At 34.8% G+C, this 144,179-nt stretch overlaps 1 protein-coding gene across 2 annotated transcripts; it reads left to right on the top strand.

Annotated features, from left to right (window-relative positions):
• Nucleotides 1-41,296: 41,296 nt before the first annotated feature.
• Nucleotides 41,297-101,679, top strand: PCDH10 (protocadherin 10). 2 transcript variants are annotated; one of them, XM_032857665.1, is made up of 5 exons: nt 41,297-43,963; nt 45,506-45,564; nt 46,120-46,226; nt 53,901-54,206; nt 101,208-101,679. In XM_032857665.1, the coding sequence occupies exons 1-5, from the start codon at nt 41,333-41,335 to the stop codon at nt 101,273-101,275; spliced, it is 3,171 nt and encodes a 1,056-aa protein (XP_032713556.1). In that variant the 5' UTR covers nt 41,297-41,332; the 3' UTR covers nt 101,276-101,679. The 2 variants fall into 2 exon arrangements, with proteins under 2 accessions (XP_032713556.1, XP_032713566.1); XM_032857675.1 differs by lacking the exon at nt 101,208-101,679 and adding an exon at nt 81,343-82,823.
• Nucleotides 101,680-144,179: the final 42,500 nt, after the last annotated feature.

The raw sequence follows: 144,179 nt of genomic DNA, 5'->3' as shown, positions 1-144,179 counted from the left end.
TCTTATACTTATTGAGGTCTGCTAAGTGACATAGTATGTGATCCTTTCTGGAGAATGTCCCAGGTGCACTTGAAAAGAATGTGCATTCTGCTATTTTAGGATGAAATGTTCTGAAAATATCTGTTAAGTCCATCTGTTCCAGTGTGTAAAATTTCCTTGTTGATTTTTGCTTAGATGATCTGCCATTGATATAAGTGGGTGTTAAAGTCCCCTACTATTATTGTATTATTATCAATGAGTTTCTTTATTTTTTATATATTTGGGAGCTCCCAAGTTGGAGGTATAAATATTTATAATTGTTAGATCTTCTTGTTGGATAAAATCTTTTATTATGACATAGTGCCTTTCTTTACCTTGTTACAGTCTTTGGTTTAAAACTAGTTTGTCTTATATCAGTATTGCTACTTCAGCTTTCTTTTGACATCCACTTGCATGGTAAATGTTTCTACATCACCTCATTTTCAATCTGCAGGTGTCTTTAGGTCTAAAATGAGTCCTCTATAGGCAGCATATGGATGGGTCTTGTTTCTTTAGCCATTCCAACACTCTTATCTTTTGATTGGAGCATATATTCTTTTACAATCAGAGTGATTATTGGTAGATATGAATTTAGTGCCATCTTATTACTTTTTTCATCATTTCTGGAGATTTTCTCTATCCCTTTCTAGGATTTGTAGTTTTTGATCTTTCTTTCCAATTCAAAGAGTCCCCTTTAATGTTTCTTGCAGGGCCAGTTTAGTAGACATGAACTCATTTAGTTTTTGTTTCTCTGGGAAAATCTTTATCTCTCCTTCTATTCTGAATGATAGACTTGCTGGAGAGAGTATTCTTGGCTGCATACTTTTCCCAGTCAGCATGTTGAATATATTACTCTAATCTCCTCTGGCCTGCCAAGTTTCTGTGGAGAGATCTGCTGCTAATCTTATTTGTCTTCCTTTTAAGTTAGGGACTTCTTTTATCTTGCTGCTTTAAACATTTTTTCTCTATATATTTTGCAAATTTAACAATGATATGTCTTGTTCTCGGCCTGCTTCTGTTCATTTTCATGGAAGTTTTCTGTGCTTCCTGGATTAGGAAATCTGTTTCCTACCCCAGATCAAGAAAGTTTTCAGATATAATTTCCTCAAATAAAACTTCTGCTTTCTTTTCTGTCTCTTCTTTTTTTGGATTCTCATAATATGAATTTTATTATGTTTGATGGACTTACTGAGTTCCCTAAGTCTACTTTCATGATCCAATTTTTCTTTGCCTCTTCTGACCAACTCCATTATTTTCTAAAATTCTATCTTCTATATCACTTAATCCATCCTTCTACTTCTTCTATCCTTGTGGTCATTATATCCAGTAAGTTTCAAATCTCAGTTATTGCATATTTCATTTCAGTCTCGTTGGTTTTAAGCTCTTTTATCTCTGTGGTAATGGTATCTGTGATGTCTTCTATGTTTTTCTCAAGCTCAGCTAATATCCTTATGATTGCTGCTTTAAATTCTGGATCAGGCATATTACTTGTATTTGTTTCAATTAGATCCCGGGCTGTAACCTTTTCTTGTTCTTTCTTTTAGGATGAATCCTCCATCTTGGCATTTTGTCTAGGTCTCTTTTTGTCTGTTGCATTGTATGCATGGAGATGTCTATGATTTGTCATGCATAACTGACCACCCTGACCTGCATGTACTCAGGCAGGCTAAAGAATGCTGTTTGTGGGCACCTGGGTGGCTCAGTGGGTTAAGCCTCTGCCTTCGGCTCAGGTCATGTTCTCAGGGTCCTGGGATCGAGCCCCACATTGGGCTCTCTGCCTGCTTGTGATCTCTGTCAAATAAATAAATAAAATTAAAAAAAAAAAAAAGAAAAGAATGCTGTTTGTGAGACTTATGCTGCTTGAGTGACCTTGGGATCCTGGTTAATTGACATTAGCTGGTCTCCAGGTCAGAATTGACTCTTCTGGTCTAGACACCAAGGGCTATAAATTTTGCCTCTGGCTCTGGGCTGAGCTGGGCTGGCCCCCCAGAATGGAATCCAGGGTGGAAACAAGCATACTTTACCCCGGCTCCTTAAAGATGTAAAGACAAGATAGAAATGCAGCCTGCTTCAAACTGCACATAGGCAAAAACAAAACAAAACAAACAAAACAAAACCCCTGCACATAGGCAAACAAATGTCTAACTTCAGACCCCATCATTTACCTCATATATAGGGCCCATATAGGGATGGTCAGTTGGAAGTCTCACCTGAGGGGAAGATGCTCCACCTACACCTCTCAATCGGGACTTCAGCCTGACTATCTCCATGGGGCTTTCCCAGCTAATGAGGTTGCATGTTGTTAAGTAACTGATTTGATGTAACTCTGTCTTATTCTCCTTTTACTGCTTACTATTGCCCTCATCTTTGCTCAGATTTCCCTTTTCTTGTTCCTAGATTTTTTGCAATTATCAATAATGTGTTTTTTCCCTTTCAAAACTGAGACTACAGCTGCCGTGAATCTTTCTTAGAACATCTGTGTATTAGTAAAGTCTATTAGGCTTCCTGCTCCTGAGAGTAATGGTTTTGTGAAGAAGTTATATACTCTCCAGAGCCTAGTGCTTCAGGAAGTGTCTCCTGTGTATTCTGTGTGTACTCTACTGCTGTGTTATGGCTGCTCTATCCCTCAAGTCACTCCTCAGCAGAGTATCTCCTCGCCTGCAGTGGAGAGTGTTTGGACTTTGGCCAGAGTGTGGCAAGTTTTAACTAGGAGTGCTCTGGTCTGCTTGTTGAAAGCTACCTTTCAACATGCTATTTCCACTAGAGCTGAAGTTCTGCAGAACTCTGTGGTCAGCAGATGTGGTGCATGCAGGGATTTATGCCTGTCTTCTGTGGGAGGAGCCTTGCTGCACTGGTTCTCAGGCACACCTGCCTGAGAAAAGCAGTATCAGCAGAGCATGCGGGGTGGGAGGAGGCAGACAGGGCTTGGTGTAAGCAAGTTAGGTCCCATTGTTGGCACTGCACTGTTTACTGAAGGTAGTTTATGCTGAGGGGTGGAGTAGGGAAATGGCACCAGCCAGCTCCTTTGTCCCTGAAGAGAGGAGTTTGTGCTTACTGGTGTCAGGGAAGCCCTCCCAGAAGAGTGAATAAATGTCCCTTGTGTATCCTACATGTTTTTCACATCACTGTTTTTACAATGTTGCTTGCCTGAATAACACAGAGCACTTTAGGCTCTATCCCCGCCAGGCTGGCTGAGTCTTTAAAACTTCAAACTTTAGGGACCTGGTGTGAAAGGGACCTGTGCTGGTCTTCTGGGGGAATTGATGCACGTTTGACCCAGAAGGCCAATCACACCAGAGGGCAGGAGGATGGGGTTTGGAGCAAAGCACATGATGGAGTCATTGTCCAGATTAGTCACCCTCAACAGATGTCTCTGTGCCTAGGCTGAGGGGTGGGGGAGGGAAATGGGTCCCACAGACTCCTTTTTCCCTAGAGAGGCAATGCCACCTCTCTCAGATGCACTCCAAGAAGGGGGAAACTTCTCTTCTAGTGCTTCTCTGGGTGATCTTCAGATCATGCGGTCTGCCCACCCCGCCCCCCGCACCCCCAATGACCTGCCTGCCTTCTATACAGGAGCACTGCAGTGCCCTCAGGGCTCTACACCAGCCACACAGCAGACCACTAAAACTCCAGTCTTTGAGCTCCACTGGTTGTAAAAACTCAGGAAAATCAGCCCCTCTCATTTCCCCAGTCAATGGCTTCAGAGAAGTGTTTTCCTTATGGGATTCACCCCTCTGCACTCTCTCTCAATATCGCCTCTTTCTGAGACCAGGGCTCCCTCCCCTCTGCAGCACCTATGATCCTTTTCTCCCCCAAAACACATCTCCATACACCCTACTTTCTACAGTGTGGCCTCCTCTCTCCCTCTAGTTGTGCAGTTTATTCTGTGAGTCCTCTGATCAATTTCTTGGGTATTCAGGATGATTTCATATTTATCTAGCTGTGTTTGAGGGAAGAGGCAAGCTTCAGGTTCCCCTACTACTCTAACACCTTAGCTGCTCTTTGCCTCTTAATGTAGGCATCTATTACTACAAGTTTTGCGGTATCCCATAAGCTCTTGTTTGAGGTGCTTCCACTTTCATTTGTCTCAAGAAACTATTTCTCCTTTATTATTCAATCCATCAGTTTTTCAGAAGAGTGTTAATTTCCATGTGTTCCTGAATTCTCCAGTTTTTCTCTTGTTATTGATTTCTAGTTTTATGCCACTGTGGTCAGAGAACATATTTGAAAAATTTAAATATTAATGAATTTTCAAGAATTGTTTTGTGACCTGTTGGTCACGAAATATGGTCTGTTCTAGAAAATGCTTCATGTGCCCTTGAGAAGAATATGCATACTGCTGTTGTTAAACAAAACATTCTGTACATATCTGTGAGGTCCATTTTGTCTATAGTGTTCAAGTCTGCTGTCTCCTTATGGATTCTCTGTTTGAATGATCTTGCCATTGTTGAGAATGGGTATTAAAGTCCCTGTTATTGTATCGCTCTTTATTTCTCCTTTTACTTCTGTCAGTTTTTGCTTTACATATTTAAGTGCTCTAATTTTGGCTCTAAATTTGTAAAAGTACAACTAAATTTGTGAAAGTACTCTTACAACTTCCTGATGTACTGACACTTTATCATTTATAGAATGACCTTTGTCTCTTTCTTACTGCTTTTATTTTAAAATATGTTTTGTCTGTTATTAGTATAGCTTCCATCTGTATTTCTCTTACATAAGTACACTTATATATAACTATATTGCCTTTTTGGTTACCATTTGTTTGAAATGTCTTTTTCCATCCCTTTATTCTCAGTCTGTGTGTGCCTTTAAGGCTAAATTTAGTCTCTTGCAGCAGCCTATTGCTGGACACTGACTTTTTTTTTGTAAATCTATTTAGCCATTCTATATCTTCTGATTGAAAAATTTAATCCATTTATGTTTAAAGTGATTATTCATAAGTAAGGAATTATTATTGCCTTTGTTAATTGTTTTCTGGTTGTTATGTAGATCTATTTTTCTGTTTCTTATCTTGATTTCTCTTTTGTGTTTTATGTTTTTTTAATATCAGTATACTTTGTTTCATTGTGTTCTTTTCTGTAACTACTACCAAAATTTCCCTTATAGTTACCATGAAGCTTAAATAAAACATCTTAAAGTTATAAAACTGTTTTAAACTGCTAACTTCAATAGAATTTATAGACATTACACTTTTTTTTTTCCTTCTCCCCCTCACATTCTAGGTTATTTCTGTTACAATTTACATGTTTTTCATATTCTGTAACAATAATAGATTATTGTACTTATGATTACTTTTGTTACATTCAGTCCCATTAACCTACTGCTTGGAGTTAACGCACCACCATTACCTGCAAAATCTAACTATGACCGTATATTTACCATTACCAATGAAACGTGTGCTACCTTTTTGTGTTTTTATGATGTTAATTAGCATTATTTTATTTCCACTCAAATAACTTCCTTTGACATTTCTTATAAAAGAGGTCTGGTGCTAATAAATTCTCCCAGCTTTTGTTTGGGAAGTCTTTATCCTTCCTTCATTTCTGAGGAACAGCTTCAGTGCATATAGAATTATTGATTATTTTCTTTCAGTATTTTGAATGTCACTCATTCTCTCCTGACATGAGAAGTTTATGTTGAGGAATCCACCTATATTCCCTTGTATGTAACTTCTCTCTATTCTCTTGCTACTCTTGAAGTTCTTTGTCTCTGACTTTTGACAAAGTAATTACACTGTGTCTCAGGGCAGCCTATTCAGATTCAATCTATCTGGGGTCCTTTGGGCCTCACATTTCTGGATGTCTATCTCTCTCCTTGGATTTGGGAAGTTTTAGTCATTATTGCTTTAAATATACTTTCCATCCCTACTTTCTCTTCTTCTGGAATTCCCATAATGTAAATATTTATTTTCATTACATCCTACAAGTCCAGGAGGCTTTCTTCCCTATTTTTCATTCTTTTATCTTTGTGCTTCTTGGACTAGTTAATTTCCAATATTTCTAGGTGGCTGATTCTTTCTTCTATATCATAGAAGTCCACTTCTAAAAATCACTATTGAATACTGTAGTTCACTTGTATTTTTCAACTCTAGGATTTCTTTTTGTTGTTGTTGTTTTTAATGGCTTATATTTCCTTGTCAAACTTCTTATTTTACTCATGCATTGTTTTTTTTTTTTTTTAAGATTTATTTATTTGACAGAGATCACAAGTAGGCAGAAAGGCAGGCACAGAGAGAGGAGGAAGCAGTCTCCCTGCTGAGCAGAGAGCCTGTGGGGCTCGATCCCAGGACCCTGGGATCATGACCTCAGCTGAAGGCAGAGGCTTTAACCCACTGAGCCACCCAGGCACCCCTCTTGCATTGTTTTCTTAATTTCACTTAGTTATCTAGGTTTTCTTACAATTCATTAAACTACTTTAGAGGATTATTCCCTATTCTCTGATGGTTCACAGATCTCCATTTCTTTAGGTTTAATTATTGAAGCTTTATTTATTTCATTTAGAGGTATCATATTTACCTGATTTTTGTGATCCCTGATGCCCTACATTTGTATCTGTTCGTTTGAGTAATGGGGCTCCTTTTCCAGATTTTACAGGTTTGTTTTGGCAGAGACTGTTTCTCACCAGTCAGTTCAATTAGAATTTCTGGGTATGTCTGCTGATAATGTCCTTGGGCAGCTGGGGCCTGCTATCATGATCTATTTTGAGGCTAGGCAACTGTTTGAACTCTGAGGTCAGGGATAGCAGGTGTCTCATTGACAGAATAGTTGGATAAGACTGCTGGCTTGGCTCCTTACCCAGGTGAGGCTTAGGATGGTCTCTGTATTTGTGAATATTCTGGTCAGACTTACAAGAGGGCTGGGACTGGGTCTATAGTAGTAGACAGGGCTATGAATTAGCTTCCCTGCCCTAGAAAGAAAGCAAGCCAGGGCTATAACCTATACAGCTTGTTGTTGGGGATGGGGGGGGGGAGGTTGCTGAATCAGGGCTGAATGTGCACTTAGTTCTTGGGTCAGATAAGGCCACCAGTTTTGCTCCGCAGACTGGAGAAGCCACAGGCTACACTCTGGTCAAGGACCACTGTACATAGTCCCACTGTTGAATCAGCTATGTAGCTTCCTGTTTGCTCTTATTAAGTTCTCTGGTTAAACAGACTAGAGGCTGAATTTAACAATGAGCAGGGCTATGAACTAGATTCCTTGCCTGGGTGCAGCTGAAGTAGCTCTGTAACTGGTGAAGCTCTTTGTTGTCTTAATTTAGGATGACTTGCACCCCAGGGTCCCTGGCTGAACAAGGCCACTGGATTTTCTCTATAAACTGCTGTCTTTGTCTGTCATTTCTTTTGGCTTGAGCACTAAACTGCACACCTTTCAGGTGTTCCTGCCAGATCTTCTGGTTACAAGGGACTGAAGACACTCTCCACAGCAAGTGGGGCTATATCTCAGTCTCTTCGCAAGGACAGGATGGGGAGGAGCCACTCCACACTATTCTCAATTTCCCAAACAGGCTCTCTGTTTCAATGGAGACTGAGGCCACTCGCAGCCTTCTATGAATTAATTCTCCCACCTGTGCATAGCACAGGAAGCCTCAACATGAGGTACTACTTTTGCTCTGGGGGCAATCAACTCTGCTTGTCTGCCTCTCAGCCCTATGAGTCACATGAGAGTCTCCATAGTGGGTGGGGTTATGGCTCATGACTCAGCCTCTATGTAGACATACTGGGCTCTAGGCTAGCAAACTCTTCCTTTGAGGATCTGAATCAGGCAGATCTGCACCCTTCCAAGTTCCCTGGTCAGAATGCACCCCTGATTAGGTTCTGCAGATGAGCAGATGTGCTCTTTGGGATCACTACTTGGGCACTTCTGGTATCAATTCAGTCTGCCAAGATACAAGTGCTGGTTGTTAGAAATCCCTCCCACTCTTCTCTATGGCAGTCAGATTCTCAGTGATTGAGCCCCACAGATTCTCTTGCAATCTTCATGATGCAAGATCAAAGTGAGGGCTCCCACAAAGACCCACAAGTTCTATTTTCCTACTGGGAAAAAAAAGAGGCTCAAGGAAGACCACTCTGTATGGTGCTATGCTATCCTGGGAAGGTGCAATGCAGTCAACATATAGCTCTTTCCGTTATCCTTCTAATGCAGTTTGTCTTGGTCTCTGAGGTATAGGGGTATGCTTCAGCCTCACCCCATGTTCTAGAATTCTCTCAGTGATATCTTGTTCTTGAACAGATATCAGCTATTATTCTTGTGAGGGGAGCAAAACCAGGATTGACCCATGTTGGCATACTGGTGATGTTATTCTCCAAAACACATAATTTGAAATACATTCTCAGTATCCTTAGTTTCACTGTTGAAATTCACTGTTTCCAAAATCATTAAATAAAGATTTACTTATGAACTTATTATTCATTGATAATATAGTAAGCTTAATAAAAATTATACTACTAAGATATTAATTTTGAATAATGTGCCATGAACTTGCATTCCACAAGGAGAGAAGATGTAGCCCTTACCTACCAAAGATGAGTTTAATCTCTTAAAAAATGTTCTAGAAAATTAATTAAATTACTAGCCCACCATCTATGAGAATTCTTGAAGCAATTCCTCAGGATTTCATTTGGGGAATAAGGCCATAATAAGTCAACTAAAATCCATGAATTTACGCTAGTTGGGAATACACAAAATACATTTTCGGTTTTTGAAAATACACTGTGTGAACACAAAAGCAGCGTGTATCTATCATGCTTATAATGCTAAAAGTATTCTACAATACTGGTAAGCTAAAATTTAAAAGACAACTAAATGCGGAAATAATTACAAATATGTCTCTAAACAATCAAATAGACTTTGCAGTGTAAAAAGAAAAACAATGGTTCTTTTGAAACATAAATATCAACAAAATTCTGAGAAAGCTAAACTAAATATTTAAAGAAAAAAATATTTAAAGGTTCAAGAGGTCTTCCTCATTTTAATCCCATTACTTAGGAAACTCAACCCTAAGCAAGACAACAGTGGAAGCCAGGAGACCAGGTTCTAATTGACATTTTACCACTATTTCACTTTGCCACTTAAATCAGTTAAATCTGTCTACACCTTGGCTATCTCCTCCTTAAAATTAGGAAATAGATTAGATGATTTCTATAGTTGCCTCTAGTTTTAAAAGTCTAGAATTCTGATTACATTCTGGCTTGAGACCAAAAATCTTTAGAGCAAGATAAAGGCTACCACTTAATGATGATGTGACCTTTATAGATTATATTCTCACAAACATTATAAGAGGGGCAAAAGCTTGAAGATAATTGAATGAAAGACTTATACTCCCTCAGAGAGGTACATGACTCATTTCCTCACTTCATTCAGGTCTTGGCCAATAATGCTCAACAAAAAGTCTTTCCTGAACACCCCATGTAACAACCCACCCATTGTTCACTGTACACTATCATTTTTATTTTTCTTCCTAGTACCCCTTACCACTGCGTATTTTACATGTTTAATATTTTGGATGTTTATTTTCTCCACTAATATAAACTTGATGAGAACAGTTTTGTTCTTTCTTAATTCAGAGTAGTGCTGCCAATAGAATGATACTTAGTATACTCAATGAATGTTTGTTGACTGAATGGCTGATGCTTTCAACAATAAGTATACCCGCATGACTGAATCCATAATGCTGGAAAAGTAAGCTGGAACATGTTGTGGAAGGGCTTGCACAACGTTCTAAGGCAGAATTATCCAATAAAACTTTGTGATGATAGAAATATTTTAAATTGGTGCTATCCAATTCAGTAGTCACTGGCCACAGTAGCTTTTGAATACATGAAATGAAGCTGTGATTGAGGAACTTAATTATTTTATTTACTTTTAATTAAGTTTACATTTAAATGTAAAGACCTGAATATGGCTGTGGCTACTCTCTTAATCTGTGCATTTTCTAAGGAATTTGGAACTTCAAAACCAAAGAGCCATGGAAGATTTATAGGAGGAAAAATAATGGGATGAGAATTGTATTTCCGAAAAATAATACTGAAAGTAACATTTAGAATGAATTGGAGTATAGAGAAACTGGAAAACTAAACAGCCAGACAGAAACTGCAAAAATCTGGATGTTAGGGACTGAAGACCTGAATTAGGGCAGTGACAGGATGAATGGAAGGGGAATAAATGACTGGGAAACACTGAAGAGGCAAAATAAACAGGATTTTAATTTTTTTTTTTTAAATATCTGCATGATCAAAGGTTAAGAGAGAGAGACTACCCACCATGAGTCATGTTCAGATTTCCAGAAAGCCCCCTACAGTTCACTCTTGCAATTCATGCACAATAGGGATGTTAAGAATTCCTAAGTATTCTCCTGCCTTCCAAAGTAAGTGTGTAAAACAATCCACATCTTTCAACCTCTCTTACCCAAGTTTTGGGGTCCCTTCTTTATCGGTGGAAAGATACCCACCCCCTTCCTTTTAGGTTGGGTTTTGAGACTTTAGAGGGCTTTCTAGTACAAGTACCATAACTCCTAGAGCATAGAACAAGGATGAAATAATAGCAACAACTGGCCTCAGGAAGAAAAAAGGGAGAGGGGTTTATGGAGAAGAAGAAGACCAGTTTTTTACCAAACTATGCTGAAGCATGTGCATTTCAGCTCATCCGGAGTCTGCTTCTTTAACTGTTCAGGGATCAGAGTTCTCATGATTCTCCCCAGGATCTGGCTTGCATACTTTCAAGCAAATGATAGATGTCTTCCCTATCATTCTTCCACACCTCACTCATGAGCCATCTTCTGGCACTGTAGCACCATTCAAGCACCATTGGGACTTCTCTTTCCTGTCATGCCTGAGAAATCTTGGCTCCTTCAACTCCCAGGCCCTTGGCCAGAGGAGCTCTGAGCCAGGTTTTGATGTTTTTGTTGTGTTTTTTTTTTTTTTAACTCTGAATCCATCTTTGCTGCTACGGGTGATTAGAAAGAAAACACCACCACTAACAAAAGAACCCAGGTAGCAGAGGAAAACCATACTAGTGTCAAGAAACACTCACTGATAAAAATTAAGATCATTTTGGATACTCTTTAAATCCAAATGCCGAAGTATCAGCCATGGTTCAAAAAACAAATGCATACATTTCAAAAAAAAAGAAAAAAAAGTCTTTGCTTGCTTGCCTAGTTGGTCAAAAACAAGTCCAACTAAATTCTGTGTCCAATTTAAAGCTGACAGTAAATCAAGACTTTTTCTCTCTCTCACACACACATATATATAAAATATATGTAAGCACATACACATATAAATTGAAAAATAATTTAAGATTTAAGATGTTATCAAATAAATCCACTTTGTTCCTCATTCCTGTAGAAAGCCATCTGGGACAAGCAGGCACACGCTTTTTTTTTTTTTTAAATGGAGGAATACATTTTTATTTTAAGTTCACATCTAAACAGTGAAACCCTTTCTATCACAACACAAGGAAGACTTCTCCCACACTGGCAACTGTTTTTATATGGTTGGCAGGTTTCAATGGATCTGAACTCATATGAATAAATTCCAACTACTCCACTGGATGAAAGCTCACACACTTCCGCTTTTACAGATGAAGTAGAAAATAACTGTCAGATGTAAGAAGACTAAAGAGTGATTTAATATTTCATCAACAAAGAAGCCTTGACCCTTATTTGCACCATTAAAATCTTAATATAACAAAGTCATATAATGAGACAGTCAGAATTTAGAAGCAAATAAAATTCCTTGGCAGATCAAGAATTTTTGCCACCTGTATCTCAAAGCTCAAGGAAGCATACTCTGCGTTCAGGCTCTGTAATAAGCACATTAAAGTCAAAGGTGTATCTATATATCCCAAGCTAAGTAAAAATGAAAAGAAATGCCTGAGGGCTCATGTTCTGAATAAAACTGTCTACATTTTGAGAAATTCCAGTCTCTATGGACTTCTAATAATTACAACAGCAGGAGATCGAGCCAAAGAGACTCAAAGGAAATTGAAAAGCATGATTTTCAGGGAAAACCCCAACACCCAGAAGAATGACAATATAGATTACTCAGATTTCAATCTATATCAACTAGTAAGACAGTGTATTTGTGTTTGGACTACAATAGCATGATAGAATATAATCCATCTGAGAGACTAGCATATAATAGCCACCTTTTTGTATTGTTCTTCTGAAAGACAAGTGATTATAATTATAAAGTACAAGAAACTTATTAAAGAATTAGATTTAAAACCTAGGAACTACTAAAACTTTTCAAAATAAGAAATCATACTAAAAAGCAACCATAGGTAAGAGCATGTGCAGAATACGGCTTACCACTTAGTGGCTAATGCTAGTCAAGGTTCAGTCTTATTTTAAATAACTAAATTTTCATTAGAATTTAGTATTATATGGATAATATAGTAATTTCTAAGAATTAAACAGACAATAAATTATTCATAGCCTTATGCTAGAAGACAAATGAGGATCAGAAAATCTCACAACTGTGAGCATATATATCTGAAGGTACTATATTGCACTAGACACTGTATTTTAGTTTTTTCTTAAAATTTATCAATTACTGTATTTTAATCACTTTGTTAAATAGGGTCAAAAGATAGATATTCCCATTTTTTTTTTAAGACTTCCATTGCCTATCCCATAACCTCAGAGGTATAGCCTTCATCATTGATTTGGATCTAGTAGAAGAATCTGGAATTACTGTCTGTTTTTAAAGAATAATTCCTGAGATATAAGGTAGGAACTTATCCCATTACAAATATCTAAGTGTGATTTTCAAGGTTTTAAAGCAAATAAAACTGTATTAGCTTAATGGGAAATAAGTATCCTCTTAGGAATAAACTTTCAAAATGGCAACCATAGTCAAATCTATTGCCGACAAATGGTAAGTGAACTTCTCTAATTGGATCTTTTTTCTTGTCTTGTCTATCTTGCCCTTATTTTACTTATCTAAAATAGTTGCTAAAAAGCAAACAAGGAAGAAAATCTATTTGCTAAGCAAGTTGTCCTCGAAAGACTCCCTATGACTCACCCCAAAATTCCTCAAAGAAAAAGAAAATACATTAACTAACATGTAAAACAACAGGAATAACTTTTAAAAAGATTATAAATGTAAATAATTTTACTTGAATATGGATAAGGGAAGAATGCTCATAGGGAGAAATTTGGAAGTAGTTTAAATTAGAGCAAGGCTCTTTCACTTATTTTTAAATTGGCAATGTCATATAAAATATGTGAATTTGTAACTTTAAAGTTTGAAAATGCATTTAAGGAGAGACATCAAAGGAGTCTAAAAATATGAGAGTTGAGCACATATTTTAACTCATAATTTCCTAATGTGTCCTTGAGTATATTAATGCCATTCAATCTCATAATTTTCATCAGTAATATGATTATAATTATATATAAATATATATTTGTAGTTTTCATGAGATAATTGAAATGTCATATATAAAATATCTGGTAAAGAGGCAACTTTCCATGTAGTCAGATACCTAACCAACATGAAGTAGGACCAACAATGAAATCAGTTGAAGAGATTCTTTATCCAAAAAACACTATCAGAGTAAAACCAGTTTCAAACCCAGCCCATTTTTATCCATACTTACTAGATAACGAAGGCCCACTGTAAACAAATCTCCCAAGAAGATGAAAATGAGCAAATTAAGATCTGCCTCCAAGTTAACCTAGAAAAATCAATATACAAGAAATGTACAACACACCTGAAAGTGACAGAATTGCTCCCAATAAGCAAGACTTGATTATAACCTAAAAATACCACCATCTCTAAAAAAGGAAGTGTCAATCAGAAAAGGTTTGGTTGGTCAAAGAAACACAGACAAAAGGAATTACAAACAGTAGCACTTTTAGGAAAGAACAGGAATTTTTTTTTTTAAAGCACTAATCTTTTTTTTTTTTTTAAAGATTTTATTTATTTATTTGACAGACAGAGATCACAAGCAGGCAGAGAGGCAGGCAGAGAGAGAAGAAGGGATGCAGGCTCCCCAACGAGCAGAGAGCCCAACACAGGGCTTGATTCCAGGACCCTGGGATCATGACCTGAGCCGAAGGCAGAGGCTTTAACCCACTGAGCCACCCAGGCGCCCCTAAAAGCACTAATCTTAAAGAAAAAGATGGACTGAACTGATGTTAAAAGAACTCTTGCTCGAGGTGCCTGGGTGGCTCAGGGGGTTAAAGCCTCTGCCTTTGGCTCAAGTCATGATCCCAGGGTCCTGGAATCGAGCCCCGCGTCGGGCTCTCTGCTCAGCGGGGAGCCTGCTTCCCTTCCTCTCTCTGCCTGCCTCTCTGCCTACTTGTGATCTATCTGTCAAACAAATAAATAAAATCTTTAAAAAAAAAAAAAAAGAATTCTTGCTCATCAAAACATACACAAAAGGAGAACAAGACAACCATTATATGAAAGGAAATATTTACATTACATAAAATAAAAATTGTATTTAAATATTCTGGGCTCCTACCCAGAATAATAAGAAAAAAGAAATAACAAGAAAAGATAAATTGGAAAATGGGAAAAAGAATTGAACTGGCAGTTCATAAAAGTACAAATCCAATGAATTTATGATACTCATTGGTAATTAGAGATACTTAAGTGAAAATTGTCATGGAATTGGCTGCACACCTATGAAATTATCAGATAATTAAAATTTCGGCCGATGTCATGGGTTATTAAATATGTGAGAGCAACGGAACTCAAATAAACTGCTGATGAGAGGTATATTGCTACAGTGCTTTGAAAATATGTTATCATCTAGTAAGCATATATCTCACGTAAAACTGTGCAGTTACATGAGGATAAATATACAAAAATGTTCATAACAATAGTGTTTTTTGATAGACACAAAAATATAACAAACATATGCAATAAAAATACAATTTACAAGTTGTAAAGAAAACAAATTAACCACAGCCACCCTCTTTGATATCTATGATTCCTATACAGTATTAATAGAAAGTAGCATACACAAAATAAAATATGTGATAATGTTTCATTTATATAAATTAAAAATATATAAAACCATTATTTCACTATACGAAAAGCAAAATTTTAAAGAAGAGTAAGGAAGTGATTCACTTTAATCAGAACAATTAATGAACACGGAGAAAATCATTAAAGGAAACAGTGTATTTTCAGATTGCTGGGAGTGTTCTATGTCTTGATATGGGTGGTGGTTACCTAGGTGGTCACTTTATAATTACTAATTATATTGTACATTATGTATTATATATTTTTCTGTACTTTTGTTATATTTCAAATTTTTTTAGCATTTTAAAAAATTTGGCCATGCCCATTGTAATGGGTTGAAAAGTGATGTTCCAAAAGTCTTTCCACCCAGAACCTCAGAATGCAATCTTATTTGGAATAAGGATTTTACAAATGTAGTTAAGAATCTCTAGAGACCATGCTGGATTAAGGTGGGTCCTACATCCAATAACAACTTTCCTTATAAGCCACAGAAAAAAAAGAGACACTGACATACAAGAAAGAAGGACTGCAAAGACAGAGGAAGCAACTGGAGTTACGCTGTCATATGCCAAGGAAAACTGTTAGCCACCAGAAGCTAGAAAAGGCAAAGAATTCTTCCTTAGCAGCTTTGGCAGAAGCCAACACTTGATTTTGGATTTCTGACCTCCACACCTTTGAGAGAACAAACATACGTCGTTTTAAGCCAGTAAGTGTCTGGTCACTTGTTACAGCAGGCTGAAGCATTAATACATGCATCCTACAGACAATATTGTACACTGAATCCTTTACATTTTGGGCTGTGGAAATGGCCTTGGTTACAATTCTGACTGAATCACTTACAACCCTTGGACAATTCATAATATTTTGTAACCTCAGTTTTCTCATTTGTAAAATGAGAATAATACTATTAACCTTAAAATGCTGCATTAAAGGGTGAACAAAAGCATTCAAAGATCTCAGTACATTAATACATGTTAAGGGCCTGGACAATTACACACATTTATGTAACAGTGTGACACAAAGAATAGCCTGTTCTTCAGAGAAGACCACCATGAGATGAGAGATGAATTAAACAATTTTAGTAATACTGTAAGATTAAATTAAATCAAGTTGTCTTAAGTCTCATTTCAGGAACACCTACCAGCTGGTCCCAGAGGAGGCTTAACTACGTGAAATAAAGATTTTTCTAGTCATACAGGTTTTTACAACTCTGGTCTCTGTGAAGTTACTCACTGTTGTGGTTAAATACATTCTGCTCGTATGCATCAGTCTTATACTGTTGGTCAAAATGAAATGATACTAGAGAAACAGAAATAATTTCAATACATTCAGAGAATCAGGTTATTCAGCAACCTAGAAAAATCCACTTAAATGAAGACTTTTTAGGAAATAAACTATTGGTCCCTCCTTAAGAAGTAATCATACCCTTTTTCTATTCTATACACTTATTTGAACCTCTACTGCAAAGCACGGTTCTAAAGGACAAAATCATCTAAAAATGTAGTCACCGGGGTGCCTGGGTGGCTCAGTGCATTAAGCCTCTGCCTTTGGCTCAGGTCAGGATCTCAGGGTCCTGGGATTAAGCCCCACATCAGGCTCTCTGCTCAGCGGGGAACCTGCTTCCTCCTCTCTTTCTGCCTGCCTCTCCATCTACTGGTGATCTCTCTCTGTCAAATAAATAAATAAAATCTTTAAAAAATAAATAAATGAATAAAAATAAAAGTGTAGTCACCAACTCAACGGACATTTATGGTATCATTTTCATATAAACAAAATTAATTCTAATTATAACATTATCACAGTTATTATAATTGTTCTTTATTTAAATTTTTAAACAAGAGACCAAATGAAACTAAAAATAATGAAATGTAAAGCACAACCACTAATTCCCTTAAGGCAATATTTATAGTTCAAAGAGGATTAGTAGTATTAATTTTATTAAAATATGATCATCAGCTTCTGCTTTGGAAACATAATTAGAACATGTATCTTTGGCACCTAATCTAGTTTCCTGGTAAAACTGTTTTGAAATTTCTCATCTTTAAGAAGTTTTTTTTCCACTAAAAGCTTACTCATTCATTCTCCATTCTGACTAAACCTATCCATTCACCTTCACTGAGCTTCTTACCTTCCTAACTAAAAATGCAAGTATTAAGTTGAATGGTGGTTCAGAGTAGAGATCCTGACTATTTATTTTTAAAGACTTGTTTATTTATTTTTAGAAAGACAGAGAGCAGAGGCAGCAGAGGAGGAAAGAGAGAGAGGGAAAGAACCTCAAGCAGACTCTGCGCTGAGCACAGAGACCAAAGAGGGGCTCAATCTCTTGATTCTGAGATCAGGATCCTGAGATCATGATCTGGGCTGAAACCAAGAGGTGGTCACTTAACCAACTGAGCCACCCAGATGCCCCTAGGGAGATCCTGCCTAATTAAGAAGAAATAGGTAAACTGTGATTATGAGTTGACAAAGGGTCTCTTATGTATAAAATTCTTAGGTCTAGTATTTAGCAACTCTGGGTCTCACTTTAAGTCATTTAATCTTTCAGACCTAAGTTTATTCATTTATAAAATGGAGATTATTATACCTACAGAAAAGGGTTAGTGCACATAAAAGCATTCAATACATTAATAGATAGCATCACTTAATAAATATTAATTGGTCCTCAGCCTCAACACATCCTCCATTTCTGAGTCACCTTTTTCTGAGTTAGCTTCATTCTTCACAAACCCTGTATTTTTGGACTACTGTCCTATCTTCTTTCTTATCTCTCATCCAAGCTTTTTGAAGGATTTTTCTGTTTCTCTTTAGTTCCTCATCTGCCATTTATTGCCCAACACACAAAAATCTGACTTCAAAATAAGGTTTTTTTAATATACATGCTGTGATTTACACATATCCACATTTCAAAATGCAATCTATATGCTAGTGACTTAATATAGGCCTGTGAGATGCATACTCCATCTTCCATTCCCTTATTTCTATTTAAATATAAAAAGTCATTTTTTTGTTTTGTTTTTAGCTTTCCATGTTACCATACAGAGTAAAAGATAATATTTCCAAGGCATCCTGGTAACTTGATGAGATACAATTAAATTCTTGTGAAAGAGATATAAACAGAATGGGGTGAAAATTTGGCTAAGTCTCCTTAAAAGCGAGGAGTTATGCCTTCTTCCATTTTGCTACTGGATACACCATTGTGATGGAACATTTACACTAGAAATTTTGAATCCTATGGAAGGGGTGCCACACCTTGGAATGGCAGAATGAATATCTGAAATAAGTCTGGATGAATGACTTTTTAGTGTTCAATTCAGCCTAAGTTGACTTCCACTATGCTTCTTTCACAAGTGAAAAAAGTTAAGTACCTGTGATATGGAAGTCTTCCTGTTCTGTAAAGCTTAACTAATTCAATCAATTCTATATACTTGAACCAAACCTTTCTGATGAGGTCCACTCATCAGATTGCTGATTGCTATTTAATATTTCAAAAGATTACAGATTACAGGTTGCTATTTAACATTTCCAAAGATCCTCAAGGTTAGTGCATCTGAAACCAAAACAGTTGTCTCTCCCAAACTTCTTTCCCATATATCTCATAAACCTACATTCCCATAAACCTACATTCCTTTGGATGTTTCCGCTCTCATTTGTAATATGAAATAGTCAACAATATTACCTTGAATTGACTTGAATTCATCTCCTTCCAGAGTTTACCCCCATTTCAATAGTATACTCTTATCTCTAGCTCATTTATAGAAATTTAATGCTACATATGAATATGCTCACTGAATTTTATACATTTGAGCAGGACATTTTATATTGGCCAATGATATCGATATTTTTATAAGCATTAGTGATGTCTGAAACATGGACAACAACAGTGGCACTTTTTCTAGAAACAACAGATTCCAATATTACTCATAGGACGTCTCATCCATACACTTTTAACATTTGGAACTGAGTACTTTAGAAAATGAATTGAACACTCTGGTAGGACTGGTGATACATTTTTACTGATGAAGGAATTCAATCAGTATATAAACATACGTATTTTTTAAATCATCTTTATTCCAGTAGAAGATCTGATTTGAATTCTGTTATTAGCAAGTAATAATTTCTCACAAGAACATTTCACCATCTCAGCTAACATAAAGTTATTAATGTGAATTCACTAAAATAATAAAAATTTTGAATTACCGAATTGTTTTACAAATTAAAATTATTCTATGTGACTTCTGGTTGAACATGGTTTCCCTCTGATGCCTCTCAAAACTGTATTAAAATGACATGTAAAAAAATAAATAAAATGACGAGTAAATTAATTTCTAAGAAGTTACATATACAGAAGAGAAAGAGAAGAAAACGCAGCGGATGAGAGATATCAGGAAATTTTTTGGTAAAAGAAAAGTAATGGATACATGATAACTGACAGCATTGCAAACAAAGCCAATGCTAAAGTGTCTTCACAGGAAGAAAGTCATGTCCCTCCTTAGACACCAATGAATTGTTCAGGAATTGGAGTTACCAGTAGAGCAACATGGAGAGCACATGGGATAAGACTAAAAATAAAGAGATTTGTTAAAAGATGGAATAGATCACTTCTCAGATCTTTCTAATCATTTCCCCAATCCTAAAAGTACCCCTTCTTTCCCTCAACACACATTAACTTTATGCAATTGGGAAGTACAAGAGGCTGTTATTTCTGGGTCACCAGACAAAGGTGACAGAGGTAGAAGTAAGGTACCCAAATAAAAACAAATGTTTTAACACGAAAATCTGGAGTCAAAAGTGGCATTTCCGGCCCATTTTACATCTTTCTGCAAGAGATTAGAAGATCCTGCTTTGTGCAAATTAGTCCCAGATAAATGACCCCAAACATTCATTTTTAAGAATCCCTGATTAGATTCTTCCTACTGTGAGGGACACATATTATTCTCACACTGACCCTTGTACACTGAGCATCCAGTAAACTCTTTTATTCTGATCATTAAAGCAACATTTTAGTTCTGCTTTAAAACTGAATTGATGGTCAACAAGCACCACACATAAAACAATCCTATAAATTAAAAATATTGAACAAAATCAACCAACAGAAAATAGGATCTGAGAAAAAGAGTATACAGGAAAAGAATAATAATTCAGAAAAAAATTTTTTTTTCCTCAGAGAGGTATTAAAAAGGTACATTAAGAATAAAAAACCTCTTGTGAGTTAAATATATGATAGCAGACATAAAAATATCCAATAGAAAACCTGGAAGATTAAATTGAGAAAAAAATTAGATAGCAGGAAAAAGATCACAAAGTCATAGAAAATAAACAGGAAAATATAATAAAGTTAAGACACTGATTTAATTAAGTTTTAGAACAACAAAATAGAGAAAGTTTAAGAAATAGTATCAAAATATGTCCAAAAACTGAAAGATACATGTAAGGGCCTGCTTGGCCAGAGGGAGCCATTTTGTTGCGGTGAACTTGTATTGACCCTGCCCCTCCCAGAGGAATTTGCTTGCAAAGCCTAGATACAAGGGCGGGGCAGGCTGGATGAAGACATCCAATCAGTGGGGCGAGCATATATCCACTAGGGTGAATTGAAAATCAATTGGCTACCTGTGTGTGGGTGGGGCAGGCCGGATAAAGACATCCAATCAGTGAGGCGCGTGTATATCCCCTAGGGTGAATTGAAATTCAATTGGCCACCTGTGTGTTACCTAGCAGTTTTTTCTGTGTGTGGCAGACTTAGCATGACTGTGCAGTTTTCTCTGTATATTGCAATCTCATTGGCCAACTGTGTATAGCCTGGCTAAACTACCTCTATAAAAGTTAGTCTGTGAGGCTGGGAGGGGTCACCTCTTTGCAAGAGACAGCCCTGACTGGTCAGTTTAATTCTCAATGCTTGGCGCAAAATAAAGCTTTGCTTGACCTTTGCTTTGTATCAGTCTCGCTCCTTTGATTATGGACCCTAACAATACACATATATATGTATATTTAAACAGATGTATTTTTAAAAACACACACATTTTAAAATTCAAAATGGTCCAGTGAGTACTCAGCTCAGTGAAATGTGTTTTTGTTTTGTATTGTGTGGAGCAGCACACAGATTGTATCATCCTGAAATTTCAGAATACCAAAGATAAAGAGAAAAATCCTAAAATCTTCTGGAAAGATAAATAAATACAACAGGTCACATTACACAGAACTAGATTTAGAATCAGAATGTCAGATTTTTCAAGAGCAACCTTCGGAGCTAGAAGAAATGAAATCTTCAACTTTTGGAAAAATAAATATTTCTGAACTAGAATTAGATCTTCAGTCAAAATACAATGTTCAACAATGTTTTTCAGAATTCTATGACCTCAAAAATGTGACTCCCAAGACAAACTCCTTTTTCATTTGTTTCTGGACAACACATTCACCTAAAATTAAGGAAAAACCTAGAAAGAGGATAAATATAAACTGAACAAAAGAGAACACACAGGAAATTTCCAGATGATGGTGAAAGGAAATACTGGGATTGATAACTGTTTCTCTGACCTGCAACTCAGCTGCCGCAGAACAGAGTAAGATGCTGGCAGTGAAAAGGGAAAACAAAACAAAACAAAACAAAAGAATCTAAAAGATTATCTGATATGTATGTACTGAGGGAATTTTATAGCATTTCTGGAGAATTTAGAGAGATAGGTATATACAAATTAAAGACATACTTTATCATCCACTCCATATAAAATCCATTGCACAAGAAAGCAATTATATTCATAGCATATGGCATTTAACTCAGATATAAACAAATTTCATACTTATAATAATGTAATCACCAAATAATATTTTAACCAAAATTATAGTAAAATTCCAGTGGGATAATGGAAGGTATAGAAGCATGTTTTAATATGTATGAGTGCATTGTTAAAAGAGCTTCTACTCTGGGACATTAATAGCTATAAGCAGCCTAAAATTGAGAGGTCAAGAAATAAAAATATCAATGAAGTATTTAGATACATAGCTAGAAATATCCAAATAAAAAGCTTATAAAGTTCAAAATACTTGTCCTTGGTGACTGGGTATCTTGGATGGGGAGGGTGGGAGCAGAAAATTCCCGTTTTTTGCACACTGAACTATTTAGTTAAAATGTATGCAAATGTATTACATTTAAAAATTAAATTAAAATTAGTTACTTTTAAGCAACTGTAACCTGAAACATGCTAAAAACTAAAATATTTCTTAGGAACATAAATGCTATGATTAATAAATAAGTTGAAACTGTCATGTCAAAGTGATTGAAAAGGAATGCTTTCAACAACAAAAAAGAATGTTTTCAACATTTTCAACTATTTTTTAAGACTTTGAAAACTGCTTGATCTCTAAGTATGTATACTTCTCATATATGATTTTTTACACTATTATTTGTTTCATATACTCTTTTCCACTGGGCCAAAAAAGTTCAATACTACACCAAAATTTTCAAAAATTCCAAATTAATTAAGTGTGAATTGATAGATGCTAGACAGCAAAATCCCAAATGCTGGCATAAATTTTGCCTTTGAATCAATCTCAACTTAAAAGTAGCAAAACTGAAAATAATCTCTCCATAAAAATCCAATATTTTACAACACAAAAAAATCACTGGTAAGGAAAAAAAAAAGCAGTCTTCAACATCTATTCGAGTTGAGGTAGGAAACACAAACAAAATGTTGCTCATTCTATTACTTGTGCATTCAATTCTGCAATTTATGTTCTCCCTGTCTTGTGTTCATTTTAAGAAAAGTTACCCTGCTTTTTTACTAAAGTGAGAGGTAAAGGAAAACATTAAAGGGATTGGCCTAGTATAATGCATTTACAAAGGTGGAACCTTAAAGTGAAATCAAATGGGGCACAGGAAATCAAATGAGCTTAAGGATTTAACTATAACCAGGGAATAAAAGGTTATTCACTTTTGCAAAATCAAAGCAGTCTCTGACGAGTCTAATTAATGAATAAAATTATTGTTTCTTTTACAACAGACCTTTAAACTATTTCTACTCAGTAGTCTCAAAATGATTTCACTAGGAGCTACCGGAGTTATTGAGCTGAAATGGCAGCTGCTGTTTTTCTTAGTTTCCTTTATTCCATAAAAGGATTATTAACTTACATTGGGCTTCAAAACACTTCACTAGCAACTCCCTTCAGCTTTGTTTCTCCCCAAAAAGTTTAATCTAATTTAGAGTGTTCAAAGGGGGAAAGAATCGGGTTATTTTTATAAAGTAATTAAAAGCATGATGTTTTTTATTCAATCACTTCTAAATTAGGACTGCCCTTTCAGAAGAACTATTAAGCTGAAACAGGTAAAGTTCACCTTCATAAACACTACAATTAACTGGGGACAGAAGGATCTATATGTAAGCCAAGTTCTCCACACCTGTGGTTTACCAATATCCACAAGAAAGATTAAGCAGCTCTCGAACTACATTTTAAACTATTCAGTAGATGTCAAAATATTAAATCCCTTACTCTTAAAGATCAATGAAATCTATTTTCATATTTGAATACGTCTTTATCAAAAAAACATATTCATGCCTTTCTGGTAACAAAATAAGTTAGATATTGGCCCTAGATTTGACCATAGAGAGACTTCAACAAAATATTACTTAGACAAAAGTATACAGTCTGGAATTTTTTAGTGAGTCATTTAGAGTGACTAAACCTAAATCAAATGAGTAGAGAGAAAAGTAAAAAGGTGAAAAATTCTCTGATTCAATTAACTAAAGGCAAGCTCCCTCTGACTTTTTACAACTAAAGATTCTTCTGTGGATACAAGTAGGCTAATTAAATATGTAGCTTTGTGCTGCTTAATTACTCACATTTCTCCCAGAAAGATATTATATGAAATTTAACAATTATTCTATAGAAACTAAAACACATATTTCCAATATGTGATAAAATTATTAGAAACAAGACATCCACAAGCATATATAAGATAATTACATATATGGCGTACTGTACTGAGCTCAGTGTATGTAAATGCAAGAATGATTTAAATATGATTCTTTTAACATTTAGAATTAAAAATATATTCATTAACTGCATTATAAATCTGTAAAATAGGAAAATCTTTATACAAAAATAGGTTTGCAGCAAATCAGGTACAGCATATCAGTAAGCTAAATATATATGAAGCATCTTTTAAAAAACGTAGATTAAATACAATCTATAATGGTATAATTTATTTACCAAATTCTAAAAATATAATCCATACAAAATAATTTTCTTTATGAAAGAACTTTAAAAAATAACTAATCAAGGACTTCACAAACTTCTTAACTACATAAATGTAAAGGATTATTACCATTAATGTAATTTATTATTAACTTTGTATAAATGTGGACCACTGTGTTGAAATAATTCTGAAATATATTAAAAATGTCTCTTTCTTATTCAAAGGACTACAAGCAAAAACATTTAACTTTTTCTCTTTGTCTTCATTATGTACATCATCACATGTGTAGCACTTAACTGAATTCATACAGATACCTCTCTCTGCTTTCTGGTGTATCAGAAGTATCTAGTGATACTTCTACCCATATCCTGCCTGTCATCCATCTCTTCTTATCTCTATACAGCTATAAGCCAGAAAGAACTAAACCATGGCTCTCAAATCAGGTACTCAGACTAGTGGTATCACCTTACCACTTTTCATATGAAATTTTTTTACTAGAAAGTTTTTGTAAGCACTGAGCACAATGTCCCAAACATATAGGACTTCATTTCACATTTTTAAATAAGTGAGTAAATAAGTATATGAAATTAGTAACAAATAAATATGTAAGCTTGGAAGATAGGCATTTTGCTAAAATAAAACTAGGAAATTTAGGCAGAAGAAAATCCTTCAGAGCATTAATGCAAGAGTGAGCATTTTGTAATTACAGAGTACGCATTCACAGAGGACAGGACTTGTTCGAAGACTTCTGCTTGCATAAGAATGGTATTTTTGCAAAGAGCAATGGAGGCAGGCTCTTGGAGCAATCAAGTTTGATAAAGTTCTTTGTTGTCAGTTTCCATGTGAAACTTACTTGTTCAAATGGCAATAACTACATTTTCTTTTTTGCTTTTAATTTATTTTTATTATTGTTTAGCCATTGCTCATGGAAGATAAGGGTTTTGATAATGTAACTAACAAATTCTCCTAAGGTCTTCTGGGAACTCAAGATCTTAAACCAGAGTTTTACCTCCAGTGACACATTCTTAAATACTACCTTCCGTTACTGCCAAGGGAAAAAAAAAGGAAACCTTCTCTCTATCCAAACAGCCCTTTACACCTTTTCTTTAAAAGCCTTCTTGCCATTAGAATGACAAAGTTATCTTAGTGGTTCTCCCACTAATTTAGTGTTTGGGGCAAAGCGCCTAGTGGGAAAACATTCAATTTAATGGCTAATGAGAAATCTACTTTAAAGCAACTCCTGAAGGAAATCTTAAAAAAGAACAGCTAAGGTTGTGTTTGTTTTCTCTTCCTATGGCAAAACAACCATAGTCACTAAATAATAACACACTCTATGTCATCTCTGAATTCTATAACCCTCACTAATTTCGGAGGTACTTAATTTTAAATTAAAGATCCTCTTAACCTGTTCAGTTTTTCCTTTTCTCCATAGCACTTTTCACCTTCTGACATACTAGATGATTTATTTATTTAATACATTGATTCGTTGTTGTCTGTACACACACACACACACACTAAAATGAAGGCAAGAACATTTGTCTGTTTTATTCACTAATATATCCCAAACCCCTTGACACATGGTAGATGCTGAATATGCATTTCTTTAAGGAATAAATGAATGAACCAAAACTTCCTGCCATTTTTTATTTCATTTTATTTCATATTGAAGCATAAAGATGTATTAACTTCTGGGGAAGGCCCTATATTAAATAAATTTGAGTTCATAAACTTGAAATCTAGATTATCATACAGATCTATGCAAGCACAACCGAAATAAATGATTTTTTCCTAGGCTCTACACAAACACGCAAAATAAGTCCGCTGTACTCACACTGCAATATCTATCGGCATCTTGAACATGTTTATTCATTTATTTATTTTTATTAAACCTAGGCATCTGTAGTGGGAAAGATTAAGATCTCAACTAATATAATAATAAAACATTCTCAGAAAGACATAATCTGTGGAAATATGATAGCTCCAAGCATAATATGTCTTTCAGGTGAAAAGATACTCATTCTTAACATAACTATTTGACTCAAAAGCTATCTGAAAGAGTAAATTATTCAAAAACAGGGAGGCTAATTCCTGGGGTCCACTGTATTTCTCCAATCCAAATGGGAGGAGATTTGGGGTTTATTTTCATGATTTCCATTTGTTTTTCAAATGAATTTAGCTCAATACATTTAACTAAAGTTTTCTTATATTTCTGCAAGCCTATGCCTACCTCAGGACTCCAAATGCTTAAGGGTATTCAGACTTCCAAATGCTAGAGGACTGCATCTTATCAAAAAACAATAAAGCCTGTTGGAAAGTACTTCAGAAACACTCAAGTTTTGAGAACTTATCTTTTTGATCTTGAAAAAAATCTGAAGAAACAGTTTCTGAATTCCTCTACATCTACTTATTTCTTATTAGAATTAATAATGTTTCAGTATCAGCTTGAGAGATCCAAATGATCCTAAAACAACTGCCCAGCATTAATGTGAGCATTTGCAAGCAAGCAAATTTATTTGAAAATTATAAGTTACATATAGGCCAAAAATTGCAAAACAACTGACTGCATTAAAATAAATAAATTATGGTACGGAAAGGGACAAAGCAAACAAGCAAACAAACATAAAAAATCCCCACAACAGAGAAAACACATATACAAAGTAAATACCACTTATTGGTTAGTAGTATAGTAGCAATATAGTAGCAATAGTAGCAACAAAATCAGATAAAAAGAAGTCAGCCCTACACTGCTAATTATTGACTTGACCCTCAGCAAGTATCTCAGTCTATTCAGTCTACTCCATTGTCAATTTTCTCCTTTATTTGTAAGGATTTGGGATTAGATAAAATGGTTTTAGGTTAAAAGGGAAAAATTGTTTTACAAAGTTCAACATGTAAAACAAAGCAACAGGAAAATTGCAGGGCACCAGAGTTTGACCTGCTTGCCTCTTTGGCTCTCACCTCCACTCTGCCACATCTTCCAACCCTGCATGTCTCTGAGTAACCTTCATAAATCCTTTGAACACACTTTGTGAAAATTTCTGGAAGGGATGGTGTCAATGGACCACTTTAATGCCTAATGTTCTTATTCTCCATAAGATGGGTATGGGTATTGATCATCAATTTAAAGTTTTTCTGTTTCTCTACAACATGTATAATTTTATAATCATAGTCATGAATATAATGCTTTCAGAGTGGATATGAGGCATAAAGAATAGCAATTTTCTACTTCTTCTCAAAGATAGATATCACACCTCAAGAAAGTAAATCAAGAAAGTATTGAATTTTTACAATTAGCAGTCAAAACACATTTGCTTGTAACTTTTAAAACAAGATGTAAAGACATTAAAAAAATCTCCTCTCACTGGTTTGATATATAATTCTAAGAGGATTTTCAGTTTTAAAATTCTGATGTTAATATTAAATCAACTGGTCAGTGAATATTATGTTTCTAATGTACCTTTAATAACATTACAAAAAAAAAAAAATCTTTGTATCTTTCAGAATAAACTTAAGCTTTAAAATACTTCCCAAGAGCATATTCTTATTTGAGGAAGTTTATCTGATATTTTTATATCAAAAACAAAAAGAAGAGGGGAGTTTAGAATGGAAGTTAGAATTACAAAAAGCTTAAATATGAAATTGTTAACCAACTGAGATATCTCCTATCTATCTGCAATAAAACATAGAATTTAGCTATGTATACTGCCACCTATAATTCACTGAAATAAAACACATTCTTCTCAGATAAAAAAAGAAAATTTGCAAATGTTGCTGAACACAATACAAATTGAGCAGGGATTCTGTGATCATCAGCAATTTAAGAGAACAGCACCCTATTAAAAATATGTTCTTAAATTCCATAACGTTTAATTTTAATCTATTTTGTTCATAATTATTCAAGTTAGAATAAACTATAACATCAACAGCATTTCTATCCTTATATCTAAAATTCTTCTTCATATGTAAAATTTCAGAGCACAGAAATAGAGGCGTTCCTGTTATAGTCTTCAATCTATAAATCAGATCTCACGCTCCCATGAGTGTCCTTATTTTAAACATAAAAATGCTACATAAGTCATAAGAAAGTCAGCTAAGTCTAAGCCACCAACTTTAAGAGTAAGAAAAAAAGGAGCATTTGTTTAAATGAGCATTTATTTTAAATTTATAAATGAATTTTCCCATCCTAGATTAATTCAGTGTGCCATTAAAAAGAATCATGACTAAGATCAATAGATTTTTTTTTGGAGATTTTATTTGTTTACTTGACTGATCACAAGCAGGCAGAGAGGCAGGCAGAGACAGAGAGAGGGAGAAGCAGGCTCCCTGCTGAGCAGAGGGGCCAAGGTGGGGCTTGATCCCAGGACCCTGAGATCATGACCTGAGCCCACGACAGAGGCTTAACCCAATGAGCCAGCCAGGCACCCCAAAGATGAATAGATTTTTAAAATAAAACCTGTGTTCTAGGTTGATATTTACCCTTTTTTTTCTTTTGCTTTTCAGAGATAAATCTTATATATTTGATTGTAGAAAAACAGTTAAATAAGAAATGGTATACTAAAACATGAAAGAAAAAACAAAAACATTTTAGACAAATTTTAATTTGAATTTCAGTAAGAAATAACCATAAAACAACCAATAACTTAGTTTTCTGATCAGAAGACATCGTCCAAGCTATCTATGCATGTTAGAAATACTCTCCACTTGGAGGGTAGGGAGCCTGGGTGGCTCAGTCGATTAAGCGGTTAAGCATCTGCTTTCAGCTCAGGTCATGATTCCGGGGTCCTCAGATGAAGCTCTCTGCTCATCAGAGTCTCGCTTCGCCCTCTGCCTCTGCCTACCACTCGCCCAGCTTGGACTTACGTGCCTTGCTCTCACTTCGCGCACGCGCTCTCTCGCTTACTCGTGAATGAATAAAGAAAAAACAAAAACAGAAACAACAACAACAAAAAAACTTTCCACTCAGAATCTGAAAAACAGGTTATTAGTTCAGGATTCCCTAACTGAGTAACCTCTTACAAGTTTCTGGAATCTCAACACCAAAAAATGGGTATTTTTCTAATCCTGGTAATGAAGAAAGGCTAACAATATTAATTCCCCTCCTCCTAATTCCCCTCCTCCCACATCAATGTCAAAAGGGAACTAACATTGCAGTAAAGAGAGGTCCAAAAAGTTCAAGCCTCGATTTCCCCTTCCAGAATCTCCATCTGTTGCCACCATTAGCAGTTTTGGTTAATTGGGGTGGGCATGCCAGGAGTGCCTCGGAGGAGAAGGCTACTGTTCTCCATTGGAGGGCCTCACGTAGTGGAAGAGCACAGTTTCTGCTATCTCTCACGTATTTGTTCGGGAAGTTTTTTTACTTGCCTTCGGGAGTAAACCGGAAGAGCACAACGTTAAGCCCTGTTGGAAGAAAGGTATCTGAGCGACGTAAACCTGCCGCGTTTGAAAGGATTTCAGTCTAAAACCGAAACCAAGCCTCAGAGGTTCGGAGATGGAGAATCTCACGCATGCGCTCTTAGGGAAACCTGGGATACTGATTTGCTGTAAAAGCCCCATTTAAAAAAGAGGGAAACTTATCTCTGGGCCAATGGACATCTGCGAAGAATCTCTCCCTCTTCTCAAGCCAATAAATTTACTGCTTAGATTCTGGCTGGACTCCCCACTCTTTGCACTCCTTGTCCATTGCAGCGCCCTGCAGCCCTCAGGGTCACAAAAGCTCGGTAAGTTTTGCCTTCCGATCTGTAGTTCTTTTGCTATTCCTGAATAAACTCAATTTCTGGTAACTCGAGTTTACCTCTTTTTTCAGTTGACAGATGCTATCATAAATCTAATTATCCCATGGTTTTATATCTTTTAATTAACGCTCAAATCCTGCAGGGAATTCATTTTCATTTATCATGAAATATGAAAAAATAAACCTTTCTTTTCACAACAGACAGGAAGCTTCTCCATTTTAAACCAAGCAAACTTCTACATTACCTGATGTGTCATATATCCTTTTCCATTGGTACTTTTTTAAAATTTTCCGATACCAAAAACATAGTTTTAACTACTATGCCTTCCCCCCCCCCCCCTAAAGTGTGTACTTCACCTTTACACTGAAATCTTTCATTCTGGTCAACTAATCCTGACTTTATTAGTCTGTGAAAAACCTCACAGGATTATTCTGAATCTTGCATATGTAAAATAGTTGTCAGACTAATTACAGAATTGTTTCCAAACTCCATAACATCTAAACTACAATATGGGTCTGGCAATTATGGAATAAGGAAGCTGGGGAATATGAAAGAAAGATATATATATATCTGTACACACTAAGACAACTGATAGCCTTTTCTTGAAGTGACCTAATTCCATTTAGGGACATTAAAGAATAGAGAAGCTTAGAAGCAAGACAGTGTCCCCTCTGGCTTGAAATTCAGTATATCACTTAGAGTCTACAAAATTAATCAACATTTTTTTTAACTTAATCCTGAAATACTCTTCTAAATTATAGTATCTTCTGATTCTGTCGAGGCAGCAAATGTCCTCCCATCTCATCTATGTTTACCCTTAACATCTAACATTCTAGTCACAGAGGACTCCTTAGTTTGTCATGACCTTATAAAAGGAATAAAACAATTCAGAATATTGGCCATTTTACTTGCTCTATTCATATTTGTATATAAGGTCAACATAGTATATATGAAATAGGGTGAAAATTAGAAAACAAAATCATAATGATACATCACTTTTGAGTAGTAATTGGAGAGAGAAGAAATGCATTTCATTAGTTGTAAGCACTTACATGGTGAACTTTCCATCTTGGGTTTCTTTGCAATACCCAACTTAAAAAGACCTTTCTCAAATACAGATTATTAAAAACATAGATTGTGGAATTGAGCAAAATATCTTAGAAATACCTTTTAAGATGAATAATAGTAGAAAGTTAAAAGGTCAATCATTCATTTATTTAATCAGCACATTTTTATGAAGTACTTGTTATGCTGCCAACAAATCCATCAAAAATGTGACCAGTTAGCTGAATGTCTGTTAGGTTCCTTAGACTTAAGTAATACTTCTCTCTCTTATCTGTCCAGCAGAATGAAAATATGTTCTTGTTAAATTAGATACTTAGGTATTCTGAGTAGGAAAGGTTAAAAAATGGTTTAAGAAAATCAGCAATCAGCATTTCATCATTAGATTAACAACAGCACCAAGATCCTCAAATATATATGCTAATGAACAAGCAATAATATTACGTTTTATCATAATTCTAAGGCTGAACTTTGGCTATTAGCCCAAACCATACCAAAAGCATTACTCAGGTATGTATGCCGAATGAGGATATCACCCTTGCCTGCTGACCTTAAATTTGGCCAAGTTCTTGCAGGTGGTGATGGAGAGGAAAAAAAATCTAATGAAACAAAATTAAGGCCTTCTGACATGGTAGACTTAAGGAACTGAGTCCAGGGTCAGGATATTGCCCCATAGTTGAAAAGATTATTTTGCTCTTTTTATGATCTTTACAGAAAGCTTTCTGCTCTCACTGCCTTCACTTCTCCACTGTGCAAACCCCTCTACCCTGCTTCAGATAGTTTTAAATCATAACAAGAGGCACTTGGGTGGCTCAGAGTGACTGACTCTTGATTTTAGCTCAGGTCATGATCTCAGGGTCCTGTAATCAGGCCCGGGGTCAGGCTCTGTGCTCAGCATAGAGTATGCTTGAGATTCTCTCTCTCCCTCTCCCACACCCTCTGCCCACCCCCACTCGTGTGTGCTCTCTCTCTCTCTCAAAATTCAATCGATCATAACCAAAAATGCCCTTTAATGAAAATCTTTGCTGAACTAATTGGTTTTATTGTAGTCTTTTCTTTATTCGTTATGCACTTGGTGGTCATAGTCACTATATGTTTTAACAGGTTTTTTTCATTCCGTTCAATGAAGTTATTCAAACCTTTTAATGTATGTTCTTTATATTTCAAATTGAGTATGAATCCTTAAAAAAATATATCCATGATTTACATTTTTTCTATTCTTTCAGTATTCCTATGATTGTGCTCCTATCACACTAGCACCCATGCATGTTTTTGCTTCTAAAATTCTAAGAAGCTGCTGAAAAGAATACAATACTAATAACAGCAATATTAGGCAGAAAAATTGCAAGGAGAAGGATGCTGAGGAGAAAGCCAAATACAACTGAGGCTTGAGACTCAGAATTGAGTCTAATTCTAACAAACTCATTCTATCTTAAGTTACTGATATTCACTAATTTGTTTTTAATTTTGAGAATTTTAGTACTCATCAGCATGAATAGAATAGTAGGTATGAAGGCTTTACATCAAAAAACTGGAAGAAAAATAAGTGAACCTATCAAATTAGTGTACTTTAATCCTAAAATTTCGATAAAAACAGAAGTAAGAAAAACAAATTTTCACAATGAAAGAGCATGTTCTTAACAAAATGATTTTTAAAACTTGTCTACATGTCAGTATTATATAAATTAAAAACATAGAAAATTTAAACTTATCTGGAAGAAAACAAATAAAAGTTTTAAAATAAAACACGACTATCAGAAAAGGTCATTATTGATTTTTATGTCTTGGTACCTAATTAAAATGTTGGTTTAGTCTTTTTCATATATTATTTGCATCCAATTTTCAAAATTATAATTTCCTGTAAAATAGAAACAATGTGAAATTGTTTTTGCATCTCAAAGTAAATAGTTTGTGTTTCATGAAGGAGATAAAAGCGTTAGGAATCAGTGCCAATTATTCTCAATAAGCATCCTATTTAAGGACACTTTATTCCAAACATCTTGCTATAATAATATTTAACATTTATTGAGAGTCTACTATGGGCCAAGAGTTTTACATAGAACATTTTAGTTAAGCCTCACAATGATTCAACAAGGTCAATATATATTATCATATTTTAACAGATGTTCAGCATGTTAAATACACTTGCACAGAATTTCAAAGGAATTAAGTAGAGTGTTCAAGTTCAAATATTTTGAGAAGCAGGGATTTGAGCCTAGTTTGACTTGATTCTCAAGTTTATGTTCTTCATAATTGACTGTACCATTGCCTTCCACAGTTGGGTACTTTTAAAAATGAGTAAGATATAGAATCTACCCTGTAGAGTCTATATTGCACATTCTCTGAGTGACTGGATACACTTCTAAAAGAAATATGATATTTTCCTCTGTCAATACTTATTATCAAAATAATAATACATATTTTACTTACAGTAGGTAAATAAGAGTCCATAATCATCTTCCTTTGATTATTTCTTTCTGTATTAAAATTATTTTAAAGTTGTTTCCTTTCATTTTCTGCTGGCACAAAATTGTCAAATAAATTCCTTTAACTTTAAAATAGAAAGTTAAAACAATCTTTTCTGAGCAACACTGAAGAAATTAGTATAAAATGATAGTAGAAATTTTGCTCAAAGAAAGTTTTCCTTTTAAATTAAAGACAAGTTCAGAAACCTATACAAAATAAACACTAATATTAGAATTGTAAAAAACTGATATACTTCTTGGTTTTTTTCTAGCTTTTAACAAACTCTAGTAAACTAAGACAGTACTTCTGGTACCATTGATTAACATTGTATTTTTCAGGACTGGATGAAGCAGAGCTGCCTTCCTTTTGGACATATTTGTTTTATCAATTTCCATTTTCAGTTATTAAAACCTACAATTTACATATCAGACACTTCTGCATGAGAAAGAGGTGGGTGCTAGAAACCATTCAATCTTGTAAGAAAACATATTCAAGCTTGGGTTTCCTGAAAATACTCCCTCATACATACATGCATACACACACACACACACACACACACACACACAAAACAGCTCCTTAAATTCATTTATGAATTTCTCCATGGCTCAACTCAATTTACTAGCCATTTTGACTAGGATAAAACCAGCACTATTGCCATACAAAATCTGGATGAACCCCACCTCTAAATTAGCTCATTGTTTGTTTGTTTCACCTCTTAAATAAATCTAACTCAAACTAGAAAAACATCATGGTGTAGGAAAGTGAGCCTCAACATGAGCATCAAAAGGCCTGAATGTGAATTTTGTATTCATTCGAAGAGCTACTTAAACTCTGAACATCCCTAGTATCTTTACCTACGATGTTCAAATGATAAACTCATTCTAAATTCTAAATTCATTCTAAATTCTCATTTTGTATACTTATAGATATGGGGAGGGATATGATAACTCATGTAAGAATGCTTGGAAAACATTGGCTGTTGTTAAAAGTCATTAGTCAAGGGGCACCTGGGTGGCTCAGTGGTTAAGCGTCTGCCTTTGGCTCAGGTCAGGGTCCCCCAGTTCTTGGTTCTTGGATTGAGCCCTGCATCAGGCTCCCTGCTCTGTGGAAGGACTGCTTCTCTCTCTCCCATTCTCCTGTTTGTGTTCCCCTCTCTCTCTATGTCTCTTTTCGTCAAATAAATAAAATCTTAAAAAAAAAAAGTCATTAGTCAATTTCATCTAAAAAGCCTCCAAAAATTGTAATAAAATAAAGCACTTTACAGTGTAGCATCCTAGGCCCATTGAAATAAGACATCATGAAAATCAAGTTTCTGATTTATAAAAAGTTATACTAAGTAGGGTGGCAATCAAACCGAAATAGATAAATTTTTATTGAAGTATCTATTTACTGTTTACTATTGTAATTCCAATTATTAATTACTAATGTGATTCTCAAGTTATGTTTGATATTCTTTGCCTGGTGTCTGTCTCCAATAACATTTTCAAACTCTTCAGAAAATAATGCTATGGCTTATAACCCTAATCACAATTTGGGTAATCTCATTTTGTATTTATAAACTCAAGGGGCTTTCCCTTAAGAACACAATTTATACTTACCAGACAAATGCTAGCATTATGCTGACTGTATCATTGTCAAATAAGAAGCAAACACACTGGGGAAGAAAAAAACACAGAATTCTAAACATCTTTTTTTTCTTACTTATATAAACTTAATCAGGCCTTGCAATTACTTTTTGAAATTGTTCTGAATTGATCTTAATGTTTCAACCTTCATTTCTACCATTGGGCTCCATCAGTAAAACCCACACATCACTTATATTAGCAAAGCAGCTTGCTTTTTAAATGTGATATCTTGTAGTTCTTATTTACAATCTTAATCACTTCATTGATTTCAGTAAACTTGCAGTAAGAGTGATTATTAATGCTGTCAAAAGCAGAAGCTGTGATTCAATTTTTTTCTTTTTCTTTTTTTATAAACCTGGATAATTAAGATTAAGCCTAATAATGTGGCTCTGGAGGCCTCTGGGTAATTAGAAGTTTCCTGTGGTTGAGTACATAATACAGCAAAGACAGTCTTCACTTAAAATTCTACCCATGCCCTAAAATACTTTTATAAGCCAAAAATGGTTAAATAAAAGTGCTAGGAGTAGACACTCATCATAACACAGAGGTAACTAAACTTTTGTTTTTTTTCCAGACTCAAAAAACAAGCACCACATAAAATTTAATCTGATTTTTTCCCTGTAATTTATGACAGCCATAAAATCTATTCTGTCTACTAAGACCAAAATAAAACCAAGGTATATGACCTTTTTACTAACTCAGGTGTGTCTTTAACACACTAAGGAATTAAACAATGTTCTGGAAAAATAGGATAAAACAAATATGAAGAAGGTAAGACACATTTTGGAGAAACCAGATTTTTCAATATCAAAAGCAATGAAAGGAAAAGGTAAGATGAGATTATGCATTTTGATTTTCAGAGAATGAGGTCATGATATAATAAAGCTTGTGATTCTAAATTAGATCTATTTATTTGCATTCTGAAAGGTGTGGAACAAAACATGTTTCCAAAGGACTATTTATCACCCAAAGACACAATATGTGAAGGAGCTGCTAGAATATTAGTATGTTCAATGTTCACCCCCTGCCCCATACTCAGAAAAAATATATATATTTGGAACCCATATCAGACACCATTGCCTAATTTAAAAATATTCCTGGACCTCTTATTGATCAATATCTCTTATAGAAAGGATGAGAGTGTGGCATCTGAACTGAAACAGTATTATTAGAAAATGATATCGTGAGCATTAGGATGTATAATTCATGTTGCTTTCATTTGCTCAGACCATTGTAAAAATCCATAAATCATTTTCTTCTTCATGTATTGCTTAAGTGCAATTTGTCATTTTGCATTAGAGGGCTGCTTCAGCTCATCAGTGCTTTTAATTCACTGTTTAGAGTTTAACAAAACGCTGGCCCTGTCTGATAACTGAAAAGACATTGAAATGTGAAGCCGCACCAATATTAACTAGGTTAAACAAAATGGAGAAGAACATTTCTACTTTGAACATAAGTAATATTTTAATGGAATAGCTAGTATTACCAATCCTCAAAACATGGATTGGTTTGTTCTCTGTTGACCAGAACATTATAACACAGTATCTAAAGAGTCACCTAAATGCTTATAATAGCATAAGTTATAAATCTTTTCTAGAAACTCTAGTCAACATTCTCTTTCTAAAGTAGATGAACAAAACTAACACAGTGTCTTGCCCTCAAAGCCTTGCCTTCCTACCTCTTAAGGTAAGTTACACTACTACAAATAAACCTGTCTCATGGATACCCATAAGAAATGCAGTAAGGTCCAGGTCCTCTGAGTTTGCTCTCTGCACTCTCCTTGCTGGGAAGACAAATGCCAGGAACCACCTAGCTCAATCCTGGCTGGGTCTGGTGTTTGAAAGACTTCTCATTGACAATTTAAATTTTTCTCTTCCATTTCTTAAAAAAAAAAAAAAAAAAAAAAAAACCTCTCAAAGCTCTGGGCACACTGCAATAATAAGAGGATTTAGAAACAAATTGCTTTCAAGTCAAGTTAAATCACTGCAAACACTCATTTATCCAAACGCTGGTTAACAAACTTGTTTCTCTCCCACCTTTTCCAGAAAAGGGTAGGGAAGAAAGCAACCCTGTTACCTAGTTTTGAAGTTTGTAACTATGTATATAAAACGCATTTGTGGGATCCTTAGCGCCCCCCAGTTTCTGCTGTACTTAGAGGCCAATGAAATACATGAGTGTGCATTATCATTCTCATACACCAACCAGGACTTTTATGACAATTGATTTTGATACATCCCTCGAAATAATAACTACTTTCCCCTTCTGGTTTAAGATGCAATTTGTTTTAGTCCATATGGTTGGCTCCCCTGGAGGGGGTGTTGCGGGTGGGGGATAAGGTTGCGTTCGCTAGGTGTTACTGCTCCCTTCGCGGTCCATTATGGGGAGGAGGGAGGAGAGTGGGACGCAGTATCACAGGATATTCTGCACTTCAAAGAGGTCGTGAACCCCTCTACTGAGGTTCTTATTTTTGTAATCATGGCCTCACTAAATTCCGGGGTTCACCGAAGGAAATGTAAAAGGAAAAGGAATTAAGAGGCCTTTTTCAAAGGCTTTTGTTTTGTGGGTGGCGGGGTGGGGCTGTGTAATGGTTCCAGGGTAAAGAGGCAGGGAAGGCTATTAACGCCAGTATCTGAATCTTGCCTTGAACAAAATACTGTCTCAATTGCCCTTGGATGGAGCTACCTAGAGGGAGGAGGACGGCTGGGCTCGGGTATGTTCCCTCTGGCAGAAGACCCTGTCGTCACCCCGAAAGTCCCGGGCAGCCTCAGAGACCAGAAGTCAGAGAGGCGAGACCTCTAGAGGACCCGGGCCGGCGTCGCCGGCGCGGACACAGGCCTTCGCGACCCAAGAAATCCTGCAGAGCCCCCAACAGGCGAACCCAGCCAAACGAGAAAGCGCCAAAGAAAAATTCTCTGGCTTGCCCTATGCTGCTTTCGCCGCTAGGAGACGCCTGTAACCCACGTTTGCAGAGATAATTCCCGGCTCAAACACAACAGCTACCAAAAAAAAAAAAAAAAAAAAAAAAAAAAAAAAAAATGCAGCTCAAGTGTTACAGCGGATGTAGTGATTATTTACAGGCAAATCTGGCCATCTCTCCACGTTCTCATCTTCACCTCTGGAAGCTCTGTGGCTCTCAGCGAACGCCCCAAGTCGGCTCAAACTTCATCTACATTTTGAAAACACAACCCTCTTCCTCAAACAATTTCTGGATCTGCATTGTCATTCAGCCACATGTCTCTCACATGCAAACACGCGTGCACTCGCGCGCACACACAAGTGTTTCCAAACGTATAAATGAAAACATTAGAAAATTACCGTCATTTTAAAAATGCTCCAGAATTCTGATGAGTCAGTTGGAAGAGCTCAAAATATTTCATTTCAATCCTGCAGATCTAAAAAAGGGGGGGGGGGTAGAAAATACAGAGGCAATGCCGTTATTAATATTCAGATACACTATAATCTCCTTTTCATTGATCCACAGGTCCTTTTTATAAACTGCCACTCCATTCTCAGCAGTAGACACGATGCTAAAATCATTTTAACTGCAGCGGTTTTCTCTTGGCTATGGCCAGTAGTCAATTTACTGCAGCTGAAAAAGGATTAGCCATTTTTGCTGGCATCTTTTCCTTCTAACCGCTCAAAGGCAGGACCCATCTCCATGAAAGAGCCAAGGGTGGGGGTGTCAGGGCACTAGACACGAACTCACGGGACTCACAGAGCCATGCCTCAGTCTGTAATCACGCCTGTGGGCACTCGCTCTCCTTAATTCCCTGCCACGAAGAAATGTCGACGTACCTCGGGATTGGGTAAAGGGCTCTCCTTTTCTGGCAGGTTGTGGCGGTGTTACTTTCGGGTCATTCATTACCAGGAAGCCGCAGGGGACCATTCTATATTGTGGCATAGGAAGAAGACTGAACAGGGACAGCTTTAGTGAATAACAACCCTCTACAGCCCGTTAGTTAATATAAAAAATACTCTTTAAAAAATCTTTTTCTTGGAGAATTGACATTCATTCCACTCTCTACCATTGAAGAGTTCGCGCTGTATTTTAACTTCACAAGAACTGGATGCATGGATGCGCTGCTCTGCCCCCGCGTCACGGCAGTGGGCACTCAGAGCTCCTCAAGCGCATCCTTCGAGATCGGGGTGTGTGGTTTGGCGCTCCGTTGGGGCTTTGCACAGTCTTGTGCACCGGGCCAAGGAAGATGTATGCGAGCACCGTTAAGTATACAAGCGCATTTTCCGATACCCGGAGCCCCACAGACTAGGGCACTGCATGCGCTCGGCCCCTGCCCACCTACCCATCCTCACCCCGGCCCGCGTTCTCAGCCGCTCCGCTGTTCCCATCCAGCGGTCTTGTCTCAAACTGGGCAAAAATCGGTGCCACGGTTTAGCATGGGGGTGAGGAGGAGGATCTCCAAATGTCAGAAAAAGCAGAAAATAGCCTGAGCGCGCCGCCGCAGCGTAGCACTTGGCGGGGTGAGGCGCAGGGATATCCGAGGCGCCTCGCAGCGCCCAGCGATGCTAAGATGCCAGCGAGTCGAGCGTTAGGCTGGCGTGCTTGAAAGCAGTGCTCAAACGAAACTCCTCAGTCATTGATCAAGGCGCTCTCAGTTTGAACTCGGTCCCCAAGGGAATTAATCTATTTGGTAAGAATGTCGTGGATATACACCGAGGAAGGGAAGAGGCAAGTCTGAGGGGTATGCACATCTATAGTACCTGTCCTCCCACATCCCTTGGCGTGAATCCCTGGGCGTTTCAGGACCCACCTCCGCCCCACACTCCAACCGCTTCACTCCTTTCCACACAGCCCCTTCAGACCCTCACGCTTAGTTTTTACACAATCCATATCTAAAAAAAAAAAAAAAAAAAAAAAAAAAGCCAAACTCTGCCAGAGTCCCTTAATTAGGTAACCCCTGTAGTTAGTGGCCCCTCTGCAACTTTTTCACTTCCCGGTGATTTATTTCCACGATCAGTAGTAAAGGAAAATACCTTAAAGGAAAAAGAATGTTAGCGTCATTGGAAACCCCGCTCCGGAGAGAGGACACCGCTGCTGTTGCTATTCTGTTTTCGCATTTGCTGATGCAAACAGGGAACCTCTCTATTCCCTCTCCATTACCTGCGTCTGGGGACTGGGAACTTTCCGCGGCAGAGTCCCCAGCCAGCGCCTCGGGACCTGCGGGGATGTTCTCACTCTCACACTCACACTCACCCCGGCCGCCAGCCGGGACGCGGGTTCCATCCCGCCCCTCCTGGCTACCGAATGACGCACCTGCTTGACAGCCAAGTTGGCCAATTAACGGCGACTCGGTGGGTGGTGCTCCTCAGCGATTGGTTGGCAGAATGAGGGCGCTGCGCAAAAACAGAAAAGCGGAGCGTTCGGAGCTCAGAAACTGCCAGCCGAGATCACAGGCTCTAGGGCTGAAGCAGGAGGAGGGAAAGACTGGAAGGAAGAGAGACAGGTTAGAGGGAAAGAGGCTTGGGAAGAAAACAGCAGGAAAGAAACTGGTCATCACACTTAACAGAGAGGCAGATGATGGTGGAGATGAGGACAGAGGGAGACAGAACTATGAAAGCCAAAAAATACAGATAGAGCGAAAAGAGGAGAAAATGCCAAGAAGAACATCCATCCGGAGAAATGAAGAGAATGAAAGTTTTATGCTGCAGAGCCGTTCTGTGTTTTTCCGGCACAAAATTCTCTTGCTGTTTTTAAGCCCTTTTGCATTTGCCAGCCGTTGACATTGAGGCATGTTCAGCGGTGCCAGCAGCATCTCCTCTTCCTTCTCCTCTTCCTCTTCATCTTCCTCCTCCTCCTCCTCCTCTTCCACCTCCTCCTCCTTCTCCTCCTCCTCTTTTTCCTCCTCCTCCTTCTCCTCCCATCAGCAAGAAGACAAACCGAGGACAGTCTTGAAATATCGAAATTTCCTCCTTGGGATTTGCCAGCGCCGCGTTGCGCCAAGACTGTCGGGATAAAGGACGCTGACTATTGTATTATTATTTTATTAATTGGTCAGTGGGAAGATTACAGATGAGGAAAGGGGACGCCTGTCACCTTTCCTGCGCTAAGATTGAAAAATGAGGCTGATTTGGGGGAAGCCCTAAAATGAAGCAAAAGGAATAAGATTTTTAAGGACAGAAAGCCACAGGAGCCCCCCACATAGCGCACTTTTATTTGTATTTTTTTCAGATTTTTTTTTTTTTTTTCGTGGTGGTGGGGGAGGTGATTGGGTGGCTGGCTGGCTGCGGGAAGCTGCTTCCTTTCCCTTTGGAGATGATTGTGCTATTATTCTTTGCCTTGCTCTGGATGGTGGAAGGAGTCTTTTCCCAGCTTCACTACACAGTGCAGGAGGAGCAGGAACATGGCACTTTCGTGGGGAATATCGCTGAAGATCTGGGCTTGGACATTACAAAACTTTCAGCTCGCAGGTTTCAAACGGTGCCTAACTCGCGGACCCCTTATTTGGACCTCAATCTGGAGACCGGGGTGCTGTATGTGAACGAGAAGATCGACCGCGAGCAAATCTGCAAGCAGAGCCCCTCCTGCGTCCTGCACCTGGAGGTCTTCCTGGAGAACCCCCTGGAGCTGTTCCGGGTGGAGATCGAAGTGCTGGACATCAATGACAACCCCCCCTCCTTCCCGGAGCCGGACCTGACGGTGGAGATCTCTGAGAGCGCCACGCCGGGCACCCGCTTCCCCCTGGAGAGCGCATTCGACCCAGACGTGGGCACCAACTCCTTGCGCGACTATGAGATAACCCCCAACAGCTACTTCTCCCTGGACGTGCAGACCCAGGGGGATGGCAACCGATTCGCGGAGCTGGTGCTGGAGAAGCCGCTGGACCGAGAACAGCAAGCGGTGCACCGCTACGTGCTGACCGCTGTGGACGGGGGAGGAGGGGGAGGAGGAGGAGAAGGAGGGGGAGGCGGCGGGGGAGGGGGCCTACCCCCCCAACAGCAGCGCACCGGCACTGCCCTACTCACCATCCGAGTGCTGGACTCCAACGACAATGTCCCCGCCTTCGACCAACCCGTCTACACTGTGTCCCTACCAGAGAACTCGCCACCCGGCACGCTCGTAATCCAGCTCAACGCCACAGACCCAGATGAGGGACAGAATGGCGAAGTCGTATATTCCTTCAGCAGCCACATTTCGCCCCGGGCGCGGGAGCTCTTTGGACTCTCACCGCGCACCGGCCGGCTGGAGGTGAGCGGCGAGCTAGACTATGAAGAGAGCCCAGTGTACCAAGTATACGTACAAGCCAAGGACTTGGGCCCCAACGCCGTGCCCGCGCACTGCAAGGTGCTAGTGCGAGTACTGGATGCTAACGACAACGCGCCGGAGATTAGCTTCAGTACCGTGAAGGAGGCGGTGAGCGAAGGCGCCGCGCCGGGTACAGTGGTGGCCCTGTTCAGCGTGACCGACCGCGACTCAGAGGAAAATGGGCAGGTGCAGTGCGAGCTGTTGGGGGATGTGCCGTTCCGCCTCAAGTCATCCTTCAAGAACTACTATACCATCGTGACTGAGGCCCCTCTGGACCGAGAGGCTGGAGACTCCTACACCCTAACAGTGGTGGCTCGGGATCGGGGCGAGCCGGCGCTCTCGACCAGTAAGTCGATCCAGGTACAAGTGTCAGATGTGAACGACAACGCACCGCGGTTTAGCCAGCCGGTCTACGACGTGTATGTGACCGAGAACAACGTGCCGGGCGCGTACATCTACGCGGTGAGCGCCACAGACCGCGATGAGGGCGCCAACGCCCAGCTAGCCTACTCAATCCTCGAGTGCCAGATCCAGGGCATGAGCGTCTTCACTTACGTGTCCATCAACTCTGAGAACGGCTACTTGTACGCCCTGCGTTCCTTCGACTACGAGCAGCTCAAGGACTTCAGCTTCCAAGTGGAAGCTCGGGACGCCGGAAGCCCCCAGGCTCTGGCTGGTAACGCCACTGTCAACATCCTCATCGTGGATCAGAACGACAATGCCCCTGCCATAGTGGCGCCCCTCCCTGGGCGCAACGGGACTCCAGCGCGGGAGGTGCTGCCCCGGTCGGCGGAGCCGGGTTACCTGCTGACCCGCGTGGCCGCAGTGGACGCGGACGACGGCGAGAACGCCCGGCTCACTTACAGCATTGTGCGGGGCAATGAAATGAACCTCTTCCGCATGGACTGGCGCACTGGGGAACTCCGCACCGCGCGTCGGGTGCCGGCCAAGCGCGACCCCCAGCGGCCTTACGAGCTGGTGATCGAGGTGCGCGACCACGGGCAGCCGCCCCTGTCCTCCACTGCCACACTGGTGGTGCAGCTGGTGGATGGAGCTGTGGAGCCCCAGGGTGGGGGCGGGGGCGGTAGCGGGGGGTCAGGGGAGCATCAGCGCCCCAGCCGCTCTGGCGGCGGGGAGACCTCGCTGGACCTCACTCTCATTCTCATAATTGCGCTGGGCTCGGTATCCTTCATATTCCTGCTAGCCATGATCGTGCTTGCAGTGCGTTGCCAAAAAGAGAAGAAGCTCAACATCTACACGTGTCTAGCCAGCGACTGCTGCCTTTGCTGCTGCTGCTGTGGCAGCGGGGGCTCGACCTGCTGCGGCCGCCAAGCCCGCGCGCGCAAGAAGAAACTCAGCAAGTCGGACATCATGCTGGTGCAAAGCTCCAATGTACCCAGTAACCCGGCCCAAGTGCCGGTGGAGGAGTCCGGGAGCTTCGGCTCCCACCACCACAACCAGAATTACTGCTACCAGGTCTGCCTGACCCCTGAGTCCGCCAAGACCGACCTGATGTTCCTTAAGCCCTGCAGCCCTTCACGGAGTACGGACACTGAGCACAACCCCTGTGGGGCCATCGTCACCGGCTACACAGACCAGCAGCCCGACATCATCTCCAACGGAAGCATTTTGTCCAACGAGGTAAGGCTGAAGCGAAAGGACCACCATCTCTCATCTCCTCCATCTGAAAGCCTTCTCTAGCCCGGCCCTTGTATCTCTGGTGCACTGTGTATTTATATTTAGGATATTAACTTATTTGAATCTTTGTGGGGGCAGGAATTGGGGGGAGGCTATCCCACCCCTTCGTATGTAACCTAAACTTCGTGTTGTCCCTAATTTTCTGCGTTCCACCCCTCCACATTTACTTTCATTTCCTCCCCTTGGTGCTTTGCCACCTTGGACCCTCCTTCTTCCCTCTGGCATCGTTCCTTTAAAATCCTAACCCCTTCTCAGTCCTTTCCCTTCTCAGAATTCTGAGGGGAGCGAGGGAACTGCGATGGAGGGACTTTTTGGTACTGGCAAAGGTCTTTTTGCGTTTGTCCCAGACATTAATAAAGTTAATTCTGTTTGCTTTGTTTATCGATGCTTTCAGTCGCGTGTAAAGTAAGCTATAGATTGTTTAACTTCGCACAGTTGTCTAAACTCAAATGCATGTTTTAGTGAATAAGTTATCAGATCCTTGTCCTCTGAACTCGGGTTGCAGAAAAGCCTTCAGTTCTGCTTTGGACAGCATTACAGACGCTCCTCAAGTCCAACGCCCACACAGTGTGAATTTGAATGAAGTTGCTTTGGCACAAATCCCTGTAAGCGTAAACTAACAAAAGGCTTAAACAATTGTTACCTTAAATACATCTTTTAGCTAATAATCACATTTTGCCACTGTTCTTGATAAATCACTGCTGTTGGCTTTCTTCCTCGAAGAATTTGGCTTGTCAATTCCGATTTCTTTTTAAAGATGGAGAAGTGGCAAAGTTGGAAGGAGGGAGGGAGGGGGAGAACAGAGTTGATTTATGTACAAGAAGGTTTGGAGCAGAAAAGGTGTGTGGATGGTGGAGGTGGGGAGGAAAATGCAGAGGGTGTTTGGAGGGGGAAAAGTTTTGGAGGGGGATTATGAATTCCTTTCTTGGCAGGTTATTTTATTTATTTGAGTCTTAGATATTATTAATTGACTTTCATGACTATTTGTACAGCTCATTTGTATCTTAAGCACATTTTGAAAATAAACAACAAAATAATTCCATAAAATATCCAAACCTTTTCTTATTGAGCGTGCTGTTTTTCTTGTGTCAACCAGTATACACCTAAACACTTTTTTAGGCCACTGGAAGAAAGACTGCAGAGTATACCTAGGTTGACTCTATTAGGGACAATAGTTTATGAGCCCTATTAATGAGGTCATTTGCATTCTCTCATTAATGACACACACACATGCACACACACGTTTAAAATTGGCCTTTTATTTTTGCAATTTTTTTAACTTTTACTGAAAATCTAGACTGACATGTCTCTGCATATTGCCCTTACCTTACCAAGTAATCACTAGGATGAAGTCTTAGAACAGCTTGAAAATTCATAAAACTACACACAATTACTTAAACTAGACTCAGTTCCTAACCTCAGAAGAAGACTATTAGTTAAGCCCTTAGCATTCAAATGCTTTTGATTTATTTATTTTTTTTCTAGACTAAACACCAGCGAGCAGAGCTCAGCTATCTAGTTGACAGACCTCGCCGAGTTAACAGGTATGGACTTTTTTTTTTTTTTCCCTAGCCGTGTGTGGACAGTTTACTACCTACTAAAATTAGGAATTAGGTGTGTTGTCCAGTATTAAAATATAAGATGTATAAAGCATCTCCAGCTAGGTCAGAACATAAATACTGATTATGTTGGGGTTCCTAGACAATACATTAAAAATATGGATATAATTCATCTATATAAAGCTTACTGAATATATTTAAATATTTAAATATTTTATCAATTTATACTCCTACACTGCTTCTGATAGCCTCCCTTTTCCAGGTGAATATATACTCTTTCATGAAAATGATATACACATATACATAACGCTAATCATAGAATAATGACTAAAGTGACATGTCTTAAAGGCTCGAACTGACTGTTCGGCTCAGTTTTAAAGAATTAGGCTTAAAGTGATGAAAACTAGCTTTCTGCAGAAATAAAGCCAACTGAGAGGTTTATGAACCTGCAGCACCATTGGTGACCATGTGGTGGCAGAAGAATGTTTTCTGTGTTTCTTCACATTTTTTATTCTAATATTCACGTTTTTGTACTTCTAGTTCTGCATTCCAGGAAGCTGACATAGTAAGCTCTAAGGACAGTGGTCATGGAGACAGTGAACAGGGAGATAGTGATCATGATGCCACCAACCGCGGCCAGTCAGCTGGTAAGTGTGTTCAAAAGGCAATGCTGACTTTTAGTTTGTTGTTGTCGTTGTTGTTAAAAGTAAATCTAGAAAGAATGATGTCCCGGGTAATTTTTTGTAGGTTCAAGGTTGGTAAGTCCACAGGAAAATGGTGTCATCCTATGTTGATAACTGTATATTCAAGGAGGATTATAAAAAATCTAATGTTCCTTTGGGTAAAGTTAGAGATTCGTTGTGAAATATGATAGAATATGAGCTATTTCTTTTTTATGTAATGTTCTTTAGTGCAATCATATTGCATAAAAAAACCCCTATAGATTTCTCACCTGGTCAGGCCTCGGTCTTCAGTCAACTAAGGTATTATTAGACTTGTTTATGGATGAGGTAACTGAAGATGAATGAAATTAATTGACCTGCACAAAATCACAGAGAATAAGTGGATGATTGGGAAATAGAATCCAAATTTATTCCTTTTGAGAGCAATGCATTTTGTAAGCCACTGAGTATTGAATGAGAGAAGGAATGGTGATTAAAAGTCATGAATAGGCTGAAAGAAAGATTTCCAATGCTGGGTTCTTAGGCTTCAGGTCATTAGTAAACATTTCATAATGTGTATTTTCTCAAGCATCCTAGGTTTCCCCATATTTTCAACAGGGTCCCTGACCTGTCAAGTGTTGAATCTCATGTGTATTTGTATGTAAGGGTAATGATAGCCACTGATGGGGTTGCAGTATAATGCATATATTTTACATTGTTTATTTTACTTTTTTCTATATAAATTTAACTGTTAAATTTTATAAGATGCTGATAACTCTGTTTACTAATCTGTAAAGAAAACACTTTTAAACATAAAACATATACCTTATAATGATGAAAATGGTTTCACAATGGTTGAATTTTCTTCCCCCTTCATTTGCATTTCAACTAAGAAAAGTGCTTGTTGATTTTTTTTTTTTACTTTTTATTTTTTGATTGAGTTTTGTGTTTTTCTGACTTATAAAGAAATAGAAAGGCAAGTTAACCTTTGTAACTTATAAAAATGTCCATCACTGGGCTATCTCTAGATTCAACTCTGTTCACTTGATTTTGAGCTTCATTTTGGTTAATGATTCAACCACAGAGAGAGCCCTCATTTTCAAGGTAACCTTGGTCCTAGAGAGCACACTTTCCTTAACACACTTTGTGGACCTCTGAATGGTGCTGAGGCAGTGTGTCAAAGGGCAGTACCCGTCCCATGGTCTCCTGGCAGCCGTGGTTACTGCAAGCCTCTCACTTGGCTAATGTGTGCTGTGTCTGAGGCTGCCTTAGCCTTGGGAAACACAGGCAGGAGGAGGGGGAAAAAAGGCTGCTCAAGGGTCTCTTTATATTGCTGCAAGTCATTAATATGCAGACCTAATGAGACTTGAGAACTGCCAAGAATCCCCGGAGGTCCCTGCCCCTTGCGGGCCTTCACGCTAAGTGAACAGAGCATCTATTTAGTGTCTGGGAACCTGACAACAAACCAGATCTTGCCAGAAGTTTATATTTGAGTACAAAGTCCCTTTCATTTTTGGCCTATATATGGCATATGATTTATTGTTATCTTCAAAAAGCTGTATGTTTAGAATTGTTCACTCCTATTCGTTTTTCAGGGTTTCTAATTTAAGTTAGCCTTTTCAAACTTTTAAAACAAAATGTTTAATATTTAAACAGTATCTGCGGCATGTTTCCTTGGGTGCATTTTATTCTTTTCCCACTCCCCCACCCCCTGCTTTGTTTTTTTTCTGTAGCACTCCAGTCTCAATGAACATTTCAATTAGTTTAGTCCCTCAGACATAATGAGCTATAATAACCTAACCAAAGAAAGAGAAACGAATAAACATCTGCACAAAGTGCTAAATTTGTAAGATGGTTGGGAATAGATTCTTATCAATGCGCCTTCCCAGTACCTATTTTATTTCTCAGAGACTCAATGTTGCCATTTTGGTAATGTTTCTTTCAAATTATTTGAGATGTCAAAGATTTAAAAGGAAAATGAAAATGCCAAATCATGTCCTGGAAAACATTTTTAAAAAACAAGGCAGTTTGTATTTTTCTTTATCAATAGCAAAAAAAATTTCCCTATCCCTTTACATTCTTAAACATGAAAAGTGTTACAGAATTAATTTATTTTTGTATTTCATTGGTGGTTCCAGGGCAGTTGCAACATACTGAGCACAATAATTGCTGTTTGAGGATTGTAATGACACATTTGTGTTAAGAAGTAATCTCACCTTTGTGTACTGAATAGCAATCAGATTTAATACGTCTAATTTTATTGTAAGAATGATTTTGAAGTGTTTTCATTTTTAAGTATAAAACCCTAAATGCAGAGAATTGAAATACATTTACTTTTATGACTTTCTCCAGTTCACACTAATGTTGTGTACCATAAACTTTATAGCAAGCAGCTGTAATATTTCCTTAAAGTTAAACCCATTCAGGTGAATAAGTACCTCTGTTTTATTTTCTTGTAAAGCCAGGTATTGATGACCTTCCAATTTTGTAATATTTAGGAAATACTATTCACAGCACATCTATTTCCAGGTTTACGATATGGAAAAAATTCATACCATGACAAATTTTACTTGGGCAATTTTTAGGGGGAAAACACCAGGTTATCAAGGAAAAATAATACTAGAAAGTCATAGGCCCTGAATTCTGTCTTTCATTCTGTACCTCATTCCATATTACATACATTATATATACTACTGAGCTTAGTACTTCACCTGTTTAAACTTCTTTACTTACTGTTTATTCTCAATTTCTTTTTCTATGTTAACATTATTTTGTATTTATTTATTTAGATATGCCTTCTATTTATTCTTCTATGAATAGTTTTCTTTTTTGTTCTTTCTCCCCTACCCCCATTGCTTTTCTCCTTTCTAAGCCATTTGCAGTCACCAATCTTGTTCATAGAAGGGCTTTAAACACGGAGGCAGCTGCACAGAGAATCACATAAGCTTTTTCAGTTTTCTACTGCACCTGGCTCCATGTGTGAAATTCTTCGGCTTGACCACTGCTCTGTGGCATTTTCTTTCTATAGCCTTGTCAAGGTGCTTTCCGTTTTTTTCAGTGCACTATTGATGTATTGGTTAGATATGGCAGAAGTCCAGGGAGATGTGGTAAATATATGCATGAAAGAGGAAAATCACAAGAGGAAAATCTGATTAATCACAACTCAAATAGCCAAAAAAAAAAAAAAAAAAGTCAAAGTGTACTTAAAAGAAATATAGTTTCACTTTTGTTTAGTATCTTATTAGATTAAAAGAATTTTTTTTTCTGATTTGCAACACTGATATAAACAGTTTAGTTGTATATTCTTAAACATTTTAACATTATTGCAGGTACATCTGAGGAGATTTATTCAGTTGTAAGAATGGTTTTTGCCTCGTTTTTAAATATTTGCAATATGCATACCCCTGGAATTAATTGCTCCTTCTTAAAAAGTATATTGAAGAAGATAACCCTAATAAGTGATTCTGTTAATGTTACTTGTTATGGGGTACCTGAAAGTTGTCAAGTCACTCGTTCTTGTAAATTCTTCTTCCAGCTACAGTTAGCTTCTAAGTGTGTTTATTTTTTAATTAATTCTTGAGCTTGATACATGATACAGGTCAATATTAGGCTATACGTAAAAACAAATAAAGTGATTTGAATCGTCAGTATCTTCAAACTAGTAGGTAAAGTATATCATGAAATGTGTTCAGCTATTGCACAACTATTACATTATCAACAAGACAATTTATGATTTATCGAAAGTACAAATTTCCCTTTCCCAACTCCAGTAAGAATTTAGATGCTGGTTGATTAGTGTCTGGACTTACAAATAAAATGAATTTACATGATTGTTTGCAAAAGCTTATTCAGGTTTCTGGTGAAAACCTGAACTACAAATTGATGTTACAGAAAGATTTATAATTGGAAAAATATATGACAAAATATTAGAGAAAATGGAGAAAAATATAAACATTTTGAATGATAAGTAGGGAGAAATTTTGATGTACATATTTTGACTTTTTCATGAGTGAATTATGTTGATAAATTTCTGACTATGAGCTATATTTTCCTAAAAATTATAGCAATTTTTGTGGTTGTAATTAATATCTCTCCATTTTTTTGGTGCTAAGTGGTTAAAGGAGGACTGGAAATTTCTTCAAAAAATTAAGTATTGATTTTCTTTGAAATTAATTTATCATGTTATGAAAAATTAAACATTTTTATGAAGCTTTGATGCATGAGGAAGAAATGTACCCATAACTTCATATTATTACATTCATCAGAAAACAGCACAAATTGAATACAATTATAATATTTTTGAAATGACAATTCATTCTCAGTAGTACTATTACTGCCTCTGACTATAAGGAACAAGTTACTTGCTGGTTAAAAAATATGTATTTTAAAATTGGTCTAAATATATCTTTGCATTAACAGACAGTCTATCACATCAGCTGTCATGCCTTGTAGAACAGATTATTTCTGAGAAGTTGTAAAAATAAATAACTAGGAGAAGAAATTTCAAATAATATATATATACGTTGAGATATTTCTTAGAAAATACCCAAACTTTGAAACTGAGGTTTGGTTGGCCTGTATTTTTTCTGCTGTACTAATCTCATAGGTTCTATAGTAAGGGCATTTGAATAAGAAAAACGAAAATCAAGTTAAATTTATTTTCTCTTGGGACTTCAATTTGAGATATTAAAAAATTCCAAGAGCAATGTGAAAAGGCATGCATTTTAATATGTCACCTGCCCTATCATACCAGGCATTCCTGTATATCATGTAATTTATCACAACAAAATTGAAATATAATTCTGTTTATTTGGTCATTAAAGAGTATGTTTAATGGGCCCGGGGATAAATTTAAAAAAAGGTAAATACTGTTAGTCTTTTAGAGACTCCCTGAAGTGAGGAATGATAATAGGAACATTTATCTGGTTCTCAAACTATACATCTAAAAGGCAAATGATTTGAAATTTATTGATGTACTGTTTGTTATTTTTCTTTTAATTTTGTTGCTATGTCTGATATTTTTTTCCTCATGAGAAATCGGTACACTTGTTTTATAAGTAAAACTGGTGAAATATATTCATGCACAATTTGTGACACCAAATTTCTCATTCTGGTCATATAAAGCTGTGTGTTATTACTATGGGAATCTCACTTTAAAAGTACTAATTCATAAATACACTAAGAACATTATTTACAAGTGTTTTCTTTCTTCTGTCAAGTAAGATTATTCTTCCAACAAAAACTTTATCATATTTCACATTTTTCTTGTTATGCACACGACATATTTTCTGTACAGTTTCTTAACTCATGAGAACTTGATTACATCATCTAAGGGAATTTTAACTAGCCTTTAATAACTAAAGAAGCCAAAAACCGGAAAAACCATTAGCTTCAAGAAAAGAAAATGGGCAGGGTTGCGTATACACTATCAAAAAAAACAGTCCTACTGAAAGTAACTTCTAATATAATCAAACATCTTAATAATGTTGAGAGACTAGTTTATTACAATTTTTCTATAAGATAGATGATCATATTTAAGAATATGAGAGTCTGGGTACAGGTGCCCGAAAAGACATAGAAGATTATTAATAGTTCTGTGTAGTATCTTTAAAATGATATTTATCAGTCCACGTGAGGAAAAATTGCATTAATTCCAAATTTTGCATTGTATACCCATCTTTATTAGGGTCTAATAATACAATTTGATCTTACTATTTGAATTAATTCCACCAACTTCAAATTTAGTGCCTTGAATTTAATTTTCAAACAAATGATTGCTCATAATAATTGGACTTTTACCAGTAGTTCCATCTATCAAAAAATCTTTTTTTCTCTATCACACTGCAAATATGGAAAAGTTCTAGTACAGTATTTACAGTATTCAAAATGCAAATCTCTCTGGTTCTATAGCTTCTGCCGACTTTGTATGTCAATGTGTATCAGGGACATTGTCCTTCCCCTACTCTTTTCCTTTATACATAGCTCCTTGAAGAAATTGGATAAAAAAACTGAGCTACTCTCCTGTCTAGAAAAACATTGACTTGTTTTTTGTAGTCTGGGTCCTTATCCTGGTTTCAGCTCACGTTTTAAGTTCCTCAACAGTTCACTGATCAGTAATTTATTTCCCGGTTTATGCATGACAATTATCAATGGAACATTATAATCGAAGTCAGACTCGGCATTATACATAGTTTAATTTAAAATAAAAAAGTCATAAAGTGAGATTAATATAGGATAAGAAGCTTTGTTTTATTTCTTTAAACATAATTTACATAATTCACTGTTCTGAACTCCAAAATACTTGTGGATAATCTAGAAGATTAATACTCTGAAAAATTTTTTTTCTATACTTTATTCATACAGATGTTAACATACACACACAAACAAGTAAAGCAGTTTGTGACACAATACCATCAGGAATTTATAAACTAAAGCTGACTCAAGAGTTCAAATCGCTCATGGTATTTATAAGAAGAAACAATCAGATGGGTTCATTAAACAAATATTAATCTTTCAATTAAAAAAAGAAATCTATACTCATTTGAGAGTTTCTTTTATACAGAATAATCACACTCAAATTACTTTAAATTGATCCTGTTTAAAAATAAGCACAGTAAATGTGTTGGTATGTTTAGAAAAATATTAAAATGTGATTTAGGTTTATGTACTTGTTTTTCTGCATGGGGTATTTAACAAAATAAATATTAAAAAGTATTCTATAATGCTCAAAAATTGTTAAGCTCTGCTTAAGAAACTGAACTTTCTTGAGTCATAATCAGATAATGTTGAATGATCTTGTTAATCTGTGGGAGACAGTGAAATTTGAAGATTTCATTTGAAATCTTAATATTCTCGGATTAGTAGGGAAACAGTTCTGTGTTGACTAGGACAAGTGTTTTTCCAATATGGAACAAGTAATAGAGTATTTGTCAATAGTATCTGCACCTGACTCACAATACACTCGATTACCCTGGTTTCACTAATTACAGTCGTTTGTTCTGGGTTTGTCTGCAGTGGTAAGTGATAAGTGGTTTGTAGTAATATGGGCTACCAGAATGTCATTGAAATATACCTTTTAGGGTCATTTTCTGAGAACCTGAGAAAGCATGCTTTTGGCCACTCATGTAATGTTTCATTCTTGTTATTTATGAGTTTATCAATATGAGTGCTGTATTTCTGTTGAATTTCACTTTTTATTTCATATCCAGATTTCATAATCTATATATCATCATTTGTGCTTCACATAGTTCGATGTTTTTGTCTCTAAGGAAGAAAAAATGTTGGATGCCTTATCATCATTAGAGATTATGGATTATAAAAGATATACACTGTGCATTTTTCTCTGTTATGAATTTCACCAGAGATTTAAAAAAATATATTTGTCCTTTTCCTACTCACCATTCCCTAGTTACTTAAATAATTTAGAGTCAGACATTTTTCCCAATACTCTGAGAATTTTAGAAACATCTACCTCAGGGTCCTCTTTGCTAGAAGTCTAACCCTTTGGAAAATAGTACAAAGATATTTTTGGTTCTTATGAGGTTAAGGCAAGAAAATTTGGGCAAAACGCATTCACCCAGCACTCTTTATGTTACCTGTAATCTCTCACATTAGTGAAACCTGAATCTGGAGTTTCTTTTTTTTTTTTCTGGGTTACAGGTATGGATCTCTTCTCGAACTGCACTGAGGAATGCAAAGCGCTGGGCCACTCAGATCGGTGCTGGATGCCTTCTTTTGTCCCCGCTGATGGACGCCAGGCTGCTGATTATCGCAGCAATCTGCATGTTCCTGGCATGGACTCTGTTCCAGACACCGAGGTGTTTGAAACTCCGGAAGCCCAGCCTGGGACGGAGAGGTCTTTCTCTACCTTTGGCAAAGAGAAGGCCCTTCACAGCACTCTGGAGAGGAAGGAGCTGGATGGACTGCTGTCTAATACACGAGCGCCTTACAAACCACCATATTTGAGTAAGTATTACATAAAAGGCTTTATCAAAGTATTCCCTTTGAGGGAATAAGTTCAACATGCCATTCTTCTTAGTAAAAATAGAGTTCAGGTTGTTTTCCGAAACAAGATAAAAGTGTCTCTTGGATGCAGGCAGCCCTTTACTATGGAAAATGAATATACGTATCAGGAAGACAGGTTCCTGTGTTAGGACATGGTTGTTGACAACAATCAAACATAACTTTTGATGTTGAAAACATTTTTCAAATGTGCTTCATATTTCCTTTGAATATTGATCTCTTGTTTACTTGATTTCCATGTGTTTTGAAGGGCTTAATTAAGATGGAAGAACATCTCTTGACACTTGAGTCACTGAGAGATTTTATTTATTTTTTTGATGCCAGCATTATCACATAATCATCCTTTTTCCATAGTGACATTAAACATTTTAGGCTAAATTAGGAAATCAGTGCAGCCATCACTTTGGCCATTCAATGTAGTTTAGAAATATGTTCAGATGGAGTAAGTCTCTGATCAGAATCAGAGGAACTATGTGAAGGAAACATAGAAATAAAGCAATAATCTTCATTTACTTAAAATAATATGTTCTTCTAACATGGAAACATTGAAACCTGTACTCAGCTCTTTCAATATTGGGACCATATTCTCTAAGTGGATTATTTTATATAACCATTGTGAAAATAAAAATGCTTAGAGATTTTGTAGTGTATTTCCTTTGAGGATCTTGGCAATGAAACAATCCTATATTCTCTGCTACGTAGTTATCTTTCTCTTTAGTTAATGGGTAAATGCCACTGACAATTCAATAAGTTGGTCAAACCATATAAACTAATGTTTGATAAAGGTGAAGCTCATAAAAAGTTAGTCAAAAGATGACTTTTATCTTAAATAGCAGATCCAACATACATGATGTTTTCTTTCTTTCCTCTTCTAGTGTAAAAAAATCATAGAATCATAAGCTAGGAACAAAAATGAGACAGATTGCTGATGTGTCATTTCTTTTATGATTTATGGATGGGAGGGAAATCGAAAAAAATACTTAAAGGAAAGAAAAAAGCTAGAAGAACATATATTTTAGCTCTTGTGAATGTAAATATGAAAGGCATTTCATTGAATGCATTGGGGACAAGATTGCTACTCTAGATATTGATAAGTCCTATGAATAAAGGAATAGATCTGCCACTGGATATATATATTGTGATGGCAACAAGGATTAAACTGTTTTATGAAGGATTGCCTCCAACTTTTCAAATTACTTGGAAATACCATTAACCCACACATGATATAGTAAGTATTTTAGCATTTCAGAAACAAATAATTGGTCCTAAACTATTAGGAGTATAAATATAATTGTATAAATACAATATGTATGCTGTATATTATAGTGAGTATAATTAATTGCTCCTAAACTATGCTGTCTGTAAACTATTGATATTTGTTTTGCTTTATCTTTTGAAGTTAAAAATACAAGAAGAGCACATATACTTAAGGGAAGTGTTGAAATGTCAAACGTAGTAACTATGATGAAATTTGGATGCTTGAGTCCTAAAGTTTAGCTCACACATCTACACACATTAGTGATTTCAAATAGCCTAAAATAGTTATATGTGTTGCTAGAAATCAAAGAATGCATATGTTATTTAATTAAGAAAATTAAGATTTGCATATGATGCAGATATGGAAAAATATGTTAGGTTTTAAAAACTATTTTATTTTTTCTGTGTTAGCCAACTCATGCCACTTAAAATTTAGGGTTTGGGATGAAGTGTGACCTGGCTGAAAAATAAGCAGAAATAGAAGTATTTTGTTGTTTTTACTTACACTATCCTTAGTTCTTCATAGAACTTCAGCTTTCAGGGTTTAATGCTATCTTAGACTCACACAATTATCTTAAAAATTATATCGTGGTTCTGATTTAATAGACATAGACAATTTTATGGTTAATTTGATAGTATAAACTACAAATAACATCCCTGACCATTTTGCCCTCCAAATTCACATGAGAATAGTTGTTAATACTTGTACTATTTATCATCAGGAATGGAAATATCCTCACCTTCTAAATTGAAAAGAATGTCCCTTACATAATTAAACTAAGAACTTGGCACCTATAACCTGTGTTTAACCAGAATGCTTAAATAATTATTGGGGTAGTAGTTTTCTTTTGTTGGACATGCATTTAGTTTTTTAGTGAATAGAAAGTTTACTTAATCTTAAGAAAGTAGCTGAATATTTATTTATTTTTGTAGAGCTCTAAAAATAAAGCCTAATGAAGCTACCACTATCATTTATAAAATGATCAGGAAATGATAATATGCTTAATAATACAAATGAAATCATTGTCTATATCCAGGAACTTCCCATTTCTTTTGTTTTGTTTTGTTTTGTTTTGTTTTAAAGATTTTATTTATTTATTTGATAGAGATCATAAGTAGGCAGAGAGGCAGGCAGAGAGAGAGAGAGGAGGAAACAGGCTCCCTGCTGAGCAGAGAGCCCTATGCGGGGCTTGATCCCAGGACACTGGGATCATGACCTGAGCCAAAGGCAGAGGCTTTAACGCACTGAGCCACCCAGGTGCCCCGGAACTTCCCATTTCTATACTTCTGATTATTAAATTTAAAATTAAAAATCACGAGGAACCAACTTCTACACAAAAGTACGTGTACTCACATGCTATAAAACAGTTTGTTTTTTTTTTTTTAAATGCCCAAATACAACTATGTTTCCTTTTTTTTTTTTAATGTGTAAGGAAAGATCCACAAAGAGTATGGATGATGAATTTAATGAAATGGAAGTTATTTTTTAAATCAAGAATAATTTTGAAAACGTCAATTCAAACTCGTTAGTCATGAGCACTTTATGAGCGTGCTTGCTCTTATTTTTGTTATAATGTCGTAGTTTGTTAATACTTTGATGAAAACCAAAGGGATACACTGAAAGATTAAAGAAATAAATATAAACATATAAAAAATGGTTGTATTCAAAACTCAGTGTTTTGATTTATCTTAAAGTGCTAGTGAATTTTAGCATAGCTTTACCTTTTCAGAGGCATAAAATATACTAAAATATCACCTTAACTTTTAATAAAAATTAATCACTGTTTTTGACACTTATTAAAATAAAACATGAAAAAAAATTTTACCTGGAGTTTAAAAATAATACCACATTTTATTGTGAAGAATTCAAGAATTTCTTTAGTATTATAGACATCTTATTTAAAATAACAGTATTTCAAATGACACAATGTTATACAGAAAAAAAAAATAAGGAGCATAAAAATGATTTAAGTTCAAGAATATAATACATAAAAGCTATATTATTAAGAAAATTTAGAAAAATCCAATAGTTAACACAACACCTAAATATTACTCTTGCAATCATTCCTACTTATGATTTTGGCTTCACATTTTGAACAACATTGCTTACAACTTTTGTTAGTAAATAAGCATATCTTTTGGTTCTAATCAGCATAAACAGTACAGTAGTAAAGGTGTAAGGATTCATTGGAAACTTGCTGATTTCTTGTCAATAAACCTAATCAATGCCTAAGAATTGACAACAATCAATAGACAAATAACCAATGAAATTTCACCTAACATACATTTGTGAAAAATCCTTTTCTCATTTATTTAAAGGGTCATACAGTAATAAAATATACTGAACGAAATGAAAAACATACATTTACATAATAATTTTTTAAACCCTTAATCCATGAAATTTTCTAGACTCACAGGGCTGTAGGTAGTTCCCTATTCAACTATTTATTGAAGGGTCATGGTTCATCCTCTGTTCACATTACACAGCATTTAGACTAGTCGGTGTGTGCCAAAAAATTACTGGTTTTCTCCTGACCTAATTTTATTTTTGCCTACTTTTTGAGTCCTTTTGAAACTTCAATTCAACTCAATCTTAACACAAGAAAAGATGTCAGAACTTTGAACCATCCCATTTGAAAAATTGCTGACATTTTACCTAGACTTTTTTCAATAAACATCATTTTGAGAAAGTTCTTTTGGGCATCTATGTTATTTCTATGGTGCACTTCAAGTTTTTAGTTGATTAAAATTATAGAGCATATTTTGTTTAGACACATCTCTTTCAATCCCTTCATTGTCTTGATCTGCCTTCTCTGCGATTTTGTAATTTAACTCAGTAGTGTGGTTAAGAGTATACATAAGATTCAAAATAAAACAACTTTTCTTATTGGTACACATTACCCTCATATTTATGAATCCTTGTATATGTTTTCTCTGGGATTTCTATATTCCTGTAACATCATAAACATAGCATCAGTTTATCAAATAATGAGGTCCATAAATAAGCATTATTATACAGGGCCTTTTTAACTACTCTCTCTAGGTCCATATATCACTAAATGAATGGACATCTTTTTCAGGATATTTTTTTCCTAGTACATATGTTAATTTTAGTACATATGTTCCCTTTTTCTCCAAGTTGTGTTACTTTTTAATAATATCTTATTTCTGAGACTTTTGCTTCTCTCACTCTTCTTTATAAGAATAGCTCTGGATTTGTGAACCTAACTTTCTCACTTTTTTAGTTTAAACCTTTGTGACAAAGCCCTGGTCTTTGAATCACACCAGTCCTTCTGTTCTTCATTAAATTCCTTTGTTTAGTAATTAAGAATTGATCTCTCATAATTAAAGTAGTTTACTCACCTCGGTTTTGTGAGCAGGAAATAAATGATAACTCAGGGTCAGGAAAAAACCCAATCCCAGTTCATATTCTCTGTATATCTACTGTTAGATTTTAAATGTTCACTGAAGTTTATGATCTTTTACTTCTTTGAAAAATGATAATCTATTCACGATTTGTATTCTTACTGCAATTAGCTGATGCAACAGCTATCTGGAACTTTCCTGCAACTCCAGATAACTGAGATATTATCACATTATCTTATTTCTTCTGTAGTTGTTCAGTAATGGTCTACCTCAATTAATATGACTTCAAGTGAAAGCTATAAAAATCCTTCTGAGGTGGACGCTCATTTTGCATCTAGACATCTGGCAATTTCTGTAAGCAATTTGTTCACTTTCTGACATCAGTGCTTCTCAGTGACTTATCACTTGTCATTTAAAACTTGTGCCTTTGGGTGCATTGGAACTGGTTGGTATCCAATACTCTCTTGGCGTATTTAGACTCATTATCCAGCTATGCATATTATAAATGCTAAAAAATTATGTGATAAAAAAATGAATGAATGGCTGAATGAGTATTTTGAAGTACCCAAATAATCTTTAATGCTGTCGTTATACTTTCATTCACACACACGTCTGTGCACAGTTTTGTTTTGTTTTTTCATCTCTAAGCATACTTTATTTTCTTCCAATTCTTAAAATATGTTTTAAATTAGTTATCCTTCCCTCGTGGCTATTACAATACTACAAGTTTTTATAATGGAAAGGAGATTGTGAACTCATTCAAAATATTGATATGCACATATCCAAGGTGCTTTGTAAAATATGATGGAGTTTTTCAATACTCTGAGATTTTAAACACCTTTTGATTCATTCTAAGAACTTATATTCTAAAAAGGTGTTAAATTTGTTTCATACTTGTTAACTCTCTTAGAATTTAAATACTCGCTTTCATACCAGATCTTTGAGATAATCTTTCCTTGACATATTTTATTTACTAGAAGCTTTCATAGTTTAGGTCTTATCTTTCACTTCTTTGTAAAGCTAATAGATACAAATTTTCATCTAGTGTAGTTACTTATTTTTCTTATATAATTCCCATGTAGGAATTATTTATTTGCATGTTATTAATTATATTTTTGAACTGACAGATACTTGGCTAAATAAAAAAATATATTCAAGGTTTTTAGAGAAGACTTAATTGAAAGAAGTAATTAATATCTTTACTCAATATTTTACAATCCTTAGTATATGAGTCTCCACCTACTATTTAAAGAAATTTATTTCATGCATAGTTTGCATTTTATTGAGCTAACATTTAGCATGTTAATATTATTTATATACCTCATTTTATATTACAGATTATTTCCATCTTCTTTCTTATTTTGTAATTGGAAGTAAATCCATATAAGCACTTGTCCATCATGTGAGCCTAAGAAAGGAAGATTATCAGTTAAAATATAAATAGAATTATTCAATGAAAAGGATTATCTACTTGGGATTTTTTTCCCTGCTTCATCATACTGAAGATGTGTGGGTCAAAATTCAAATGCATTAAGTAAAGTAAAGAATCTGGAATATATAAATTCAATTGCTTATAAACATCATTCAATATTATTTAATACTCAATGTGCCAGACATTTTTTGGGTGAGTCTGCGTCTTCTCAAGTCCTTTTAATAGGAATTAGATAGCATCATTTAGACAATATAGCTTGGAAATTTGGACTGTGAGGTTCATTGTTCAGGATTAAATAATACTATCAAATTAGGACTAAACTCAGCATAATGGGAGTCAATTTAATGTTTCCCAAAGTATAATAAATATCTTGGAAGTTTTCTATCGAGGTCCAATAAGACTCCCTAATTACTTCATTAGTGGTCCCTAATCACTTACATCAGTTTAGGTGAGGACAGTATGGAGGATTTGAAAACATTGAATCCCAAATGTAATTACACAGCAAAGGACATGGATAAGGACAAATTATAAACTAGAAATTTTCACAGATAAAGATCAGGGTTTTATTTCTGAATCTTTCATCAGTACATTTATGACATTATACTTGTACATTATACCTAGGCACATACCATTTTCTTTTTCCTAGGAATATCTTTCTTTTAACTATGAGATTGAAAAGATTATATGTGAATTTAATTTCAACAAAATTTCCATTATCTGTACAGTAGAGTGGTATTACAAAATTTCCACAATCTGTAGAGTGTTACTAAATTATCAGTGACAAAAAAATTATCAATGATAGCTTTTAAGTCATTGAATTCGACAGGTGATTGTAAACATATTTTCTGTGTTCCATTTCATGATTCTGTTGTGTGGATACATTTGTGCATATAGATATCTCATATAGAAACATTATATTTTTAATATGATTTAATTTTTAATTTTATCTCCCTATTATTTTACATGATTACTAATGGCTCCTTCATTATCAGAAGCTGCTAAACATCAGAATATAGTGTTTTTTGAGAAACAGATAAGTGGTGTAATAAATTTTGGTCTGTTTCTTTAAGATACTGATTGTACTTTCTGAGGACCAGTTCACACTGTGTATTGTAGTAAAATTAATCATGACAGTGTGGAGGAAATAGAGGCCTGTATTCTGAGGAAAACATTATTGTTACTGTTTGTAAAAATGTTATAATAAGTAGGACTTTTTTCCTCTTTTCATGCTGCTATTAGACACAATCCTACCCTAGATTTCAGTATTACCTGTGTTGGATATTCAATGGTGTATCTTACACATACTAGACAAGTGAGTTAGTTTGTCATCTAGTGGTGTAAGTTTCATTTTATGCCAATAACTGTATTTCAGCTGCAAGTTAGATAAAGACTGCATTATTCATAAAAAGCGTATTTGTAAATATTTTTTGTTAAAATTTTCAAGTAAGTGTCTTAAAAAGGAAAAAATCCCAAGCCGAGGAGAAATACATAAATAAAATCAATATCAAATATATATTTCTTGAGTTTAATTTTGAATCATGCTGGATAAAGAAATAGCCATAATGAAGGGATTCTTTGCGAGCTCACTAAACATAACATTGGTTTTTGTCTCAAAGTGCGGCACATGGTAGAAAGTTCTGAGTCAACAATGACAACAGTATATAAAGTGTACATAATAAGTTTCTGGGATACACGTGATAGTGTATATAAGATAAAACATTTTCCATGTAGGTTTAATCAAAATAGTGTTAAGAATTGGTCCATACATATGAAGGTGAATGTTAAATAGTTTAACTGTAGCTGTCGTTTCATTCTTACAAAACATATAGAAAACCTGTAAAATTAATATAAGATTATTGTGTTCTTTCTTCCCTACTGTTAATAAACCTAATGCCAAAACTAGTCCCCTTGCTGGTCACTGGTGGTGTGGGTTTAAGATTTATTTGCCAGAGAAGTACTCATCAGATGATTATATTGAAGGTCATGAAATCAAGATGTTTTGGTAGCTGTATCTTGATTCTTGAATTACCTCAATCTTTTTGATAAGAACAAAGGTAATAGAAAACAATACTATGTAGAACCCACAGAGTTCTACTAAATTATACTTTTAAACATAAAAATGATGGATAATTTCATGCATATACAAAAATTGAGTAGTACTAAACTCTCTATATTCTCCAGCCTAAACAGTGATCAATCTTGGCCATACTTGTTTCATCCAAATGCTAAAACACTGTCTTTTCACTCAGATTTTTCAAGCAAATCCAGAGATCCTACAGCTTACTCCATTAATATTTCAACATATGTTTATTAAAGATAAAGTTTATTTTTAACATGACCACAAGAACAGTATTCCTCTTTAAGGAAAGTTCTTACTATCATTGGTTGTCTCATTATTGTTCAAATTTCCATAGGTTTTTCATAAATATTATTTAATTTTACATTTATTATTTATAATTTTCTCATAAATATTATTAATATTACCTACATTTTATTAACTTGATTCATAATTAAAATAAGCTCCACACATAGCAACCCATTTTTAGTTTTTTATTTTTAAATTTTTATTAAAGTATAAAATACACGTAAAAAGGTGCAGAAATCATAAATGTGTAACCCAAGTTTTCACAAAGTGAGCTCACTTGCATAATCAGCGATCCCAACATTAACTTGGTACCATGTCCAGTAGCCAAAAAGTCCTAGTACTTCAAAAAGTACCTCAAAAAGCCCTGTATTCTGTCCTCTTCTACTACCACCCCAGGAGGTGCCATGTCCTGACCTCTAACCAAAAATGAACTTTTCTGGGTTTTTGAATTTATATAATTTGAATAAATGAAATAGAATAATATTTTTGTTTCACTAAAATATAATAGCCAGATATTCTCTCTGATAATATAGGGAAAGCAATCAGCAGAGCCTAAAATACACCAATATGTAAACTAAAAAGACAAGTTAGTTAGCATGTGCTCCCCTTGAACATGATTGCTCTTAACTATTTTTGGAATTCTTATCATGTCTAGTCTTTCACAAATGCTTGGTACCTGTCTTTATATCTTTCTTATTTATGGAAACATTATCTGTTAACTTAGTGGTGTTTTATAAAAGTAAATATTTAAATATGTTCATTTGAATACCAGATTATATGTCTGTATTTCCTATTTTTTTGAGTCTAGGTTAGAGGATAGTGGCAAATTGGCACTCAGGATGCTAAAGGGAGACTTACTAAAATAAAGAGATTAACCTTTTGGAAAATGGCATATCTAAAGAGAGTTTAAAAGGATTGAGGGACTGTGAATTGAGAAGAAAAGGGGAGAGGTGACTTAACAAATGTTAAGTGTTTAAACAAATACTACATAGATAAGATAAGGATCAGTTAATCTGTCTTTATTGAGAACAGAAAGGAAAAAATGGATCTATATTGCATCCAGAAAGATGTGAATTACACATTATGGGAAATATCCTGACCCTGACATTGGTATTTGCTCCTGAGAGATGCAGAAATGCTTTACCTAGAGAGCTTTACAAACTACAAACATAGGCATATGTCAGCTGTGATTTGATGGAATGGCACTTTCTAGCCCTGATATGTATTTCCTGCAGAACACGCCTTTCCCAGCACTGGGGCTGGTGAAGGAGTGAAGCGGATGAGGCTCAGTTTTCCTGGAGGACAAAGGAAAGGCAAGTGAGAAAGCCTAGGTTTTCAAACATTCCCTTCCCTTTCTGTTTCTGTGTAGATGGCTTGTATTCCTGAAGGATTTTGAAAGGAAAAAAATTGGATTCGTAAAGCCTTTTTTGTCCCCCTCACGTTGAATTGCAATGGATGGTTAAATATCCAGGACCAGAAATTAAGAAATCATAGTTTTAGAAGGAAATTTGCGGACATGTGTACAGGGCAAACGTCAAGTATAAAATGTCTATTACATTTATAAATATATAGAGAGATAGATATGCAATATATAACATAGATCATGTCTATATGTGTTACAACTTAAAAATGTATATAATAATAATAAATAAAAGGAAGACAGATGACTAGACTTTAAATACATGACTTTGTCAAATACTGAATCTTAATTGAGCTGCTTTATTTCTCTTATAATAAGAATTCTCCATTTGTGGTATCGTTTTATCTTCTGCTGAATTTTAAGGAAAATCCTTGGTATCAGTTACTGTGAAATGGCTCACGATTAAATAAAAAAAAGAAACAGACATTAATAATGATTCAACGTCAAGTTGTCTCTTTTCTTTTTTTTTTTTTTTTAAGATTATATTTGTTTGAGAGAGAAAGAGATAATGAGAGAGAGCAGGAGCAGGGAGGAGAGGGAGAAGCAGGCTCCCTGGAGCAGGAAGCTTGATTCCAGGACGCTGAGATCATGACCTGAGCTGAAGGCATATGCTTAAACCGACTGAGCTACGCAGGCACCCCAAGTTAGCTACTTCCTTAAACCTAGTAGTAACATGTGTTTTCTTAATTATTTTGGAAGATATTGCAACACACTGTATATGATCATTATATTTTGGTTACTTTGGAGAGTAAATTAAAATGTAGCATTGGCCTGAAAACGGAAATCATGAATGAATTACATACTTAAGAAAAATAAAATGAAAAGAAAAATAATCAAATGAGAAATTGTATTAGCTGAACATTAAGTCTAAATCTAATAACAGTAGTAGCTACTACTGAAGGTCCATTTTACAGGCAAGAAAAGATGAAATAAGACACGATAAAGGCACTGATTTCATAAATACACAACCAATGTTATAAGGTGATAGTTATTTTTATCTATCAAGGGTGATGAAGTAATTTTTGAATTAGATATAGGAATAATTTGTGATTATATAAATATACTTAATTATATAGAGCCAAAGGGGTTGTTTGGTATTAGACAATGTAAAAATGCCTTTTATTGATAGACTGGAATGAATTCTATCTCCTTTGAACTTTACTAAGCTAAGTATTTGGGAAATCAGTATTTTCTTAATTATATATGGGATGGTGTGAAGATAATTATTTCTCAAATTATAAGAACAAAATATTGACTCATTGAAATTACTGAGAAAGGAAATTTTTTTTTAAATGCAGGCTTACTTAGAATTATTTTTAGGAAATACTTGATTTTAAATGATTTAATTTTCATCTCTCTCATTTAATATCGAGCTTGGAATATAGGGACATAATTCTTGGGAACTTAAATTGCTTGCTTTGTATGAATTCTTCATAGAAATTATATTTTCATAATGCTTATAGGGAAGGTGTGTTAATATACCTAAAATGGGGAAATATAATCTTCCCCTTAAGTAAAAACATTTAAGGTAGTTTATAAAAGATATATTATATTGATTTGAGGTTAATTTTAATTCTGTGCCCTTTATTAATCTTTCAGAGTTTTTCATATTTCAATTACTTCCTAATTTCAGAAGGATGTTGATAGGTCCTATTATTTGTAATAGTATTATATATTGTAAAGTAGTGCCATGGCAGGGTAGAACTGTAAGGAAAGTGTTTAGCTAGCTGCTTTAGGCATGTCTTCCCAAGCTACTGACAAAAACAGGGTGACCCACATTCAAGAAAACTTATTGTTAAGAACCTGTTATATTCCAAGCATAGTGGTTTTCAGTTTTGTTCGCCCTAGAACTATATTACATAAATGTTCTGTAGGCCAACTATATAGGGAAATGATTATGGCTCATGAACTCATCACCATCACATGCGAAAATAAGATTAGTATCTTAATTTAAATACATATGTAATAACGGAATCAATTGAAATACTTGAGAGATATCCAGGAGGAAAACAGAAATATTATGAGAAGTTTGGTTAAAAAAGTAAAGGGCATCAAGTCAGGTTCATTGTTAGTGATCATACATAGCCTTCTGCATCATCATTAGGTAGAAGGATACAGTATCTTCTGCATAGATCAACATACTCAAATCAGGTCATCTCAGTGTCACCTGCTTTGTGCCAACCTAGAAATACGCAAAAACATATTTAATTATTGATATCTTCCCACCCTATACCTCATTCAAACTACCAGCCCTCTTCTGAGGTAATTTTGGGGAAAAACGAAAAAAAGAGGCATATTACAACACTAGTAAAAAGTTCTCAACTCCCTCTTTAAAATGTACATGAAGCACAACCTTATTTACTTAGTTGGATTGTGGTCTTGGCAAATACTTGAAAAATATTCTAGTTTTGTTTTCAGGGTAAGTTTCCCCAAGCATCACCAATTTTATCCATTTTGACTTTATGATAACTTGAAATTATTTTCAGCAAATAACACTTTCTGATTTTGTTCTTATGGTATATGTGTACTTCCTTTGGACTTGTAGCCCATGATATAATTACAAGAGTAGGTCTTTATATCTGTCCTCCTATCAGAGATGTGATGTGGTATAGTTAAGAGCTCCGGTTGCAGGGCTAATCTGCCAGGGTTCCAATACTGATCCAGCCAGTTACTAGCTGGGTGACCTCTATAATTTCTTTAACCTTCCTGTAACTCATTTACCTCCTCTGTGACATAGATCCTCAAAAGCTCATTGTAGAGATTAAATTATTTAACATATCTGAAACAGTGAGTGCTTGGACCCAGAGGAAGCACTCATTAAGTGTTCAAGGCAACCATATATTCAGTTAAAATTGGAACAATGACATCAGCCTGAGTATGGAGAAAATTAAAATTCTGGCTCAAATAGAACTAATTATGCTTTCTTTTACTTCCAGAGAAAAATCAGACTCCAAATGTTCTTTTCACAATATATCACTATTTTACATCTGCAGTATATATTCTTTCACATAATACATATTTTTTAAAAGTACAGTATCCCTATTTTTCTTTTATATCTGTGAAATCAATGAAACCGATTGAATAGAACCAAAGGTGTAATGACCAGCAAAGACTAGGTTTTATTCATTTCATGGTGATGTTAGTCACAAAGTGTGATTTTTAAAATGTCATGTTCTCATTATTTTACTTACCTTGTGCATTTACAATGAGTAAAGATACTTGATCGTGTACGACAAACAGTAAAAATAATCTGACAAAGAATACACTTTTGAGATGATAGATTCTTATTTCAGTATAAGCAGCAGCATATAATATTTGAAAATAAAGAATTTATATTTCTTCAGGCCAAAAACAAAAATTTTAAGTGATAGGAATAGATGCCCATATCTAATTTGACACAATCTACATTTTGACAATCGTACTAACACATTAGAGTAACTTCTGGCCTTAGGCAGGGCATTGTTACTCCAAGGAGTTCTGATATCCTTGTGTCAGAGATGCAGATGCCCAAAGATCATCACAAAGTAAATGTGAAAATTGAGTTTTTCTATAGGATATACGATAAATATCTCTGTCTGTCGTAAATCAGTATTTGAACATGCAGAAGCTCAGATATTTTCTTGCCTCTTTCTTCACTAAAATCCCATTTGATAAACCTAATTCTCTGAGGCATCATTGTATATTTATGTTTTTGTAACTTTGTCTTTAAAAAGTCGCATAGAACTAGCAAGTGATGTCAGAAGCTCATTTGAGAAGTGCCTAAAAATCTACCCAAACTTTACTTTTTGTTTAGGTTTTTTTCACTGGGCTCTCTGTGTACTGTCCATGAGTATGATTCTATGTGTTTTCTGTCTCCTGACTTCCAGGTTGGTTTTGCATGTATATCACTAATCTGAATAGCAATAGCCCTAACAACTAAGTTTTAGTGCCTGATTACAATCCAGCATTATATATTCTTTTTATATGCATATTTCATATGTTTCCATATGAAAATAAAAATTTCTCATCTTTTTATAAAATGGTGAAAATTCCTGCACTTAATAGTACTGTTGCCCAACTATGGGAAAAAAAATGGAATTTTAAAACCGATTTAATTGTTTTTTTCATTTACATATCTGTGAATGAAATCACAGCGTCCACTGCAATTAAGCATTTTCTGTCTTCTCAAAATGCACTGTTTTTCAATCATTCTACTTTAAGTTTCTCAGCTCATTAACAGATACAGATACACAAGATATTTACTTTATTATAATAAATGCCTTTGGCTATCATTGGAAAAGATCTCTCAGAGTATAACCAAGGAAGGATTTATAGAATTCTACTTTGGGGCCATTATTGGAGCACTATCTGAATGATTTTAACTGATTGAGAAAAAAAAGGTGTTCTTGGAGTACAAACTGAACAAAAGTGTGGAACTGGAGAGCAAATGTGTATGAAGAAGTGAATAATATAGGTTGCCAAATCTATAACATAAATCCAGGGGGAATAGTTAGAAATAGTTTGAAATAGTTTAGGGAATAGGGAATAGTTTGAAAGTTATGTTTTGGAGAGATTAAGACTCATTTTAAGTAACAATACCAATAGTAATAGTAGCTAACAATTGTTAAGAACTTATCAGCCTAAAACTCATGATTCTAAAAACTTTTCAGATATTAATACATATAAGCCTTACAATAACCAAATGAAATAGGTATTCTGGCCCATTTACAGATTATACAATTAAGAAAAAGAAATGTTCAGTAGCTTGTCCGTGGTCTGATGACTAGAGGGAGAGAGCTAGACTTTATTTGAGACCACCTGATTCTAGAGGGAGCATTTGTTTGTAACCCATTCACTATTTGAATCCCAGGCTTAAGAAAGTGAGCACTGTTCAGAGGGGGTCAGAAAGGATGTGTTGTGTGGTGTTTTTGGTTTTGTTTTTTTATCAGCAGAGTGTTATTGGCATTGTCAGGCTTTGTGGCAACAAGAGCCTGGTAAACAACGACAATGAAAGGATTAGTATTAGAGAAATTTTGAAAAAAAAAAAGAAAGAAAGAAATAGAAAGTATTAGAATTCTCAATGTAGCAATAAAAGATAAAGAAAATAGTTATCCAGGACCATTCTGAAAACTTTAGACTGAATGATTAGGAAAAGTTTGCACTCCCACTATAATACTACTGAGGATCACGTGCTAGAAGGCAATACGTGTTTTTGTTTTTATTTTCTAAGATTTCATTTATTTATTTGATAGAGTGAGAGAAAGTGCGAGTGGGGGTGAGGAGCAGAGAGGGAGGGACAAGCAGACTCTGTGCTGAGTGCTCAGACCTAAAAGGGCTGCATCTCACAACCCTAAGATCAGGAACTGAGCCAAAACCAGGAGTTGGTAGCTCAACCCACTGAGCCACCCAGGCACCCAGAAGGGACTACATTTTGATTGGAAAACTAATAACCGGCTAGGAGCACCCTTGAAAGTACGTATCAGTAAGATGGAGAAGATGAAATATGTGTACTTTATTAAATTAATATTTAATATTTTTGGAAGTGAAAAGTAGATACAAGGAAAGATGATAACTGAAAATATTAGTAGGTTGAGGTTATTTTTGGATAGGAAAGATCTGATCAATGCATGTGACATTTAATCACTTAAAATATGTTATTTTAAATGCCATAATTAAAATTATCCCTGTGTTTTCACTATTTCTGTGAATTGCCAACCAGTTGTTCCCAGGATGAGACTTACTTGTGCGTCTCTGTGAAAGAATAAACCAGAAGCTATATTTTACTTAAAAAAAAATCAGTTTCACAATTATAAAGTAAATTTAATGTTCGTTTATGATCATTACCTGCCTTATTTTTTTCTTTGTTAAGATGTGTGGGAAAAAATGTTCTGTGCTTTTCTATAGGTATTTAGCTTTTATTGCTACTGATACTACTCGAGGCTTGAGATTCGGGACAGAATCACTTCTTTGAACAGTTCCTTTCACCACTTTTTTCTTTCACAATTACCTTAGTATTGAGTGATCAGCTCCAAAACACCCAGGTAATCATTTGACTGCAAAATATTTTGTTAAATTTGGGAGATTTAGGGTGATGGAATGCAAACTATTTCCAGATTCGTAAAGTATAAACTCTGGGTCTTCACTGGGCTCTGTGAGGAGATGCAAGTGTACTTTCTTTTGCATTCCCCAATCTGAGTCCTTTCTAACTAGCTGGCCAAAATTAACAAAGACCCCTCTGTTTTTCCATCTGGCTTCTACCGCCAAGTAGAGTATTAATTTATATTTATAGACATTTGACTTCAGTAGCCTCCTCTGAAAATTTTGGGAAGCTCCCTGTTGTGACCACAGTAATGTTCTCTAGCTTTCAAGTTTTTTTTATGTTTAAACCCTGCCTACAGTCTTTGCTTCGTGTCATTCAATGATTGTCACCTTCTTGATACACCATTTTCCCCAGGTCCTTGTGCTTTGACACATTCTGTTCTCCCTCTGGAATGCTCTCTCTTCTCCAAAACCTCTCCTCATTACATCAGTGTGGCCATCTCTTACTCATTAATCAAAATTCAACTCATTTTACCTTTAATAAGAAGCCTTTCCAGACAAAGACAGATACACCTTCTTCTTATAACTTCTAGATTTTTATACATGATTGCTGTTTTTAAAATATCTTGTAAAACAATTGTTTTTACTATTGGATTGCTAAATCTTTTAAAGCAGAATCTATGTGTATTCATTTTAGAGTCTCAAGTCCCAGAATTTTGTCTGGAGCAAAGTAAACACCCATAAATGCTTATAGACTACACCAATGAATCAACAAATGAAACATCCTAAAGCTAAAGAAAGCAAGTGCTATTTTTTTTTCTCTTTAGTTATCTAGGTAGGCATCTTCCCAACTTACACAAATTAATATAATTATAATAATGTCTTAATGCCAAAACAAATAATCAAACAAACCCCCAAACCTAACCATTTTCATTCTTAACATTGTCTTCCCTGATTTCACCATCTTTCAAACTTCCATAATTTCCATGGCCTTTTTATTCTGGCCTTAACTATATTAGTCCTTTTATTCTTTTTTTCTGATCACTTTCTCTTTAAAAACTCCTTAAGCCTCAGGGTGACTGGGTGGCTCCCTTCGTTAAGCATCCAACTCTTGATTTCAGCTCAGATCATGATATGAGAGTCCCTGAAGCAGCAAGTCTGCTTAAGATTTTCTGTCTGTCCCTCCTTTTGACCCTCCCCCACACGCAGGATCCTGCACAAGCACACCTGCTTTCTCAAATAAATAAAAGAATCTTTAAAAAACAAAACAAAATAAAACCCTTAAGCCTCATGTTTCACCATCACCAACTGCTAATTTCACTAATATATTTTTTCAATGGTCTGTTGTGTGTCATTTGCAAACATGTATGTAAAAATTTAAGTAAATATAAGGTAATTAGACATGAGCATAAATGGAAATCCATTGTAATACATGTTTACAGGCAGGGACAGGAGATTATTCATAGTACAGGATAACTATGGCTACCAGGCAATTTATCTGACTTTCCTTTAGCTTTGGGGAGTTTCAGTGTAAGAATTTTTAAGTGTTGGATATTTTCACTCATCATCATTATTGCATAAATCATTTCCAGATTGGTTCTTGGATAGTTATTTTTCTGTGGTCTTGTGGCAACTGAATATCTCAGATATTTTTTTTTTTTTGAATAAGACAAAATTTTGATTTTTGTGTGTGTGTGTGTGTGAGAACTTTATTACATATGCAGGTAGGTTTGTACAGTTATCATGTTTTAATAATGTTATAGATATATATAAACATACATTGTCAATACTATTTAACTAGAATCTGTTACTGGCCTCAGCAAAGGTTGATTATTTAAAATTTGAACTCTTTCCTAGATTTATTGTGATATTTTTCATAAATAGTAAGTGTATAGCATGACTTTTATTTATTATGTAGTTAAATATTTATAGTAATTAAGACGAACTCTATTGAAACACAAAGTGTAAAGTCATGAGAAGTAATTTAACTATTTAAGGATCCAAATCTTGTCACTTAATTAGTACATAACTAAACTTTAACAAGCATGATATAGTCTTATTTCAATATTTAGCATTTCTGAGATTTTTTTAAAAGGTGAGTTTGGCTCACTATCAGTTTTCGAAGATTTTATTTATTTATTTGAGAGAGAGAGAGCATGAGAGAGCAGGAGTAGGGGCAGGGAGGCAAGGAACAGAGGGAGAGGGAGAAGCAGGCTCCCTGCCCAGCAGGAAGCCAGGTGCATAGGTTGAGATCCTGAACTGAGCCCAAGGCAGATCCTTAACTGATGAGCCACCCAGGTACCCCGCCTATCAGTTTTCAAATCTTTATTTATCTGATGGTAGGTTAAATTGAAAGGGCAAGGGAGAGGTGGTTTAATGAGTTTCTAGGGGATAACTAAAATTAAAATGTACACAAAGGCTTAGATTTTAGAGTAAAGTATTTAAAATTATATTTATTATGCAAAAGAACATTTTATCTAATACGTTATATCTATCTCACAAAAAAAAGATTTAATTCAAAACAAAGTTAAAATTTAATCCTGCTACAAAGAACTAATTTAAATGACAATAAGGGTCCATCTATGTATGATATTTAATTCACTAAATATGAATTTATATTGTAGATAATGGCGTTTCATTTCTCTATCTTTTTTTGAATTTTATTTGTATTTTTATTTACTTCTTTTGAATTTCAAATCTTAATTTAAATTTACAAAATTTTTTGATATCTTAATTTTAAATCATTTTAGATGGAAAGACATATAGAATATATGAATTACAGTGTTATAAAATAATTAGAAAACATAATGCAACATTTTTCTAGGAAACACCATAATATTGGCCTCAGTGGAAACCAGTGTCATCTGCCGTGTCATGAAGCAGACGCCTTAGGGTAGGTTTGCCAGGTTTAGCAAATAAAAGACATGACACCTAAATACTGCATGGGACATATGTATACTACAAGATATTCATTATTGGTTTGAAATTCAGATGTACCTGGGCACTCTGTATTTCCTCTGCCAACCTTGCTCAAAGGGTTTTGGAAGTCCATACGTAGTCTTGGGGTTCCTAACCTGTTTTAGTGTGAGTGGTCAGCCTTCCAACCCCTCTCTGAGCCAGTAGTTCCTGTTTTTAATCTGCTATTTGTTTTGATGTAGAAGCAACTGAATCATGTTAGGGGAAATCATATCATTAAGAATATTAAATAAACAGCCATTTTTACACACAGTTTCTAAGTCGTGTGTATTGTGTGTGTCTTTCTTGAAAATAAACTTGTATAAATTGTGTTGTAAGTATTTTAGTGACCAGTCCAGAAGATTTTCCACTTATTTCCATGGCTTAATTATCTAAGGTTTTACTTAAATTATTTTGAAATTATTTCTCTGTTTCAGTAGGTTAGTAGTGCTTAATTAGATGTATGTCTACATATTTTTTGAAGGAAGGTCTTATGTATTTATTTTTGAAGTTTTTCCTATCTTTGGTGGAATTTATGCTTGGTTTTCATATAAAAGACAAAGTTGCACACATCACTAATAGTTGATCGAATATCACGGTACAATGATGTTTGTTGTGGATAGATCTATATGATCCCTATACCTGTAGGAATGACCAATCCCATTCAGGCATTTTTTCATGCCTTCTGCTTTGAAAATTAATGCTAATTTCAACCTTACAGAGAAATAACTAATTTGATCTTATAATGTTGTTTTGAAGGAAATTAGTTGAAATACAAGTGTCTAAATGTCAGTAAATGTTATCACTCATGATTCTAAAAGGAAAAAAGAACTATTTATTCTTTAAAGGAACATATAGATATCTTGTTAGAATTCTAGATACATAGAATAATGTTATTTATTTAACTTGAATGAAAGTATTCTTTGTTATTACTAAAGTCAGATAGTTGAGTGGATTGTCTTCAAAAGAAATTTCAAGGATACTTCTTCATTGCCAGTATAAAAAATGTGATTTTCAAATAGTTCTGGAACAAATCAGTGTTCATATTTTAGTGGATTATGATTCCAGGAAAATTTTAACGATATCATAAACATAAAGGGCCACATATGTTAGAGTTCCATTGCCTCATTATATACCAGTGTAGGGTGGAAGCATTTAAAAACTAATTCAGTCTCCAACCTCCATTTTAAGACACCAATGAGGCAAGGTGGTTTTGTTCATCAAAGAGAGCCTGATGGAGTGGCCAGAGTGTGCTGGGTAGGGTCATGTCCTATTAATTTTTCCCTTCAGAGAAAATTTATTAAGCTTCTGAGTCATAATTTTGCACATTTCTAGATGAACTTGGAATAGATCCCTTCAATCTATAAAATTTTATGCAATATCTTGCCATAGTAGGTTTTTACTTTTCCCCAAATATTTTAAATTTAAAGTGTAATGTTTTTAGCATTTAAAAACAGATATTTAGAATATTGACAACTCTTGTGTTTAGATGGAAAAATTATGCACGATTATTGTTTTTAGCTATCTTGCTTAAATCAATTTAGATAATGATAATAATCAAAGTGTATTGTCTAATTAAAGGAGCTGATACACTATCACTGGTTTTTGCTATAGAGTTCAAATCACTCTTAATTAATCTAGTTAATTGGAGTCAAAGATTTTTAAACCAAACAAAACCGAGTTACTATAATTTTACATCTACCCTGTCAAAAATATTAGTGGTACTTGCGCGGTTGCAGTAACCCACAGACCAGAAACTTTCTAGTGAACCAGTTGTAAATGTACCAACACCTTTGTGTGAAGGTAATTTTAAATTACACATCCCACACACACACAAACACATGCAAGTATATAGAAACTTCTAAAAGCTTATGGATTCTCTATCTAGAAGGAACCCATGATGTTTCAGGGGATTCATTTCCTCATGCAAAGCTATGTGAGGGTCATGATATATTGTCACAGTTGTGGAATGTACTTCTGGACAAATGGAAGCTACTATTTTCAAGGTTGTTAAGTCTTTTAATTAAAAATAAAATTTGGCTTGAAAATAAACTTTGAGCAATAAATTCTGAAATTTTCACTGATAGCAAATTCAGGTCTTTGCACAATGCATCACTCTACTTGATCTTGGGGGGCACATTCCAGCTTATAAAATAAATTCCTTCTTTGCACATACCATTCTTAGTGAGCAAATTAATTTTTAATCTGTAGCTTCAAATTAGTATGCGGTCTTCATCATAACTAAAATAGAGCAGTATGGGTTATGCTGACTATTGTTCAGTAACAAAAATTTAATGGAGTACATTTTAAAGATCTAATTGGCTTTATTAAATGATTCACAATCGGACGGCATCCCTTCTAGCAAATACAAGAGCCCTCCAAGGAATTTTACAAAATGGAAGGTTCTAATAGAAGAAAGGTGGGGCAAGAAAGTTATTAGCAAAAGTAAAGGATTGTTCCAGGCAAGGCTGCTTTCCCTTGGGGGAATAAGATAGGGAGGGGTCTTAACATGCAGATTACCCCATCTTCCTTTGGAGAAGGGAGAGGGCACTTGTGTCTGACTCACTGGTGCTAATCGCTCATCAAAAAGTTTCTTCTGACTGGTTAATACTACATCTCTCCGGGAAACTGAAACTGCATTTAGATTAGGTATGAGGCTCCAGTTTAGGAATTTGATCTAAGTGATGTCATTTTGAAAGATGAAAACGACAGGCAATGGTTTTCTTTTTAATAGTAGTTAAGGGTGCTAGAATTGCTAGAGCTAGAATCCAGTCTCTGGAAAGAATGTGCTCAACATGCTAGGCTCCTCTCTTAGAAAAGATCCATTTTACTCATTCATTCATGTCAATTTCTCTACCACAAAATTACACTTGCCAATTTCTTACCTCTTCAAATACGCATGAATTTATCTTTTAACAAACACTTATTAATTGCAAATCACATTGTAAGCACTACGTACACATATAGACTGACCTGAACACTTGGCTTTAATATGTATCTTTCTTGCACGTGTGTTCTGAGGGATTATTTGAGTCATTTATTTCACAAAGTTTTCTTTCTAAAAGACTAATCAAGTTTATATATGGGAACCACTTTCTCCAGATGAACTCTTGTTTTCCAGATATATTCTATAATCCCTTACTGCTTGACGGAAGAAAGAAGGGAGATTTAGCATGAGGATGTTGTGAATGTTACAAAATAAATGTAAGAATACAAGTTTATGCTGCACTAAGCTAGTACTATTGGACTAAAGACAACATATGTTAACTGAAGGCTTTCGGTCTTTTTATAATTCATAATAAACTATAGCATTTAATCAATTTTTTCATTATATATATATCTTTTTTTTTTCAAATTAAAAGGTAAGTTTTATAGATAAAATAAGACTCACATACATGTTTCTGAGATTGTACATATAACAGAATGAATTAAAAGGTCCTGGAGATCTGTCAGCTCTCTCACTGTTCATAATACAATCTGATTCCTGGGAAAAATACTAATCATATTATTACAAAAAATTATGTCCTGCACTCAATACAGATTGTACTCATTTCAATTTTGGCATTGTTCATTACCATGGTAAAATAACCATAATTACTTAGTCTCATGATTCCTGTTATCTTCTGAAACTTGCCAAAAGGTACGGAAGTTAACATTTGTATCTTCACCAAAGAAAGACAATCTCAGAATTTCACAAAAAGGACTGTACTGTGTTCTTTTAACTGTTGATATCAACAATTGGCTCAGGAGTTGCAACTCTAGAGCATAAAGATAACAGTGCCTGCACAGTTGTCAGGTATATGTGGGATTTCCAAGAGCTGTTCCACTTCAGAAGCAGATGACTTCACGAAAGCAGCCTGATGACCCAAGATGTATATATCTTTTTTTTTAAAGATTTTATTTATTTATTTGGCAGAGAGAGATCACAAGTAGGCCAAGAGGCAGGCAGAGAGAGAGGAGGAAGCAGGCTCCCTGCTGAGCAGAGAGCCAGATGCGGGGCTCGATTCCAGGACCCTGAGACCATGACCCGAGCCGAAGGCAAAGGCTTAACCCACTGAGCCACCCAGGCGCCCTCATTATATATATCTTAAAATTTAAAATCTTTCTTTTATTTTTGTGGAAAGGAAACATCTACAATATGAACCATGTACAATTATAGTTTAAAATATAAAAGCAAATCTAATACTGTTCAAGGGGTGTTCAAGCAGTGACCCACATTTAGTAGTTACCGCTACTATGCTTATTGCTGGACTTTACAGTTAAACAATAACAACAACAACAACAACAAAATTAGCAAGATTTTGAAAGAGAATCCTCGACAATATCTCAAGAATAAGATAGAGGAAAGTTAAAAGAATTGATTATTCAATTGGACAGACCTCTAATGGAGGCTTGCTTTTAAACGATATTTCAGTTTATGATATGCTTTTACTCAGGGAACAGAGGGCAGGTGTTTCTGACTTCTCTAAGGGTAATGGGCTTTAACTCTTGTCTGCTAGATTCACTTTACATATAAAGAAATATCCTGACCGTGAGGCTCATTAAACATTTTAATGTGTTTTGGAGTAGGTTACTGATCTCAGCCTCTGGAAGTTTTTCACTGCAGTGGAGTCTCAGTCATCTGGGATATTTGAAAGCTGTTCTTTCTTTCAGTCACAGAAATAGGTTAGGTCCCTTCACATATTTATATATTTCTTTAGCTTCTATGCTTCATACTGTCATAAAGTATAAAAGCTATTTTGCTTCCTGTTATGCAAGTACAGAAATGTGAATATTTAAATTATTACGTTGTCATTTTAATATATTACACCAAACCATTTTTCACCAAGGTAATTATACTATTATACATGGTATAAAATAGGATATCAGTACTGATATTTTTACTATTGTCTTTGCAACATACATGCTTATAGTCATCGATCAGAATTTGTAGAGTCCCAAAGTTTAATATTATACTTTACAAATTATCAAAGGCAATAATAGGAGTCCACAATATGAGGAAAAATATGCATCCTGGAACTTTTATCAAAAAATATGTTAAATATATGCATACATATGTATTAAATATAAACACATATATATGTGCTAAACTACAAAAAGTAAATATTTGAGTATCTCTTTTCCTTAAGAGTGATTTTTTTTCATCCATAGTTCAAACAATAAGATAAAGCTCTTAAATGTGAGATTTCTGTGATTTACTTTGAAGAATAAATGCAATGAATGAGTAAGTAGAAATAAAAAGAAATACTAACAGTCCTTTTCCTATTACTTTAGATTTGACTGAAAAAATCTTTCATCTCTATCAAGTGACCAGTTGCCTACATATGCTGATGACTAGCTAGAGGAAAAAAAAAGCATTTGTGAATTCAAAAGAAAAAGCAGAAAATTTTCAAGTATGCTTTCATAATTCCGAAACACATGTAGGATACATCATAAAGCATAGAGATTCAATGTATTTGACCCATTCTCTATAGCCTGAAACGCTTCAGCAAATGCATAGCCTTAACATTTAACGCTGTGGAATAGCTATCTTTGGCACTGACTCTAAAATGTAATAACATTGCTTTTTTATATATATGTATATATTTGTGTGCTACTTGTCCAACATTAACCCAGACAGCCCCCAAAGATAATGAGTATTTAGTATTCAAACTCAGCTCTTAAAAGCCTTGAAACAAAAATGTATGTGACTGTAACTGTAGTAATAATATTTCATTTTCTCTAGTTTGTCTGGCAGTACTTCACATTTGGGAAATTTGCTTCGGAAATGGAGGAAATCTTTCCTCCTTGTCCTACTTTGTTCTGACCTTCAACTTCAGCCCTGAACACTTGTCCTATTCAGATTTACATTTCTGAATTAACAGATATGTGGGAGAGGTAATTTAATAAAAAGCAATTATATTATTCATACAACTGCTGAAATACGTTCACTTTTAAATAAAAGCAACATACCCGTAACTCTAAGTAGTAACTAAAATATGCATTTAAGCTTATGTTTAGACTTAAGATATCAAGTATAATCTGTGTTAAACTTCTTTGTTCTTAAAACTCTGGACTATTTTAATAATATAATTTCATTTTGTATCTTGCTTGAATCAAATGAACATATAATATCCATGCTAATAGCTTTTCCTATAAGTAATCTTTTAACTTAATTAGAAATATTTTATTGATTTAAATATATATGGGGTTGGCTAATATCTGCACTATACTATGATGTAGTTTTTCAGTATATTAAGTTTTGCACATAATAAACTACTTTATAGGTTGAGGATAGGTCACTCTTGAGTTTCTTTTGTCCTCGAACTATAAGTGTTCGAGATGTTTCCTATAAATTAGTTTCCTATAAATGAGCATTTTAAAATGCTTCCTCTAAATGAGTATTTTAAGAAAAAACTTCATCCTATAAATAATATCTCTAACTTATTTTTAAGAAAAGTAGTATTTTTATAAGGTGTTCATATTTCCTGGTTGTTCATGAAAGTATAAGACTATGTCTTATGTAATTATTAATAGTGTTCCTTTTTACTTACAAAATTGTTCATCTTGGACAATAAATTATTTGGTCACTGTAATTATTTATCTAATTCATTTTTCAAACCTGAATTTCTATGGTGCTTCATTATTTGAATTTACTGAAGAATTTTAAATTCTGATAGGTATAAACCAAATATATTTATAAAAATCAGATATACTCAAGTATATCATGAAACAGGAAATTTGAATTCAGCAACATAGGAAAATAGGATTTGACTATTTAAAAAGACCAAATTTATATTTGTTTTTATAGAATATTCTCTGTAGCATTATGACCAGGTAAGTTATAATAACTACCATGTTAGAGCTAACTCATTTTATAATTCATGATATTATTATATAATATTACAAACCAAAATATGTTTTGATTGTTTTTGATACTAATTACTATGTAGTATATAGTACATGTGTATATTCGTTTTCACTTTATTTCTGTCAATAGGTGGTGCCTGACTTTTATAATTTTAATTGATGTGTCAGCTAAACAGTGGCCTAGGGAAGAAATTTTTTATAATCTGGTCACAAACTGAGCTTGTGAGGAAAAATAAATGAGAGAATCAGGGAAACAAATTAGGAAAAACATATAACCAGATAATCTACTTGAAACTAATGAAAATACCATATATGAGGAATTGAACTGACCTGTATGTTCTTAGATTTCTGTCAAGAAACTGCAAAAAGAAACAAACAAACAAAAAAATCCAGCTATTCACCAGATTGAAACAATTCAGTTATGCTCTTTAGAGTAGTTCTTAATTTTTAATTCTCTCTCTATATATATATAATTTTATTATAATTGACTTTCTGCAACCAAATTGCCTCTTATCACAATTGTACACAGTTTTCAATACCTTTTCATCATATGTCTGCTATGTGCCAGATACTGACCTAGGGGATGCTCTTTCTGTTCTCATTGGGCTCATTGCCAACTATAAAGATTATGAATAGGTGGGAAGAAATACCCATTATCATTATAAATAAATAAAATGCTTAACATCATAAAACCTAAATGATTGAATTTAGAAATTCTACTTCAGAACTCAATACATTTTATAAGACTGGGCCAAATTCAGTATTTTTTTCTCTTTTCACCCTTACCTTCTTTATAAGAAAACTGATTCCTTTTAGGGGATGAATTTAGATTTTTTTTTTAATTTTGTAGACATAAATAGGTTTGGTTTTTGCATAATTTCAAAGATGAGATAAAGTAAACCTAGAAAATGTGAAATATCCTTTAGCTTTTTAACTACATAAACATTTTCTGGTATAGTTTTCTGTATTATATATTGATTTAATAAATATAATTTAGAATTTATTGCACCAAACATAAACCAGTTGTTCATAGTAACAACTCTAGAATGTTTAAGAGCCACACATATTTTTCTACACTCTGATCATGCGTAAGTAGTGAAGTGAAGTAGGGATTGTTTAGTATGTCACTTTAAAAGGTTAGTCTGCACATTACTGGTGGTTGGTATATAAAGTATACATCTCCCACACAAAACTGATTTTTTAAAAATCAAAATTGTCATTTTTAGAAAGCCAAGCACCAGAATGACTTGACTATTAGAAACCAAGTTTACCACTGAAATATTTTGACACTACATGGGTCTGGTAGAGGGACACAACTTATTTCCAGTTGTATTTGTTTCTTTTACAATGACATGCACTTCTAAAACTCCAAAACCCAGGCTCCTTTTCTTAGAGTATTTTTCTTTCTTTTTCACAGCACGGAAAAGGATATGCTAGTCAATTCTACAGGATTTACCTGAAGCAGCATGATTTGCACAAAGTCGACCAACAAAAGCATCAACTTTTCAACTTCATTATCTTGGCCATCCAGTTAGTTGTGTGTAACTGAGTATTAGATTGCCGGCGGAGTCATCGTGGCCAATTATAGGACCTAATTGCTCTCAGCAGGCCTGAGAAATGAGTTGAAATGTGCAGAACTGTAGAAACTTTAGAGGCAACTGATTTTGCCTCTCCGATCAGTGTGTGCCTGTTTACAGCACTATATATCTTTCTCTCTCCAAATGTCACTGAGCCCTTTAGATGTTTATATTCACCACGAGAAGCCAGTCATAGAGATAAAGGAAATTTGTGCATTATAAATGCAATATCACTGTTTTAAACTTGACTGTTTTATATTATTTTTGTGTGATCAAGTGTTCCCTAAACTATTCCAACTTTACAAGAGAGATTGTGATTATGTTCTTTTCACCTGTGGGTTATAAAAAATGTTGTATTCTGAAGACCCACAAAATATCAAAGACATTCTGTAGTTTATACACCGTGTTGCAAAGTGTTTACTGTACTATTTCAAAGCTTCTAAATAAATATAAAATATATATATTATATTATATAATTTTCCTAAAATGTGGTACAACTCAGTTGGTTTTTAAATGGATTCATACAGTCCACATCATACAGTAAAGTAAAAGGTAATTCAGGGTCCCAAAGATAAACTTACTAAGAAAAAAAAATCATTAATAATTTCATCCCAATTTTCATATCTTACTCAACCCTGTTTTTCCTTGTTTAAAAGAAAATGAAGCTCTAAACTACAAAATTTTGTCAAGAACTCATACTGAATTTTCAATGCCAAAGATATAGCTGTCGATGTTATCAAAAGAGCACTGAACATGTAATAATATCAAAATCTCTAACAATCTACATTCTTTCGATTCTACTTCTATGGCTTTGAATTTAGAATCATTTAAAGTTTTTATAAGGAATCTATAAATTCTCCTGTATTTGTTGTTAGAAAAAAACAAAAGCAAATATTGGGTGTCTGTCCATTTTGTGATGTAAAATCTGACATTGAGATGACTATTTTAAGAAGTCCTCAACCATAGAACTCACACAGAATTTTATTTTACATAGTTTTACATAGTTTTGTGTGTCCTAATAACACATGAATATAAAAACTATTTATAACTCTATATGAATATATAGAGATATATCAATATCTGAACTGGTAAAGAGTAAGTGTAAGATATAAGGGATCTCTAAATTTAAAATAAATAAATTTGGAGATAGAAACATGATATGTTATTGTTTCAGTATTATCTTACATGTGAAAGTTTTATAGCTTAAATATAGCCAGTGTTTTATTAATGAAACAAATTCTCCCAGAGTCAACCTTGAAAGGTTAACCTTGCCTCTTATTTTGGGGTCAATGAAGTTAATTTTTAAATCTGTTAAGATGTACTTCTCTTTCTTTTACATATTTTTCTATTTTTTTCCCTGCTGTTGTTTATTGCTTAACTAAGAGAGAAATTAAGAGAGAAAAATCCGAGAATTTGAGATAATCTTCTTAGCAAAAACCAGAATTCTCATAGTTCCCCTCTAAAAAAGCCTTCAACATATCTGAATGTTTGTCCAATACACATTACAGATCAATTTGGCAATATTTACCTTAATTGTCAACTGATCTTGTGAATTCAGTGATAGTTTGAGCTGTGCTGTATTATTAAGGAACAGACTAAAACTTAACACATAACAAATGTTTCCCACCCAGTTTTATGGTCATTTAAATGGGAATATATTCCTTCGATTTAACATTAAAATGCATACACATATTATATATCCTTGATATGTATATATTTGAGTGGATTTTGGCATCACTCATTTGACTGTTATCGAATTATAGATATTAATACATCATAATCCCAATCATTTTATATATTGAAATAATATGTGTAGTGTTCCAGCCTTTTGGGGACCCTTTAAAATATATAAAACTAATCCATCACATATGACACAAAAAGCACACACATTCAAACAAGTGCAGCAGTAACATTTTCTCAAACTTTTGGCACTACTACATTAATATTTTGAATGATAGACTATTTTAGTAAGGTTCTGTTTCTATATAATTTAGTTGGATAAACGTCTGTTTGTTGTAATTGCTTTTTAAACAAGAAAATGATTTTCTTGTTGAGTCACTCTGCTTTAATTAAAACCTTTCATTCATCATTTTACAATTATGGGGAAAAACACACATCCATCTGCCTCATCACATGCATTAAAAATAAGGATATTTTCACTTTATGTATTACAGTTATATTCATTCATTCAACCTTAAGAAAGTTTCTTTAATTATTTAGCCCTTTATGTCATTGTGTATAATCTCACTTGAACAAATTTTTATGCCATATATTTATGCATTAGTTTTTTATGTCATAGTAACAGTTCTAATTTGCATTTAAATTCTTAAATTATATCATTAATCTACAAAACAAACTAAGAAAAAAACAAGGAAACTTTACCTAATATTTGGGAAAAATAGAATTATTTAAAACAAAATACTAAATTTTAGTCATTAATCAATTTTCTATTGCCTCCAGAATAAATCAGAAATTACAATTGAGTAAAGATATAATTTTAGCAAATTGGCTAAAGTGTTATCTACCGATGATGGTGGAACTATAAAACAGAAAAATGCAATCCTACAATAGTAAAGGTTTCCAAGTTAAAGTTTATTAGAGTAGCATGAAAAGGAATTTTAGAATAGTTTTTCTATTTAATCCAGTTGTCCTAATATCCAGTCTTATATAACTTTATACTTATCAAGGGAAAATAATATCTAAATTATTAGACAATATTTCATCAATAAATTATTTCCAAAACAAATAATCATGATATTTGCTCCTTGATAACATGGTTAGTTTTAAAATAGTAAGAATGTCAAAATATTTTCCTGTGGAAACAGTGTCTTAATGTTTCAAAGGTATATCAAACGACAATTTTTAGAAATATTTTATCCATATGTGAAATTCTAATTTTTACCTTATAAACATAATTCTGTGAAATCATTTTAAATCCAGTACTTAAATATCATGTCAGAATTACTTAACAGATATAATGGTGTCACTATAAGTGTATCATCTTTCTTGGGAAATATGAAGGGAATATGTATATTGTTTTTTGAAGATATTAAATGCAATGCCTTTATCAAACATTGCAAATTAAGTACTATAGGAGAAGATTTAAATATTTTAATTACTCATCCTCTTGCTTTATTTCTTAATAGTGTTATAATTTGACATCAGATCCTCTGTAATGTAGAAACTCTCCTATCTCTCCGACAAGAGGAGGAACAAAAATCATCACAATTCTCAACAAAAACTTTAACAATGGCATATGCATTGTACCATTTCACCTTACAAAAAGTATTTGCTAGAGTAAAGGTAATATTTAATATAATTACCCAGAATATTACAAATGTTAGGCAGGATAAAGAAAATTATGATACTGAAGGATAAGAGCACTGTTAATTGTCATTTCATGTGGTTTTCTTTCTTCCCCCTCATATTTCTACGTGTGCTTTTAACACCCCAGGAAGTCAAAAATATTTAAAACATCGGTATACTTGATAATTTTTCTGAAAATCCTATATTTTTCATATTGCAATTTCTTGGGTTCTTTATCTTTTTCAGCTAATTTTGTAGTGGTAAAGGCTTTGCACTTAACATCCTTTTTATGTTCCTTTTTAACAAGGAAAAACAGAAAATGACAAAATTCCATATTTTTTATGTCATGGAGTAGTAAAATTATTTTATATATTGTTAGCACTTCAAAGAATTTCCCTCTGCTAGGTCCAACAAAACGCTGATATAGTAATTTGTGAAACTACTGTTCAATAGAGTATTTTTTTTTTCTTCTAAAACTTGGCATAGGTTTTAGATTATAGCATTCTATGAGGATGCTGGTAGATGGGTGCCGCCAGAGTATTGCAGGCAATAATATGACTAAAATTCTAATACCTTTAGTGTGCATGCATGTATTTCTAACCACTGTTATTTTTTAAGTGTTTGTAAAATTAGAAAAATGACTTTTATTTCTTGAAAGCTTGTCACATGCTTCGTTTGAAGTTTTACACTCCAGATGTTTTTGAGTTGCATGAAAATTTTGCATTAATGATGCAATATTAAAATTTCACATGAGACTCAAAAATTTCTGAATGATAGAACTCAGACTTCCAATACATCCGTACATCGTGGAGCTGAAAGTAAGCAGGGTATTTCAGCTCTGAACACATTTTGAGACAGTTATCTGTGAGTGAAAACAGGGTATTATAACAAAAGATGAGTTTAAATCTTAACTATAGTGTTTGTTACTGTGAATGCTATAATAATACATAAGTAAAATGAGTGTAAATGTAATATATTATTTTATACTGCTGTATACATATGAAATAAATAAAACTAGGATATATATTATGCCATTTTTCCATGCATGGATCTTCCACTGACGTCCGTGGGAGCTTTGAATAAAAATCAATGGCAAAATATGGCCCTAACTTTAAAAACAACTAATGCTGATTTAGTAATTTTAGTCTTAATATAACAGGTCTAAGGGGACATCTGTTCAAAACTGAGTCTTATTCAAAGAAACATATGCTAGGTTTAAAGGATTTCATGATATTTATTCTTCTGAAAGTAGACATTTAGTTCCATATGATTCTCATGATTCCTACAATGAATATTTTAAATATATATATATATATATATTTCCACCTAATGTTAATTTTTTTTTAATTTTTTTTTGATTTGTAGCAATACCAAGGGTCCACAGGGAATGATATAGAGAAGTTGTACACAGGATATGAGTGCCTTCAAGCAATAAGAGGAAAACATTTTATCTAAAATTTTAGAAATTATTTCATATTTAAAGTCAAAGGAATCGTAAGAAAAAATAAAATACAGATGGGTATCATTATTCAAGAAGAAAATATAAATTATGGAATAGATTTTTTTATAATGTAAAAATAATCTGAATGAATCTTACAGAAATTTACAGTCTGAAACAGCTAAAAGGTAATAGAAGAAATGTGCTTTGTAATCTCGTGTGGTTTATGTAACTGATTTTCTTGAGTTCAGACTACATGTATCTGGACAGAAATTCATTTTATGAAGCAATGAGAGACAGGACTAAGTTCTTCTCATATTTGGACATCAAATAAAACCAACCCTATGGTGGAAAAGTACTAATTGAAATACACAGGAATGATGATTCTCAATGAAACGTTGACAGCTATAACTGCAAGTTACTTTGTTCCCCTAGACCTGTGCCTCCTATCACTTACTTTTACCCTTTCTGGGAATCATATCATGGAATCTTCCATTTAACCAAGACTATGAATTTTCAGACACAAAAATTAACTTTTATTAAATTACACACCTATAGTAAGGTCCAACAATGAGGGGAGGTAAGGATGGATGGAAGTAATATCTGCCTTCATGAAAATTCTAGTTTGCCTTGAGAACCAAAGAACTCATAGGAAAATACTGAATAATTAAATGGTCAAATACTTAAGTAATCAAATTTGTGGTCAAAACCCAACTGTGGACATGAGAGTAATTCAATATATTAAGATGAGAACATAAAACAAAACTATAAGTAAATAGAATAGTAAAAATGTAGAATAGAAGAGTATGAAAGCACATCACTCATGGTAAAAAACAAATAGTTCTCTGTGAAACATTTTTTTCTGATACATGTGTGAAATAGGTCACAATGTGAAATATATTTCTTGCTGTGAATCATTGCCCAAATGTTTGAAAAGCACTGCATCATATGATCACTATTTCAAATTAAATTTATTTAATGCTGTAGAAAGTGAAGGAAGATCTTATCAAAAAGTTCTTTAGCATCTGAATCTTGATCTTTATCTTTGTAAAATATGAAGTACACTTAGCTGTAAAAGTCTTATGAGAATTCAGTGAACTGACACGTGAAATGCATAGCACAATGCTAATGCACATTAGGTAGTGTATTTTACTATTAATATCACTTTCATCCTTTTATCACTATTCTTGATTACCAGAAGTATGGAATACAGTTTACAAATGGAAATTGTTCCTTTCTCAAAACTCTAGACTGCTTTCAAGTTGTATTTAAGCAGTGCTTATTGCAAAATCTCAACATGCAAGCTGACTTGCCTTTGGTATCCACTTATTAGCTCAGTTCACCTTTGCCTCTCTATTTATTGGTGGTTTGGAGTCCAGGAAATAAAACTCACAGCTGCTGAGTTCCAGTCATCTCCCTTTGCAACTCTCAAATAGCCCTCTATTCCTACTATTGAAAAATATATGTGTGTGATTGCACTAGGATATATTTACCTGATTTTTCCCCCTCAACCCCTAATGTGCTTTTTGAATAACTTTCTATTTCCATGCAAATAAATGTTTGTTGGAATTACTGAATAACTGACAGAATGATATTTTTTTGTATATGATTTATATTATGAAATGAATTTGGGCAGTGTGAAATAACAAAAATTCAACTGAGTAAATTTTAAAGATCTGACTTCATTGAACAATTCATAAATCAGGCAACATCCCATCTAAAAAGTAGAAGAGAGCTCCGAAGTGCTACAGAAAGGGAAAGGTTTTTAAAGCCAGGACAAGGGAGTCATAAACAAAATAAAGGATTATTTCAGGAAAGGTCACTTCCCTTTGGGGAATAAAAGGATCTTATTATGTGGGTTACTTCACTGGTGCTGAGCAGAAAATTTCAGACGGACTAATTAAGATTGCATTCCTGGGGAAGGTTGAAACTGCAATTAGGTTAGGAATAAAGCCTCCATTTGGTGATGTGGGCCTAGCAGAAGTGACTGCATTTTGGACCTGTGGCTTCCTTTGTAAACAATTCCTTCCTTTTGATCAGACTGTCAGCTTGACTGAGAGATGTGATCAAAATTCAAGGCATTAGCACCACTCTCAGCTACCACTTGGCAGTTTCTGTTGTTTCTTTTTGTGGTATCCATAGGTCATGGTTCCAGGTTCACAGTCCTTAAATTTGTCATTCTCTTCGCTTCTTTTCTGGAATTCTAGTCTTAGGGAGATCATTTTCTTGATGGTTAGCAACTGTGAACATGCATTTAAGGCTTTTGAGTGAATACAATGCACTAGGGCGATTATTACGATTATAATAGGCGGGATATTTTTAATGTTTGGAGTGCACTTTGGAGCCATGGTCCCCAAAACCCAAGCCAATCAAAATCAAATGAGTCAAAGACCCCATTAAAGGGGTCTTTTTAAGCCAAGTGGCTTGCTCAGGGATCCAAGTGCCCAAGATTCAACTTCCTCAGAAGTGTTAATCCAGGTTCAGCAGGTGGTGGTGGCCACAGCACAGATACCTCCTTACTCAGCTGAAAGAAAATCGAGGACTTTCTTGTTTTCAAGAATGACCGTGTTCAGAAAGTCTAAGTCTGAGTTGTTGGGTAGCTATTGTCTTAGCAACAGAGTCTACACAATCTTCAAAAGTTAAGGAGAGGGTTCTGATCATATTCTCATTGACATTTATTCTTAATCAGGGAAGTATGGCCCTGCCAAAGAAGGCAAATTCTGAGTCAAATTTTGAGATGAATACATTTGCCCCTTCAACCCAGGGATCAGTTGGATTTCAGCGCATTCAGAGAGTAAATCTCATAGCCTAAAATAAAGAGTCATTCTGAATACCTTGTAAAGATGTGTGCTGCTAGAGAGATCTCTTAGTGATTGGGAGCAGATCTGATCTAGATACTCATGGGAATGTGAGAGTGTGATTGTACAAAGATCTACATAGCTATATGAGTTGAATTGCATAAGTAGAGTTATAATTGGAGAAAGGAAAAAACAAGGCACTAGATATTCTGTCATAAAAGTTGAACTTGGTAAGACTTCTAAAAGGGACTGACTAAAGCTCACCACCATTAGTGTGGTCTGGGAAGTATGGATGAGGGTGTTAGATTTCCAGGCCAATGCTAGAGTAAAGGAAAGACACAGAAGAAAAAAAAAAAAAAAGCTTTCATGTTCAGTTAAAGAAGGAAGTTTTAATCTGGTGTGTTGGGTGGAAGTAGACTATTCTAATGTCAGCTACTTGTATTCTTTGCCAGTTTGATTAAGGGGTCTTCAGTATCTGTACAGGACCAGATGTCAGGTAAAGCCTTCTTTAGCTGTGAGATGTGTATGTACCATAGACTTGGTGCCTTCCAGTTTTGCAGCAGTGTTGGTGGTTCAGAGTGCTTGGTAACATCCCTTACAGTGGAGTTCAAGAGGAGTCCTCTGATGATGATGTTTCCAGAATATCTAGTCACCAGGCTTCAGACAATGGCCAACAAACAGGATCCTTTGAATTAGGATCTGGGAGGGGTTCTTTAACCGATTGATAGTCTTCAGCATAAGGCATTAAATACTTGCAGTAGCTAGCCATACTAGCAAGACAATGATGGAGCAGCAGAAAGTTGTATACCAATAGACATTAGTGTACCAGTGAATATCTCATGTAGAGTTAGTTTATGTTTCCCAAAGGGGGTCTGAGAACAGTCAGCAAGGCCAGAGGCAATACTGTAGGTGAAGGGAGTCCAGTAGTTTCAACAAGCATAGCGATTTTGTGTTTGACAATACCATTAGTTTTCTCGACCTTGCTTGATGATTGAGGATGATAGGACTAGTAATCATTCCAAGAAGTCTGCAAGGTTTTTGTTAAGGCTCAGATGACTTATCCAGTGAAGTGGGTGCCTCTATCACTGGAGACTGCAGAAAGTAATCCCCAAGTGGAAACACATTCTCTAATAATTTCTTTGTCACTCTGAGAGCATTAGCTTTGTAGCAGGGGAAAGTTTCAACCACCCAGAAAACATGCAGAAAATAACAAGTACATATCAATAACCTACAGTAAGTGGCAACTGAATGAAGTCCAGCTACAGGTGCTTGAAAGGACCAGAGGGAGTAAGTCTGAGGCCTCGTGGGACAAAAATAGTTTCTCTATGATTATAGATCTGACAGGTTAGATGTTGGTAGTAAACTATTTGCACAATTTTATGGAAGTTGCTACACCAATGTCTATTCATAATTTCAGTAATGTTAAAGGCACCGTGGTGGATAAAGGAATAAAAACCTGAAAATTGGGGTTTACTAGAGGGCCGGGAAAAACCAACTTCTTGGGTTTCCCATTGCCCCAACTGTTTATTTAATTTATAGCCATTGTTTGCCCATCTTATTTTTTCTGATTCAGGATCAGACAATTGCTATGTTACAAGTGTCTCAAGATGACAAAAGTCTAGCAATGAGGGGTTATTTTTTGCTGAAGCAGAAGGAGTTCACCACCTGAGTTGCGACTTTTACAGATTCCATTGTTACTGTCTCTGCATGAAAGTTAGCTAGATTTCCCTGACGTTCAATTTCAGTCTTTTTCATGTGGACCTCAATTTTGATGACAGCAATTTCAGAAGGTAAAAGAATAGCAGTAAGAAGTTCATTTACTCGTGGTCCTTTTTTGATTAGGGTCTCAGAGGACATAAGAAAATCCCCTGGTTTCCATAACATCCCCAAATCATGGATTACCCCAAAGGCATACTGGCTGTCAGTATAAATATTAACAGTTTATCCTTCTGATAACTGGTATGTTCTGGTAAGGGCCTGGAGCTCTGCTTGTTGGGTTGACTTAGCTTGTGGGAGATTCCCCTTTCAAGTAGTCCTTGATGGATAGTAACAGCATAAACAGCTTTGATTTCTTTCTTTATTTCTACAGTATGATCTTTAAACAAACAAGATTAAATCAAGATAGTAAAGGAGTGCCATGTAAACCTTAAGTATTCAGTATCTGTTGTACTGAATGGATTTTCCCCCCAATGGTTATAATTGTAGACATCTTGAAGTTGTCATTTCTTAGGTTGGCAGACCCTGTTCCCTAGATCTGTCCTTGGGTGGTTCAAAATTGTTTTCTTTTTTTTCTTCTCTTTAATTAATCAAAGCTTTTATTTCCTCATAATGAAAACTAGGTTTTTAAATTTACCACCAAACTAAAGCAGTTCATATTAATCTGTGACTAAATTAGTGTTTCTAAAGGGGCGCTTAAATTTTAAAAGAAATGTAATTAATTATTAATTACTCCATGTAAAAATTCTATTGAGAATATTGTATAGATGAAGACAGTTTTTAGTTTGCTTCATCTTACATATTTACTTTTCTTTGAGAGAGTAGTTGCTAATCATTGGATCATTGCTCACCTAGTCTGCCTGGAAATAAGAAACATTTAATGAATGTCACAATTATCTAATTTGGAACACCATCTCCATCCGCTTGCTTCTTTACTGTGATGAGTGACTCTTCTCTTAATCAATGAAAAGAGGGATGAAAACAAGCATTGGTGTAGTGAACTACATAAGACTGAAACTGAATTTTATTCTAGAAGTGTGAGAGTTTTTAATATTCTTGTTGTGTTCCTAATTAATAATGGAATGAATGGACAACTTCAAGATTTTCTGGCAATATACTTTTCTCAAAATTGATATTTGTGTGTGTGTGAGTGTGTGTCTGTGTGTCTGTTTATGTCTGTATGTATTTGTCTGTGATGGGGAGAGATATTAACTAACACAACGAGACTCATGGAGGAATGTATGGATAAAATAATATTATAGGCAAACATATATTCTATACACTCTATTAATTAATCTTTAGACTATCAGAATGTCTGGTTGGAAGGTAATGATATATTTGATCTTCAAGAAGCTGGCATGACCTTTTCCACATGTAGGAAATCAATGATCCAATTTCTTCTGGCATTTTGTGGTCACACCCTTATTTTATACTGGCTACATGGACCACAAAGAGACAACACAATGGTTATAATAAAGTATATTAAGTAAAGTTGAATTAGAGAGAGAAAGTGAGAAATAAGAGAGAGAGGGAGAGAGAATACAACCATTGCCTTCCTTCATTCTCCAGTAAGCTTTAAGAGACTGAGAAACAGTTATGATTTCTAAAGTTTATGTAGTCATATACATATATAAGTTAAAACAAGGAGAAAGCTACTGAAAATAAATGATGGTTGGGTAATTCTAATTCAAATATGATAAAGACTGAGGTAAAGTGAGATACCTTAGAAAGGAGTAAAACAGGAGAATCTGGGTGACTCAGTTGGTTAAGCATCTGCCTTTGGCTCAGGTCATGATCCTAAGGTACTGAGATTCAGCCCAGTGTCAGGCTCCCTGCTCAGTGGGGAGCCTGCTTCTCCCTTTCCACTCCCCCACAGCTCATGCTCTCTCTCTCTCTCACTCTGCTGTCTCTCTCTTTCTCAAATAAATAAATACAATCTTAAAGAAAAAAAGGAGTAAAACAGAGAAAGGATATATAAATTTTATTTTAAAATATACAGATACAAACTATCTCATTGGGATGTTTCGGTAGAGGTGTGTTTTGTGTCCATTGTTTCTCTGACAAGGATGTATGGATTTACATGACAGTGTTTGCAATATTTTAAGTTCAAATGTGTCTCAATAATCTTGAGAAAGTTCACTTGCAATTATAGGAACCAGAACAGGGGAGAAACTGGAAATGCCATTAAGAGATCTTGCAGAATCATGTGCACTAGCATAACATTTCATAAAGTTAGATGACAAGTTTACAGCACTGTGATTATTAGTCAAGAGTATTGCTGCTGAGGTGGTAAGTATGTTTTCAATTACAAGTCAGGTAGGTGGAGTGATCAAGGATATTAGGTATTTTTAAAATTTAGATATGTAGCATAGTTTTAGTTTCGATATAATACTTCCTTTAACACTCTAGAAGAGTCTGTTCCAGTATTAGATATGATAATAATTAAGAGATGAAAATAAATGCTGCAAATAATGACACTTTATGATTTAGATGATGGTATGAGATAACTCATAACAATAAAAACAGGAAAAAAAAAGAAATTGGGATAATGAGAAACCTATTGTTGTTGTAAATCTAGCTAGGAAGCAAGTGAGCACAAGTAACTTAAAGACTGGACTAGTAAAAATGGAGGTGGAAGGACAAAATTGAGAGACAATTGAGAAAGCAAACAGATGGTACTTCCTCCCTGGGTAGGTGGTCAGATGACTGATGAGGGAGAGGGAGAAGTAATTATGACTGGGAGTTTTGGTTTGTCTGAGTGGATCATGCTGCCTTCAAGAAAGACAACATAAAAGAAAGAAAAGGGTAATTTTATTTGTAGGAGAGGTTGTTAATTTTCTATCATTCAATTTTTGCTATGCTTGCTGTCCAACTAGAACCCAAACTGCATTATATTTAAACATATTCAGAATATTTTAGATTTTTACTCTTATAATCAGATGATAGTCTCTACTGTATTTTACTTCGTTTTCTCTGTGGTAACATTATTATTATGACCATTTAAATTAAAACTCTTAAGTTGAATTTTTTCCTTATGATTATTTGAAAATAATTCTACAAATACATAATATGTAAATTAGAAATATTTTGAAATTTTTTTTTTCCCATGTGCAACTTTGGCTAGTGTTAATGCAAAAGTGATCTTGACTAATTTAAAAAGGAGGCAGATTAAGTCAAAACCTCTGGCTCTTTTTGTGACATGCCTGACACTACATAATGAAGAGGAGCACATATAAATAAAAATAAACAAGACATGATAATTGTAAAGTAGTTATTTATCTTTTATTTATCTGTTTATCTTTTTTAATCTATTTATCTTCTATTATCTGTTTGACCTGTATTCATCAACTCCTATTTAAACTCTATTAGCAATTAATTTTCTTTTCTCTTTTCTTTTTAAGTGGACCCCACAGAATAATAAACTTTTAGTGCAGAGCAGGTCCTTGAAAATATTCTTGTCCTTAACCTACCTATGAAGCAAATGAGACAAATATAGACCAACTGATGGAAGAACATAACCATAAATGTAAGGTCCAAACTCTTTCTCTTGACTGAATTCTTAACCTATGCCAGGCTACATCTCTAGTCTCTGTGTCTTATTTTAACTTGAAATTCTAGGAGTAACTATATTTGAAAATATAAAAATAAGCTATAGCATCTAGAACTTCACTTTATATTTTTAAATTTCAATGCTCTCCCTACGCCACATGCTCATTTCTAAGGATGATTCCCATGTAGAAGTCACCATGAAATGTGGCCTAAGAAACTAAAGACAGTTCTGACTGTCCTTTTATGATTTATATTTAGAATAAACTGTTTTAATATATGCATTTTTATTCCTCTTAACCACCATGTTATGTTGGCAGTGAATAAGCAAAACTAGAGTCAAATAGAAGTATATCTCTCAGAGAAATGCTATTAACAACTGCTACTTCATTGAGAATAGGTCTGAATAACCTGACTTTACAAAATCATCATCATCCCAGCTAATAAATTCCCCCAGCCTAGCTCAACTTACTTCAACTAATTTAGTCAAAATAAGAAGTCAAGTAAAGGGTGATTTTAATTGTCAGCTATCCACCCTATTGGCGAGGGAGAGATTTTCACCTTAGGGTTTTGGAGATGGGGAACACACAACATCTGACGCTAGAGAGACAGACAAAATTGACAACAATTTATGAATCACATATTCTCACAGACCAGGGGAGAAGGACACCACACAAAATACAGGGCCACACTATGGGGGTGGGGTGGGGAGGCTATAAGAAGCAGGCTGTTTTGGTATCAAAAGGGAAGGGTTCTCCCTGGTTTCTGCTGGAGGATGTGACCAGGGAGAATTCAATGGAGCTAACAGGGAAATGAAACCACGCTACTTAAAATCAGCTGTAATCTGTCCCCCTGATAGGCAGAGCTGTTTGGCCAGGGGGTCATATCTTTCCAAGAATGAGGAAGGTGAGGTTAGACCATTCAAGGTACTCCTAGATAGGCCTGATGGCAAGGTAGAACATAATATTGGGCTTCAATTTTAGTCCTTATACTTTAATTGACTCCTTGCTATCTTGACACCAATTTTTACCTTGGTGATGAACTGAGATTTCTAGGTAGTAGAGTACCTCTCCAGGACATGAAGTAGGCACTTGACCAGGAAGAAGACAGTGTGAGGAGAAAAATAAATATTTTAGTTGCTTCCTAGGCTTTTTAGAGTATGATAACCCTGTTCTTGCAGAGAGTCTGGATGTTTAGATCAGGACCTGAGCTTAGGATTCCCACCAGAAGTTCCCACTTTGCTCTTCCTGGGACACCTTTTAAACTGAACACTTAGAATTAAGCCAGTGAAAAGTCAGTGATGTCCACTGCAACCCCTTTTTAGGTGCTTGCTACCCCGTTCTCAATCGCCTGCTTACTCATGGCCTGGGACAGGGATCTGCCTTTCCCTGGCTCTTTGACCACAGTCCTGAGATTTGTAGTAATAAATCTCGTGACTTGACTTCCTTTGTGTGAGTGTACTGAAACTGTTTTTGATCAAAATGACTGTGGTTTCACTTTCACAAAGTGGGAGCTTAGATGCTGAAGGAGATATCTGCCAAATTTGTGAGGATAGCTTATGCCTCTTTATTCAGCAGATCATAAACTGTATATTTTCAATTGAATGCATCAGCCATGGTTCTCCCCAACACAGAGGGCCACATAGTGAGGTGAACTTCAAAAATATGAACTTTAGAGGTTTTTCCCTTAAAGATTTTTCCCTATATGGCCAATAAAGGAAATTGAGGAACATGTGTGGCATTAGTACAGGGAGTGCATGTCCCTAGGGAATGTGGATTTAAACTAATTCATACCTGTGGCAATAGCATAGTGTTATTCGCTTTCTTTGGAATTCTTCCAAGGAGGCATTAAACCTCTCAACTAAACGGGCAGCCTGCGGCCTATAGGGGACATGGAAGTTGTATCAAATGTCTTCTTCCAGAGCCTAACAGTGTCTGTTTTGAGAAGTGAAATGAATGCCTTGGTCACTATCAATAATCTCTGAAATTCCAAAGGGAAGAATAGGAATGTTCTGGTGAGGCCAAATTGTGGCCTTAGTACTCATAGTGACATCTGTTCCTTTGATTTATATTTTAGGTCTCTGTGAGACAAGAGATTGCTAGAGTCCTTTACCTCTAAGGGAGCAATTCTTATAAAATTCACCAAGAGTTTAGAAAAATGTACATATGGAGCCATTTTCTGGCCAGGGTATCTGGTGCTAAGATGACTGCCTGATATATGGTCAACTGTGCTGATCCTTAGATCCTGCATTATCTGGGACATCCTTGATAGGGAATTAAAAGCAGAACATTCCACCAGGTTCCATCATATGTAATGGTGGCAATATGTTCCATAAAGTGTATAAACTCCATTAATGATTCACTAACTTGCTCCTATGGGGCTTTCCTTGTTGCTAAGGGGGCTGGGAGAGGGTTGACCTCCTCTAACACCATGGTATCTAGCAAGGATCTGAGGAGAGGTAAGGTTACACCTTCCTGCAGATGGGATATATCAGAGGGTCAGATTTGACTCCAGCTTATAGAATGGAGGGCTTGATAACTATGCAGATCTTGTGAGTGCTGGTTCCTTGACCCAAGGCATAATGACCAGTGTGGTATGGAAGAATAGATGCTCAGGCTCTGTGAGAGACTGTTTGTAGAGGAGCTCGGTATGTGGCCAACAACTACCACTGCTAGTCAGTTTGTTAGTTGAGTGGTCAAGTCCCATGATTAGATGATTAACCCTTTGGCCTGCTGGTAGCCAGCAGCACAAAGACAAGTCCAGGCACATTGGCTAGGGATGTTTCATTGAAACAGCAGTTATGTCACCTCCTCCATTATTTGGGGAGAGCCTGGTACCCCATGTTCTTTCCCCTTCTTATTCTTTTTTTTTTTTTTTTTTTTGGTCCATAGGTTTGGTCCATAGGTGCCTGGTCCATAGTTTGCCTGAAATGTATACTTGGGATAGCAGCAAGGGGAACAGCAGCACAGGAAATGGGCAAGGTATCTATCCTTGCCCAAACAACTCTTATTAAGTGACTTAGTGTCATGATTAATTCTCACTAAGGTGGTGATCTTCTCCCTTTCCACAAACCTCATAATGAGCCTCCCCTTGACTCCCCATGAGGGTGGACAATCACAATAATGTCCAGATGGCTGCCCCAAGTAGCTAGTGATGGTTCTCACTTTAGATGCAGTGACTGGAGAGCTCTAGCTTATTTTTGTAAGTGGAACAGAAGCACCAGCTGATCGGGTAAAGTTTTGTATTGTCACTGCCATTATAGGCAGAAGTCCCAGAGACTCTTGCTAGACATAGACTGACTCCAGTAGAACATATGCTGAAGAATCGTTAATTAACAACAGATCTCTTCTTGAGGACAAGAGCATTCTGTGGTGGGAAGGGAGGGCAATATCTGCTGAAGACAACACAGTGGTCAATAGGTCAAAGTGCAAGTCCACCAGCAATGATAGTTTGGTTCCAGGCAGCCATGCTTATATCATGAAACCATTTAGTTATCCAGGAGCAGTTAATTTAAGCTGACCGGGTGTCCTTGGTCATGGTTGTATCATCATGTAAAGAGTTGTTTTACTTACCTCTTCATCACCCCTTTGGTGAGGGAGAAATTTCTGTCCTAGCGTTATGGGGTTGGAAAATATGTAGCACCTAATACTGGACAGAAGAAACCAACAGCAATTTACTAGTCACAGCCTTGGGCAGGAAGGATGCTGTGCATGGCCATAAGGGATTGCATTTAGTAACAGAGTGAATAGCCAGGGGCTGCAGGAGGTATGCTTTGTAGTATCAGTGGGGAGGCATTCCTTGGTTCTGGTGAGATAGGATTGGCTTGTTTGAATTGGCTTGTTCTATAAGTGAGCAAGGAACTGACACCCACCTTCAACTGGTACCCCTGATAAATAGGGTTGTTTGGTTAAGGGATCTTATCTTTGGGAGCAGAATGGAGTGAGAAACTTGGGAGTTAGGTTATTTGAAGTCTTCCTTGTTGTGCCAGATGTCAAGGTAACACATACTTTGGGCTTAATTTTGTTTATACCATAAGAGTGAGTGGTATGCTGTTGGAGAGGACCAAAATCTTGAACAATTTAAGTCTTGGTTAGGCTTGCTTCAAGCCAAATTTATCAGATATTAAGCTTAAGTTCTTTGAGAGGTTTCCTGCATTGCCTTCCAAAGTAGAACATTTTCCAAAGTAGAAACTAAACTTTTTATGAGCATAGGTCTCCCAGCTCCTATGGAAACGTGTGGGAGGGTCTCTTTGTCTTCAAGTTCTGAAATTTCATAGTTATCACATGATTTGATGTAGATCTGTTTCCATCTGAATTTCGGATACTTAGTACACTCTTTCAGTCTTTACACCCAACCTTTCAGTTTTTGGAAATTTTCTTGAATTATTGCTTTCATCATTTCTTCCCTTACTTCATCTTTTTTTTAATCCCTTAATATTTAGATATTGAACCTCCTCTACTCACCTACCAATTTTCTTCACTTTTTCTTTCCTACTTTCTACAGTTTTTTAATCTACTTTCTCAGAGATGTTCTTATCTTTATCTTTCAAACTTCTACTGAGCTTTTTATCATTATATTATTATTAAGACTAGGAGTTTTTTTTTTAATGTTTACTCAATATTCCTCTCTAAAGATATTTTGAACTCTTTTCATGTATACAATATTTTCCCTTATTCACCTGAAGAGATTAATGATAGCTTATATTACATTTTATTTTCTTGCAATAGTGTCTCTTTCCAGGAATCTAAAGTAGAGATTTTTTTTTTTTTTTTGCCAGTGTCTGGTGATGCTTAGCTGTGTGTCCATAATTAAAAATGATACTCTAAAAGGCTGAAGGTAAACTCTGCCCTTGTGTGGAAAGCTTGTTGAGTATGTTTGTCTATAGGGTGATCTTGCTGGATCATGTAATTAAGGAAAACCCAAAGTCAATATGTTTGGTTTATTTTTCTTCTTAGACTAGTTAGAGGTATCCAGAGAAATGTGTTCAGATCTTCTGCCTGGAAGTATAAGCCTTTGTACTTGCATTCTGAAAGTTAATTGGGGAAAGACGTCTGGGAGACCCAAGAGCCTAAGTTTTCTGGGTATGATGATCTCACATTAAACCGTACCTGCTGTCTTCCAATGTAGGCACCTCTGTTTTCACCTCCTTAGAGAATAAATTTCCTGTCTTCTAACCAGAGAGGATAATTGATCACCTACATATGCATAGTCGATGAGAGAAACCTGGAGTCTAATTGCTTCTCAATGACATTTTTTGATCCTTCTCTTTATTTTTATATTCACTCCCACTTCAGAACTAATTTGTTCTATTAATTCCTTAGCCTTTGGAATATTCTGTGGGATAAATCAGAATTCTTTCCTCATACTCTTAACTTCCAGCTCAAGATTACATATTTTTAAAACTAATACTTTGATAGCAACTTACTGATCCACTTCCAAACTTCCAAAATGTTGTTATAACTGTTTGCTCACTTGTTTTTTTGTCTTTTGCTTGTTCTTGTAGGCTTTTCTGCAGAAAATGTTCTTTTCATTTATGTGAGGTTTTATGAAAAGCAAAGGTTTGTGCATGAATTCATCTCTTCTCTCTCTTTAAATGGAAGCTTAAAAATAAGCTTTCACATAATGAGCTGTCTTACAACACAAAGTCATGAAAAAATCGGCTCTTAGATTATGGAGAGTTTGTGGGATTCTTGCTAGAAGTACATATTTCTTTGTTGTTAGAACCATACAGAAGACACGTATACGCTTCACATTTGGTTACATTTGGGAATTAATATTTTAAATGTAAGATATACATATTTTCTCTTTATATATCAGTAAATGAAATTATAAAAAATGATATGCAATTTCTATTTCCCAAATGTGACTATTACAATGATTTATTTTTCTTTTGGTTTGTAACAAGTTTAACATTATTTTGAGTTTTAAAATTGATGAACTTTAAACTTGAGCTTTAGAATGATAATAGTAAAACCAAGTAGATGATATGCATTGTTATATTTGATATAGATTAGAATTGTGATTATTTATTCAATTGTTTTTAAGATTATAATTATGTATGAATATACATTTTGAAACCTGATAGTGCTTTTCTCTTACATTAGTTTATTCACCATATTATTCTATTTTGAATAATGCCTGAAATTAGTGTCCAAAAGTATCAGGCAACTTGCAAGCTTTAGTATTTGAGGTCAATTTAATTACACTGTGCATGACAGAAACTAGGCCATTTGGGTATTGCTTTTGCCACCAGCAATTGACACCTGAGTGTTAATGAGCCGGTAATTAAGAGCTGGCACATACAGACACATTTTACTGTTTGGGACTAGGATAACCATATGCTACATAACTTCTGTGCTAAGTATTTTGCTAGCTTCAGAATTTACACAATTATGTTTGTGAGTTTTTTTTTTTTTTTAAATCTTTCTTTTGCCATGGTAAAAACAAACAACAAAAAAAGATTAACAAAGAGTTATTTTAAAGATTTAAAATAACCATACTTGTCATTTTCTAGTTATGAAACGTTTGAAAACTACTAAAGGCATATTTGGAGAGCAGATATTTGGAAAAAATAAATTTGTGGAGTGGCAATTACTTTCAGTTTAAAACCACAACTACAGGACTTACATTTTCAAAAGTCTTCTGTAATATAACAAAATACCAAAAGCAACTTAACATGAATGTAATATGTAGGGTAGGCAGCCTCTAGGATGGCCCATAATGATGATCACCTCCAGGTATTGAACTCTTGAGTATCCCCCTTCTCCTGAAAGTAGTTGAGCTATGGAACCCACTTCTATGAAACAGAATTTCGTTCTGGTGTTAGATTATATAAAGGTTATGTTTTCCATCTTGGAACTCTCCTTGTACACTTTCTCATTCTCTTCTGAATTGCTTGCAGAGATGTGGAGGCAGCTCTGTGGTGAGACCCATGTGTCACGAGATCGAGGCCCTTCAACAAACACATGAATGAACTCTGAAGCAGACGCCCTTTCCCAAATTTCATCTTCAGAGGAGACCACACCTTCTGCCAACAGCTTGAGTGCGATCTCAAAGGATCCCTTAGGCAGAGGTTCCCAGTTAAAGTGCACTAAGAGTTTTGAATCATACAAATTTGGAGTATAGTGTTTTCCAGCAACATATAACTAATACAATATGGAATTGGCAATCCTATTGTCTGCCATAGCAATATGAATTATTGATTTTTCTGATGTGATGTGTATAATCAAACAATATGTATAATGTACCTGCATCATGTTTTTGCTATCCTCTCCAATTTTCCTTTCTTACTCTCCTCCTCCCTACCTCACAAAAAAAGTCCCCAACACTTTCTTGATTAATGTTCTATTGGTTGAAAAAAAAATAAAACTGTTCTCATCAGATGAAAAATGTATTAACTTTTGTGAATTTTAGTTGTGGGAATTACTTCTAATTTTCTTCTTTGAAAGAGTTTGCTTTTCCATCGAACCCTCTGTAGGACATAGAGCCTTTTATATGCAGATTGGTATAATTATGCTTTGAAATAGCTTTGAATTCCCTGTAGCTTAAACTGAGAACATGAAAGGCCAAATGTTATATCGAACTGAAGGATATAAAAGTGCACGTACATCAATCCAAAATGAGATATAGAAATGAACAGCTCTTTACACTGTGATGTCAGTTTTTGACAGATTATTGAAGGATCTTTATAACTGCCGAGACTGCTTTGGGTAGCATGAAAACTCTGCCTGGGGATAGTCTTATCAGTTTGTATTTTTTATTCTTTCAATACCAAAAGGTGAGTAGATGTTAAGTGAAACAAGAGAAATACTCTCTGACAAAAGCTTTAACTCTCTTCCCCAAAGATGACATCTGGCCCCAAATGGTAAAACATAGTGTGACGCGATGATGGAATCATCCACCCAATCTGTCATGCTAGAGCTGGCAGCCTGGATGAGGAGGTTACATTTTAGGAAGTCGACAGAAAACCCACTTGGCAATCATCACCTCCGGAGAGATCCCAGTGACAGACAAGGGTCTCTTCTGCTCAGAAGGGGAGTTTATTGTGCTGGTGACAGACATGTCAAGAGGATTTAAAGCGCCCACATTCTTTCTTATAACTAACAGGAAGATAAAAGCATAAAAGGAACCCAGTGAATTTTTGTATGTTCAAAACCTTGAAATCAATGCCATGTTTATTTATAAGCAGATTCTAAAAAACCTAACTTTTATCTTGAAAGAGTATGTACTGCTCACTTTTAATACCCTAACTGCTTTGCGTTAAGTAAAAGTACATCTTAGAATTGTTCTTTATATCATTCATGAATAGACCTTTTTTTTCTGCTTAAAGGGCAGAAATTATAATCCAAACAAAAGAATGAAATATTCATCTCATCTGGGTTTGTTGGTAAAGGGGAATAGGTCTTAAAATTGAAGATGAAAATCTCCTAAATTCTGGTGTTTCTAGAATGTGCAGATATTAAGTAAGTATAATTGAAATCAGATCAAGGGCAAAGGGTTAAACTTTGAGCAAAATATATACTTTGATACTAATACTGATTTAAGCAGAACTGAGTGGATGATGAATTTAATACTTTTGTATTCAGTCTAGGCTAGGGAATTGTACCGTGTTTGGCACTTTGCAAAGCTTGCCACTTATTAATCTGCAAAATATATATGAAAGGAGATGATGATAACTTAAACAGTAGTTGTGAAAAAACATAATCCTTAATTAGTTCTGATACTATAATCAAAAAAACATATATACCCATATACTAAAATGTCTTTTCAGGAAAGGATTGACATGAATTTAAAAGAAAATTCAAAGGCTTTAAACATGTAACTTAATGTATATATTAGATTAGTACCACTCTTAACTTTAATACTATAGAAAATATACAAACAATATGAAACGGGCAGCATAATACCTCTGAAATTATTTCAAACTAGATTATCTCCTAGCTCTACTACTGAAAACTTATGACCTTGATAGAGTTCTGCAGTTGATTTAGAGACTCTGGGGAGGGGGGTGGGGCATGGCATACTCATTCCATAAATGCATGTGAAATCCCCTGTTCAGTAGAAGTTCTGGGTGGGAATAAAAAGTAAACTAAAAAATTCTTGCAATACTGTGAAAGACCTACTAGAATGGTTCTAATTATTAGTGATAAGAAGGAATAGTTATATTTTAAGTTATATTGGCAGGTGTGACTAAAAATCTTTTCTTGATAAAGGTGGTATAAGACCACCTCTACCATGAATTTTTTTTTTAAAGATTTTATTTATTTATTTTATGGACAGAGATCACAAGTAGGTAGAGAGAGGCAGGCAGAGAAAGAGAGGGGAAAGCACGCTCCCCGCTGAGCAGGGATCCTGATGCAGGGCTCGATCCCAGCACCCTGAGATCATGACCCGAGTGGAAGGCAGAGGCTTAACCCACTGAGCCACCCAGGCACCCCTCTACCATGAATTTTTATACAATTTCAAATTGTGGCACAAAGCAAAGTTAACATAGAGGACTCACATTAAAAGCAAAACTATGATAGTTTTAAAACTATAATAAAAGCTAATATTTATTAAGTATTCCATCTGTGACAAGTACTGTGCTATTCATCACAATATTTATATGAAAAGTGATACTTTCAATCAATTTACAGTTGATGAAACCATGAGAAGCACATAAACTTGATTATTTCTTAATTATAAGGCTAGTGAGTGTTGAAGCTTCAAAATGACTTCTGACATATGGATCCTACTATCAGCTGCTTTAAGTAACATGGCAGAAGAAAAGATAAAATGAAGCAATTAAGCAAATAATGTTTCATTAGAAATGACCATAATAGGTATATGCTGAATTTTAAAGGTAAATTAAGATATATACATTCCTCTCACATTTAAACCACATGGTATTGTGGTCTAAAAAAAGCTTATGGTGCAAGTATTAGAAGTGATAAAAAAGACTAACAGATTTAAATTGTAGGTTGTATGCTTTTTCCTGCAGCTTCAAACTACAATAGTGCATCTCACACTATCCTGATACTGTGTGCAAGTATGTCTGTGTGTGCGTGAATAAAATGAGGTAGGAAGTTGATGGTCACAACATCAGACATGAATAAAATAGTATACAATAGAGTACAGTCGAATATGTTGCAGTAAAATATGATTTAAAGATCTCCTTGCCTAAAGTTTCCCAAAGCATGTTACATGAACCTTCAGTGTCACTTGATCAAAGGTGGGAAAAAAGGCAGAAGTTAAGGAATTTTCATTTTCAAATGGATATTGCATGCTACAGCCATTTCTGAAAGATTTATAATTCACCTCACTGTGTTAAAAGTCTCACAGGAATCTTTTAACTTAAAAAGGTCCTGTTTAATACTTTTTAGCCTAGTATGTGTGTATGTATACACACACACATGTATATAGGCAGGTATGTTATATGTATGTTTATATACATAATGCATGTACATATATAAAGTTTAATAGACATTTCACCTCATCATCTAAAAGGGTGTCTATCATCCTTCAGATACACTGTGAAAAACAATGCTTTTTGTTTAAAAACAGATTATTTGTAATTGATTTGTACGAAATCAAGGCTAATAAGGAACACTTTAAGACACTGATAAATTGCATTTATTATTTATTCTTAATTAAAAGGAATAGAGAGAGGGGAATTAATATAAGCATTGGGAAAATATTTTGGAGATATCCATTTTTTAGCCTTTCTAACAGGAAGCTCTTCTAACATGATTTATCTAATTAATACTTGATGTGTGCAATTATCAGTAATACCAGATCATGTCTACTTTTTCAAGTTTGAATAGTTCATCTAGGATAAGTATACATATATTCCCAGTTCAAGAACCAAATGATATGAAAATTAAGATAAAACTTATTAAACTTATTTTTCTGAGAATACTTTCTAGTAAATTGAAAATTTGACAATACCTTCTATAGTTAGTTAAATTTCATCAAATAAGATTGCACATAGTCTAAGCATTGCAATGTAATCTCATTTCATACTATTTTCTATTCCTTTCCTTTTCAATATTAAATAATCACAACTTTCTTCAAGCCTGAAATCCCAGCCTGAGTCACCGTAGTTTTTAGTGGATGACCTTGCTTCTTAATTCAGAGAGATAGTTTAGTCATCAGAAAGGATGATATAACTTCTAAAAGTCTCATAATTTCCACTTCACTTGCATCCATCCTTACATCTTAAAAAGAACATTTGTTTCACTGTTTGTATTTGTCAAGACTCCTCATAAGCAATAGGATGTCAACCTACATGGGCTTAAGAGGAAAGGATTACTTTCACTCAGGTAACTGAAAGGTCTACAGATGGGTGTATTCAAGGATCCAAATGTGAAGACGAATTCTTAAATTCCAAGGTTAATCTATTCACTGATGATTTTAATCCCATTGCTTCCCTCTTGCCTCTTGGACATCTTGCTCCATTCAGTTGTCTCCTCCTTTCCTTCTTCCTCTCCACTGTTTGTTCTTCAGTATATAAACATGTTCAAACTACCCTAACTTAAAAATTACATCCTTACACAACATCTTTATTCATATATGTATGTACTTTGTACATACATGTACTATGTATATGTACTTTGTCTCACTAGCCCAACCACTCTGATGTCCCTTCACTTCAAACCCTCATGTTTCTCAGGCCAGTTCCACAAACTCAATACACCTGGATATTAAAGCCCACTCTGGACCCTGTAGAATTGTCCCAGTACTGCTGACTTTTCCTTGCCACAAAAGGGGTCAAGGTACTCTCCAAAGCTAGAGCCTATACTTCATTCAATTCAATTCTCAGAGAATCCTTGCTTTCCAGCTCTTCTGTTCACTCTTTAAGGTCTCACTTCTAGCTCAAATGAGCCAAGGCCTCCTCTTACTAAGGTAATAGCAGGCATATGTTGCTTTATTGCCCTTCATGTAAGTGCATCTTTTACAAATTGAAGATTTGTGGCAAGGAACTCCATTGTGGAAGTCTTCTGGTGCCGTTTTTCCTATAGCATTTGCTCACTTCATGTCTCTGTGTCACATTTTGGTAATTCTCACAGTATTTCAAATGTTAATTATTATTGCATTTGTTATGGTGATCTGTGATCAGTGATTTTTTTATGCTACTATTGTAATTGTTTTAAGGCACCATGAACTATGCCCACATAAGACAGCAAACTTAATTGATAAAGGTGTGTTCTGCTTGCCCCACTGTTGGGTGATTCCCCCACCTCTCTTCCTCTCTCCAGGCTTCCTATTACCTCCCAATATTTCACCAATATTGAAATAATCATGTGAAAGGAAGAGTCACATGGCTCTGACTTTATTTATTTATTATTTATTTATTTAATGGCTCTCACTTTAAATCAAAGCTAAAAAATGATGAAGCTTAGTGAGAAGGTATATTGAAAGATGAGACAGGCTGAAAGCTAAGCCTGCTGTAACAATTACCCAGGCTGTGAATGCAAAGGAAAGGCTCCTGAAGGAAATTAAAAGTGCTACACCAGTAAAGGCATGAATGATAAGAAAACAAAACAGCCTTATTGCTGATTGCGGAGAAAGCTCTAGTGATCTTGATAGAAGATCTAACCAGCCACAGACATTCTCTGAAGCCAAAGCCTAATCCAGAGCAAGGCCCTAAATCTCTTCAATTCTATGAGACTCAGAGAGGTGAGGAAGCTGCAGAAGAACAGTTTGAAGCCAGCAGAGGTTGGTTTATAATGTTAAGGAAAGAAGCTGTTTCCATCTCATAGAAGTGCAAGGTAAAGCAGTCAGTGCTGATAGAGCAAGTTATCCAGGAGATCTAGCTAAGACTACATTAAACAACAGATTTTCAAAGTAGATTCTCAAAGAAACATCCTTCTATTGGAAGAAGATGCCACCTTGGGCTTTTGAAGTTAGAAAGGAGAAGTCAGTATGTGGTTTCAAAGCTTTAAAAGACAGCCTGACTCTTGTTAGGGGTTAATGCAGTTGGTGACTTTAAGTTAAAACCAATGTTCATTTATCATTCTGAAAATCCGAGGGACCTTAATAATTATCTAAATCTACTCTGCCTGTGCTCTGTCAATGGAACAACAAAGTCTGGATGACAACACATCTGTTTATAAGATGATTTACTGAATATTTTCAGTCCACTGTTGAGATTTACTGCTCAGGGGGGGAAAAAAAAGAAAGAAAAGAAACAAGAAGATTCCTTTCAAAATAGGACTTCTCATAGACAATACATCTGGTCAACCAAAAGCTAGGATGGAGATGGACTGTAAGATTCATGTAATATCCGTTCTGCAGCTCATGGACTGAGGAGTAATTTCTACTTTCAAGTATTAAGATTTAAGAAATACATTTCATAAGGGTATAACTGCCATAGATAGTGATTCCTTTGATGGATCTGGATAAAGTAAATTGACAAAACTTCTGAGAAGGATTCTAGATGCCATAAAGAATATCTGTAATTTAAGGGAAGAGGCCAAAATATCAATATTAATAGGACTTTGGAAGAAGTTGATTCCAACCCTCATGGATGACTTCAAGGGGTTCAAGACTTCAGTGGAAGAAGTCACTACAGATGTGGCAGGAATAGCAGGAGAACTAGAATTAGAAGTGGAGCCTAAAGGTGTGACTGAATTGCTGCAATTTCATGATAACACTTTAAGAGATGAGGAGTTGCTTCTTATGGATGAGCACAGAGAGTGGTCTCTTGAGATGGAAACTACTCCTGGTGAAGATGCTGTGAAGGTTGTCGAAATGACAACAAAGGATTTAGAATAGTACATCAACTTAGCTGATAAAGCAACAACAGGCTTTGAGAGGACTGACTTCAATTTCGAAAGAAGTCCTTCTGTGGGTAAAATGCTTTCAAGTTGAAATCATTCATGAAAGGAAAAATTAATAGGTATAGCAAACGTCACTGTTGTCTTATTTTAAGAAATCATCACAGCCACCCCAACCTTCAGCAGCCACAATCCTAATCAGTCAACAGCCATCAACATCAAAGCAAGACCCTCCAGTAGCAAAAAGATTATGACTTTTTGAGAGCTCAGATAATAGTATTTTTAGTGATAAAGCATTTTTTAAACTGGGTGTCTGGGTTGCTCAATCAATTAAGCATCTGTCTTTGGCTCAGGCCATGACCAGAGTTCCAGAATCGAGTCCCACATTGGGTTCCCTGCTCAGCAGGGATCTGCTTCTTCCTCTGACCTTTCCCCCTCTCATTCTTTCTCTCTCTCACTCTCTATTTCTCAAGTAAATAAATAAAATCTTTTTTTAAAAAAAAACTCTATTCAAAAAAGTATCTTTAAATTAACGTATGAACATTTTTTAGATATAATGCTACTGTGCACTTAATAGACTCTAGGGTAAACACTGGACAACCAAAAAATTTAGTTGACTTGATTTATTTAAATATTGGCTTTATTGCTGTGGTCTGGAACAGAATCCACAATACATCCACAATATCTCTGAGATATGCCTGTGTTTGCACAAAAATAAAGCCACTATCTGAACACAATAAAATATACTTAAAAGATCTGTCACTTGTGCTGGGAAGTGGTGCTGTGAGAGAAGGATAGACAACAAAAATTTGGATATTTGACCTGCCCCTTCAACTACAGACATTCCACTTTTGTCTATTTTGGGTCTAAGATAACAGATAATACTTTAGAAGATTTTTACCGGTAAAATATTTTAACGCCATTAACTTACAGGATAAACTAGAAACAACTTCAGTTCATACCCTGACCAATGAATTCAACCCTTCCTCTTCCTAAATTTGCCTCACATTTTTCAGTCTAGGAATGCCAAAATATATTTCTTCTTAGTTGAACAAACGTTCCTCAATCTCTTTGCTCCTGGCACTTGGTATTCATTTTGAGTGGAACAGTCTCAGTCACATTTTTTTTGTCTATTGAATCCCTAATCATTTTTCACTCCTCAATGGTTTAAATGCTAATTTCTCTGTGACATCTTTGACTTACCAAGATAATTGTCTACACTTCTTTTACTTGATCTTTTTGTTCTTTTTCTAGAAGTGACTTGAAAACAAAACAAAAGATGACTTTTGCCTTCACGGTGTTTATAATCTGGACATATCTGAGAGTCACATGAAAAAGGCTTAAGAATGAGGAAGACAATTTACAAATCATTGTTTAAGTAAGATATGTTATGAGGTAAGAAATTATGGAACAGGTCTCTGTAGAGTTTATTGGAGAAGACTTATTTATAGAGATTAGTTTTATTGATTACAGAAGACAAAGGAAATTATGTAATGTGAGCTCTATTATAACATCAGTAATAAGCTGTATGTTCTTTATAAATGTGGTAAAGGCCACTTCACTTTATTTTGTTAATGTAATAATGTGTATATATTAAAACAATATGTTGAAAAATTGAACAATTTAATGTAACAGTTGTGGAAGGATTTTATATTGCTGTATGAATAGTTAATTTTTTTTTATTTTGCTGAATAACAGTTATCATCTTATCTGTATACTGCCATCAAAATAAAGCCTAGACTTTTTAGAACATTAGAACAGAAGGCATTTTGAGGTTTCTTTCCCATTTTCTTTTTTTTTTTTTTTAAGATTTTATTTATTTGTATGACAGAGAGATCACAAGTAGGCAGAGAGACAGGCAGAGAGAGAGGAGGAAGCAGGCTCCCCGCTGAGCAGAGAGCCTGACATGGGGCTCTATCCCAGGACCCTGAGATCATGACCTGAGCCGAAGGCAGAGGCTTAACCCACTGAGCCACCCACGCGCCTCTTCTTTCCCATTTTCATCTCAACTATTTGGGAAGGATTTTTCTATGTCCAAGGTTTAGTTTGACAGTGGTGTTATCATTATCAGGAACTATAAAGAATTCATTTTATCATCCCAGGAGTTTAGCATTATGGCCAATATTAGTATATATTAAATATTCATTTTAAGTTAAAAACCTTTATGAAAGAAACAGCTCAATTCAGGTTGGTGTTCAGCATCAATATGAGAAGTAATGCAGTTTTTTTTTTTTTCCCCTAGAATGCTATATAAAAGTAGAGAAAGTTTATTTTGACAACAGAAAGAATATGTGGACATCTTTCCAACTCTTTGAAATTGTTTCTTCATAATATGACTTAATTGCCTTTAATGAAATGATATGAGTTCTTTGAATAACTGTACCCTCTAATTTTATAGAGAAAATTATATTTAGTTGACTTGTACAACATGAGTTTGAACAGCAGGTCTGCTAATACATGGATTAAAAAAAGACAAATCCAGTACAGTACTGGATTTTTTTTTCCATTTCTTTATGATATTTTTACTAACATTTTTTTTCTCTAGCTTACTTTATTATAAGAATGTAGTGTATAATACATAAAACACACAAAATATGTGTTCACCAACTGTTTGTGTTATTAGTAAGTCTTCTGGTTGACAGTAAGCTAATAGTAAGAAGGAATTCCTGTATGTCTCTTTTTTGTTTTTGTTTTTTCCTTTAAGACAGAGTAGAAACTTGAAGAGAAACAATAGTTTCAATTGTAGAAGCAGAAGAGTCAGTAAATCCCTATTGTGTTCAGTTGACAAAAATGATAGTTGGGGAAGGCAAATAGTAACAATGTTTCATAAATCCCATAGGGCAAAAAATGATATCTCACACTGAAGTAGCTCTCTATTATTCACAGGGTCCTGTGTTTGAGCTCCGCATCGGGCTCCCTGCTTGGCAGGGAGCCTGCTTCTCCCTCTTTCTCTGCCTGCCTTTCTGCCTACTTGTGATCTCTCTCTTCCTGTCAAGTAAATAAATAAAATCTTTAAAAAAAAACGATTTTTAAACACAAATCTATGTTCAGTGTTTGGTTTTGCCACTTTCTATCTTGATAATTGTGGGTAATTTCAGTGAGCCTCAGAGACTTCATGAGTAAATTTGTGTTTGTAATGCCTTTCCCCCAAGCATTTGCTATGGACAAGCTATATATAAAGTGACAGTAATCAGTAGATTTTTTTGCTGCTATGATGTTGATGGTGACAAGCATGATGATTTTTAAGTGAGCCACCATACCAACCCTGGCTAAGACTATGTAATACAATGATGAGTAAGACGGTTCAGAACTTCATATTCAAATGTTCCTACGTTGCACAAGTATTCCATGACTATGAAAAAAACTATAATGCAAACTGGACAAGACTGACTGAATTGTGTTCATCTGGTCTGAAGATTTCACCTTTTTTTCTCCATATCAGATGGAGCAGAGTAACATCTTTTTTACTTAGAAATCAATACTTAGATAAGTAAACTTGGAGGACATCCAAAGAGAAGTTGTATTTCTTCATTCAATCATCAAGTATATCTTATGTTCTGGACTCTGTTCAAAATCTATCATAAACAGTTTTACAGAGTCTCTGAACTAAAATGGAGACATCAGAATTTTCACTTATGAAAATAAGAGTAAGGTCAACACCCCCAGATTAAAGTAAATTGCAACTGACAGTAAGGAGAAATTGTAAAAAATAGCCAGAGGTATCTTAAAATTTCCAGGAATGTGTTTTGCTTTTAACTTTGTTCAAAAGTATATTTCATCACTGTAACTTAACTTACACCTCAAACATACCTGAGGACTCTTCATTTCAATAATTGTGATACTCACTACCATTTGTTGTATATTAACAACATCCCACTCATTGTGTTAACCAATTTACATTACATTTAATTTTTACACCACATACTATTGGTCAAAACACATTAGAAAGAAAGAAATCCTCTCTAGGTATATTAAGCAGAAAGACATTTATTACAGATTATGAAATGCTTCACATAATCCTAGGGGAGGTTAAGGAAAGGGATCTTTGATTGAGAATTCAGGAACCCTTGTTAATATTTATGCGACAAGACCAAGTTCCTAAGAGAACTACCGCCTTGTCCGTGATCAGAGGGTGTATCAATACTGTCACTGCCATAGTCAGGAAACTGCCATTCTCAAGAAACCACCACTACTTTGGAGTAAGCAGTATAGTTTTTAGTAAGCAGTATAGTTCTCTAAACTATATAAACAAACTAACATACCCTCTGGTTTATATTATACATGTAAACATACAGAGACTCAGAAAAATCTGTCCTCTGTATAGTCAAGGATAGTATGCTCATTACCTGTTTTCCTAATCGCTGTGGAATATGTTTCTTGAGCATATTCTCTGGTTTGAGTTTTGCTGTGAGCTCCGTAGTACACAAACCATCTTTCAAGTTTGAAATCAAGACTGAAATGAAGCAAAATATGAGGATTCTACTGAAGCTTTTATTAAATTATATGGGCAACAAATGCTGAGTTTATTTTCCCATCAAAGCAAGTTAAACATCAGTGGTAATTGATCTACATACTTAAAATGCCAAAAAATCCTCTGATAATGATAAATTCATTCATTCCTCTGATAATGATAAATTCATTGATTCCTTTAATGGTTAACTATGGTTGTTCAGAGACAGATTTTATTTATTTATTTATAGAGAATCTACTTCTCTTTTATGTATTTGTATATGACTACCAATGTCATTTTACTCACACACTTTAAATAGTACAACTTTGATATTTCATTACTTGGTTTACAAATATCCTGAGCCATCTAATGAATTATAGAAGAAATTATGTGTTCAACAAGGAAGACTGCTGAAATCTGTTGTGCAAATCTGCTGCTGATCTTATATTCGTCATTTCATAGCTGCATTTTTAAAAAATTTTCAGTCATTATATCAGACTACATGTTCTTGGCAAATAAATATGATGGGTTATATAATACAAGGTCAACTTGAATATGTATAAAAATTTATGAAAGAAATAAAGCTGCCATGTGCAGATTAATAACTTGGTATCCTTTCAAATTAATATTCTTTATTTAGTGGACATTTTTGGAAAATTCCTAAAGATTTTTATAGGAGAAACATATTAAAAAGTTTACATTGTATAGTTTGCCTGATCTCTCGTGAAAAGCCTCACTAGCCATATCTCTCTATTTTTTTCTTCTTTTAATTTATTTGACAGACAGATCACAAGTAGTCAGAGAGGCAGGCAGAGAGAGACAGGAGGAGGAGGCAGGCTCTCCGCTGAGCGGAGAGCCCGACGCGGGACTCCATCCCAGGACCCTGAGATCATGACCTGAGCCGAAGGCAGAGGCTTTAACCACTGAGCCACCCAGGCACCCCACCATATCTCTCTATTATAACAGCTTGCTACTCTGCCTTCCAATCTTCCTGTCTCTATTTCCTTTCATCCAGGGCTCTGTATTCTCTGTGTGGGTATCCATTTATTTATAACGAAGATGAAGATGTAGTTTGTGATCCTCTGTGTAATTAACTCTGTCCTAGGTTTCAGGATGGAAAGGTCTGCTCTTACTGCAACGTTTTTTTTTTCCTTGTTAAAATTGTAAGAAAGTTTCCAAGGTTTAAGGTTAATAATTAAGAAAATCAGCTGTATAAAACACAGTTTTAGAAGTCTATCTATTAATGTACAAGTAATATATATAAACACATGCATATATGTATACTTACATATATATACACACAAAAGCACATACATACATACTCTTACCTTACATCAAAAAAAATTGATTGTCGATTGATTGCATATTTTAGAAGAAAATATCATGCAATATATTTGTGATTTTGAAGTAGATAAGATTCTTAAACAGACCTAATGATAAGTGAAAATAATTTGGATTCATCAAAAATAAGAACTTCGACCTTCACGGGACACCAGACACTCGGTGAAAAAGCAACCCATAGAAGGGAGAAGATTTTACAGTACATATTTTCAAATAAAGACTTCTATCTAAAATAAAGAACTCTTACAAAGAGTGAAAACACATACAGCCAATAGAAATATGGGCAAAAGATTTCAACAGATACTTAACAAAATAAAAAATTCGAATAAACAAAATCAGTAACATAAGTGGCTAACTGAATTGGTCATCAGATAAATGCCAATCAAGATCATAGTCAGATACATTATATATTCACTGTACTGGCTAAAAGGAAAAACTGACATGACAAATTTGGCAGCAGGATGTGGAGCAGTAGGGACTCTCACACAGTATGGAAATATGGGTAATATTTACTATAGAGCATAAACATTTTAAGAGCCAACCACTCCAAAGAAAGGTTTACATGAGTACACCAAAAGACATGTTTGAGAATATTTCTAGAAATTCTATCTGTAGTAAACATACACTCAGATACACAAATACACAAACAAAAAAATAAAGCCTAGTAAAACAAACATGTTACTCTGAGAAATCAAACAGAATAAAACTATTCAAATGGTCATCAAAAATAGGTGGCTAAATATATTTTAATTATGAGTATATAATGAAATATAGCAATGAGAATAATTCATCTATAATTGCACATAATGATATGAGTGACTCTCACAAACAGAATGTTGAGCTAATCAAATATGACACAAGAGAGTACACATTGTAAAATTCTGTTTATCTAGCATACAAGAAGAGGCAAAATTATATACGGTGTTAGAATTCAGGGCAATGGTTATCATTTGTTTAGTAATATCGAACAAGCGTAAGGAAGGATTTCAGGATGTTGGTTTAATTCTATGGCTTGATTCAGGTGCTGATTATTCAGGTGTGCTTAATTGGGGATCAACTCTATTATTATATGTGCAGTTTTCTGTTTGCAGTTTAATTTCAGCAAAAATTTAAAGACACTAAAGAACACAATTATTCCATAGACATCCAAAACCTTTTCATAGGTGTTGGAGAATTCTGTTGTGGAAATAAACTGCATCTGACACAAAAACAGGTAATATCCAAGACAATTTAAGGGGAAAAAAAATGACAGAGCTAAATCATCATTCGGGCATGAATTGCCGTGTAACATGGAGGTACAAATGTAGCTGTTACCATGTAACTCTAAGTTAGAAATAGCTGTCATTAGTAGAGGAGTATTTTCTCTCATATGGAAAGAATTATGCATGCCACTGTTCCCAACTCAGTAACATTTACTACCACTTGTCATTTCAGATTACCAATAACTGAAAATGGTAAATTAAGAATGGATAGTTTGTTCTTGATGGAATGATAGCCACCAACAAGTTGGATTCTATTTATTGTTCACTAGGTAGTCATGGCTGTATGGTTGATTTGTGTGCTATAGGTACAACACGCTGCAGAACATATGTGTGCCAGAAACAGTACATTTTATGATATCCCAAATTAAATTGTATTTGACTCTTCTATTACATTTGCCAGAGTGGAGAGATGTCCAACTAATGTAGATTCTTCCTCTTATGCTACTGTTCTTTTGACAAGAGCAAGAAGTTGTACGTGTATACTCCTGTCAGTAGAAAAAGATTTATGTGAAACAGAAGCTTTTTATTGCTCCAAAAGTAGAGATTGTCTTAGTTACTAAATTCAGCAAGCATTTTGAATTTTGTTTCCTAACTTGATATATTGGTGGCATTTAAAATATTTTCCACCCGATGCTTATCTGTCCTTTTAATTGTGTTCTGAAGAATTATTCTTTTCTGACTTTCTTAGGCTTTTTCATTTGTTTGTTTTTTAGCTATAATTTCTCCATCTTATTTTCCCCCCTCCTTTCCCATTTAATATTGGGTTTTCCCAAAGGTCTTTCCCGGACTTTCCATCTCCCTCTGCATTCTCTGCAAGGTATCTATCCATCTCCACGTTTTTAGCTACTACTTGTATGCATCTTCAGGCCTGAGAATTTATCTTAGCTCCAATCCAGGATTAGCTACTCTTAGCTATTGTTCTGTAGGCACTTTATAATCAAGAGGAATAAAACCGATTGAATTGTTATAGCAAGCATGTTCTTTCTTCTGAAATACTGACATGAACTTAACTTTTTATTAAAATTTATCATTACAGCATAGGTTCTAGCTCCAAAATCTCCTCTTCCATCCCGATATATTTAACTTAACTTTTTTGTACAACTCACTACAGTTTTTTTTTCTTTTTTTTAGTAGAACCAGCCTTAATCTTTTTTTTTTCTTCTAATACACAAGGCATCAAACTTTTCTTTCTCTCACATTACTTACTTTACTAAATTCAATCAGAGATTCCCCATGTTATAGCAGGTGAAGTATAAACTCCCACCGATGTGACAACACCATTTCAATCTCACCTTTACTACTTTGGTCACACACTTTCCACTTGGGAAGAACAAATTGTCCTCTTTTCATGTTTCCTTGTCTTTTCTCATATCAATGTTTCTTGCCTAGAATATTTTTCCTCTCTAGGTACGTGGAAAATTTCTCCTCTATCTCTTAGGTTCAGGCAATTTTCACTTGCTCTGTGTTGTCGCTCTGATAAGTTTAAGTACTGAGAATAAAAGGATACACAGAAAGACAAAGTCCCTGCTCTCAGGGAGATTGAAGTCCATCCAGAGCTAGAGAGAGACAATAAACAGGTGAACAAATAAATAAATGAGAAAATCACATATTATTATACATGCTTGGAAATAAATAGAAAGTTTCAGGCACTAGAACGTAACTAGTTGGGGAAGGAATTTTACAGAACATCCTCTATGTTTGAGCAGAGAACTTGAACTGGGGCTTTGTACCAATCAGTAATGGCATTTAACTATAGTAGCATAAAAAAGAGTGTTTTTCCTCATTTGAGAATTCCAGAGGTAGGTGGTTGGTATGGTGTTTTAGCTAGAGGATGATGAAACCAGTGACTTACTTATTCTTAGTTTGCTGGCTTTCTCCCTGGTGCTTGTTTCCTCATGGTTACCCAATAGCCACTGTATTTCCATCCATCCCACTTCTGTTCAAAGCAGAAAGAACTAGAGAATAGTTACATTTCTTGCATGTCTTTAGGGAAAGGACAGATTTCCCAGAGAAGTGTCCAACAGATTTTTACTTACATTGGATTGCCACAACTGGGAAATATGTGTATGTACTAATAGCAAAGGAGTTTAAGAAACAGGACTATCTTTGCTATATCTGGCTTTGAATGAACATCATCTTTGCCTCCATGCAAAATTTTAACAAAAAGAAGGAGATAAGCACACAGATTTAGCAACTATTTCGTGAATGCCAAAGACCTTAGGTTGAGAAATAGCTGGCTGGTCATGTCAAGCATCCCAGGCAGAGACAGCCTCCAGCACAGGCACCTGAGGTGGGAAAGTCTTTTGTGCATCTGAAGAATAAAGGTAGGCTATCATGACTTGCTAGGAGTGAGGACGATGGGGTGTGGTGGATGACGGATTCAGAGATACAGGATCCTCAGTTACTTAAGTCGAGGAGCAATTTTTTATGCATTTCTTTATTCTAAATACCTTGCACAGTCTTCGGCTGATAGTAAGTTTCTTTCTTCTTCTTTTTTTTTAATGAGTGAATTAAGGACAACACTTTATATAAATATATGAAAGAGCTCTGTGATTTCCTTGTTTATAAATAACTTTAACTGTATTCACAGGAACATACGTTAATAAGTCAAAATCATCTCATGACTGGTAATCTTCATTTTCAGCATTGATTTGTCTAGAGTTAATCATGTCATTTGAAACCATAAAGGCCTAATTTTAATTGTCAATTACATCAATTCCATAATTCCTCTCTACATATGTTGTTTTGGTTTGTTTTGTTTTGGCAAAAGAAGTCATATGAAAAAAATATACATATTGGCAAGTTAGTCTCAAGTATCAAAATAATTTCATAAATTTTCTATTTATTTTTAACTGTGGAGTTATGATCATATTTGATATTTCACAGCTGTGAAAAATTCACAAATAACTTTGTTCAATAGTATTTGATTAAGAAATTACAGACTCTGATTTTTAAAAGTGGGCACTGAAATTTGGGTAAATGGTCTATTTAACCAAATGTTACATTGAATATGTGATGTATTAACCCTAATTTAACTGGTGTGCAAATTTTTATCATATGAACTGAAAAGAAGTGATTGACCCTGTTATTTTCAAAAGCATTACTCTAAATTGCTACTAGTGTTACACCTTACATCAAATAATACATATTTCTTTCTTTGTTATTGTCCTTTTGAATTCTTTTAAAATATAAAGCACAAGTTCCAATAAGGAGAATATTAGCCATAATTTTCCTTATAGTCATAATAAAGAGCTATTTGTGTAAAAGTTTATAATATGCTATAATTGATTAAATTCAGCACCATACTATGTGTTATAACATCCAGAAAGGTTTTGTGATTTTTAGTAAATTCTACAAAATCAGTGAATCATTTTCATTTTGTTTCACTTAATTAAGAATAAAAGTGTTTGAAGTGTGTGTGTATATATGAACACACACAGACACATATATGTCCACACACAGAGTATATCCACACATGTATATATCCATACACACACACACACACACACACACACACACACACAAACATGCTTTATTTAATTTTTTCCATGTGACTCCTAACATAAAGTGTCTTTGGTAAATTTTAGTGTAATTAATAATAAATTTTTTCTAAAGCACGGAGTTATTTTCCAGGTTCCCATGTACCTTATACTGAATTATTTTGAAAGTCTAATTTTTGTTTCTTGTGTTTCCCATCTGGTCTTCTTACATTATCATCCTATGATCTGTTTCCAAAATAATGCTGGGAAATGGAGTGTTGATTTCTTCTTTACTAAAATATATTTTCATTATTTTTAAAGTAATGAAAACATTTCTATTTTTGTTCAGTTAGCTGACAACACCTTTTTCCATTATTTTATTTTTAGCTGGCTAAGTTTAAACTTGACTGTGTGCCTTTTAAAATTCAAAGTGAAATAATCAGACCATTTTACTTCCATTTGCCATCAGCTGAAGGATTAGTTACTTCAACTAGAGGACAATATAATCAATAATGTCTAAATTTATGCCCAAGATGACCATCCTTGAAGATATCCTTTTCTTTCTTAGAAACATAGTAAATTCCATCATAAATTTGGCCAGGAAAAAGACCCTTGATTCCTTGTGTCTGTCACTCTTTTACAGTCCATTTTTATGGAAGGGAGGTAAAATGATAAATCACAAACCATTAGTCATGAAAGGTCAATCATATCTTCCCAAAATATACTATTCTGCCACTTAAGTCCCTAATAGTTTTTATATACAGCTAAGCATAACATTTCTTATCATTTTCATATTAAAGCAATCACAAAAAAATTGTACACTTAAACTTTGAATTATCAGGATGATTTAGATCTACATTATTTTCTTGGATTAAAAAAGAAAATTAATTTAGCAGGTTTATACTTCCTTTTGTTAGTGACCTATAATTTCTATCTTCATATGCTTTCAGAAAATGCAAGCTACAGTACCTAATAAAGATTAAATAATGATTCTAATACTTAACAATGCTTTCCAGGTTCACAAACAATTGAAGCTGAAAGCAAAATTTTACTGTGTTTACCATACTTGTCTAGAAACGTGAAACTGCATCAACAATTGATATTTTGAGAAAATACAAAAAAAAAGACATAGTATATAATCTCTTATAACTGGAAGCAAAATCTGTTTCATCTCCATAAACTGTTACGTTTGGTTAGTCTGTAAAAAAAAAAAAAAAGTCATGTATATTTATTTTTCTGATAATAAAACCACTTAAGTAAGATACTATTTTCCTCAATTAAACATTGGCATTCCCTTAGGTACCATACTATGTATCTTTATAACTTCCTACCTTTTTCTATTCCAAACAAATTCAAACATAATTTACTTCATTAGTCACAAAACTGTTCTATTTTTCCAAATTAGAATTCAGCATTTCCTAGTGAAATATATTTCTGGTATTAACTTCTTAATTTCCATAGGTATGTTCCAGAGAAGGGTCCATGTAAGAGACCTTCATGTAAGGACTACTTGAAGAACTACATTAAATCATATTTTCTATAGACTGAAGACTTCTACTTTCTTGAATCTCTCATTGCTGTGTCAAATCTTATAGTATTTTTAACTATCTTTTGAACTTTCCTCTAAGAACTTTCTCTTGAAGTACATTGTTCAAAAGTCTACACATTCTCTTAGGAAAATTATGACCACTACTCATGATAGCAGACGAATTGCTATATTCTGTTCCTTCATCTTGCATCACTATATCAGAGTGTATTTAAATGTTATGCTTTTCAATCATGTATGCCTTGACACCATTAATTTTCCACTCCTCACAACACATTGCTCTCTTCGTTTTCATGGTATTGTATTCCATTACTTCTTTATGTTTACCTCTGTATCAAATCAGTTTCACATATACACCCTTTTCCCTTTATTTATATACTTCTTTTCTTGAACTCTTCCTCTGATATCAGTTTCTCTTTACTCTTGTTGGGTTTAAGACTCATGTCTTAAGTGATCATCGATAGAACTATTCACTATGGATTGAATTTCATTGTTTCTCCATATCTGCCTATCCTTTAGACATCCCCACAGGGATAGCTTAAGATCTCCCTCCCAGTTTTTCCTTAGCACCTCCAGGCCATGGTATTAGCTATCCCAAAATGTCAAAGTCTGAAATCTGGAAGCCATTTTGTATCCAAAGTGTCCTTGCCTTAGTTCAGAGAGTTCCCTTAGATTACTCATATAGCTTCCTTATCCTTTTCTCTGTCCGTAATTTCATATCTACTTCTTTTTCCTTTACTGCTGACCTTTTCAGTTTATTGTTAAAAATATTGGCACAGTATTTTCAATAATGTGCCAATTAGATGATACACTGTTCCCCTTGCCTACACTACCTTTTCTAACTCTCTGTTACTAGTTTCATGTAAAATATTACAAAATGTTTCCTAACTTCCAGGAAGTCTCTCCAACATCCCATCTCAGGTTTCCATAATGACTTTGATTGCCATCCTCTTGAATGCAAAGTGTTGATTGTAATTTCTGGAATATGACTAGATTCCAGTGGTGGACCACAAGACAGAGACATTGCACTTCCATGTGAATTCCTGTGACTTAGTGAAGTGCATGGGGCAAGGTAAGGACTCAATAAATATTTGTCAAAATCAATGAAGTGAATGAATGTATAAATGAATACCTACATTCTTCACAGGCAGAGCTTGTCAAGGTAAATAGCTATGGTAAGGCAGGTAATGCCAGAAACTTACATTTTCTTAGTTATTCAGAGGTTTTATATGCTAGGTAAGTATTAATGCTGTCTCAATTTATATGAAATATTTCATTTTAAGAATTTATTTAAGGAACCTTGTTTCACAACTTTGTAAATCTCTTTAGTGTCTGCCTATTAGAAGAAAGTTGGATTTTCAGCCAATCCTTCCACATTCAATCTCTTACTGTATATTTTTATGCCTAACCAATATGAAGTAAATGTCTATATAAGGCACATGGATATGTAGTTGAAAATGAAGGGGGATTTCAGCAGTCGTTTGGGATAATTATGGGTATTTTTCTTTGACATCATACTAAAACTTGACAAATAGTTGTTTCTAAAGGTTAGTGGTAATGCAGAATCTGAATTAGTGTCAATAAACTTCTTCAAATTCTATTTTTAAGAAAAAAAGCTTTGACATTGTGGACCCCATTAAAAGTGTCTCAGAGACCTTGGGAATTCCTGGACCATTCTTTGAGAACCATTAGCATATAGAATCACAAAATTTTAAAGCAGATTGTACTACATATAAGGCATGGTATTAGGTCTCCAGAAGATTACCAGGAGGAAGGCTAGCTGGTTGAGACACCACAACATTAATGTAGGAGAATGTTGGTTAGGACAAGGGCTAAAATAGTGAAGGTTGTGGAAAGCTGGTTTTGATAGGTTTTGACTTTGTTGGATTTAAAGAAGAAAAGAATTACCCTGAGCTCTCAACATTTCATTACCTGAGATATTGTTGCTGATTTCAGTAAAAGGATCCCTAGTTTCCAAAATTGCCTCTCACATGTTGTTTCCTCTAAACCTCCTGCATTTTGATCACACTTTCCTGGAGGAATGCTAATTTGATAGTGTTGGAAACTGTGGTCCTAAAACAAAAAACAAAACAAAACAAAAATACCTCCAAGTAAGTGGATCAGTAAAGTATCAGTATGTGAGATCATTAATAATGTGAAGAAATTTGAATATGTCATTGATTTGGAATAAATTATTAATTGTGTCCTGGAATTAATAACTTATTCCTGACTTAGTTTTTTCATCAATAAGATAAGTTGTACCTAGAAATTACCTTTAGGTCTTTTTGGTTTCTTCATATAATACTATGATAAAATTCTACCATACTATTAGTATTACATGCTCCTTAATATTAATATAGTTTAATAATTCATTACACATTACTGGGAAATCATCATTAATTAGTTGAACATTTTCTTTAAGTTACAATGAATATCACTTCCTGTCAGTAATAATATATTAAGTTGATTATATTTCAGACATTATTCTCTTAAACAAAATTGACTCTTAAAAATATCTATGAATGAGGACAAAAGGTTAACACATTCAATACTTAACTGACATTCTTTCTAAAATATCATCAATTATTCCATTGCTGATCAAGATGAACATTTATTTTATTTTAGTTTCAATAACCTACCTAAAACAAAAATAGAAATAATAAATCTTTTTTTTTAAATTATTAAGCATACAGGCATTCATTTTCCTAACTTGTAACAACTCAAAGTCTTCTCTATTGCTATTAGAACACTTATTCTGGCTCTGTCTCAGTGTTTTGAGTGAAAGATAGTTTAGGAGAAAACCATTCAATTTTTCTTTATTAGTTATGCTATTAAAATTTATATTTGGAGTCAAATTCTACCCATTTATGACTTCCACTCATTACTCCTAGTGGCCTTTGGAACTTCCATGGATATCTTCTTCTAACAAAAGATTCTTCAACTATTTGTTGGTACTTTTTAATCCTTTATACTTAAAGTTTCTGACAGTTAGGACTTGTTTTCTTTGTTCTTCAAATTAATTACAGAATATGAGTTTTAAACATTTTTAAAAATCAGGACAGCTTCCTCTGAATAAAATTAACTTATCCACATCTCCTAAATCTTGGCCCTCCAAATCGTGCATAATAATAGTCCAGGAGTGGCCTTGCATATGTTAGATATCATGATTTATACAATAATAATTTTTGAATTATTATGTGAAAGAAAATGTTTTATTTCTTCATATAGCTCTTAAAATTAATATTAAATCAAGAAAAATAATAATTTTGAAGCCATGAGTGGCTCAGTCAGTTAAGTGTCTACCTTTGGCTCAGGTCATGATCTCAGGGTCCTGTGATTTATTGGCATTGGGCTCTCTGCTCAACAGGGAGCCTACTTCTCCTTCTTGCTCTGCTCTTCCCACCCCACCAAGCTTGTGCTCTCTCTCAAATAAATACATAAAATCTTAAAAATAATAATAATTTGGAAATCATAAACAGAACTGACAATTTTAAAAATATTGTCCTTTCCTGAGTTTGTGTGTTTTAAAAATGCTTGACTTGATGATTATGATTGTATATTATTATTTTATGGCAACAAAATAAAATTGTAAGTGCTATACTGTATGAAAAATATATTAACTTTATATATCTCATAGAAGGCTGTAGAAGTTTTAAATACCTTAGTTGTAGAAGATGTAGTAATTGTATTTTTTATTTGTTTGTTTATTTTGTCTGCTTATCATGGTTTCCCATACATTTTCTTCTAAAGTAACCCACCATGTTTCCTTTAGAGAATTTTCCCACCATCTGTGGTATTGGTGGGATTATCATTCACTGAACCTAGACTTGGGGTGTAGCTATTGGTGAAAAGTTAGAAGTTTCCCACTGTCTAGATTTTTCTGAAATGTGAGGAGGTTAGTAGTTAGTATTAGAAAAGTTCGTTTCTTTTCCTTTGGGTTTTTATCTCATAAGGGTGTTAAGGTGGGCTGCTGGAAGTCTACCCTCCCCAGAAAATAAATGCAGCCTATTTGAAGAAGAGAAGAATGCAACCAAGAGATAAAGAAAAGAAAGACAGGCAAAACTAAGCAAATGAGAGAGAAAGATATTTGATGACATTATTTATTTGCCTTTTAGAATCCAGATGAGATAAATGATTTTTTTTCATGAATTACTTTGCAATGGTATTCTATTCTTTGCAACAAAATGCATCTTGATTAAAACAGAAGGTACTTAATAACTTTTCTTCAAATGCATATCGAATAAATTAAATCAATTTTGAAATTATCTATGGTAAATTCTTACTTCTTCCACTGTATAGGATTTATGTATCTAAGAAATATTACCTGGTGGAGATAATGGAAGATAACTCCATGTTCCGATTCTACCTTTGTAATACTACGGGAAAGTCCTCTAATGTCTTTTATAATAGGTCATCATCTGTGCCTTTTCTTTTGAAAAGTGAATATAAACTCTGTCATTTCAGTTAATATTTGATTTATAGAGTTTCCCAAATGTATTCTATATTACTTTTTTATTATGGAATAAATAACAGTAGGAGTAAGGAACAGATTTCTATTGAGAGCTTATAGATCACTTCTAAGTTTCTAAAAATATTTAATACTTTGTTAAGATTTGGCCACAAAGCCGACAATTAGCTCCTTTCTTTAAAAAATTGATTACACTGATAATGAGCACTTATCTTAAGTTTGGCAAATTTACTTAGTGGTTAGTACTGAAAATGAAGTTTTCTGTGTCCTTTCCATGGGTTCTGAAAGAGAGTAGAAGCTCTTCTAAAATAAGCTTCTACATAATGAGACATTAATCGGTGCCATTTAGCACACTACTGCTACAGTGGGCTAGTTTACATGTGGCAGTAACATTTCTGAGCAAATGTGCCTTTTGAAGTATCTATATTTTTACTAGGCAGTGATTTAAGTTTCAGAATGAACAGAACACTCTATGAGCTAATTTCCATGTATATTTTAGGTTTTCTAATATAACACAGTGTTAAAATAACTTTATTTTGAAAAATCCTCTATTTATTTAGAAAATACTTCAATGGGAAAAGAAGTTTCCAGAGACTGCTTCACTAATACTGAAAGGAAAAATGTGTTTTTTTTTTAATTGTATAACCTATTTTGTATGTACCACACAATAGGAGGAAAAGTTATCTGGTAATATTTTGGATATTATTGCTCTCAATCAGATTTAACAGAGACTGGCAGAAAAGACTTCATGCTTTGTTTTCCATTACATGAATTTAGAGATGTAAAAGTTCTTTCTTTTGCACACTCTCTTTTTAATTTTGTTCTTTTATTTTATAGATTCTTGAATATATAATATCACATATCTTTTATGACATTGCTGCTATTTAAAAGATTATTTTATAATAAATCCAGAAGTTTATACAAAAATAATAGATCAGTTATTCAACATTGGACCATATACCTTGGTTATGGGTTAAATCGCTCTTAGTTATTGTTATTGTCTACAAAAAAAAAGTTTACAAAGTTCTATTCGATAGAGCTTGCTTTCAATTGTTTTCCAACTCTTATTTTTAGATACAAAAATATAAATTATTAATATATGATTCTTTAGATCCAAGATCTAAATTTGCATATCTGTGATTAGATATCTGCCTCTGCATAGGAGGACCATTTATATGGTCAGATAGTACACTGCACAGCTCTAGAGTACTCCATTAACATAGCCAACATGGAAATGATGCCCTCTAAAGATGTAGAAAGCACAATTTACACAAAATGTCTAGCAGACCTGAATGGATCATGCTACGTTCTGCTCTTACCCTTATCTCTTTCCTTAGACTTCTTGCTCAGGCCTAATTTCTTGAGACTGGAATTTATGTCCAAGTATCACCATCCTGATTGCTCAAACTTTTGTGGATTTTTGGTCTCTCTCTCTCTCTTTTTTTTTTTTAAAGATTTTATTTATTTGACAGAGAGAGAGATCACAAGTAGGCAGAGAGGCAGGCAGAGAGGGGGAAGCAGACTTCCCTCTGAGCAGAGAGCCTGATGTGGGGCTCGATCCCAGGACCCTGATATCATGACCTGAGCCGAAGGCAGAGGCTTAACCCATTGAGCCACCCAGGTGCCCAATTTTTGGTCTCTTAACAGTGATGCTGACAACTGACAATTGCTCAGTGTGGAACTCTAGTCTTGTCTTTTCTACTCTCTTTATGGCAATGCTATGCTGTATGACAGAAACACAGCTTGAGTAGACATAGAAATTTTCCACCAGGAATATATAAGAATTTCAGTTGCTCCACATCTCTGTGAATTGCTTGGCAGTATCAGACTTTTTAGCTAATTTGCTGTGTGTCATTATATATAAAGTAGTTTTAATTTGCAGTTTTCTGATGACTGTTGAGCATCCTTTTAGACATATCATTTGTCTACTAGACTTACCATTTTTATATTACCCTCTTGGGGTCTATTCCCAAGAACTCCTGCCATCTTTTGAGAGCTCAGAAGTATGTATTTTGTTAGCACGTACAGTTAACTGTGAATTTCACCTGGGAAAACTAATGTTACATTCATTAACTTTGATAATCAGACAAAAGCTATTCACCAATGTGATATTTTCAGTGTTAGTCCACTACATTTATTTCCACTGTTAATTCTATGTATTATTTATTTCATACCCTAAATAGTCTATTCGTGGAAAAAAGAAAAACCACTGAAGTTGGAATACTACAATATTTAAAAATTAGCCTCAACATAAACTTCAACGGAGCTCCAATTTTTATTCATATGACCAAACAAAAATATTTCAAACAAACAAAAATATATACATATCAAACATATATAATATTAATATTTTATACATGTTATATATAACACATATATAAATATAATATATATATTATATATTATATATATACTACTAAAAATTAGGGCAGAAAACAACACTGTATATAGATGAGTTTGTGAATAGCCATGGGGCCATAATGATCCTCAAGTGGATAAGTAGCAGAGGGAATGCTATAACAAATACACACCTACTGATGTCAGTCAATTGTTGCCTATTTTCCCACAGGAAAAAGGAGAACAACCTTAAATTCACAAAGAAATGTAGAATATTTTTATTTATTTAATTAAATATAATACCCTTCCCTTCCTGGGTATGCAGTGCATGAGTTTATCATAGTAAAAATGATAGGTATACAAACTATAAGAAATATTCTAGAAAGATAAGTTAATAGAACTAGCAAAGTGGTACTGCAAAAATACTGAATCATAGGTGAAGTGGATTACAGGAAAGGACTTCAAGCAAGCCTGAAGCCTATTTCTTTTTCTCCAGTTAAATTGCCTCATTTCCTCCTGAATGAAGGTAAACATAGAATGTGCCAGAGTTTAAGGGCTTGGGAAGGTTATCTGAAATGCAATGTACTGATCTGTCCTCTGTTTTGTCTGTTATCGTTTCTCTTTTTACAGAAAGGTTTAAAAAAAAAAGTCTTTATATTAAAAGGACTTCCAGCCTTTCATTGTTTTTGTTGGTTTCCTAAATCAAGTGCTGTCATTCCTATGACAAAATTGCTATCAAGAAAATAAAACAGAATGACATTCTAAATAGCGACTGGCGTTACAAAAGGCGATAGTACTTTAGTTTGGAGAGTAAAAGGAAAGTTTCTCACAGTGAGTGTCATTGGAGCTAAGACTCACTCCTAGGCAAGCAGGCGAATTCAAACGTAAGGAATTAAGTAAATAATTCAGGATTTCATTTAGTTAGTTATAAGGCAACAATAACAGAACTAACATAAAAAACTATTGCCTCAATTTCCCCAGGGAATTGGAAGCCTGAGTGCATATATTTTAAAAAGCGTAGATATGATGTGTTAAATTGTATTTAAAACAATTTTGTTAGATAGCTAATATATATCTGTATATTTGGGGAAAAAAAACATGTTTTTTCAGTTTGAAAAACTGAAACTGAAAAAACATGAATTTAATAAATGACAAAAATGAGGACACTTGCAATTAAAATGGATTTATAAACTGCATTTACACTATTATTTTTAACTATAATTATTCATCTATAGGGTGGACAAATTTTTATTCCTTTGAAAGAAAGACGTGTTTCTTCATAAAGCATATCATTGTCCTTCTGAGTAGAATTGCATACCATGCCTTAATTAATGAGTAGGTTATGGTTAACTCTAATACATGTTCATAGACTTATGTGAGATTCATTTTTAAATAATAAACAAAAATTATACAAAAAAAATTTTTTTATTCTTTTCAGAATAACAATACCAAAAAAGGAAAAAAAAAAAAAGCTTCTGGATCAACTTGCAGAAAGTAGAAGCAAATTCTGTGTTATTATTCTAGAATCCTCTCCTTGTCCACAATTAGGAACCCCTTTTCATCTACCATAGTCACCTTACTCAACTTATTAAATTTTAGTGACTTTTGATCAGATCGAAATATCCAATTAACCTCAGAGGACAAAGTTTTGCATTACTTTATATTTAACATTAAGGATATCAAGAAACACTGCAGGCCCTCAAATGAGTTAGAAAATAAAATTTTGAAAATGTTTTAATCAATTCAGTAATATTAAAATAAGTACCTTTTCCTTTAAAGTGCTTCATGAAACATTATATTAGCTTAAATATCATATGTTTTTAAACACCCTACTCATGATCCATAAACATATATTACAGCAAACATTTCTTCTGTTCTATGACTTTTTCTTTGCTGTATTTTCCTAGCAACTAGACCTGCACTGGGCATATACTATGTACTCAATAATATTAATGAACAAAGTGGCTCTATAATAGCCTTATATAATCATGTTTTCATAAATTATGACATAAGTTAAATGTTATGTTGACCAAGAGGAAATAGCCTTTCAGGAAAATAAAAACTTTAAGAAAGAAACAGTGCCATTTTAATGAGTTATTGATGAATTGCTCCAGGATAGCAGAAAAGCATTTATACACTGAAGCTAGTTTAAAGACAGGTGACCTTTTAAGAGATTAGTTAACCTTTCAGCAATTTTGGAGAGTTACTGTTTTGAAAGATAAAGGTCAGAGTAGAACTCAGAATGCAGTTATTGTCTTCTCTGTTTGTCTCCATGCCTTTAATTTTCAATAAATTAATTCCAACTGTAGAGTCTGTTCACAAATAGATTTATTTTTAAAATAAAAGGACAATATAGGTTACAAGTATTTTTCAGGTACTCAGTATGAATAATCCAGACATGAAAACTCAAAATCTTAATTTATTTGTAAATTTCACCTTTCATCTTTGTCATGCTAAAAGTTACTAAGACAAAAATGCTTTTGAAGAAAGATGCAAAATGCTTTTAGTTATTTTTTTCCCTCCTTAAGAAAACTTCATTTCATTTTTTTGTTTCATGCAAAAAAAAAAAATTCTTTTTTTCAGATTTAGTCATTCTAATTCCCTTCATCAAAGCCCTTGTATTCCTAAACCTGGTGTTATATATCTCCTTAGATGTGTTAACACCAAAAGGAAAATTGGGCTGGTGCTTAGAAAACAGTCTTTCTGTGCAGGGTTTCATATACTTTGTGCAGAGAAAATAACCTACAAATATTTTACCATTTGTAGATTTTGGTCAGGTTGTGATAAACAAATGATCATTAACCTGACCTACATGCTCTCTTTCTTCTTTGTAGTTTCCTATATCCATATTTTAAAATGCGTATGATTTATTTTTTGACCTATTCATTTCAAAAACAAACTATCCTATAATTTGGAAATAAAGAAAATGTGGTTTTCTACAAGATTTGATGATATTTACAAAGAGGTTAAGGCAATTTTATATTACCTGGACATATAACTTAGTTTCTGATGTTTTATTCATAGTCAACCATGAAACAAGTATAGATGATACAGTGCCCAGACTTAAGAAAGCATAAAATAGGGGTGCCTGGGTGGCTCAGTGGGTTAAAGCCTCTGCCTTCAGCTCAGGTCATGATCCCTGGGACCGAGCCCCACATCGGGCTCTCTGCTCAGCAGGGAGCCTGCTTCCTCCTCTCTCTTTCTGCTTGCCTCTCTGCCTACTTGTGATCTCTGTCTGTCAAATAAATAAATAAAATCTTAAAAAAAAAATTTTACAAGAAAGCATAAAATAAAATGGCTAAAAGTCATATTATAACAACTCTAGTCCTGTTTGAATGAACTAGCACTATATTGAGATGGCAATAAACATACAAATAGAATTTTCATGTTCAAAGATCTATCAGTACTCTTAAAATAAATTTCACTTTACGTGGTAATTATTATTCACCAGTTCTCATCATTTCAACATCAATGCATTCTTAAAAATGAAAGAAACCCTGATTGACATTTGAATTGTCCAGTCATTCAGTAAAGTAGAAAGTAAAATGAGAAGAAAATTGAAGTTAGGTGAAAGATGTTTTAAATAAATAAGAGTTTTTTTTTTCTTTAATGTGTAATTTAGCATGGACTTTATCATTGCCCTATGTGAAAGTCTCTTTCAGTGGGAAATAACATTGAAAACATGGGCATAATCCTCATTTGTACACCATTCTGTAAGAGGGCCATACTGAGGGCACCAACCAAGTGTTAAAAAATAATAATAAGTCAGAAAGTAGTTTCTGGTTTGGTAACCAGCTTCTTTCATCTCACCATTCTAATATTTCTGAATGTGTGAATTTTGTGCTTATGGGCCAAGATGACTGCAGTACTTTGTAAAATTACATCACATCGTAGGCAGCTCAATGGAGGAATGCACAAAGACAAAATGGGAAGTGGTGTGCAATATCTATTTTTAGTTTTCAGTTGACTCTAAGTGTGCTTAGTTTCAGTTTTTTGTTTCTATTTTTGAGCATTTCTAACTATTCATAGTGATTAATATATTATTTTCTTTGAGGTCTTCCAAAGATTGGAGGGGAAAACATCATTTTCTTTTGTATTACAATCAAATTTATTGTATCTGGCAATTACTTGTCTGTGTCCACAAGATCCTCTTATCAATCTTAGACACATTATGTTCTTAACTTCTTTTTGCTATGTCTTAAAAATTTTTGCTATCTATCATCTTAGGAATTCTTTCATCACTCATCAATTATTCCAAGCCATGCTAAGAAAAAAAAAAGATGGTATATGAAAAGATGCTATAATAGTGTCACCATCCTTCAGTCTTCTTTTTCAGTTGTCCCAGGTATTGTATCATTATTTCAAGAAGGTATAAAGAAAGTTGACAGTCTGCTGTTACCTTTTACTGACACACTTGAGACTTCAGATTTGCATTTTCCACCTATAATGACAAAAAGAAGAAATTTGGTAAAGTTAAATGTTTTGTAATTATTGGAAAATAGGCACAAGGAGACAGAGTTGTCTTAGAGCTATACTATCCAACATGCAGCTACTAACAGTCACATGTAACTCTTGAGTGTCTGAAATGTGCTCAAATTAAGATGGGCTGTAAGCATAAATTATGTACCATATTTTGAAATCTTAGTATGAAAAAAGGATGAAAAATATATCATAATTTGTATTTATTTCATGTTGAAATGATAATATTTGGAATGTATTGGGTTAACTAAAATATATTATTAAATTAATTTCACCTATTTCTTTTTATATTTTTAATGTGACTATAAACTTTTTAAAATTATATATGTGATTCATAGAATTCTGTTAGCACTCTTCTAGACTCTAACAGTGATAGTGAAGCATTTTTGTCAAAGATTCTAATCCAAAATTTGAGGGGAAAAAATGTGAACAGACCCTTTGTCAGAGACTGGTGTATGTTTACTCCAATGTTTACTGTCTTCTTTTACTTTAGAAATAAAAACCTCTAAGTATTTTAATGAAATAGTCATTCAAAATAAATACTGCGGTTCCTGACAACCTTCTTACCTGGGGTGTGACTAAGTTCTGCACCGTAAAATATATGAATTATTAAGTGGTACCTTCTGGAAAAAATTTACTAACCAGATTATCACCAGTTACGATATGCTTCCAATGAACGTTCTGAATTCTTTCTTTCTTTTTTTTTAAGACGGCTCCATGCACCAAGTAGAGCCCACCCTGGGGCTTGAAGTCATGCTCCTGAGATCAAGACCTGAGCCAAGATCAAGAGTTGCTTAACCGATGGAGCTACCCAGGTGCCCATTTTGAATTTTTTCAAGTCATTTTATAAATAATATTCTAGACAAAAAAGTAAAAGAGTTTTTTAAAACTTTATTAGAAATTTTAATAAAAAAATAAGTTCACCATGAGTATAGCTATCATCTTTCACCATACAACACTATTATAATATTATTGGCTATATTCCCTATGCTGTGCCTTTTAATCCCATGATTCATTCATTCCAAAAAATTATTAAAAGTAATAAGTGAGGGGCATCTGGGTGGCTCAGCAGGTTAAAGCCTCTGCCTTCGGCTCAGGTCATGATCTCAGGGTCCTGGGATAGAGCCAAGAGTTGGGCTCTCTGCTCAGCGGGGAGCCTGCTTCCTCCTCTCTCTGCCTGCCTTTCTGCCTACTTGTGATCTCTGTCTGTCAAATAAATGAATAAAATCTTAAAAAAAAAAAAGTAATAAGTGAATTCAATAAAGTTACAGGATACAAAATTACTATCCAGAAATCAGCTGTGTTTCTATACACTAATAACAAAGTAGTAGAAAGAGAAATTAAGAAAACAACTTATTTACAATTTCACCACAAAAAAATATGCCTGATCAAGGAGGTGAAAGACCTATACTCTGATAACTATAAAACATTGATGAAAAAAACTGAAGATGACAAAAAGACAAATGAAAAAATGTTACGCTCATGGATTAGAAGAACTAATATTGTTAAAATGCCCATACTACCCAAAGTAATCTACAGATTCAGTGAAATCCCTATTAAAATACAAACAGCATTTGTCACAGCACTAGGACAAATCATGCTAAAATTTGTATAAAACTGCAAGACTCCTAATAGCCAAAGCAATGCTGAGAAAGAACAACAAAGCTAGAACTATCACAATTCTAGATTTCAAGATATACTGCTAAGCTATAGTGATCAAAACAGAATGGTACTGGCACAAAAATAAAGGCATTCTTAAACTTTCCAGTTAAGGTATCTTAATCTTTTATCTTATCTTATCTTTTATCTTATCTTATCTTTTATCTTAATCTTAATCTTTTCTCAAATAATCTATTATTTGAGACAGTATTTCTGTGTTAACCAGTCTCTTCATATCCACCTCCATCTCTCTCTCCCTGTCCCAGAAGGGGTTTGAGTGTGAATGTTTCCATAAATCTTGGAAGGAGGAGGAGACTCCTTGACATAATACAGAGCTTTTTCTTTGTCCTTGAGCTGGACTCAGCTTCAAGGCTTTTGGCTTGAGTGATCTCTAAATTGCTGGTACTTTTATCTGTCAGGATGACCACTGATGACATTTTCCATTCTCTTGTTGGGTGAATGCACAGTGCTTTCTCCCAGCCAAACCCAGATTTAATCACACAGACTCAGCAAACTCCTCTTAAGTTTTAGCCATGGCCTCCACCTGGATTCTGGCTTAGGATGTCCATCCATAATCACCCTCCGGAGCAGGGTCATCTTTCCCCTTGCATGACAGACCTGTGGGTCTCAACTCAGCCTTGAGACGTACTGAAAATTGGAAGATGTTCCTGATGAACAGAATTTGTAAGAACTGTTGGAGTGCTTCTCTGGTCCTCTCTCACCCTGCCATGTCATGATGCATTTTTGGTTTGTTTTAGACCCTCCCCCAACCCCCACAGATTTTTTGGGAATGCCTGCTTAGTGGTCACCTCCAAAATTCCAAAACTGGATCCAGGCACAATCTCTTGCCTTGCTATCTAATTTATGTAGCATCTCTCTAGGATTTTGTCATGGAGGATAGCAGCCAGAACAAAGTTGTCTAATTATATGAATTCCCCCCATTTTTTCTCTCTCTCCTTACAGGTATGGAAATATCTGTTCTACTCTTTATTTGTATCTGATGTAGACATCCTATATAGCATCATAGCCTTCTCCTTGTCCCATTTGAATTCATCTCTTTTATTTCTTGCAGTTAAAAACAAAGCAAAACAAAACAAAGAACAACAATAAAACAACAATAACAACAAAAAATTCCCTAAGCAGGCTTATGGTAAAATCTTAGCTAAAAAACAAAAATTATTTTTTGAGAATGTTTTAATCCCATTATGAAATTGCCTATGATTAATTAAATAAGGTCAAGAACAACTAAGAGAAAGTTAGGTTTTTATCAGAACATCTATGTCCAAGGTGATTGGAAAATGCTTTTCAATACACAAGAAGTTTTACTCAGTTCCAAACCTCAAGTCTCAAGTACATGGCCAAACAGCGACATAAAGCATTAATATGAGAATCTTAGACAGCATGTCATGTGGGAGTTCTATGGGAGCTTAAAAGAGTTAATAATGGCTTCTGGTCCAGAGCAGGCAGCACAAAGGTGTAGAGACACAAAGGTGGCCTATAATAAGTGCTCATTTAGCTAAATATAGAGTAGAATTGGAAGTTATTTGGATTTGATTATGACTGCAATTAATAACCAGTGTTCAATCTATTGAGGGCTACACTGGATACCTATTTCTCACTAGGAACATATAAGAAAATGGTATGTAAATTACCCCATCTGGTCCTGATGGTTTTGGGGAATGGCCACCATTTACAGCGATGTGGAAGAAGTCTGATATGGCAGGGATCCGAAGAACAGACTGAATAAGGAGATACTTGAGATAGACTACATACTTAAAGAATGCCTAAACATTACATAATAAGAGCAGTGGTAGGGGACAATAAGGATGTGTTTGAGATCTATATGAATGCTGTAGTTGTTAAAGCTAAAAGAACATGGGTGACGGAGTCAGTTATAGATTGGAGTGAAACTCACACACATTTCCTAGTTATATGAACTTGGGAACTTTCTTTAACCCAGCTTCTTTGTTTTCTTACTTCAAAAATGAGAATAAAAATAACTAGCTGACACATCCATTGTAATGATTAAGAAAAAATTTGAAGAGAAAATGTAAACATAATATCTGGAAAATTTATAAAACCTCAAATTGTTTTAAGTATTGATAATACTAACTGATTAAGTGGAAATGAAAAAGGTAATAAATTTGTGGATCTAAAATTAAGGCACTATGAGACTGTTGAAACTATTGTGAGTCACAAAAATGTAAACAAACTTTTGAGATGGACGTGGGCAAACCAGTAGCCCAAATATCCATTCCTCTACTTTGGGCAAAATCCCAAACCAGAAATGGGTTTGTGAGGCATTATGCCCTGGCAAGCCTTTTTATTTGCTTTCACTCTAGCCTAGGACAGGGATAGACATGGACATGCTTTCTGCTGTTTGATTGTGTGCAACTCCCCTGTGAATGTTAGAAAGTAATTTTGCCAAAGTATAATAGTTTGTTGTCAGGCCAAAGGAGTTTGGACTGTAGAAAGAAAACAAGAAGGAAGTAGCTTTTATAAAAAGTTTTACATAGATATATTGACTAATTTTAGTTAATTTTAGATCACTTCACAGAGAAATAGCCTTGGTTCTTCCCTTGATATATTGACATTTTTATGCTTCTTTAGAAAATACTTTTCAGAAAAATGTCATAGGTTTATCTTTGTCTCTTTCAGTTCCTATATAACCCAGCATGCCCTGTGAAATGCCATCTATAGTTTTTCTGACAAAAACAGCACCCCCTGTGTCTGGAAAATTCTCCTAAACATGCGTTCAAATGGAAGATTTTACCTTCTTAGAGTCTTTGGTTTGGAGGTAAGTATTTGATTTAGGCTAAGGCGGTCATTCCCGTCTCCATTCATAGCTGCTTAGCCCAGGCATGGGGATCTGGTTCAAATAGTGCAAATCAGCAAGATTTCCCAACAATGACCTGCACTTCTTTTCTGGTAGTAAAAAGATGTGAGGTGTTAAGAGCTTTTGGTAGTCCTGGCCCCTGTCAAGTTAAGGTATCTGGTCTGCAGATACTTCAAAAGAAGGACATCCAGAAACACTGACAACAGAGGAAAAGGGGGTGGGGGATGGCGAGATGGATGAGGGACAGAAAGCAAACTGAACAGATGGATAGAGTGATGGGTGGAGGGGAGAGAGAAGAACATTTCTTTGAAATTCCTCCCCACCCCTTTTTTTTTTAAAGAACATATTAAGTTAGTTTAATCTCAATTACAGTTGAATTAAAAAAAAATTCACAATGACATCTCTGTTTTCTGAAATTATATTAATATTTCCACAGTGCCCATGATGATTTAAAAAAAAAAATTTTGGTAAAGATTTTATTTATTTATTTGAGAGAGAGCGTACACACACAGAGCAGGGAGAGGAGCAGAGAGAGAGGGAAATGCAGACTCCCTGCTAAGCAGGGAGCCTGGTGCCATGGGAGGGGCTAAATCTCAAGACTCCAAGATCATGACCTAGACAGAAGCTAGACAATTAACCAACTGAGCCACCTAGGTGCCCTCCCCATGATGATTTTTAAATGACAGTTTAGCGAACATGTTATTTTGTGAGAGATTTATATAATGTCTTTCTTTCTAAGTTGAATTAATAATTTGGTCACAAAGAATTACTAAGCACTGACTTCAAGTATTTTTTTACCTTTTTACAGATTCAATATTTATTATGTGAATAAAGAATTAGTCACCTCAAACCACTGAACTAGGACCTGCATTTGAAAACAAGTTGACATAATGATATTGCTGGAATTTTTCACTCTCATTTTATAAATCGCAACCTATTTTAGTATTTTCTGACTAGTTTTCTATACTTTGTGTCTTATGTTCTCAGTCTAATGTCTTCTAAATTTCATATTAGCAAGATAATTTAACTTGCATGTTTATACAGACTATCATCACTTTATCTCTGAGACTTTCAAATTAGTGTTCTCTTACAATGAATCATGCAGTTGAGCAAATTACTAATCTGAATATGAATCTCATTGAATTAGTAAAAGTATTGAAAAAATGAGCAAATATATTACGTTTTAATATTTTGTCAGCTCTGTTCAATTAAATACCTGATTATAACATTTAAAATAACAAAGTTTTAGAATGTTAAAAAGTTGTAATGTTACTAAGAAAAAGATATCTAGCAGATGTTTTCTGTTTTTCTCTTAAAATTATAGTTTTATCACTTGGAATGTCTTTTTTTCCCCGGCCAATGAATTGGATTAATGCATCTGCAGTTTAACAGATTCTATTTTATTTTATTTTATTTTTTAAAATATTTTATTTCTTTGGCAGACAAATCACAAGTAGGCAGAGAAGCAGGCAGCGAGAGAGGGGGAAGCAGGCTCCCTGATGAGCAGAGAGCCTGATGCGGGTCTTGATCCCAGGATCCTGGGATCATGACCTGAATCAAAGGCAGAGGCTTTAAACCACTGAGCCACCCAGGTGCCCCCGTTTAACAGATTTTAAGAACAATCTAAAAAAAAAAAAAAAGTTATAACCTGCTTATAATGTTCATATATTAAAAAATGTCATTAGTAGTCATTCCTAGAATGTCATATTGAGGAAAATGAAAATATGTTTATTTCATTGAACGTGGCATTATTTTTACTACGGTTGAATTAATTCTTGCAAATGAAATACAGATTGATAACTCAGCTAAATACTTCTTATTTGATTAAAAGATTACTTTCTTGAGGGTGCTGGGATTATGGACATTGGGGAGGGTATGTGCTATGGTGAGTGCTGTGAAGTATGTAAACCTGGCGATTCACAGACCTGTACCCCTGGGGATAAAAATACATTATATGTTTATTAAAAAATTAAAAAATAAAAAAAAGATTACTTTCTTGCTTTTCTTCTTGCTTTAGCTGTTATTTTGTCCCCCACCTCCTTTCCTCACACTCTGCCTCCCTTCCTCTTTCCCTTTGTCTAATCCTTCTTTCTCTCAAAAACAGTATTAAATGTTCACTCTGTGCTAAAGATTCTGCTAGAAAAAAGGAATGAGTACATAAGAAAATGCAAACAGGGCAATTTCTCTTACAGGGTAGGGACTTGGTCCTAAGGTTGGATAAATTCACATTTGAATGTTCCAGATTGAGTGTTCTGGGAGTCAGAAAAGGCAGTCTCAGGGAAGGAAAACTTAAACTGATGGGTGAATCATGTAGGTTGAGGAAAAGTTGATGAATGTGAAGGAAAAATATTTCCAGGTAGAAGACAGTTTTCTCAAAAGGTAAAGAGGTAAGTTAGGGCATAATGAACATGATACCTTAATGGCACTGAAAATAATTCAGTAAGGTACTTAGCATGTAAAACCGGTTCTTGCTCATGAAAAACTTGCAAATCATGTTAAGAAGTTTTGACTTAAATCAGAAAAATTTAAGGATTTAAACAACAGATGAGTATGGTCAGACTTGGAGTTTAGAGTGGTTTTGGTGACTGGGTGAAGGATGGATTGACTGGTAGGCTTGAGATTAACTATAGGGTTCAAGGAGACCAGTCTAAGCTTGTTGCTCTAATATGGCTGAGAACATGGCCAGAATAGGATAGCAACAACAGACACTGAGAAAATTAAATTATTGTTGAAAGTAATTTTGGAAGTAAACTTCAGAGAAATTAATAATTATTTTTGGAATTAAGAGCATGAAGACAATAATTTCAAGGTTGATATCTTAGGTAACAGAAAGTAAAATGGTCTATAAATAAAACGTATATGGGGACATGACAGTACACATTTGATAACATTTAGGCAACAGATAAACATTGTTTAGAGCATACAGATAGTTGAATATCCTATATACGTCTTTATAGGCAGTGTACAAAGGCCAAGGCCAAGACAATATAGGAGTGTTAGTAAAATCCTCTCTACAGATTTTATCATATATTTTGTTTTTCTCTCTATATGACAAGTTTATGTTGGCTTGATTCTCAAGTTAAAATTGAGGTTCAGTACCGATTGCTAATCTGCGTCAGGTAAGCAAGTAGAATACAAAACCACATCGGGACATGAACGGGGAAACAGGAAACAGAGCTAAGAATTCAAATAAAATTGTATCATTGAACAAGTGACACACCTATTTGAGTTCTTGTCTAGTACACAATAAACTGATGGATGGCACTGAAAAGGATGTGGTCACAGATCATAAGAGTTGGAGGAGGCCACATGAGGAAGTCATCATCCCTTTTTATCCGCTCTTAGAATCCTGACAAATGACTAGTCTGTGCATTTTTTTCCCCCCTCTAGAAAACAAGACCTACTACATCCAGGACTTCCTTTTGATTGAAAAGTGGAAACTCCATCTAAAAATAGAATCTAATATCTATTTTCTGGCTTAGGTAAAGTACTTAACTTTAAGTTTATGAGAGATATCCTATTTTAGTATCCTCATTTTACATATGAAGAAACTAATGATCAGAAAGCTTAAGTATCTTGCCCAAGGACACAAAGTTATAAAATGGGAGACAAGACTCCAAACATAGTTTTTTTTTTTTTTAATTAACATCCAGTATTATTTTCTATAATAATTCTGCTGTCTTTGTAATTACTTTTTGTGAGTCATATGAAAATTAGAGTGCTAAATTACTAATTTTTATAAATGACAATCATTAGATGAAAAAAAATCAGTGACGAATAAGTTCTTTCTTTCTCTAATAAAGACACACATTTTTTTTACAGTACTGTACTGTATCTATTGAAAAAAAAAATCCACATATAATTGGACCTGTAGTTCAAACCTGTGTTGTACAGTGGTCAGTTGTATGCACAATATACCTAAATATAAAGTCCTCCTGATAATAAGACAATCCCTTGTGTCAAATGTTCCATTTTTTTCATTTCATTTTATTTTATTTCTTTTCTGTGTTCCAGCATTCATTGTTTATGCACCACACCCAGTGCTCCATGCAGTATGTGCCCTCCATAATACCCACCATCAGGCTTACCCAACTCCCCACGCCCCCCTTCCAAAACCCACAGTTTGTTTCTCAGAGTCCAGAGTCTCTCATGGTTTGTCTCCCCTTCTGATTTCCCCCAACTCACTTCTCCTCTCCATCTCCCAATGTCCTCCATGTTATTCCTTATGCTCCACAAGTAAGTGAAACCATATGATATCTTTGGGGTAAATACCCCAGGGATGCAATTGCAGGGTCATAGGGAAACTCTATTTTTAATTCCTTAAGAAATCTCCACATTCCAAAGTGGCTGCAGCAACTTGCATTCCCACCAGCAGTGTAGGAGGGTTCCCCTTTCTCCACATCCTCTCTAACACATGTTGTTCTCTGTGTTCTTGATTTTGGACATTCTAACTTGTATAAGGTGGTATCTCAATGTGTTTTTGATTTGAATCTCCCTGATGGTTAATGAGGATGAATATATTTTCATGTGTCTGTTAGCCATCTGTATTTCTTCTTTGGAGAAGTGTCTGTTCATGTCTTCTGCCCAGCCCATTTTTTGACGTGATTGTCTGTTCTGTGTGTGTTGAGTTTAAGGAGTTCTTTATAGATCTTGGATATCAGCCCTTTGTCTGTAGGGTCATTTGCAAATATCTTCTCCCATTCCATGGGTTGCCTCTTTGTCTTGTTGACTGTTTGCTGTGCAGAAGCTTTTGATCTTGATGAAGTCCCAAAAGTTCATTTTTGCTTTTGTTTCCTTTGTCTTTGGAGACATAACTTGAAAGAAGTTGCTGTGGCCGATGTTGAAGAGGTTACTGTCTATGTTACTCCTCTAGGATTTTGAAAGATTCCTTCCTCACATTGAGGTCTTTTATCCATTTCAAGTTTATCTTTGTGTATGGTGTAAGAGAATGGTCAAGTTTCATTCTTCTACACATAGCTGTTCAATTTTCCCAGCACCATTTGTTGAAGAGACTTTTTTTTCCACTGTACATTTTTTCCTGCTTTGTCAAAGATTCTTTGACCATAGAGTTGAGGGTTCATATCTGGGCTGCCTACTCTGTTCCACTGAAGACCCACATTTTTAAAATGTATTATTTTAAGCAAACTCTGCCCTCAGTGTGAGCTTGAATTTACAATCCTGAGATCAAAAAGTTACATGCTAGACCCACATTTGTTTTTTCTTTTAATGGCTTAAAAGTACTAAGTTTCTAGAGATGTTTTCATGAGATAATAGTAAGTTAAACTTTCATTTTTTCATTATAGAGATGTAAGTGTCTAATCAGGACCATATACTTATTGTACACTATGGTAAATAAATTGATATAGTGTTTTGGGTAGCTTGGATTCCTTTTCAAATTATATATTTTTTGAGTAATAAATATTTGCATATTGTTTTAAAATCTGTTCATCTCTTAGTCTCTTCATAATTCTAAAACACATAGTATAAAGTGGTTGTGATCATTAATTTTACGTGTCAGTTTGACTGGCTAAGGGATGCACCGATAGCTGGTAAAACATTATTTCTGGGTATGATTGTGAGAGATTAGCATTTGAATGACTAGACCAAGTAAACAGTAGCACCCTTACCAATGCAAGTTTATATTATCCAATCTGTTTAGAGCCTGAATAGAACAAAAAGACAGAAGAAAGTCAAATTTTCTCTCTGGTTGAGTTGGGACATCCATCTTCTTTATCCCTTAGACATCAGACATTGGCACTCCTGACTGTCGGGCCTTTTGACCCAAACTGAATTTCCCACTGGTTTTCCTGGTTCTCTAGCTTGCCCATAGTAGATCATGGAAGTTTTCAGCTTCCATTAAAGCATGAGTCAATTCCTATAATAAACAAACAAACATGAATTTTATCTGTCTGTCTATCCATTGGTCTTCTATTGATTCTGTTTCTCTGGAGAAGGTTAGCTAACATATCAACTTTTACAACTATGCTCTTTAGTGCTTTGAAACTTTTCATTGTTCCTAGAATTATTTACTGATATTTGATAATACTTGATTGGGTTATTATTCTCTTGTGGAGTAGATTGTTGATTAGATATATGTTTTGGATTTATAACCTTAAAATCTTTCAACTGGATTAAAGATCTATTAGCAACACTTTAAAGTCCAAAAGCTATATAAAAGATTTTAATATTGAGGTGTCTGGGTGGCTCAGTCTGATAAGCGGCTGCCTTCAGCTCAGGTCCTGAGATCCAGCCCCACGTTGGGCTCCCTGCTCAGCAGAGAGCCAGCTTCTCTCCTCTCTCTGCCTGCCTCTCTGCCTACTTGTGCCTTCTCTCTCTATCTCTCTGTGAAATAAATAAAGAAAATCTTTAAAAAAACGATTTTATATCCCACTTGTGGAAACTGCAAACAATCTTTACGGTTATATATGTTAAAATAGAGTTCAGAAAATTAAATTTCTCTTCCTTTCCTTAACTGTGTAATATTTTATATTTTAGTAGTTTTCAGTTAAATATTGCAAACAAAAATGTTTAAAAAATTATTTCAAATTATTTTTCATGTATGATGATTTAACCATTTTGTACAGTTTCTGCCATAGGAATCAACAATTTTTTAGTTAATGAAATTTATATAGAAACTACATGAAATTGCTAAGGCATTTTATAAATATATATTATCTTGACATTTTCATTTGTTTGAATATTCCAAATTGATATTATACAAGATTATATGAAATTTCCAGTTCATCAGAAGTTAAATTCAGTACCTTTTTAACATTCCATCTTGTACTCACTGAAATTTATTCTAAATCACATCATTAGATCAAACACATTCCCTGAAATCTGGATAAGAAAAAGATTAAGCAAGTAACACTGAAAAGCCTAATTAGTGTATTTCACCTTCATCATCAAACATAAGTAGAGAAATGATCAAAACCTTTTAATGGTCAGAAGTGGGCAAGTTTGTGGGCATTATCTTTCATCTGAAATAACTCTTTCCTGCATTATCTCAGGTTAGTTTTTTGGCCTTGTTTGGAAGAGGTTCAAAATTTAAGATTTAAAAGGAAATATGGAAAGATTTTTTTAAACCTTATTTCATGCATATATTTTTCATGATTAGAAGTTTATGAAGTGGGAGAAATTAATGATCAAAAATTATTAAAAAGAAATAATTTGAATTTAATTGAAATTAAATCATGGTTATATCTATAGTTATTATTTTATTTTTTTAAGTTAACACTTTTTAAAAATTTTTTGATACAGAATAATTTAAGTTACATTTTCAAATGGAAAGTTTGGACTGTTGACATATACTTGAATCCTGAAAAAAACTCAAGTTAAAATGAAGAAAATTATGAACAAATTAAATATAGAGACTTTTGAAATATATAGATAATTTTGTAGCAAAGAATTTTTCACAATATTAATTACTAAAATTATTGTTTATTGGTTAAAGGAAAGTTCAAGCATTTCCTCTATATAAGTTAACTCATATAATTATCTTGCATTAGTATTTCCTATATTTAAAGTGAAAAAATTGAGGCAAAACAGTTACGGGATTGGTCCTAGATAATTGTAAATGCCAATATTTAAATATGTGCTGTTTGTGCTTCTGTGAGTACTTTTAATTGCTTTATAAAGTATATAAAATATACAAGAAGGTATTAAGAGTTTACAGCTGAATGAATTGAACCAATACAACCATCTATGAAGAAATAAGACACTACCAATAACTCAGAACCTCTGATCTCAAGCTGCTTTAGAATTATTAGCTCTTTCCTCTCACTGGTACTTATTACTAAATATTCTAATAAACTTTATTCGTTTTTGCCTGCTTTTGGATTTACATAAGAAGGATTATGTAGCATGTAGTCTTTTAGTCTTTAGTCTTTTGTGTTTAACTTCTTTTGTTCAACATTGTGTTTGTGAGATTTATGCATTTATGCTGAAGTAGTTTATTCTCACTATTCTAGAGTATTACATTGTGTGACTATGTCAAAATATGTTTGTTCATTCTACTTTTGATGACATTTGAATTCACAAGAGCAGTTATGAATATCCTAGTACTTGTTTTGGTTTTATTTGTTTGGTGAACCTATGTATATAATACTAGGAGTTAAATTTGTTGCATTATAGGTTAAGCATATTTCACCTGAGTAGATACCTCAAAAACATTTCTTAAAGAGTTGTACCAATTTACACTCTCACCAAGAGTTTATATGGGTTATATGGGTTTCAATTGATTTTTTATGTTACCATTGT

The sequence above is a fragment of the Lontra canadensis genome, unplaced genomic scaffold, assembly GCF_010015895.1.
Source record: "Lontra canadensis isolate GAN:19392208 unplaced genomic scaffold, GSC_riverotter_1.0 scaffold1, whole genome shotgun sequence".
NCBI classification, from domain to species: Eukaryota; Metazoa; Chordata; class Mammalia; order Carnivora; family Mustelidae; genus Lontra; species Lontra canadensis.
This window is presented reverse-complemented; position numbering and strand designations above follow the sequence as displayed.

What these genes read in the sequence shown, in the direction of transcription:
- PCDH10 (XM_032857665.1), top strand. Translation starts at nt 41,333, where the DNA reads ATGATTGTGCTATTATTCTTTGCCTTGCTCTGGATGGTGGAAGGAGTC. An exon ending in AGACCTCGCCGAGTTAACAG is followed by an intron (nt 45,565 to 46,119) that starts GTATGGACTTTT and finishes TTGTACTTCTAG; the next exon opens with TTCTGCATTCCAGGAAGCTG. An exon ending in CAACCGCGGCCAGTCAGCTG is followed by an intron (nt 46,227 to 53,900) that starts GTAAGTGTGTTC and finishes TCTGGGTTACAG; the next exon opens with GTATGGATCTCTTCTCGAAC.